At 33.4% G+C, this 106,079-nt stretch overlaps 12 protein-coding genes and 1 pseudogene across 12 annotated transcripts; 5 read left to right on the forward strand and 8 right to left on the reverse strand.

The window, feature by feature from the left end:
• The first annotated feature begins 10,075 nt into the window (after positions 1 to 10,075).
• LOC105162182 (uncharacterized) lies at positions 10,076 to 12,225 on the forward strand. Its single transcript, XM_020696646.2, has one exon. The coding sequence runs from the start codon at positions 10,751 to 10,753 to the stop codon at positions 12,008 to 12,010; it is 1,260 nt and encodes a 419-aa protein (XP_020552305.1). The 5' UTR covers positions 10,076 to 10,750; the 3' UTR covers positions 12,011 to 12,225.
• A 6,353-nt stretch (positions 12,226 to 18,578) lies between these two features.
• Positions 18,579 to 20,734, reverse strand: LOC105161365 (coiled-coil protein (DUF572)). The gene is made up of 6 exons (XM_011079026.3): positions 20,605 to 20,734; positions 20,011 to 20,073; positions 19,852 to 19,931; positions 19,642 to 19,750; positions 19,399 to 19,558; positions 18,579 to 19,301 (listed from the first exon to the last, which is right to left on the reverse strand). Exons 1-6 carry the CDS (start codon positions 20,605 to 20,607, stop codon positions 18,796 to 18,798), a joined length of 921 nt encoding a protein of 306 aa, XP_011077328.3. The 5' UTR covers positions 20,608 to 20,734; the 3' UTR covers positions 18,579 to 18,795.
• An 8,659-nt stretch (positions 20,735 to 29,393) lies between these two features.
• Positions 29,394 to 31,757, forward strand: LOC105162191 (uncharacterized). The gene is made up of 2 exons (XM_011080164.3): positions 29,394 to 30,060; positions 31,436 to 31,757. The coding sequence occupies exon 1, from the start codon at positions 29,569 to 29,571 to the stop codon at positions 30,013 to 30,015; it is 447 nt and encodes a 148-aa protein (XP_011078466.1). The 5' UTR covers positions 29,394 to 29,568; the 3' UTR covers positions 30,016 to 30,060; positions 31,436 to 31,757.
• On the reverse strand, positions 31,146 to 36,296 carry CHUP1 (Hydroxyproline-rich glycoprotein family protein). Its single transcript, XM_011079037.3, has 9 exons — positions 35,481 to 36,296; positions 35,097 to 35,182; positions 34,243 to 35,007; positions 32,795 to 34,141; positions 32,566 to 32,697; positions 32,156 to 32,337; positions 31,843 to 31,954; positions 31,586 to 31,729; positions 31,146 to 31,505 (listed from the first exon to the last, which is right to left on the reverse strand). Exons 1-9 carry the CDS (start codon positions 35,575 to 35,577, stop codon positions 31,404 to 31,406), a joined length of 2,967 nt encoding a protein of 988 aa, XP_011077339.1. The 5' UTR covers positions 35,578 to 36,296; the 3' UTR covers positions 31,146 to 31,403.
• A 1,208-nt stretch (positions 36,297 to 37,504) lies between these two features.
• LOC105161383 (Cytochrome b561/ferric reductase transmembrane protein family) lies at positions 37,505 to 38,900 on the reverse strand. The gene is made up of 4 exons (XM_011079050.3): positions 38,651 to 38,900; positions 38,485 to 38,536; positions 38,190 to 38,386; positions 37,505 to 37,920 (listed from the first exon to the last, which is right to left on the reverse strand). Exons 1-4 carry the CDS (start codon positions 38,798 to 38,800, stop codon positions 37,600 to 37,602), a joined length of 720 nt encoding a protein of 239 aa, XP_011077352.1. The 5' UTR covers positions 38,801 to 38,900; the 3' UTR covers positions 37,505 to 37,599.
• A 1,387-nt stretch (positions 38,901 to 40,287) lies between these two features.
• On the forward strand, positions 40,288 to 41,976 carry LOC105161391 (clavaminate synthase-like protein At3g21360). Its single transcript, XM_011079062.3, has 3 exons — positions 40,288 to 40,762; positions 40,855 to 41,108; positions 41,331 to 41,976. Exons 1-3 carry the CDS (start codon positions 40,397 to 40,399, stop codon positions 41,674 to 41,676), a joined length of 966 nt encoding a protein of 321 aa, XP_011077364.1. The 5' UTR covers positions 40,288 to 40,396; the 3' UTR covers positions 41,677 to 41,976.
• A 493-nt stretch (positions 41,977 to 42,469) lies between these two features.
• Positions 42,470 to 48,003, reverse strand: LOC105161401 (protein decapping 5). The gene is made up of 8 exons (XM_011079073.3): positions 47,640 to 48,003; positions 46,579 to 46,679; positions 45,975 to 46,046; positions 44,953 to 45,897; positions 44,081 to 44,143; positions 43,236 to 43,436; positions 43,040 to 43,150; positions 42,470 to 42,969 (listed from the first exon to the last, which is right to left on the reverse strand). The coding sequence occupies exons 1-8, from the start codon at positions 47,809 to 47,811 to the stop codon at positions 42,811 to 42,813; spliced, it is 1,824 nt and encodes a 607-aa protein (XP_011077375.1). The 5' UTR covers positions 47,812 to 48,003; the 3' UTR covers positions 42,470 to 42,810.
• A 2,750-nt stretch (positions 48,004 to 50,753) lies between these two features.
• LOC105161409 (nuclear matrix constituent protein 1) lies at positions 50,754 to 59,928 on the forward strand. Its single transcript, XM_011079086.3, has 8 exons — positions 50,754 to 51,319; positions 53,874 to 54,083; positions 54,990 to 55,243; positions 55,335 to 55,605; positions 55,678 to 55,761; positions 56,484 to 58,483; positions 59,164 to 59,371; positions 59,463 to 59,928. Exons 1-8 carry the CDS (start codon positions 51,038 to 51,040, stop codon positions 59,691 to 59,693), a joined length of 3,540 nt encoding a protein of 1,179 aa, XP_011077388.1. The 5' UTR covers positions 50,754 to 51,037; the 3' UTR covers positions 59,694 to 59,928.
• Positions 59,929 to 61,306: 1,378 nt separating this feature from the next.
• Positions 61,307 to 64,264, forward strand: LOC105161418 (uncharacterized). Its single transcript, XM_011079099.3, has 2 exons — positions 61,307 to 62,286; positions 62,921 to 64,264. Exons 1-2 carry the CDS (start codon positions 62,077 to 62,079, stop codon positions 64,142 to 64,144), a joined length of 1,434 nt encoding a protein of 477 aa, XP_011077401.1. The 5' UTR covers positions 61,307 to 62,076; the 3' UTR covers positions 64,145 to 64,264.
• Positions 64,265 to 73,656: 9,392 nt separating this feature from the next.
• LOC105162201 (protein MIZU-KUSSEI 1) lies at positions 73,657 to 75,612 on the reverse strand. Its single transcript, XM_020697035.2, has 2 exons — positions 75,193 to 75,612; positions 73,657 to 74,462 (listed from the first exon to the last, which is right to left on the reverse strand). The coding sequence occupies exon 2, from the start codon at positions 74,249 to 74,251 to the stop codon at positions 73,724 to 73,726; it is 528 nt and encodes a 175-aa protein (XP_020552694.1). The 5' UTR covers positions 74,252 to 74,462; positions 75,193 to 75,612; the 3' UTR covers positions 73,657 to 73,723.
• A 2,778-nt stretch (positions 75,613 to 78,390) lies between these two features.
• Positions 78,391 to 79,971, reverse strand: LOC105161427 (protein MIZU-KUSSEI 1). Its single transcript, XM_011079111.3, has one exon. It carries the CDS (start codon positions 79,572 to 79,574, stop codon positions 78,765 to 78,767), a length of 810 nt encoding a protein of 269 aa, XP_011077413.1. The 5' UTR covers positions 79,575 to 79,971; the 3' UTR covers positions 78,391 to 78,764.
• A 4,333-nt stretch (positions 79,972 to 84,304) lies between these two features.
• LOC105162208 (dirigent protein 22 pseudogene) lies at positions 84,305 to 85,048 on the reverse strand (annotated as a pseudogene).
• Positions 85,049 to 89,665: 4,617 nt separating this feature from the next.
• Positions 89,666 to 90,550, reverse strand: LOC105161436 (nudix hydrolase 1). Its single transcript, XM_011079124.3, has 2 exons — positions 90,364 to 90,550; positions 89,666 to 90,272 (listed from the first exon to the last, which is right to left on the reverse strand). Exons 1-2 carry the CDS (start codon positions 90,506 to 90,508, stop codon positions 89,968 to 89,970), a joined length of 450 nt encoding a protein of 149 aa, XP_011077426.1. The 5' UTR covers positions 90,509 to 90,550; the 3' UTR covers positions 89,666 to 89,967.
• Between the last annotated feature and the right edge of the window lie 15,529 nt (positions 90,551 to 106,079).

The raw sequence follows: 106,079 nt of genomic DNA on the forward strand, positions 1-106,079 counted from the left end.
CCATAAATTTTGTCAAGTGTACATCAATATTGATATGTGCATGCCATATCATTGATCAAATCATGTGGACTTCTTTTGAGGCAGACATATGTACGTCTGCGGCACCATATATATACACCAAAGTTAAAATGTTTGTTTCCTATTGTGAAAAAACATTCATATTTTAATTAATTTTTTAATAATAAATTAGAATTAATCAAAAAAATAAAATTTTTAAAGAAAATACTGCTTGATTGCAGTTCTAATACCTCTAAACTATTCAGACAATAATAACTATATCCAATTAAAATTAATAAATAGGTAAATAATATTTTTATACAATTAATTTATTAGAAGAGATTTTTTAAATAATTATATCATTACTTTATCATAAAAATATAAATTAAAAAGCTATGATTAATTAGTAATTTTTTTCCATTCATGCAAGTTTAATTATTATGTATGAATCAACAATTATATTACTTAGTCAAGGTATTATTAAATTAAACATTCACTTTTTTCATTAGTATCTCCAAAAAATAAAATATGATGTATACTAAACAAAATAAAATTTATTATTTTTTATAAAAAATAATTATTATCGACAAACAACAAATACAAATATAATAAAAAATAGTATCTTTTTTTTATAAGAAATAGGGATAAAATAGTCTTCAATAAATTTAAGTTTGTCTTAGAAGTGATCTTTTCCCATACACTATCCAAATTGTATTTGTCTGCTCTTTTACTTTTTTCACAAATATTACCCACTTTTAATTCTACTAAAATTTTTAACTTTTTATGCAAAAATCACTTTTCTAAAAGCAATTTTTTTTTACAAACACTCCCTATGTATTATATTTTACTCTAGCAATAATTTGAATCATTAAACATAATAAAATTCCGTTATTTTAATGCCTTATAAAAGATCTAATAGTCCACCAAATTAAGTAGAACTTTTTGATCACAACAGTTATGTTTGACTACAACATCATCAACTACCAAAGGTTAAAGTTGGCTCGCAGTCAATTTGGGATTGAGAGCTTAATCAAAGTGCCAACTCGATATATGAAGTTGTTGAAGCTGAAGAAAAAATTGGCCAAGTCATTGGTAGAAAAATACACAACTTAATTGGTAGGTTGAAGATAGACATGATAGATGCATACAAACTGAAAGTAAGTGCAACCAATTTTCATATTGATTTTATTTAACTCTTTTAGTCTTGTTATGAATATATTTTGAATTCAATTCTTACATTTCAAGTTTCTAACATTCCAAATATATTTTTAGTGTTTTGTTAAGATATTAATCTTTTGGCTAGACCTCCACAAGCGGTTACACATGCTCTTGTTGATCTTAATTATGAGATCCATGATGCTCTCCTAGATGTTGTTGTAATTTGAATTAAATTACATGAGAAGTTCATAGATTTAAGAGAAAGAAATTTGAAAAAGAGCATATCCCTCATACGAATATGATGGGAATAAAGTGGGCATTGATGTGTATATAAGATGGATGTGGCGAGGGGTATTTTTTACACTCAAGTGTACCCTACATTGGAAGTTTATAACAAATATAAACTCCTGGTATTAAGTTCAAATTGTGTTTGAAATGTTATGGAGACTTGAGTGAACATAGGGTTGTCTCACACGTGGCCCGCCGCCTGCTTGGCTCGACTCGGCTCTGAATTCGAGCGTAGGTGTTAGGGTGAAAGTCTTAGGAATTATTTTTTTACAACAGAAACATTTGCATTTAACTAGACATGACCAAAATTAACAGTCAAATATTTTTAAATTTGTATTTAAAATGGTTAACTGATAGTTTTGTAACCGTCGACCGTCACTAGCGGTTTTGACTGGAAGGTTAATGATTGGTTTAATTGCAGGAATTAACTGTTGCATCATGGAATGCCCATATAAGATTGTCTCTATTTTCATTCCAAACACGCGCGAACGTCGCACCAAAATCAAGCTCTCTTCGTTCTCTCTAGTTTTTGAACTTTCCTCTAAATCCAAAGTTTGGGTTTTAGTTTTGGTAAAGGACTACTAAGTGTTTTTCGAGGTGTTCGTCAGTATAAGTGCTATAGTGAACGAACAATAACCGTTTTATCTTGAGAGAAGTAACACTTTAGCGGAAGCACTTGATACGCGACGTTTAATTTTTTCAAGTCAAGCAGTTTTTCTGCTATTCGGTTAGTGTGAAATTCAATTGAGATGTTACCAGTCATGCCCAACCGTCCGCTTTTGTCAAACTTCGATGAACACTTCACTAGTTTGATTGCTGAATTACAACACAATTATGAGACAGGTTTGATGAAATGGAGGAATTACAGAATGATTTGTCCAGACAAACCTACTTTTCTTACATGGCCAAACGAAGCGCTGACGAATTGGATGAGAAAAATTCAATTCTCCAATGGGAGATAGAAACTTTGAAGGTCGAACACGAAGTTGAAATAGAACAACTTCAACAAGAAAATCAACAATTTCGTAATGAAATAGATGACCTCAGAGAGAATATAGATCAGTTAGATGAAATAATTTAGAAGAGCTGGAGGAGAACCCTGAAGAGGATCTAATGGGATATTCGGATGATGATGACGAGCTGACTGATGGTAGTGTTGTTGGTTGAAAGTCATATCTTGTGATGAGTTGTTGGTATAAAACTCGATCTTTCAAATTACTGCTTTATTACTCAGCATATTGATGATAATCGTTTCATTGATCCTGATGTATATATATATATATACATACATATATGCTCAATGAATGTCACTAATTCACAAATCTATTTTCAATGCTAAAATAAGTGTTGTGATACAATTTTTCCAACAATTTTGAAGACATTAAATGTATTGAGATGGATAAATTTAAGTTCGAAATTTAAATTTGACTTAACCGGTAACATGACAACACAAAGGAACCAAAAAGTTGCTGAATTGTTGAGATGATTTTAAATCAAATCAAGAAAATTTTGTTTAGTAACAAAACAGAGCAACTGTAGGGGTTCTAGATTGCTTGCAACTCAGAAGCCATAGATTACTTGTGTGTTTACACAAACTGTCAAAGTAGACATTGACCTGATTGGTTAAGTTGAGGAACACTAAAATAATATAGCACTATGATGCTAATTATTATGTTTAATCTAACTAACGATCAAAATGAGCATGAATAACTGAAACAACTAGTATGGAGAGCGTAGATCTGAATCTCATTTTCAGAGCATGTTTTGTCTAAGTGGGTTTACCATGTCTTAGATATTGGTCAGTAGATACTAAGATAAGTTTCAGAAAAATCTTTCCGTGGTTCTGGGGTTTGATAGTTCAATGGCATCACGCATTTGATTCGACTAATTGTTTTAGAAACTCATAGTGATTATGTTTTTATTACTTGTTTGGCCATTATTTGTGGGATAATTATTATCTACTAAACATGATGGTAAATTTAATCTGAATGAAGATAACATATCATGTTTAGATATATATTATAATCGAAACTAAGTCATTTTTGAAGAATAAGTTTGAAATGAAGAATATGGGTGAGACCATGTAATTTTTGGGATCAAGTTGATTCGTTCAACTGATGGGATAACAATTTCTCAGTCTCATTATGTTGAGAAGAAAATTGTGAAATTTGGTTATCACAACAATAGAATTGCTAAGATCCTGTTTGATCCTTCTTTGGCTTTATTAAAAAATAAAAGTGGTATTTCGATGGCACAACTTAAATATTGCCAAATTGTTGAGAGTTTGCAGTATCTGAAAAATGACATGGGACCAGAACTATCATTTTCTGTCTCAAAGCTGACTAGATACGCTAGTTGTCTGGACAAACCTATTGGGGAACTTTGGATAGGGTACTAAGGTACCTAAAGGGCACGGTATCACTGGCCATACATTATGACAAATTCCTTGTTGTTCTTGAGGGATATAGTGATGCTAGCTGGATAGCCAAAAACTTCAGTAGTAATGGGTGTTCAGGATATGTATTTACCTTAGATGGGGGTGCAGTTCCTAGAAATCTACAAAAAAAACTTTGATAATTAGGTCTAGTTTTGAAGTCGAGTTATGTGTGTTAAATACGATTGGTACTGAGGCAGAATAATTGTATGGGTTGTTGTTACAACTTCTCATTGTAAGCCAATTTCTTCCACTTCTTGTTGTACATTGTGATAGTCAAACCATAATTGCAAAGGTTCGAAGTCGTAAATACAACAAAAAGATATATCCAAATTAGACTTAAATCTATAAGGGCATAAGTATAAGTCAGAATTATAGGCATAATTTTGTGGGACCAAAGGATGTGGTTGAACCTTTGACTAAAGAATTAGATCTATCACAAGTACATAAGTTCAGATTGGGAATGAGACTGAAAAACCATCAATGATATATCTATGATAACCATCCAACATTCTAAGTGTAGATACACAAAGAAGGTTCGATGTAGTATTAACAAGTCATATGGTACGTCAGAGCACCAAAAATTAGACTGATACTGCAAGTATAATAAGAATTTAACTCTGAATGGGGTCAAGTTCATTAGACGAGATGCTAGCAGTGCATCCCGACAGACACCTAGCTAAGTGAATACAGTTGTTTGGCTGCAATTAAGAAATTGAGTTATTTATGAAAGCATTCATGAACAGGATTAAGACACATGACCTAATTGACAATTCTAAAGATTAACACAAAGTCAAATCACAGGTTATTATTACTCACAGATTAACACAAAGTCAATTCTAAAGATTATTATTACTGACAGATACTGTTACAATCACAGGCTCAAATTCAAGGAACAGTTCCATTTGAACTGGTTATAACCGACGCTAGATAACTTAGACAGTGCTTCAAATCTGAAGGTACCACTGTTAAAAACAAGCTACAAAAACTTGAATTCAAATCTATGGATTTGCGGGGGATTGTTGTAATTTGAAATGAATTACATGAGAAATCCGTAGATTTAAGAGGAAGAAATTGGAAGAAGAGCATATCCCACATAGGAACATGATGAGAATAAAGTGGATATTGATGTGTATATAAGGTGGATGTGGGGTGAGTGTTTTTTACACTTAAGTGTATCCCATATTTTTATAATAAATATAAACGTCTTATATTAAATTCAAGTCCAAGTTGTGTTTGAAATTTTATGGAGACCTAAGTGAACATGGGGTTGGCCCACACGCAAGCGCGGCTCGCCCGACCTAGCTTCGGATCCGGGCGTGGGCTCAGGCATTAGGGCAAATATTTCAGTGTCGGAATGTAACTCTTTGTAGTAGAAATATTTACATTTAACCGAACATGACTAAAATTAACAGTCAAATATTTTAAATCTACGTTTAATTTGTAGTATAAACATTTGCATTTAACCAGACATGACCAAAATTAATAGTCAAATGTTTTTAAATCTATGTTTAAAATGGTTTACTGACCTTTTCTAACCGCTGGTGATTTCTGGTGGTTTCGACTGGAAGGTTAATGACTGATTTACTTACAGGAATTAATTGTTGCATCATGGAGTGCCTATATAAGGTTGTCTCCACCTTTATTCCAAATACACACCAACCTCACACCAAAACCGAGCTCTCTTTGTTCTCTCTAATTTTTAGATTTTTCTCTAAATTCAATGTTCGGGTTTTAGTTTCGGTAAAAGGCTACCGAGTGTTTTTCGAGGTGCTCGTCAGTAAAAGTATTATACTGAACAAACAATAACTGTCTTATCCTGCGAGAAGTAACGTTGTACCATATACACTTTATACGGGGTGTTTAATTTCTTCAAAACAAGTAATTTTCCTGCCATTCGGTTAGTGTGAATTCAGTTGAGATAGCGTCACCAGTCATCCCAACCATCCACTTTCATCAAACCCCGATGAGCATTTCACTAGTTTGATTGCTGAATTACAATAGCAATTATGAGACATGCTTGACGAAATAGAGGATTTACTGAGTTGTTTATCTAAATAAGCCTACAACAATCACTGGGTTGAACGAAGGGCTGACGATTGGATGGAAAAACTCAATTCTCTGGTTGGAGATAGAAGCTTTGAAGGCCGAACACGAAGTTGAGACAAAACGACTTAAACAAGAAAATCAGCAATTGCATAATGAAGTAGACAACCTCAGAGAAAATATAGATCAATTAGTTGAAATGATTCAGACGAGCTATAGGAGGATCCTGAAGAGGACCCAATGGAATATTCGCATGATGTTGACAAGTTGATTGATAGTAGTGTAGTTGACTGAAAGACATATCTTGTGACGAATTGTTGGTATACAACTTGTGTCTTTCAATTTACTTCTTTATTTATTCAGCATATTGAAAATAATCGTTTTATTGTTCCTAATATATATATACATACATACATACATATATGCTCAATGAATTAAACTAATTTTCAAATCTGTTTTGAATACTAAAATTAGTGTTGTGATACAATTTTCCCAACAGATACTCCTAGATGTTATATTTCAAATGCTCCGCAAAATGCTAGATCACCAAATGCTCCCTATGATGCTTCTCTAGCTCGTTCTGGAGATCTGCTCCGATTCAAAGATCACAAAGGGAAAGAATTATGACGGTCCCTTTTAGCCCCTATAACTGTTATTACCTTGTAAATTTCGTCCAAATAATAATGTGCACGAAATTTTAGACTTTGTTTGGCCAATAGTATGCATTGTTGTACTCTTCTTGTTATTGAATTATTCATAAGTACTTGCTTACTAAGTTATTTTTTATTTTTTTTGCAGCCCAATTGGGTACATAATTAAAAAAAAAAATGAAATGATCTGATTGATTCCTCTAGAATAGGCTGCAAGAAAAAAGGTTGCAGAGGTTATTAAATTTAAATAATATAATTTTTTATATGGTACAAAAAAAAATTAACTCTAATTGTTTCTATTCATTAAATTTTGGTTATTGTATCTTATAATTTGCGAATCTAATAGTTGATTTTTTAACTTTTTCTGCAGTACCATATATATCTAGTTTGATTCACTTGGAAAAAAAAATCCAATTTTGATCTTTTTCATCATATATATTTTTGGATTTCATTTACACTTTTGTATGCATGTCAAGTATATATTAAAAAAATATTTTAAAAACTTACTATTATAAGTGAAAAGAATACGAAATCATAATAGAAAAATCTATTAAGACTGCTTTTTCATACATGTTATTTTATAAATAAGGCCATATAGTTCAAAGCCATTTAATTTATTACATGGAAGAGTCATATTTAATTTTAGAAATCTTGCAGAATATCTTGGTGAAAAATACTTAAATTTTTGCAAATTCATCTTAATTAAATTAATTATCTGAATGAATACATGAATAGATAAAAAGCTACTCAAGGGGAGTCATGAAAATTATAAAACAGAGAGAAATAATAACAAAATTTCCTTGTTTAATTTCTAGCTAGATGATATATATAATACTCATGATTAACTAATCTTATTTAATTTGCTAAATGAACCAAATTAATTAAGCCGGCACTAATTAATTTAAAGATTAATTAAATGATAGTATATAATATCATTTGTATTTTGTAAAGTTTGATCAAATAACTCGACCTATTATATGTATCTAACCCTAGCTGCATGATATTTCGGACATGATAGATTGGTCTTTCATTTTCAGATGGGGACTTTGAAAATTCTTTCAAAACGTTAAATTCACTGAAGCAAAGCAATTGCAGGACATATTCATCAGCCAACATCGAGTCAATGCAATCAAAGATTCTTAATTTCTGCTTGCTATATATATGTATAGATCTATATATATATATATGCTAACACTTGATCAATATTGTCATGGGTCGAAAATATTTCGGACTAATTAATTAAAATATCAATGAAGATGATAAACCTTATAAATTAAGTTCACTTCAGGATTAATTTGCAATTATTGCAATTTAATTAGGTTCTTTAACTATATGGGACAAATTATTTCATCAGAATTCAATCTGGATGTGCGGATTTTTTGAATTATTTTTACGATAAAAAATATTAATGCGCCTTTTTTAAAATTCAGAATAGGACAATTTTATGTTTTGGCTACTTAGATTCTATATATGTAGGCATGAAGGGTTACATCTTTAATATTTAAAAGTCCACATTAACATATCTAGCCGTAAAACCCAATATTTTCATATTTAAAATCAATTTCTGACAAATTAATTTGTCCTCAATATGCCATTTTTTTATTTTTTATATTTAGTGTCCTAATTAATTGCCGATTTTCCTTTTTTCAGAGGACCAAAAATATTATTCCCCCCAAATTACACTTGGAGTGATATATATGAGATCCAAATTTCTGGGTCATGTAAATATTAGTGTGCACTCAATATCAAGTAGCATCATTAATTTATGAGTCATTAATCATATATAACACTAGAAAATAAATTGGTAATCATCAGCTCGTTAAATAGCTAGTTTGAAGTGGAAACCCTCCTAAAAAATATAGTTATTAATTATACTAAAAAATCAAACTCTTTAGTTTCTCGACATAAGATAATATCATCAAATTTTGTTGATTCCTTGATATATATATATATATATATATTTACCTAGCAGCTTGCAATCTAGCTAGCATTACTGAACGTTTAAATCTTAATAATTTCTACAGATAATTTAATTAATTATTTTTTAAAATTAATTGGACAAATCAACTAATATAATTGGAAAGAAACAGAAAAAAATTAATTAGGAAGATATATATATATATATATATATATGAGATGCATATATAAGAGGTGGGGGGGTGGGTAGCTAGGGTTTCAGATCAACTTTAGTACTGAAAGGGACATATAGTCTTACAGTCAAAGAAACATGGCCTTCAATGGAAATAAAGCAAGGTTTTAATACTGGTTCAAATAATTGTCCTACCCCTTAGACCCTACACCCCTAGCTCATTGGGGGGACTCCTATCCCAACTTCATTTTCCCTCTCAACTCTCTCAAACCCTTTCTTTTTCCCATGTATCCCAATAATATCTATGAATTTCATTCCACTAAAATTGATTTCCATAGAAAGTTTTCATTTATTTAAATACTATAAAAATATATAAATATATACATGTATGAAAGAAAAATTCTGCATGCTTTTGATTTTTTGCATTTTTTAAAGAGCCCGAATAATAATTTTGTTAGCAATATTAAAGTTTTCACCAATGATAAATATACAGCAGATCGACTCGATCAAATTCTTCAAATTATATACGAACAAGGTTCAATTTCAAGAGTCGGTTAGAATCATATTAATGTTATACATCACTGCAATAATAACAATTTTAATATCAAAATAACTTTAGTTTTTTGTGTATATACAATTAGTACGATTACTTTCACTGTTCTTAATTATACTCCTCATTGGCATGTGAAAATTACTACAAAGTGTACTTTTTTTTATCTATTTATGATCATATTGATTTGGTGAGAATTTTGACATTTTATAAACTTTATCTTAATAATTAATTTAAAAATTATGTAGTGCTGTATTAAGATAATTAAAAAGAGTCAAATCAACTAATTTCCCAACCATCATAATACAATCTTTCTCTGGGATGCATATGTATGGAGTATATATCGGACAAGGTTAGTATCATGTACTTGGCAACTTATCTCAAACTATTCATGTACGTCCTAATATTTTCATCTTGAATATTGTTACGAATTGTATTAAACACGTACGCGCACACATACATATGTATCGGACATACAGTTTAAACATTATCCAAAACCTATTAATGTTAGACTTGTAAATTTTGGACTTACAAAAGTGAATATTCAATGGACATATAAGCCTAATTTCATCTAAGGTCCCAGCTCAAATTTGTCAATTTTTGGGAACTAGTTAGACAACATGAAATTGCTAATGTCTTATTCGAATCACGAAAAAATTGACTCGTCATCCAAAAAAGACTCATATGATGCTCAAGATAAAAAAACCCCAATAACATTTACTTACAATTACATCATGAGAAAAAATAGAAATTGCAAAAATACATCAAAATTGGAAGAAATTTTGGCTCAAATCGAGTTCGGTCGAATTTAAATTAATTATATAATAAGCGTAATACAGTTATCGTGTGATTACTGTATAATTTAATAAAAATAATTAATAACATGACAAGTATATTATATTTATTTTGTAATTAATTTGATTCCATAAAATTGATTTGAGTAAAAAAAAATTCAAAAATTGGTCTTCCTCCCTCGCTTAATAGGTCTGGCTCGCCCTATATCCTCACCAGCTCCCACGTGAGTTTCCACAATATAGGCCTGTCCCATTGCTCATCCTCTCTCTCTCTCTCTCTCTCTCTCTCTCTCATAGTTGATGAAGAGATAAAGTTCTATAGTAGTATTTGATAGTCTATACATACACCAATTATTTTAATTCAAAAAATATATATATACACACCAATTATATACGTATATATAGGCATCACTTTCTTTGTTAAAATCCAATCCACCCCACCACGCCGACCCACCTTCCATCAACCCCCGGCCTTTCCCTCCATCACCATCACCACTGCTGCCATCCTTTTCTAGGCCTTCGTTTAGACACGCTCTTGCCCTAACTTTTACTACCAATGAACTAGTACAATCTCTTTTATCTCTCTCTCTCTCTCTCTCATTACTTGCACTCTTCATCATCATGTTCCAGTTTCCACCTTAGAGAAAACTTTTTTGATTCAAATCTCCGTTTAAAAGCTCTCAAATAAAGTTACTTAAAAGAAGAAAAACAAATGTAACTGCTGCATTTACAAGGTCCGTAGGCATGTTTCCTTCAGGCAATAGCGATAACCCTCTTGACTCCTTGTTCAAAAGGCCATCTTTTCAGCTCTGTGATCAAAATCCTATAATCTCCAAACAAGATCATCATCATGACCCTTCATTTTACTCCAACTTCCCTTCACCATTCTTTGATGAACATGAACTGCCCTTGAACCAGATGTTGTCTCAGAATCTGCTCATGCCTGCAGCAGATCAGCCTCATGAGGAAAATACTGATCATAATCCTACGAAGAAGGAGCCAGCAAAATGCAGCAGGAATATCGGGCCATTGAAGTTGAAAGGAAAAGCAGATGATCAGCCTGTCTCTAACGGGGTCGTTGGGCCCGTGAAAAGGCGAAATCTAGGCGGTGGGCCGAGGAAGAGAACTGGGAAGAAGGATAGGCACAGCAAGATTTGCACTGCTCAGGGGGTTAGAGACAGGAGAATGAGATTGTCCCTACAAGTTGCTCGAAAATTCTTCGATCTTCAGGACATGTTAGGCTATGATAAAGCAAGCAAGACGATCGAGTGGCTCTTTAATAAATCAAAGAAGGCGATCAAGGAGCTGACGAAAGAGAGTATTACACAAGGAAATCATAACATCTGCAATACCAGTGATGCAAAGAGTGAATCGTTTCTGTCTGAATGTGAAGTGGTATCAGGAACTGAGGAAAACTCAAACACTGAGATCAAGAATGTAAGTGGCAAAACTTGCGAGAAAGATGAGAAAAAATCGCGAAAAACTGCTAACATAAGTAAACCTAACACGAGAGAGTCGAGGGAGAAGGCAAGAGCAAGGGCTAGGTGCAGAACAAGGGAGAAGATGATGATCAAATGGTGTAAATCAAGCCCTAATCGTGAGAAATTAGGGTCTTCAAATAGCCCATTTGAAGGGATTGATCAAGAATCAGGTCCCCAAAATAATAGCCAGCAAGAAAGGGTTTCTCCATGCGGTGCTGATGACAATTATCCCTCTCTTGAAGTAGCTGATGTGGGCACAATAGAGAAATTGTTGGGGAATTTTTCAAGTTCATCATCAACATCTGACCACCCCATCTCTGATTATCACTACTGCTCTGCTGCTGTTTCCTGTTGCATAGATCCCAACAGTAGTTTCATGGGATTTCTCGGAAATTGGGACCTGTTGATGAACAATGACAAACCAAACTCCAGTCTCACCACTCAAGTTTCACTGGCAGATAACCTCAACTCATCAGTTTACTCATCAGCCACCATGACAAATTTTCCCTTCTTTCACCAATGAGGAATCCCATCGTATGTTATCTTGCAAGATATTTCAGGTATGTGTAAATTATTCATGGATTTGATCAATTTCAGAACTTGGAATCCCTAGCTAGCTAGCTTTCATGTATTATTTCTGTATCAATAGGGCTAGTATTTAAATAAACATTATTATTCTAAATATATATATTGTACTGGTGTTCTTCATAACCTGATTGCTGTTTCAATGACCAAGAACTTCTTGAATTAATATCTAACCATAATATACTAACTAGCGCCATAGAATGTGGGAATTGTATACATAATCTTATTCGTTTTTGGGAGATGAGCTGTTCTGGGGAAGGATTTTAATCATGATATGCAGGAACGTACTAACTGTGTTGTCTGATCTACAATTCTCATGTTCAATTACACAATCTGAAAGTTCATGAAGTGTTCATCTTGATTGTGTATATAATTTCTTGCTAGGACTCATTCAGGAAAATTGACCAAATTAATACTTCTGATGTAGTATTTTTTACTAGGCTGCAAATCATGGAATGAGAAGGTTGTTATTCCTGTGGGAAAGTAAATCCTCAAGTTCTAGGATTTATATAATTTTTGTGGATCAAAATTGAACAATGTCTAAAAGAAAATTACTTTTACATATAGATTAACCAGCTGCCTATGAATGATAAATCTAAACATATGTACATATATCAGGGTAGAAACCCCTTCAAATATATGTATGTATACATATATATACATTTCTCATAAAACACATATAATGCTTGAAGGGGATATGAAACTTTGAGAAAACATGTGAGATATAGTAGAATTAAAAGTATTAGTCAACTTTAAAAAAAAATTAAGCTTTGAAATTAGAAGTACCTTAAGAAAGCTTATTCTTTGAAGCGAATGCATGGCACAACTTTGAAACATATATGTTTTTGCGCCAAGACTATATATCTATCCTTCCTATCATTTTGTGATGCCCTTTATGTGAGAAAACCTAATTCTTATAAAGTTCTATCATACTATATATATAATTACTCTTATTCAATACTAACATTATCATTATCTGGATATTGCTATAAATATTGGTTGCATGCATTAGATGTATATATTGTTGGTTGGCTGCCCAACAGTTCAAACTAATAAAAAGGAATGACAATGGATCCAACATGCATTTTATTCATATTACAGTACTGGATTCATGCCATTCATGTCTCCTTGTAACTTATTATCTCAACCTCCTAGTAGATGAATATTAAATCCAGAATTTTTTAAGAACCTTTATACTAAGTATGGGGATCAAAAAAGGAAGGCATAACATGGACTTCCAGAGTTTCAACATTCACTAATTACGTATATATGTTGATGTAAGAATTTGAATTCAAAGAAATATTATTAATTAATATATGATGTATGCATGATTACCTTCACATAGGAATATCTAATCAATGAATTTAACTTCCAAGCTGTGTGTGTGTTTAATTTTTGATGAATTAATGGGAGTTGATATTTTCTTGTCAAATCAATGTGATAGTTAATTATACGATTTCCGTGCAACTAAATATATATATGATTTCCCTTTCATTTATGTTGTAGAAGTAAGTTTTTTCTTACTGGATTTTTGACCTTCTTCGTCGTTCTCTCAATAGATTTGATTGGTTTTCTGGATAAAAAATTAAAGGATCGTATACAAAGAACCAAAAGGAGATAAGACATATTGAGAATTAACAAAGAATTAGTACTTCTAAGTACACCTTTATAATATGTGGAACATATATAAAGTTTCTTGGCGTAACTACATATATATGAAATGCTGATAGGTATACGACATTTAAATCACAATCTGCTGAGTATACCTAAATATATAAATAGCAGTGAATAATGAGTTGGTGCATTAGTTGCCTTCTTTTCCTCATATATTGATACTTAACTACCACTAAAAAATTTTCCAATTGTGCAGTAATTGGAAGCATTATAGAGCAAGAATGATCATCATGAGGAACTACACTAGTACGTAATATTAAATAATCGGTAGATTTTAAGATCAATGCGGATCTAATTAATTATATGTAGAAATGAATGAATTAATACTTCAAGGAGACCTGCACGTTGTAGCTTGATGTTATTATGAAATGACGGTCAAAAATTTAATCATCAAGAATACCCCATTCGAGATTTAATTTTTCAACGTAACTATATATATATATATGTAGATATATCAAATTCAATGAGGGTTCTTAATTTTGAGGTTTAATTTCTCAACTACATCCATGAAAACTCAAATTCAAGGAGGGTTTCCAAATTTTCTTGCAATCATTCAATGAAGGTTTCCGCTTACTATAATTAAAAAAGCTAACAGTGCTCTACTTGTGCACTAATTTTGCAAGTCTCAGTTACCTTGATAGTTCAGATACATTTTCTCATCTTTTACCAAATTGTTGTCATCATTTTTAAGTTTGTATGTTGATAGAGATAGTTTCGGACCATATGAAAGCATGCAGAAATCCTTAAGACCGGATATAAAACGACACTAGATATAGTTTGATTTGTAATAAATGTAGTCAATAAAAGACAAAATAATGCCTACATAAATACTCCCAAGGGAGAAAAAAACAAGAAAAATAAAAGCACATTTGCTGGCAAGAGTACAACTATTAGTTATCAGACAACGTTTGTTGTGCTGCAATGATTTTTCATACCTGATATACATATGGCCTCTAAATAAATGGGTGGTGGCTGAGTAAATGCGAAGGCGGCAAATCCAGATCTGCAAAACCCGACTTCAATTTGTCTGCGGAAAAGCAAATTTAAGTTTGATTATCTGGACAAGGGCCATTGCCAAACTACAGAAATTATACTCTATACTCATAAAATTGGAAATTGGAAATTGAGAAATTGAAGTTCAGCTTTTAGTGTCAATATTTCCAGCAATAATTAAGTAAATTAAGTGTATAATTAATTATGGGGTTCCATATATATAACTAGGAGATATTGCAAGAAATATACTTAATTTTTAAGCTTGCTATAACATACATAAATAAGTAAAAATGTTATAAGATTCCGCCAGACCCAGAATGGATCATTCATTACTTTCCTCGAATTTCCTTCCAACTTCGGGATCACTTAGAGCCTCACATTTCTTGACACGCGACCTCACGCATCAAAGATAATTTTTACAAATGTCATGAAAATAAAGGTTGAATGGATTGAAATCAAATCTTTTTCGTATATCCACAAGCAATTTGACTTTATGATATATATATATATATATATATTATATAATAAAATCCATGAGAAGATCAATAGTATTATTTCATGCATTAATTTGACAAGAAAGAAAAATGATGCATCGGCACCAAAGGACTTCAACATCACATATATATATATGTATATATATATATATCAGCTATAGTGTCTGTGCATAATTGATTGGCATATATATGAAAAATGATGAATAGCGAAATGATGGAACATTATAAATAATGTTGGAATGAAGAGTGCATAATAACGTTCCGGCCGGCCGAGAATGCAATGCTAAAGGCTCTTACTCTCTATCAAGTGGTACTGTATTATGCTTTCTGAGTCCCATCATGATTTTCCACTGTATTTCAGTACATGATTTGAATGATACTCAGTCGTCGTCAGGCAATAAGCAAATTGCCAGAAAGACAGCAAATGGTCCACAAGAGAAGCTGGTGCTGGTGGACGTCTGAGTATTAATTCCACTTCTTGCTAATTATATATATTTTTATTGGATTAATATATAATTAGTGGAAACTAATTAAACTATATATCAGTGCCTGAGGTTCATTACATGTTTCTTCTTTTCCCAATTGGATTTTTGGCCTAATTGAGATTAGTTAATGAAGTACTATGTTCTAGTTATTCTTGGCTAGTAATAATTTATAAATCTTCTATATATACATTTCTAATCTCAAGTAATTAGTGAGTGACCATAAATTTATTACTTAAAAAATCCAAATTACACAAATGTTTATATTGCCATAGAACTAATTAACTGTACTGTTCATGACAGTATGGGGACAAGTGATGATTTCTCATCAGAAGATTTATACATGCATGTACCTTGAATTTGGAATTTTGATCAATGGACCACTAGATGTTGACAGGAGCCCTAAATAACTTTTGAAAATGTAGGGCATTGGAATTGGCTGGAGAATAAAGATGCTACCAGGGACCAATTTGCAAAAAGACAAAACTTTAGGATCATACAGACCACAAGAAAGCTAAACATGATCAAATATATATAGGGCAACCATCACAGTCTTTTCTTCAATCCCATGTCCCACTATATATATATATATATATTATGTTTAGTTAGCATAATTCATTTGAGATCCAATACGCAGTCGAAAAAAATTAATTACATGCTTAGAAATAGGTGGAGAATTTTGAAAGATAAACCAAATTAGATGCAAGAAACAGGTATTACAATAACTTCATACTTTGTTTTTCTTTCTTTGTCAAATTACAAGTTTTTCTTTCAAGAGGAAAAGAGAAATTACAGCAAAAGATAATCTTGCAGCAAACATACACATAAAAACAAAGATACCCACCCACCCCGACCAACACACCCCCCCACACACAAAAAAAAAAAAAAAAGAAGAAGAAGAAACTCAATGCCCTTAAAGTCTCATATTATAGGTTTAACGAACTAGGTAAAAAAGAGGAGAAAACCATATATTCGGACTGCCGACAGGATTAATGAATAAATGTATGGCCATGCAAGCAATTCTTCAATGCAACATGCAACCAGAGAAATAATTTATGTTTTTTCACTTACATAAAATGCAAAGGAATTGATGTAATAAGTATCTTTTTATATGCCTGTGCATTATAAGAGATATATATTAATTACCTGCGAAGTTGGAATGATCTCCCTTATTTGGAAAGGATGAACGTTGCAACACAAAGTTCATGACTTTGATATATAGTACTCTTCCCAACAGCATTTAATATGTGGTGCTTCATATATAGCAGTTTATATCACTGTAAAAGGGCGGGGGGTCCGCCTGGCATTTGATAAATATGAAATTATGTGTAGGCAGTTGTTGCATAAACAAGACATGTACATGTATAAAGAGATGGAGTCGTGTAGATATAGATATATAGGGTGATCAGAAAGGTAAAATTTGGAAGTACAAATCCTTATATTTAGCGATTTTGTCAAATATATACAGAGACACATAGCATGCGCGTGCAGGTTTAGGAGATAAAGAGCGCCCTACATACTGTTTCTGTAACAATGACATTGCAAATTGTTTGTTCCTTGTCTTAATTCTGATCCAGTACTGTAGACTTATCCAATATCAATTTGTTCACATGAGTAAAAGAAGGGATTTGATCATACAAGAAATCATGAGAAACCTTATTAAAATTTTAATCTGAGAAATCCCTCTAATTTCTTGATACAAAGTCGAAGTCCGACAACGACGATGATGACGTAATTAACGCTTAGCAAAAGGGGTGAATCTTTAACTCAATACAGGGTGTGAATATGTTGTGTCCTGGTATCCCAGTTCTGTAGGTGTTGAAAGTATGGGCTGTAGAGTGGTGAAAAGGGAATTGAAGTGTTAGGTGCCTTCAGAAATTTGGTTGTGGTTGGGCATATCTTTGATCCATCTCGTCTCCATATTTGCAGTACCAAAAAGGTAGACTTTGTACGGCTAGAGAGGAGTCTTTGAAGAATCAAAGAAAGATATGGTTCACGAATACGCTTTTTAATTTGTCTGCTAGATAAAGACTTTGCCCTGATCAGCTCATAATCGCTCTTGCGCCTTCTGTCCTTTCTTTGAATTACAAGGGCAGTGCAATTTTCTTCTTCTCTTTTAGCCTTTTTGTAAGCTTCGAAAAGACAACGACTGATCAGGAAAGTAAAACGGGCGGCTTTATGCATCTCACTCTTGCATAAATTTGATGTTGGAGGCACATTTTCGCTTTTGTCGGATGCGCAAATTATAATCTGGAAAAAAATTTTCCCTTCTGCTCTTCATTTCAAGGCTTATTTCCGATTTTTCTTCTGACTTCTTGAAGATAAAATTTCAGTTTTTACTTCCACGCATGTTCGTCATAGAGTATTTCAAATTACCTTGATAACGTTTGATTTTGTTCTCAAAATTCAACTATATTTTCATCTTGCTTGTTTCCTTTTCGTCATATTATAACCTTCTGGAAAACTATTAGTAGCTATACCAGACAAGTCCGTATAGGCTTCAAATCCTATATAAAGTCCATTGCCAACGCATAAAGAGGCCAACGTTTGGTTCTGTCCGCGACCCGCTGAGCAGGCTCAAAACTCAGTCTAATTTGGGTGACAACACAGATTCCCACCATGACCCCGAATTCTCTATTAATCTGGAGAAAAGAATTACAGCAATATACGCTCTTCCTTAACATCTCTATAAATACTTTTCTATCCACGTGGAATTGTTCGATCAATCATTACCGGTAGGAAGAAGCTAGGATATGGTACTCGTATTTACTAGCTCTCATTACAAAATTTTTATTAATGCATGCTCTCACAATCAAGCCAAAATAATCAGGAAAACATTTTAAAAGGAAAAACAGTAGAAAAATAGCAGAAGAGAGATCAAGGCTCGACAACTCGGGGCTTCAATACAAAATATGTACACACAAACGCTAACAGAATTTGCTGAAATATAAGATTCAAGCAACTGCGATATGCAAGCTATTACCATAGTGGCAAAACCAACTGTTTCTACCAATCCTAGTCCTTTATAGGATCCATGATCACCAAGCACACGGTTGTTAGAGATGTGATATCCAGCAACCTTAAGCCCTGTTAAATTTTCGAGTTGGATCAGAAGCCCGTGTCCATGAAGATGGCTTAACTCCACCAACTAATAACTTTGACGCAGTGGCAGCATTTATTTTTCTCCTCTTAGCTTCAAGCTCCAAACGTCTTTTATCAGACACAGAAGAAGTGGATGATCCAGAAAAAATTGAGCTTGCATGAATCAGTGCCCTCTTGTCTTTTCTGTTCCTCTCAAATTTTCCAGCAAATTTAACGTGTGAAGCAGCAGCAGCATCCTCTGAAGAGGACGGGAGAAGTCTTATCCCAAGTCCTGCTTTTCTGGAATTAGCCTCTTCTTCAGCTACTCTTTTCTTCTGATCCCTAAGCCTCGCCCGAAGAGATTTGTTCAATGCATAATCATCCGAATGCCTGGCATCGGAAACTCGCTGCAGACGCACCAGTACTGGCTCTGCTTCTTTCTTTTTCTTCATGTCTCCCTCCTGGTGTTCAAGCCGTTTAAAAGGATCTGCCAGCTTACTTCTATCTACATGAACGAGGAAGTAAGACTCTGCTTTAAACAAATTCAAGTGTATTGGATCATTTACAAAAACATACTAAAATGACTGCAATAGAATACTAACCATCATCAACTGGAAGCACCAAAGTTTCAGCATCTTCAGCATCATATTCCTCAATCTTTCTTCTGGCTCCACTAATGATCACATACTCACAATTCTGTGGATCTGTTTGAATAACAATCTCATGCTTGCAGCATGCAGACTTCATTGTAAAGCTCCATATCTGGGGAAAAGGGAGAAAAATTGGGTCAAGCAATAGTGGTAAGAAGTGAATAAATTCAGCATTCATCCTAAAAAACAGAATACCTTTGTAGAATAATAATTTCCCACTTGCTTTTTCTCTGCATTAAACCTTACACCCTTTGCAATCATGGACTCACATCCACCACACCAAATATTAAAAGGCATCTCAAACCTGTAAATTTGAAGGAAATAAACAATAAACACAGATTAGCATGAAATCTCAAGATACAAAATTAATGTTTCCACAATAATTTAAATCCCTTGGTGCAGTACCTTATGATCAAGATGCCTTGATCTATTTTTCTTGCTCTTTCCCTCAGAGCATGTTGACCATGAAACTTGTTCAACCCACCCTGAAAACCAAAGCAATGTAAGACTTTCAAACACATTCATGTAACCATGATGCGTTGTAGAGTTACAACAGAGGCATACCTTCTTTGGGTCCCATTCTGGTGGGTAATAGAAATTATCTGCCCTCGCAGCTGCAAGAGACGACTGCAGACACCAAACAAGTACATTCATTAACGATTATTTGATCGATGAAGCATAAATGACTAAAGTTAAAATAGAAAACCAAAAAGTTTTAGTAAGTACGAAGAATAATCGATGCTTTACATAGAAATCAAGCTTCTTGACCCTCAAATAATTCCAAATACCATTCTCATTAACCTTAAAAAATTCTTTTGAACAAAAGTTTCTAATTAAAAAAACAAAAAAGAAGATAAATCATGTTTTCCCCAAAAATATCCAGTAATTGATGTAACAAAGTCAGAAACCCCAATGATCTCAAACCCCTAGCCGAACAATAGAAAAAACGATTAAGAACAGCAACTGATCTCACAAGAAAAATCGATTTTTTCCAGAATTCGAAGAATCTTAGCTTGATGTAGCTTAAACAAAAGGTTTTGTCCGTTCCCATAGGATATCATCAATTAAATTCATGAACTAACCATAAAATTATAACTCCGAACCCTAAAGCATAAACAATAAAGTTTTAACAAAAGCAATGGATAAAAAATAAAATACCATCTTGCAATTCGGTTATCTTCGGCACGAAATTCAAAACCCCTTGAGCTGTGTATTCCAATCGAGTTCTGAATCAATTCTGCAAACGTATGCTGCTTTCCTTCGTTCGGTTTATTTTATTTATGTGTGTGAATATATATACATATATATATTATATATCTAGGAGGATTAAAAGTGCAGAACGACGTCGTGCCTGCTTAGCCCATTGATTGTGTGGCCTTAGTGGGTTATGGACTGTATAAATGGGCCGACACTAGATGGGCCTAATAGGAATAAGCCCAATACGATAATAAGGTAAGAAATTGTTTGGCATTCTACGTCTTCTTTAAGGCATCAGTTTAAATTTAAGAGGTTATAAATTTAAGTTCCACTAATATGAGTATTAGCTTTTTTCATAATAATTAATTGATTTATTTTAATAGTATATATTAATTAATTATTCATATTTTATATTATTAACTGATATTTATTATTTATTAATGATAAAAATTTATGATATAATTATAATTAATTTACTAAAAAAGTATACTTTCGAAAATTTAGAAGAAGATTATACATCCAACTAAAGTATAATCATAATAAATTTTATAGGCAAAATATTATTTTTGGTCCCACTGGATAGAGCCCTTTTCACTTGTAGTCCCACGCTTTACGTGTTCAACACCTTTAGTTCCAAAACCCTATTTTTTAAACAGAAATGGTCATGTTCCATTAGCAACTAACGGAAACGGCACACGGCGTCAACTAGCAGCTAGCGAAAAACACAGAGGTAAAATATCACTTTTGGTCCCACTAGATAAGGCCCTTTTCACTTGCAGTTCCACACTTTACGTGTTCAACACCTTTAGTCCCAAAATTCTATTCTTTTTAACAGAAGTAGTCTTGTCTCGTTAACAACTAACGGAAACGGCATGTGAATTGTCACGTGCCGTTAGTCAACTGGCAGCTGGCGAAAAAAACAAAGACCAGGCTTGTGTTCAGTTTTTGGAGGAAAAAAAAGATGCCAAAAAAATATTTTTTTGCTATTTATATAATGTAAATAACCCACAAACATCACAAAATATTTTCATCATTTAATCTTGAGAGCAATAGGCCAAAAGATGTCACAAACATCTCAAAATACTTCAAATATTGAATGCTATTGTAATGGTGAATTATGTGTAAAAGGATGTTCTTATATATTACTAGATGGCCTTTTAGTAATGGTGAATTATGTGTAAAAGGACTAATGGATATGCCTTTTTTGCAAGTAATTATGGTTTATGTTGTGTTTAAATGTGTAAGCAAAAATCCTAAAAGCAATAAAAATGAAAATTAAAATTGCACAAAAGCACCTAAATTGCAAAAAAATAGAAAATATACTGAAATTCACTTATTTTGATCGTTAATGAAATATGCTGTAAAGTGCAATTTTGCATGCTTAAAATCTGTCAAATACGGTTACAAACCCAAAATGTGCCAAAACATCCCCCAAAAGTCTTACAGTACGTTGCAATATTTTGTTCCTTAAAACATCACACGATATTTGAAGTATTTTGAGATATTTGTGACAGCTTTTAGCCTATTGCTCTCAAGATTAAGTGATGAAAAAAAGATAAAAATATTGTGTGGTGTTTGTGGGTTATTTACATCTTATAAATAGCAAAAAAATATTTTTTTGGCGTCTTTTTTTCCCTCAAAAAACTAAATACAAGCATGGTCTTCTGTTTTTTTCGCTAGCTGTCAGTTGACTACGGCACGTGACGTTTTCATTAGTTGTTAACGGAACAGGAGCATTTTTGTTAAGAAAATAGAGTTTTGGGACTAAAGGTGTTGAACACTCAAAGCGTGGGACTGCAAGTGAGAAGGACCCTATCTAGTGGGACCAAAAGTGATATTTTGCCCCAATTGACTAATGGCATGTGACTTGTCACGTGCCGTTTCCGTTAGTTGTTAACGGAATATGACCATTTCTGTTAAAAAAATAGGATTTTGAAACTAAAGGTATTGAACACGTAAAGCGTGGGACTGCAAGTGAGAAGGGCCCTATCTAGTGGGATAAAAAATGATATTTTGCCAACTTTATGCATATCTTCTTTGTCTGATAACTGTTTGCATATAAAAAAAAAAAACTTGTGTGAACACTACGAATGCATATTTTTATTTTTTGGAATTGAATTATAGAATAAGGTAATCCTAAAGTATAAACACAGAAAATGAAATTTAGAGAGGTAAAATTAAGATGAAGCAAAAGGATTAAATACATCTTAAATAAACATAACATTTAATCACATAACTAATTTATATAGTACTTATTGATATGATCACAGAATGTTTGTTAGCTATGATTTTTGCTAGTATGTTTCTAAAAAATATTTTTGCTCTAATTCTTTATTTTTGTCGTAGTGGATAAGGCTAAATTTTGCATTAATTTTATTTAGAGATTTGGTGTAATTACACTAGACTCATGTGGTTTTGGAAATTACATTTAGCACCCATAAAATTTGCTTCCGTCTAACAAATAAGTCCATCCGTTAGTCAAAATTCACATAGTTTGTTGATATTAACAAAAAGAAATTATATTTACCCCCAATTGACTTATTATTGACTTATAGTAGGTCAAATAAATCTTTTTATGATCAGATTACTCTCATACGTTTTCACGCATTAATGCATTTGAGGAGATATATCTTCACCGCTATAGGGGTAGTTTAGTACAAAAAAAAATTGTTTGGCCTACAATAAGCCAATCAATGGTAAATCAATTTTATTCAATTTTTTTGTCAATATCAGCAAATTTAGTGAATTTTGACTAACGGAATGACTTATTTGTTAGATAGAAACAAACCTCACAGGTACTGAATGTAATTTCCCAAACTACATAGAATTTACGTGTAATTAACCAAATCTAAAAAAAAAAAGAATTAATTATTCATTTTATTTAATTATAGTTAATAATAGTTATTTATTATGATTTTCTACTACCATAAAAACATAGGGACTAGTAAATTTTCTTATAATGAATTCATTCCTTTATTTTCCCAGCGTGAGCCATTGATTAGGAGCATATAGGTATGAAACACATAATTTATCAAAATATATGCAAAATTTTAAGCATCTCAATTGCCAAATTGAATTATACAGCATAGATTATACACATCATAATCCACGTACAGAAGTGGGGGGAACTGTGTATTGCTGGGAATTGAAAGGGTCAATTAAGTACCCAAAATCAATAGTGAACTTTTCACAATTCTTCCAGTGCACTTTCATGATTGTGCATTATTAGGAGCCAGAGCCCAACACTGTCCTACTACAGCAATTAACACTCCTTTTCTTCTTCTTCTTCTTCAATCTTCACCTTTTCTGCCATAAATGCTAACAATATCATCACATTTTCCTCAATAGTGTATATATAGATCGCTCTTAGTCCCAAAACTATCTAAATTCTTATGAAAATTAAGTTCATTACTAAAATAAAGGGTTAATTACACTCAAACCCTCTCTAAAAATGCAAATTATACTTTTTTTCCTAAAAAAAATTTGAAATTGCATTTACACTCTGTCTGATAATTTACTATTTACACATGACTCCCTTTTATTGAGATTTGAACGAAGAACGATGATGTCAGCAAAAATTGTATAAATCTATCATTTTACCCCTCATTTAACGTTTTCATATAATACTTTTGTACTTGTGAAGGAAAAAATGTACTGATGTTAACCTTACTCTATATATATTACATTTATCCCTTTATAAGTATAAAAGTATACATGAAAATATTTAATGAGGGATAAAATAAAAAATTTATATAGTTTCTTTTTTACTTACTTTAGTATTCTCCGTTCAAATCCTAACAGAGTTTCGAATGGGGTGTAAATATAATTTTAAAATTTTTCTAGGAGAAAGTATAATTTAACATTTTGAAGGGGTCTAATATAATTAACCAGTAAAATAAATCATTATGTATGATAATTTAGTAAATTAAATTACTTTACAATTAGTACAAATAATTAACTATAGAACAAATACTAATACACTTAATAACTAATTAAAAATTCAAAGAAAGCAGGGGTGAGCAAATATTATGTTCTTCCCGAGAATTGGACTATTTGTCACAACTTTCAAGATATGAATAGTAACATTGAGCAAACATAATCAAAGTATATATAATTCAGGGTTTGACAATCCACATAATGACCCTTTTTGTTTCTTGATTTCTAAGGAACATTTATTGGAAACTGCACACACACACACCCCACCCATGCCCTCCTTCATTAAATTACATATAAATTAGCTCACAAGTCTCACATGGAAGCAAGCAACCACGTCCTCTAGTTCAACCCTCCTCTCCATATCTTATATTTGGCCTATTAGACTCAAGCTGTCAACCCTTCCAATTTTTTCCCAATCCCACTACAAAAATCTGCCCTTTATTTCTCCTTATTTCATTGCTCCATGCTTCCCCTTCAAACCCTTCTCCTAACTCACCATTACCACTCTCCCCATGGCCATGATAATGAAAATCCCTCCTCTATTATACCCACTCCTTTCCCTCTTTCTCCTCCTCCTACTCTTTCATGATCAAATCCGCCACCTCCAAACCACCAATGCCGCCTTGCACCACCATGATCACTACTTAACCACCAACAAAAGACCAATTCCCAGCAAGTTTGATTTTAGCCCATTCCTAACGCGCCGCCACCTCCGCCACCGCCCGACAGAGCTTCCACTCGACGTCCACACGCAGCCGGGGCCGCCAGGCGGAAGCCAAATTGATCCTCGTTATGGTGTTGAGAAGCGCCTCGTCCCTAGCGGTCCAAACCCTTTGCACCATTAGTTGAAAGGTTTAGAGGGCTTGGAAATTACAGTTTATATATTAATCTCATATATATATATACTTGCCAAGAAATTAAATGGGTTAGTGAAATCATGATGTGCATGATTCCGATATTGTTTATTTCTCAATATTTTCATTTGTTTTTGGAGATCAGATCATATAGTTGAGTTTTAACTCTTGTAAATTGTATGATGAGAGTATTGTAGAATTCATAATAGATATCATATGAATGATTGATTCTTTTTTCTTTTTCCTCTCTTTTTCAATTTTCTCAACTTTTCATTATGACTAATGATGCTTAATATATATATATATATATATATATATATGAATAATTGGTATTATGTTTGAAAAGATGAGTAGCTGTGACGGCACGCAGGGAAATATAGGGGGAAATGGAAACTTAGTAAACGACATAATGATATTAATTAATATGGTTGGTCAAATAGGTGGGTTTATTAATAATTATTACTTTTGAAATAAAATTAGGGAGTGTGCAGTGCACGTGATGAGTTGGCTACTAGTAAGGCTGAGGCAAACCAGCCCCCATGTCTCCTGCTGCCCCCATATGGATTTCATCCTTAAATTCTTGCTACCCTCTACCACATGATTTCATCTATATATACATTGTTGGTCAATGCGGCCTTCATCCAAACTCCAACGGGCCAGATCAATTTCTAGATATTTTTGTATTTCTCTCTATATATATATATATTAGAAAAAAAATATATAGTTTTAGTTTCATAATTCATGAGGATAATATTTTTGGTCTTGCACGAATTAATTTTCGTAATTTAGTTATATAACTTTAAAATTTTGATATTTTTCATCTTTTTCCGATTAATTTGGTTGGAAAAAGATTAAAATTACCAAAATAACAAAGTTACATAACTAAATTATCCAATTTATACAGGACCAAAAAGGTCATTCCCATAAATTAGAGGATTAAGATTATAATTTTTTCTAAATAATAATAATTGATGGTAATTATTAAATTATATATCTCGCCCTAATTTTCACATATCTACATCAATATGAAGATAACATTTCTAAATTATATCATATGGCATCTCTAGACGGCAAGAAAATGCGTTCATCATCGATTATTTTCCCATTATTTAAATCCGCATTAAATGCAATTTTCATCAAAACTAATAGTCCACTATTAGAAATTGAAAGAGAGGAATGATGGAGAATCGATTAGGGGTAGATTGTAATTATGGCGAGTCAAGAAAAGCCTAAATGCTCTACACTTTTCATACATCTTTAGGCACCCACGTACGAATTCAAAGGGGTGTATATAAATATATATTTGTGCCGTGGTTGACGCCCTGACGGTGATGGGGCGGGGCCACGCATATATATTATTCAAATCCGTAGTGGAAATGTGTACGTAGTCGAAACATGCGGCAGGTATACATTTCATACTCAGTTTCAGACACGGTTTGCTATCATATTTCAGACACACACCGTCTGCCCTACTCTATTAATTTTCCGTGAAATTTTCGCCACCATGCATGTGCAATAAGTTTCACACACTCGATCACACACATATATATATATATATGTATGGCCAGGATGTATTCATATATATGACTTTGCTGAGATGATGAATTACAAATTTTACTGCAATAATTTGTCATGATGTAATCTTCGAAAGTGCGGGGAATTTTAGAGTCAATTTATTTAGTGAACAAAACCACGTACCATAAATTGTTGAAAAACTGGAAATTAGGTACGTACCACTTTTGTAATTGTATACCATAAAACACAAAAGGGTTTAATTGGTTGATGTTGTTGGTCCCAATTGATGAAAATTCTTACCGAATTAAATTTGTTCAAATCAAATCAATTACAAATTAATTATCATATACTTATCAAGTGATTGATCATTCTTGTTGAACTGTACACCAATCATATGACAAGCATATTGTATTTATTATATAATTAGTTCAAATTCGACCAAATTCGATTTGAGTTAGAATTTTCCTGAATTGATGTGCCACATATTTTAACAAAATTAACATAAAAATACGAAGTGCTAAACTTGGATTAGATGTCTCATCCTCTTCATTCATAATTGTAATACTTCAATTTAAAAGTTGAACAGCAATATATGAATATGACATAACATATAACATAAAAATGTAAAAGAAGATACAGTCTAAGGTGTCAGGTGTATAAAAGGTGGGCTTCAAGAATTTTGATTACAGGCTTCATTCTGCAGATTGGTATCAATTTGGGTTTTAGCAGCATCTGCCCATTTCCATATGACAACCCAAAGAAAAGAGTTGTCCATGCAAGAAACCAGACTCATTAATTTGGTTCGCCCGAAGACAACTTAGTCCTAAAGTTAACAATTTTTTGTGATCGAAACGAAAAAGTAGCAGTTGGACCTGTTAGAATCAAAACTTCGTGAAATGAGTTATTTTAAGTTGGGAATTATTTTTTTGAGCTCTTTAATTATTAAAAAGATTATTGGTGGTGTCTTAGCCTAATGATTAAGATTGAGATTCATGAACAAATTTAATTTTACAAGATATATGAATATTTATTTTATTTTATGAGAATCTATTGTACGTAATTTGTTTTATTATTTTTAATTATATTAATTTATTAATTGAATTAATATATTGTTCAACTTATTAAAATATTAATATAATCACATGATCAGCATCTAAAAAAATTCAAGGTTTTTTTTGGTATTTTTTACCTAAGAATTCAACTTATATCGACATAAATAAATTTTATTCCTGGAAAATTATATTAATCTGTGGCCCATGACATCGTGAATTCAAAAGATGATCATCTGTCATCTAAAACGTGGAGTCACACAATTTATGTAAAAAGATTGCAAAGAAAAATAGAGCTATAAATATATATGTAGTATCATGGACGCACGATATATATATATGTGTGTGTCTGTAGCCTGCAAATAAATTAAATTAAATTCCAGGTCGTCAACGATTTCATTTATCACTCTTTGATTTGTTCAAAGAAGTGGTAAATATTGAAGCTCAATTATTTCATTTTCTTGCAATACTAAGTTCTTGCTAATGAATTAGAAGAGATAATGACTAACAACAGTTAATCAGTCACCAAAGTACGCGTGCGTCTCTATATCAGTTTTCAAATTATAATATAAATACGTAATAATATGAAATTTTTCATTTTTCTTGATATTTTTTTAGCCATAAAGTCAGGATAATCTTAATTTATCCAGCCAACTATATTTATTGAATTTCTTATTCTTTATTATTTAAAGGTAAAATATACATAATGTGTATGTTAAATAAATTAAAAGATGGAATGAAATTTAAAATAGAAAACGTAATGCACCTAATACTGTTTGTTCATTTGAAGCGTATTAATATTAGGTAGCCTGAAAAAGTGACGAAATTAAGCCCAATTTTGCAAATAAGATAGGTATATATCAACTGAAAACCTCTAGTCATAATTAGATTTTCATCCCGACAAGCAGTCGCAGGTATGACATAATATCATATATGTATATGTATTTCAATAGACTTGGTCTATGGCAACTTTGCAGTTGACCCAACTGCCTGATCAAGTGGATTCTGGTTGACACTTTGGTCACCTAGCTACCTAGTTACCCTCTCCTCTAGAATTAACATAGTAATTAACGATTCTTGATGTCCATTCTAATCGTTAAAGTGCGATTTATGAATTCCATTGGTGATTTGACAATATCATTGTAAGTATGGTCCATAAAAAATAGATACATACCACCCAATATGAACCCATTCAAAATTTCAAAAGTCAAACTTTTAATGTATATCATTAATTAATGGTGGTAGTCGATGATCATTTCACATCAAAGTCGCACTTAATTATTTTGTCCATAGTTTATTAATGAAATGGCCTTCGCCTAACCGTGAAATGACCCGTTTCAGGTACACATCTAAAACCCACTACGCATCATTTATTAGCACCACAACCACAAGTAATCTAAGTTGAATCTGTCTCAATATCCCACCTTCCATCATAACAACAAACAAACCCACATATAAAAGTAGTACAAATTTTACATTTTCGGACACCATTCCAACGTTGTCCACACTTCCACCATATCGTCATCTCCTTCTTCAAGAATTCAATCTCTACTAAGGAAGAAAGAACGAAAATGGTTCGCCCCATATCGATGATCCATGTAAGTGAAGGCTTCTCCCCAATCCCACTGGCATTAGGCCTGTTTGTTTCGGTGTCTCTTCTTGTCGCCCTGTGTGCGAAACATGCAAGGCAAGTCCCAAGAAAGTACGCCTCCAGCTCCAAGACGAGTGATCATCCAAACGCGGCTAAGTCGCCATTACCGTCGCCTAAGCAGCTGATCACAACTCTAAGCAACAAGGCCATGATTCATGTCAAGAAATCGTCGGAGTCGGGAGTTGGCCGGAATGATCAGGAGAGTGGATTGTGGCAGAAGGCGATACTGATGGGGGAGAGATGCCAGCCGCCGGAGTTCTCAGGCGTAATATATTATGATTACTCCGGGAATAGGATTCCGGAGATGCCCAAGTCGCCTAGAGCAACCTCCATGGCCCCTTTGAAAAGTTTTGCTGCAGAAAAATGAGAATTCTGCCCACTCATGTACAACATGGAACTCTTCTTCTTTTTGGTAATAATCAAAATTTTGGTCTAGAACTTTTCTTTTAAATTTCTTTATGGTTCTTTACTAATTCTCGATTTTTTTGTTTTTTTTATGGAATTCGAATTCATAATCTATTTTAACAGTAATAAATAAAGTGCTGTCCCGTTGTTTGTTGTTATTTGGTTATCATTTTTCATATTTTTTTTAGAGCATCTATTAATTTAGCAATCATGATATATGGTTTTAAACTGTCCAAATTGCTCAATTTACACACCAAAAAAGCCATAAATATTCTGGTGAAATTAGTTGACTAATGGGATTTAAACGAATGTGGTCAATTCAAGATTAGGTTTAGCCAACCTAACTTGAAAAATAGAAAGATGAGTATTTTGCTTTCCATAATATTTCATATACTATTCGGTTAGGGGTCACTTATTTACATGTAAAAAAGCATATCAAGAGGTCCCAGGTCTCTCATCCTGTACTCTTTCATGTGCTTCAACCCATTAAAATGTGTGGATATTTATTTCGATTGATATAAATTTAGTATTATATATTATTTTATAATTATAAAAAATAAGTGTATTAATTGTTTATTAATATACTATTATAATGATAAAATTATCCAAAATATGTATACACATAATTGTGAATACAAATGAGACTTGGACCTCACATGCAGTTAAAATTTGAGGTCTTAAAACTCAGAAGGGGAAAAAGAGAGAGAGAAATATTGCACTTACCATTTCCACTAATTCCCAGTATTCTTTTATGTTAGTATTTCGATTGATGTATTTGGTTACGGATTTCAAATTCATAATAATAAATCCATTATACTTGTTTGGAAAATTTTATGTTTCAAGAATTTGAAATCCTTTAGTTGTTATTTTGAGCTATTTTTAATAATATTGTGATGGAATTAAAGTTCATTTAGCATGGAGTTATTTGAAATCATTTTTTCGAATCCCTCGTTCAAATCTAAAGTATTAATTTTTAATTTTTAAAGATGGAAAGTTTTAGTGATCAGTGCTTTATACAAGCATGGACCAATTTGATGAATAGAAGCAGCATAATGCAACTGAGCTCTATCAATTTCTAATAAGAGAAGGAGAAGAACAATTAATCTCTTTAATAATGCAAGTCCGTGGGAACAGAATTCAGACATGTACACAGTTTCTGTGGGGTGATTCATTTTCTTATTGCTCTGCTCTCCTTTGCCTGATCTCACTATAACTATGTTGTCTGTTACATATATGTCTCCTTAGTTGGACTGTTGATCCTACAAACACCATTACATTAGGTTTCTCCTCTGCTCAGAGATGATGATGAAATGTACAGCCAAAAACTCAAAACAAACAAGAGACAATTTCTCATGATGCTTCTGCTTTATTCTCTTCTGTAGTCTGCACGTGAGCTCGGCTTCTTAGCTCTTCAAAAGCCTTCATGCTTTCGGCATCAAAGCCTCCCGCGAACTGACACAAGTTTCAATTCTTGTTAGTTGTTAAAACCTTAGCTTCTGGCCTATTAACTAAGGACATTAAGGGTTGTGTACCTGATGCACGCGGAAAGCAAAGCGGACACCTTGTAGGATCAAGAATTCTTTGTTCGGTTCCTTCTCAGGTTCAGTCATTGCATCAAGCTCTGACGCCACACGCTTCATGTATTTCCGAGCAAGTTGTACTGATGAAAGCTTGATCTGCAATGAGATAAGCCGTTTACATGTAGATGATCATTTACATTGTGCATCAAAAAACATGATCCAATTATACTTCCACATGAGTACCATAATTTTAAGTTTGAAAGATTTACCTTGCCAACTACTCCAGAATCGAGTAGCCAGTCAACTGGGATGCCAAATTCCTTGTAGCGAGAAACTGCCATATCGCGTGTGCGTAACAGTGCATATACACTTTGCTCCACCCTGAGAAGAAGGGAAATCTAAGTATGCCAATAGTTTTTCAGGCAAACAAAGAACAAAATGCAAAAATTTCAAAGAAACAAGAAAACAAACTCAACAAGAGACTGCCATTTTTCAACTTGTTTGTTATCTCCACTATTTTTATCCAAACTATAAGCATAGCAGACTCTTTTAACTCACATGACTTTGCATGAGAGCACTTACTTTTCGAGCAATTTATACATCTTCTTCAGAGCAGCTTCACAAGGAAGATTTGGGTCATCGTTGAATGAGGACACTTGCTTCTCCAATTTCATCAGATCTTGATATTCAAAGGCCGCCTCTCTTAATGCATCTGCTTTACCCTCTGGCCAATCAAAGTGCTTGAGAACGGCTCTTTCGTCAACCTAGCAGGGATAATTGAATGGATAACTTGTAAGCAAATGGCCGTTAAGCAGTAAAAAGTGCATGTGGTCATATAAGCTTCATTATATTCATTCAGTTATTCTATTAGCATGCATCTTTTCTTCCATTTCTTAGTTCTCACAGAAGTAAGAATCCTGGGAGGCTGTCTTGGGGATTAAATTGAGACTGCCCTAACCGATACTAAATTCAATCATGGATGAGGTACATACTAAGAATGAGAGTTCCTCATCTAGCCAGTTCACAAATGCCACCAAATCCTCTATGTTAGTAAAAGAAGCTGCTCGGACTTCAGTCGCCAAAGACTGGACAAAATCACCTTGAGTTTCCACATCGGCTTTAACCTGATTCAAGATTTATAGCTTTTCATTGTCAGCATTGAGTAACAGCTAAGTGATAGTATTATAACAAAAAGTTAAAGGAAAGAAAAAGTTAACATACAGCCAATAGGAATGATGATCTGTTCTCAATCTCCCCAATCATGTTGCTCCTTGCATCTGAAGCGTTTGATGATGTAGATATTAAAGATGAAGTATCCTTCTTTGCCTCACGCTTCATCAATGACTGGTAAAATTCAACTAGCTCAGGAGCCCGGTAAACTTTGTCAGCACCTCCACCAGCTCTCGAGAGGCTCCCTGGGGGGGGAGGTGGGCGAGGAGGCCCACCCGGTGGGGGTGGGGGCGGGGGTGCACCTGGCGGGGGAGGTGGAGCAGGTGGAGCTCCTGGTGCTGAACTCGGTGCATTTGTATTTGCACCTGCAGGAGCCCCTCCTGATGATTTAGGAGGTGGTCGAGGGACCCTCGGAGCTCGTTTCTCGATTTGTGCAAGTTGCATTTTGCTCACTACTGGAGATTCACCTCTGTTACCATTGGACTGGTCGTTTGAATCCCCAGAGACAATAGGTTTCTCTTTAATAAGAGCCAGTTTTGGGGGCAGAACAGATTTAACATCTCCCTTTAAAGGGTCACCAAACCTTACTGCTCTTGCTTGCTGAGCTTTTTCCTTAATGTGCTTCTCTCTTTCTAAGGCGAGCTTATGCCGGTCTTTATATGCAGGATACTTTTCGTCTAGAACTCCTTCAACTGATTTGGACATTAAATGGAAAGATGATGAAACAGAGTTGAGTGTATCTGGAGAAGAATCTTGTACTCGAGTTGGAGGTAATTTTGGAGTTTCAGGCGAATTAAACTCATCCTGTTCTGCAGTCCCGAATGAAGTTATGGCCACACTGTCTCCTGCATTTCTTAGCATCAGGGCTTCAAGGGGACCCCTTGGTCTGAGGCTCATGCTAGCCCTGCTTGGAGATCCTCCTGCCAGTGATCTTGCTGGAGAAGAAAGTGCACTTGAATCGTCTTTGCTTTTTCCCCATCTCTTTAGCTTTTGCATCAAGCTAGGCTTTTTACTGAGACTGCTGAATCTGCTTGTGGAACTATCAATAGAAGTATTATCAAAATCCTCACTATCGACAGAAGTAGCATCGAAGTTGCTTTCCATATCTGTGTCCCCTCCCCCACGCTCCGATCCTGCATATTCTAACATCAGCTGTTTAGCTTTCTCTTGGGATCTCGGGCTCAGACTTTTACTGAGATCTCGGGCTGATATCTTTCCAGAAGGTGTTTGGTAGTTACGGAGCTCAAATCTTAGACATGCATTGACCCAACGCAGATACACTAGCTCTTCAACCTCACTGAATCTGTTCATCTGAAGTCCTTCCACTTGTTTAACGAGATCCTCATTTGTATGTCGTAATTGATTGACCTCTTCTCTCACCTTTGCCACCATTTCAGTCTGCAGAAAATCAAGATGACATTCGATAAATGAAAAAGGGCAACAAAGTAGCAATTGTAGCAAAATTAACTGATGTACAGATGCAATTTTTCGACTTTTACCTCTGTCATGTTGGAAAGGGTTTTTACGTTGGCTTCAGCAGCATCAAGTTTAACTATTAGTTCCCTCTTTTCATGCTGAAGTTCTTTGTTCTTTCTCTTAAGTTCCATGACCTCCACTTCCAACTCTTTCACAACTTTAAGCTTCTTATCGACCTCTGAATCTTTTTTCAAGGCTTCTTCTTCCTTCGCTTGAAGCCCACTAACTTGTTGCTTTAGCAGTAAGAGCTGACCCTTCGTCTGGCTCGCTTCAAGCTGAATTTGCCTCTGCAATTCCTTTATTTTCTTTCTCGCAGTCTCAAGTTCTTTCCTAGCAACAACTCCCTGAGAGACCTCATCTTGAAGCTTTTTCCTCTCAGCCTGCAAAGAATTTATGGTGATATTGAGCATATCGATTTCAACCGTCTTAATCTTGAGCTGCTTTTGTAGCTCAGCAATACTTGATTCTTGCTCCTTCAGTCCGTAATATTCTAGCAGCTCCCCTTCGAGCTTCACCTCTCTTTCTTCCAACTCTTTCACCAGGTTACGTAATCGTTCCAGTTCACTAGCATTATTCGCCATCGCACTTTCATAAACCTTGTCTTTCTCGGCTTTGATATTGGCTGCTGCCTCATACTTGTCACTGGGCAATGGAAAATCAATCTCTCCCGACAAAAGGCTTTCGAATTCTGGCAAAAGTTCGTCTTCGAAATCAGATGTGCTGCTCAAAGCAGGATTTATAATGCTGTTGATTAACTTCACTTCTTCTTTCTCCTCTTCCTCTTCGCCCTATAATATAACATCTTATAAAATATTAGATACAGAACAACAGGATCTCCGGACACAAAATAACTGTAGAAAAAGGTACTAACAACCACCTCTTTAAGGCCATTGTCCGAATACGTAACGTGCGCCTTGTCTTCCCCTTCATTCCCGGACTTCTCAAATGATTCTTCATCATTTTCTGATGTTCAAATTAAATCAAAACAAACTCTCAGAGATTTTTAATCAGCTTTAGAAAGTAAAACATTAAGGCCTTCATTTTTCTTCCCAGACAAACACATGACAGGAAAATAACTCTTATGTTAACATGCAAAATCACATGCCTTCAAAAAAAGGGGGAAAAAGAAAAAGAAAAATAAAAACTCGGTTTTTCCATTGTTGTTCATGATAAACAGACTTCAAATAACTAGAAACTGATACGAAAATGGCCTGAAGATATATATATATATAAAGAAGAAGTGAAGCATCTGAAGGCTTACTTAGAGATTCGTCCGGCCTCGGACTTCTGACATTAATCTGCTTAACTGCATATGCTGCAATAGAAGCAGCAACAAGAAAGCCTAACCTGACAATCATGTAGGAATTATGGATGGAAAATACCGAGGTTTCCACTCATACACCAATACAAACCCTGTCTCAACAAGGCCTTTCCCCATATCCCTTTACCTCCATACCTCATATTTCAGGCGAAGATTCCATACAAACGCAGCAGGACAAGCCAGTACTAGAAACAGGACTTGTCAATATTGCTAAGTCAAGAAAAAACTAATAAATTTTCCCCATCTCAACATTAACAGCATTATCTTCTCATGAGCTCTACAGACCCTTCATAGAGAAAAGGGAAAGACTTGCTTGTGTACAAAGTTTCTGTAAGGGTTACAGGAGCCACCAATTTCTAGTGGTCAGTTTTTTGTCCAAGAGGATTGAAACTCTGTAATATGTGGGTCTGACTTGCTAACTTCTTTTGCAGATGAATGAACAGTAAAAATTGCAGCCTATATAAACCGAAAAAGACACCAAGTAAAAGGTAACTGCATACAAGAATTGAGTTATCTGCATTCTTGCCTGAGTTTTTCCTAGTCCCAACAAACTGAAAATGAGGTTAAAAGGGAATTTTTACATAGTCTTTAGTGCCATAAATAAGCCAAATATGTGGGATGTTATCCTGCTAAATGTCCGCATTCTGTCCACTCAATCTCCTCACAACAACAGAAACTCATTTCTCAGACAGAAACCGGTGAAAACCAAGAATAGTAATTCTTGAACTTTATAGTATTGTTTCAAGTGTAACAGGACGGCCCCAAGAAAGAAATGTAGGAACCTAAGTGCAAAAAAAATAAGTTCTATTTCAAGGGACAGATACAAAAGTAGCATCTCATGTTTTTTGGTTCAGGGCAATGAGTAGATAGGATTTAGTAGGTTGAGAAAGGTAAATTTGACATTTAATTCCTGGCTTTTGCTTGTACTGGTTGGAGTGTACAGATAAAGTTACCTAGAAAAAGGCAAATTAGCCAAACTTTATGTATGGTAGTAGATTATTTGACTATTTGCCAACATTATTGGGCTGCGCTTGTCATTGTTGTTACTTAGTGTATGTGACAAAAAGATGAGAAGCTGTAAAGTTTGGCTTCTAACCAGACAAAATAATGCATTTCTTGCCTGCCCCATGACAAGCTTAAAGATTCATCAAGTATTTGAGGAAAAAAAGGATTCTTGCTTGCAATAATTCCTTTAGGTGGTAAGTTAACAAAGGCAATAAAAGCCCATAAAATTGGGAAAAAATGAGCATATGCTAAGTCCATCAAGAGTGACCCGGCAAATTCAAGACAATTGGGACTCCACCCACCAAGAATTAGCCATTTGGTCGGGTCATGGTTATCGGGTCCCAGATCCAACGGGAAGATAACATGGAGTCCACCAGCCAAGAATGAGCTATTTCGTCGGGTTATCGGGTCCCTGATCAGTCAAGAGTTGTATAATTTGGGCAAAGGGATCATTTGGGTTGAATTGAATTCAAGAAAAATTAATAGAAATGATGTGCAAGAAGAAGAATAAAGGCTGTCTGGTCCACAACTACGTGGTTCATATTCAACAGAAGAAGCCAAAGTCTTATCATCAGATTTGTGGATTTTGGGCCACTCAAAATCAGGCAGATTTTTATAGTTCTTGTGACAACTACAGGAATTTACTACATCAAAGAGACAAGACAGTGTAACTTAACAAGGTATATATGTTGAAAGTTTGAAACAGTTCCATCAAATCTGGTTGTAGCCTCCGCACATGAAAGGGCTAATTCCATCTGGACGAAAAGGACATCCTTCTGTGCAATAAATACATTCCATTACTGCAATACTGGAAGTTCCTATTACTGAAAAAGATCAAAGAATTTCACAAAGTTTATGTCAATGTATCAAAATTGCATGGACCCTCTTCCTTATGATCATGCCCAAATTCATAGACATGACGCCGAATGCAATAACAGTTATAGATCTAAAAAGGAAAGTTTCACAACAAAAAATTACTGCTTCTGAAGAAAGAGATGAACAAGCTTAAAATCTATTTACATCATGAAAGAGATATACAAATTATACACTCCATTCAGAGAGAAGAGTTCTTGCTATCTGATATGATCTTAGATTTTGAAGTTTGGTACTTAGGTGAAACTGCTCCTAGTATCACAACACTGCTCAGCACAGCCAGACCGAGTCCTAAACCGTTGACAACAGCTGATTCCGGGCAACGTTTTAGTAGATTCCCTTCGATTTGCAAGAAAGTTAACTTTTCAAGAAGCCCTGTCTCAGCAGTCACCACAGCCAAGCCATAAGTGTATAGACCAAGAAAGACATGCCAAGGAAGTACCCTTAGCCTTGTTGTTCGCATCTCGCCTCTGTGCCAAAAGCTGGCAAAGCCAAACAGCCACTGCAACGTAATACGAAACTCTGTATCAGGCCCTCTTCATAATGAAAATCAGACAAATGTGAAGGCATTATGAATGTATTCGACATTAATTTTTGCATCAAATATAGCTAATGCAGTAGTGTCATTAGCATAGACGTTCTTGATTTCACAAATTACTATGTGCAGGGATAATGTATGTGACAGTAATTAGTCAGGTGCAAAATAAAGCACCCCCTTTTCTCATCAAATCCAGGTAAAAAAATATTTGTCTGTAAGCAATTAGAACAGACCTGAGCCCCAAACATGGAGATACAGATCAAACCCATCCATGAATGCAAACTGTAAAAGTTAGCCAAAATCCCATGTTGACTATGGAATTTGGTCCAAATCCCAAAAATCCCACAAGCCAAAGCCACGCCTTGGAGACACAGGTGTACTAATTTTTTCAAATTTCTTGAACCAGGCAGCGATCTGTGCACCAAAATGGCTGAAAAAATAATTCAACAAGAAAAAAGATCATCAATCAGAGCCTGCTTATTTTCTGCTGTAAATTTGCAAATAGCACACAGGAGTGTTAATTCCTACCTTCTCCACTGATCAGGATGAAACCAATCACCATTAGCAAAGGGTGCAACACCTGCCCAACAAACAAAAGAAAGGAATTTTCACAATTTTCCTCAAAACCACATACATGCATGGGCTTATAGACTGTATAAAGATAATAAATCAAGAAATGAAACGAAGTTATTACAGCATAAATGTGGTCTTCCTGAGAGGGAGAGTGAGGAATAAAGCTAGTATTGAAGTGAAGAGCCCAGATGAGTACAAGAACTGCAACTACACAAGCTGAAAATCTGGCAAAAATTAGAACAGAAAATGGTAAAAACAAGATTCTGGCCATAGCTTCAGAGCACTCTGATCTCTTCCAAAGCACGCTCTCACTCTCAGTGTCTGAGTTCAGTATAGTTAGTGCGGAACAGTGAGCCACCGACACAATAATAAAAGATACACTAATTGAAATTGTACTTTCGGGTAGGCCAATAATTGACAATGTTATTTAGAATTTTTTTTCTTGGGAAACTTCTTTATCTGAAATAGTTCATAGTCATCTAGATTATGCTATTGTAATTAGTCAAATGGAGCATTTAATACATTTACAGATAAAGTGCTATGATTTAAGCAGCATAAATTACACTTAATAAAGATTGATTATTTATCAAGATAACTCAAATAACAGAGTCATGGTATGGACCTAAGTGTTTTTTTTATTTATTTTGGGCACCCAAGTGTATTTCTTGTTTCCTTTGTGACCCTTTACTCAGAGCAAGAATTCCTGTCAATATAAATTCAAAATTTGCTGGCCTGCATCCAAGGAATCTGTAATCTAGCCTAAAGACATATCACTATATCAGTTAAAGCCGAAGTTTGAACTCAGCAAGCGTACAAACATAATGTTGCGTTTTATCCTGTCTGTTTTGACGTTGTTGGAGACATTACACAAGTTTTTGTGTTCTTGGCAGCTAAATTTCATGGTTAAAATTATTAATAGGTAACTAAACTAGTTTTAATCTTGCTAGTTCATACTTCATGGTCCACAAGATCTTAAGACTCAGACATAATTTCCTTGAAGATTTCACCTAAGTAATCTGTTCTCCAATTATGTCAGCAGGCCAGTATCAGCTTCAATGAGAAAGTATTGATCAGTTTCTTCAGGACTACTGGAAAAACTGAACTCTTGTTCTTAAGGGCAGGGGACAGCATCGACAGCCCTTTGCCTTTGTAACTGATCCTAAAACTCTTGCCTGTTTCAGTATCTAATGCGGGACTAAGATGCATTAACATAATCCTTGAGTTAACATGTCACAAAGTTGATGAAAGTTGACAGGATTCGTTGTTGACAAAGATTATAACCTGCCGTTCCTGCTCAAGTCCAAGCAACATAGGTCGTATCAGATGCCATTCGGCTGTAAACTCATCGATAGATTCGTCATGTAATTACTTAATCTGTCATCAGGCATAGTGAAATCTTTGTAACAGTAGTTTCTAGTGCATTCGGCAGCAATCCAATATCCAGAGAACATGTGGTGAATATCATCCCTTTTTCAATTCAAAGAGCATGACTTGTTAGAACTATTTTTTGTCATTTCTTAAATTTAGATGTAGTAGCCCCAAATCAAGACAATGGCTATGAATTTTGTGCTATCAAAAGACAAAATATGAAAGAGAAACTTTACTAGCGGTTGTAACTTGTAACCAAGAAATAACAGGACAAAGTTATGTGAACTAGGAAATCGTTGTTTTATGCTTAGACATTTAGTAAACGACAAAAAGGGATATCGATCATGCCGATTAACAAGCCAACCACTTTGATTCCCATAGTTAACTGCTAATGCCACAGCCTATCCCACTCCTATAAATTGCAGCGGGTAAATATAAGATCAGCAAGCCTTTAATCACCACATACTTAGAAGAATATCAAAGGGGAAAGGAAGAAGAAATGGAATTCACTTGCAAGGACTTCAAGGTGGGAAAATGTGAGGGTGAGAAACTGGTGCATGGTGAAACCATACCACTAGTGCTGCAGCCCCCAACAGACGGTAAAAGCGACGTGAAGTCTTTGTTGGAAAACCTAGGGAGAAACAAGGAGTGGTTTGAGGAGATGATAATCAAGAATAGTGCAGTTCTTCTCAGGGGCTTTGATGTTAAGAACGCTGAAGAGTTCAACGATATCGTCGAGGTCTTTGGATGGGAGGACATACGGTACGTGGGCCCTGCCCCCCGGACGCACATATACAAGAGAGTTTGGACAGCCAATGAAGGACCTCTCTCTGAGTTCATATACTATCATCATGAGATGGTCTTGGTCAGTAGCTTATGCACAATATATATGGTTACAGTTTTTAGGATGTTATAATGATATCGAGCATGTATGATCATGTTGCTTGGTTTTGGCAGATAAAGGAATTTCCAAAGAAAGTTATACTTTTCTGTGAAGTGCCGCCACCAGAAGGTGGAGAGACACCTTTTGTGCCTAGTTTCCGAGTAACTGAAAGAATGCTCGAGGAGTTCCCGGAGTTTGTGGAGGAGTTGGACAAGAAAGGACTGAGGTACACGTTCACGGCTCTCAGCAAGGACGATAAGTCGTCCATGAGAGGCCGAGGTTGGGAAGATGCCTTTGGAACATCAGATCCTGCAGAAGCAGAGAGAAGGTTTGCAGAATTTTACTATCCGATATATATTCTTGTGTCTAAATACATTAGCCATATGCGCTAAGTACAACCTACTAAGTCTTTGTGAAAGAACTTCTTCACCAAACATGATGGGGCATAAACAAGTCGATTTGACATTTGCATAGCTTGTGTATTTCTTGCTTATTCACAATATCAGTTGAGTTTGAACTGGCTTTAATCCAATGACAAATTCGACTGCAGGGCTAAGGCGTTAGGGATGGACATGGAATGGCTACCGAATGGAGGGGTGAAGACGGTACTGGGGCCAAGATCTTTGACAAGGGTGTTTGATGGAAGAAAAGGGAGGAGAATGTGGTTCAACACCATGGTGGGGATGCACGGAAAGGAGCTGAGCTCAGCCATGATGGCAGACGGAACTGAAATACCTGAGAAGATAGTGAAGAGATGTGAAGAGATAATTGAAGAAGAAAGCATCCAATTCAAGTGGGAGAAGGGAGATGTGTTGTTTTTGGATAATTATGCTTTGCTTCATGGTAGAAGGCCTTCCCTTCCTCCTAGAAGGGTGTTGGTTGCTACATGCAAATAGCTCAGATGGCTCACAAACAGGACTGCTGAAATAAGTTGTACGAAATAAGCTCATCAGTATGAATAAGTAGCAAGTCTACCGGGTCTTGATATCCAGTTTCCTCGTCATTGTATGCCGGCCCATCGACGCGACAAGATATGATATGTGCACCACCTATGTACCATCAGGTGAAAGATCAACAAAGTTGGAACTGTATAACAGATCAAGTTATTTAGATATGATCTGATATTATAAATAGCTAAATGCCCGTTTGAGTTGTATTTGTTAAGTACAATGAATAATTTTCGAACATCTCTTTCATTTACTAAAATTTTAAACTCAACCACATTAAGATAAATATATTAATTATGTTCATAATCTACGTAGATAAAATAGATATGTATCAATTCAATATCATAACAAGGTCAGAAACAATTTTATTTTAAACTCGATAAAACACTCGAGCACATTCTAGTATTTAGGCTCAACTCGTGATTCTCACTCCCACACATGATTCCCTTCACTAATATCAGTCTATTATTTTTCAATGCAAAATTATATTACAACTAATATTCTATTTCATATATGCAACGCATATATAACAATCACCTCATTTATATATTATAGAAAACAGCTTTATTAACATGACTTATATGTTAAGTTTAATGTAAATACAAAATTATCACGTAAGAAAAGATCCAATTTGTTTTCAAGGAGGGGAATGCGTATTTCACGGTCTCACAACACATCATTAAGCAAATCATGAAAATAATAGGGCCGCCATGACATTTCATGGAGCCCGCAGACGAGAAAGTTGGCACTACCAATTAATTATATTACTAATCCATCCATTTTCTTTGGATTCAAAGACACCTTTGTAGAAAAGTATGAGAAAATAATACCTTAGCCAACATCTGATATCCCCTTCGCAAGACTCTATTGGAAACTTTTGCTTCAAACTCAAATGGATGGGAAAATGATATCAAACCAGGGACGAGATCAAAGATTCCTGACCCAGATCCTAGTTTTATTACTCAGACAACCAACATAAAATGCACAAACATTACATCAAATTCCTAAATTGATCTCTGTCCCACCGTACCAGATCAGCCTTAGTTTCTACTCTCTTCTTATCAGAAAGACATCGCTGTTTTACTATGAAGCATGGTTATGCATGCCTCGGCCACGGCCCCTGCCCACATAGCCATACCCACCATAACCTCTTCCATGGTAAGAGCCACGAAAGCGACCACCACCTCGACCCGGTCCACGACCTCCACGACCACCTCGATACCTTGAAAATTCTCCAAAAGTCTGTGTATGAAATCACATGGGTCAATATCAAAAGCTAAAACCTCGGAGATCAGCAACAGATTGGACATACCTCTGTATCGAGCTTCATTTGCTCAGAGTACCTAGTCCTTCCATGATTAGGATTGTTGTCCAGGGCATTGCAAGAAAGGGAGTCGAAGAACTCATCCTTTTTATAAACAGGCTGCAAAGTGCACAAGTATACTTTGATATTAATGTTAAATCTCTACAAATGTAGATATCAAGTCAACTCTCAGTTGAACAGTCACCTTGATTTCAATCCTAGGCAATTCAGCTTCATCCTCACCCTGTGGATCTTCTTCATCACTGCCGTCTCCATTTCCTTCTTTATCATTAGACTGGGATCTATTACTTTTACCAAGATGACCCCAAACTTCATCCTTTTTAAATTTCTCATTCATTGCTGTAAAATCAAAATCTTCAGTGAATTTTGTCACAGGGCGCGAAATCTGCAGGCAAAAGGACCAATGAACCATGGTTAAATTGGTCAACAGCATTTGAGAAAAAGACCTCAAATAAAGAAACAATTTGACATGTAATGGAGCTGAACATCCGTGTTTCGTGAAATTCTCCCAACCAGGCAAATCTTGCCACTGAGCACTTCATTGTTGGCAACTAATAGCAAGGAATTATCTCATTTAAAATATCTCTAATGATACTAGAATTAATTGAGCACATGTCCATATTCTTGGTGACGGCTAGACAGGGATGAGAATGCTATGTTACATAGCAGGTAGCAGAAAGCTTAACGTACTCTGTAATCAGACCATATTAAAAATTGAGAACAGCACAAGGAGAAGAAATTGTATTCTCAGACTGTCCTCAGTTTCTTGGGGGTGCCTTGAACAGGCAGACAAGCTGTCACACTGAAACTCTCTCTAACTATCTACTGAATTGCAAAGAACATTACTTAAATGCAGAAGCACTACTTATATCTGGAGGTATACCTAGCGGATTAAGAAATAGAAGAACCTCATAAAAGGTTTTATAGTATTAAGTACAGACCGAGGATATCTATTTATCAAGAATAGACATAATAAATGATAAGTCTTGGAGAAATCCATAACATGCAAAAAAGTAGGCAAGTTCTTACCGCAGATCCTCTTCCACCACGCCCTCTGTAATTGTTACGCAGGTGATAAGCACTTCCATTTGGCTTAAGGAACAAGAAGAAAATACATTATCAGCTCCTAAAGCTGTATTTGTTATATAGTTATTCACAACCAAAAGAGCAAAGATACAGAAAATCTAAACTACAAGTTGCCCCACCAACATCAGTCTAAAGGATGCCTTAGTTTCTCACTAGTCATTTAGACAGTCATATGTTCAACAGGCATACACATCACACTTCAATGATTCAATGATATTGTTGGACAAATAATAATTTATAGATGCAATGTAAACAGTTCATTTCCTGAAGATCATATGTCCACAAGACAAGGTAATTCTGAAATTGCATTTTTTTCTATTGGTGATAGATTGGCTGGTACAGATCAATTGATAATGACTAGCTTGCTCTCATAAATTCTCCCTAAAACTTAAATTGCGCAATTTTCACAAAATATGGATGACTTTGTTTCAGATGAATAATTATTGTGCAAAAAGATTACAAATTTCACTCAAAAATGACAAATTGCAAATTCAATGGCTTCTGTCAACTTATTCAATCAAACAAGATGCAGGCAGTACAAAAGTAGCCAAAAATAATCTTTGAAGATTGTTAAAAAGCTCAAAGTTCTTCACATCAGGTTTATGCACCAAAGGTGCAGTGTCACCTTATCTTTTTGCTTTAGTTCCAAACTTTGTATTAGACACATTAAAGCCTGGAAGTGCTATTGAAATCGCCCAAGTTCTAGCTGACTCCTTCATAGAATTTGGTCAGAACAACCAAATTTAAAACATGCTAAAAGGACAAACCAATATGTCTGTAATCATAGGTTTGTGCATAAAGGAAAGGAAGAAAACCTTATGAACTCGAGCATTTGGAGGTAATGGTAATATTGGTGGCTGAGCTTCTGTTACTAGAACTGATGGCTCTGATGATGGCTTTGGTGACACTTGAACTACTTCCACGTCCTTCTGTGTTGTTTGTAAAAGTTGAGGTGCAGAAGCAGCAGATGGTCCTGACTGCAGCAGCTGCCCTGGGGTTATGAGTGAAGGTGTTGGTGTTTCTGTAAGAATAGAACCAGATGTCCCCGCGACAGATGTTACTGGTTGAGTTATATTCTGCTGCACCAATGCTGCTGGACTAGGCGCTGCACTGGGTTTGGTAGCAACTAAAGGAACTCCTACAGTATCAGGAACTGAAGCAGAAAGTGGAGCCAATGATGGCAAGTTAGAGCTGGGTGTAGATGTAGGGATTGCAGATATGGGAGCTTTGTTTGGCAGCAGATTCATCATCGCTTCAGATACCAGTGACGCAGGCTGCAGAGGGGGGAGACTCAAAGACAAAGTTGAAGTAGGTAAAGAAGTAGAGGTTAAACTAGAAGAACTTGTGCTGCTGGGAACCAAGGAAGAATTATAATCCGGCAAATTAGAACTGGGAAGGCTTGGTGCTCCCATTGGTAAAGATGAATTGAAACCAGAAAATTGCATCTGTGGCATGGAAGGAGGAATCGACAAGCCAGGAGGTGGTCGCAGCAAGGATTGTTGAGGCAGTTGCGGAAGCCCATTAGGTGTGCCATAGAAACCTTGCCAATACATTGGCATGGCTAACCCGCTACCATTTGCATTTGGTGGAGAAGGGCCCCAAGAACTCAAGTTTCCTCCAGGTTGATATAAAGGCAGACCATTTTGGAACGCTGACCCAGGCAGCCCCATTTGAGTAGAATGGGCACCAAGCTCCCCCAAAGAACCAGTAGGAGCTGTAGGCAAGCTTGTGGGTGGGGTTGTTGGACGAGGATAGTGAGACTGCACCAAACTTAAATTCGTTAGAGTAAATTCCTCCTCCTGCATCACATTACTATTACAGTTATGGTACTACTTGCCTGAATAATTGCAGGATCACTGTTTATGGGTGGTGTAGTTTGAACTGGCGGAGAAGCTTTCACCTGTAAATCCTGTGGAAAATAGAAATTTAGAGGAACTTTAAGATAACTGAAAACATATGGTGTAAAGAAAAGGCACTTTGAATAAGTTAAAGGACAACACTAAGATCATGCTTAAAGTGAACAAGTGATATATATCAAAGCATGGGTGATACTATAAAAATCTGCCAAACGTATGGCTAACAGGTAAGTGGGAGGGCCAGTTTGCCACTATTGCCAATGCACACAACATGAAAAACTACACTCATTGTCCCAGCATCCCAACTCGCCCACAAAAAGAGAAACAAGAAATTGAAGATGACAAAGAGAAGGACAAAATTCACATCTTTATAACTCTTGTATGTGTTCAAAGAAAAATTACTTAAGCTTAATTAAATCATTCGGTCTGACTCCGCATGTGTAGTAAACACATTGGTGAATACAATGTACTAATGGGAAACAAGGTCAGAATCAACTAGCAAAAAGTGATGATTTACTCAACAGGCAACCAAGCACCAATGAAAACCTGGAATAATCAAGACAAAACACACACACCAATAGATACCTTGATATCACTTCCTCTAAACAGTATGTACTCGTATATTTTGTCGCTAGGAGGGACTTGTGGACCATCCTTTTTTCGTCCTTCTGTTCCAAATGATCTCACTGCCACAAGATATTTTGAGCACAAATAATTAGTTTCCAACCATAATTTACCCTAAAAGACAAAATTATTCAAATTTATAGCTCAATATGACAAAACAGCCATTCAGATATCTAGACCAGCTAAAGGAAATCAAAACAACCATAGCAGCTCAAGTTTACTGTTGTCTTACTTCAGGGGGCAATAAAATGATGTTCAGTATTATATTGACTGGACATGACATAACTGGCAGCTTGGATGAACAACTGAAACTAATCAGATATCATGCAATGGGTAAAAACTAAAAAGTATATAAGCCATCCCAAATTAAGCCCCACATTCTCTATTCAAATTATCATGAAACGACAAAATATGTGCCGTCCAAGTGTTGTTAAGAACTTATGATAAAGGATCTTCCATTCCATGTCATGCACCATTTGGGTTATTAACTTCCCAATAGGGGCCGAAACAAGTAAAACTGAATACAAACTGCATTCGAATTGTACAAGCATAATTCATAGTTATTACATGTTGCTGCATCAAAAGATTTACCAACAACCAATATCTGTTAGAGCGCTACTAATCATGGAACAGAACACTCGTTAAAACCAGAAAAAGTAAAAAAGAAAGCTCCAATTTAAATACATAAAAAAGGTCTCGCCTTCAGCAAACATTCACCAGAAATATCCATAACGAGAGAAACTAAATAAACAAATCCCTTATTAATCAATCACAAAATAGAAAGAATAAGTCCCCGCAAAGGAACTTATGTGCTGGCAGTAGAACCCTAACCAAAATACTAGCTACAAGATACATAACTGAAACACACACAAAATACATGAGTTCAAAGATAAATATGAGGGGGAGAATAAATAAAAAAAAATCAATTTAATTTAAAAAAAATACCTAGAAAAGCCAAAAAATACGAAGACAAAATTGACAATAAACACCAAAAAGATAACTGTTTCTCCAATTGGTCTCACCGTTACGTAGGCCGATGCTGGACTCTTCAGTGTTGATGTTGTAGAGTATGCCTTCATACCTGATCTCACTCTTGGAAGTCAAGCTAATCAAGCTGCCGATGTACGAATCAGCCGATGCTCCACCGCCGCCAGATCTACTACTCGATGCCGCCATTGAACTCTCCGCCGCCATCTCTCGTTCTTACTTCAACTGCTACTCCGGTTATTTATACAAAAAGATAAATTCTCATACGCAGAACATATATATATATATATGACTGTAGAAAGAGAAAACGGAGGACCCTCAAGTCTGAGCAGTCCTATTGAGAGAGAAACTGTTGACCCTGTTTTTTGAAGTGAAGGTGCGGAACTGGGGGGGTAATGGGGTGAAATAAATATATATAGCTTTATTGCCTGTGCAACACCACCACTCTTTGGTTTTTCGCACATCACTAATCACGTCACGCCTTTTATTTATGCGGATTTATATCTAAATAAAGAAACAATTGTATATCTTTAGGTGAAAAACTTAATATTTAAATTATGTACGTATTATGAATTTAATTTTTTATTAAAAAATAACAAGCAATTTTCATATGATGTTGTAAATGAGCAAATTATCTCTTTATTAAAAAAATAATAATAATTTACCTTCTTATGTTTTCTAAAATATAACAATTTTTTACTTTCCTATATTTTTTAAAATGAAGTAACTTACCTCTTTAGACAGGAAGATAAATTGTTATTTATTTTATAGAGAGTAATTTGTTCATTTACAATATTATAGGGAAGTAACTTGCTATTCACCCATTTTCTATACAAATTCTATTTTACCATCCAGTCTAATTGACATAGATACGTTATGTTTATAAAAATTATATTATTTGATTTATTTAACAAAAAAATTTATATACCAATGGTAATTAACATACACTCGCTGCACATGTTATTATAATTTCAAAAATATTAAAATCGTACTTTTTAGAATAATATTTAGCCTAAGCATAACATATTTGAGACAAATTCAGATTAGATGATTTGAATCCATTATTATCCCTAAGTGATGATATGAGAGGAGGACAATGACATATTTAATTTTAGAATAACATTTAGCCTAAGCATAACATATTTGAGACAAATTCAGATTATATGATCTGAATCCATTATTATCCCTAAGTGATGATATGAGAGAAGGACAATGACATATTTAATTATTGAGGGGGAAACTATGATCCTAATATTGATTGAGGGGCCTAAATTACATCTTTTGTCCTTCATCAATCAATATTTAACATTGTTAGGTTATGACATAGAGTTTTTAGGGCATTTTCTCATAACAGCCCCACAAAAAGAGAAAATTTGCAAATTTGGCCCATGTTCAGTTAAGCCCGAACCATTGACCTGGCTATTCGGGTTATCATTTCACATAAAAGAGAAACGTGGCAAAATCCAAGAACCTCCATTGGGATTCGACATATAATTCCAACCCATAAAAATAGTCACATATGCAGATTCTAACTATAATTGAGGCATTATAATTATATCATAACTTTTTTGTGGTTATCTTACCACCAAAAGACCCTATCTCTAGAGACTCTCAAATTGTTTTCGATGGGGGAGATCCCAACACTTTTGGTGAATGCATATTAATTTGAGCTTTATTTTATATGCTTTGATTGGGATCAGTGATTATGAAAACCTATTAGATTGCAAAGTACACCGTGTTCCTCAAACAAATACTTTGTTGGTCTAATTATTATATTGTTTTTGGATGAAAATTCTGGATGGACTTTAAATTTATGTTGAAATATGTACAATAAAGTAAAATTTTGTTAAATATCACATGGCACATATATATATATATGTATTATATACACATATTGAATCAAATGATGATGGATATCAATATATTGTCATATTTAAATGAAAGTGAAAAATGTATTTGAGCCTTTTACATAAACATATTTTATTATTATATACATATTACACAAAAGTATTTAAATTACAACTTTTATTTTGGTTTTTTATATATATTGAACTTATTTTCAAGTCAAATTTACCATATCTTATGTACGTGCTCCTCAAATACTCTCTCGCGACCATATTTTTAGTAAAAGAACAATCATTCTTATGGTAAAATTGAGCAAGAAAAACATGTCCAATTTAAATCCAATGGAAAACATAATAGGAATTGTATTATTACCAAAGAGAAAATAGTGAGAGATGAAGGAGTGGGTAAAAAATAAATAAATAAATAAATAAATAAAAGAGTGGACAAGGTTGAAGCAATGTTGGTCTTTGGGTTCACATCTCTCCATGGTATTGGTATGTCTATGTCCAATGACCAAACAAGAACTTAAACATTGCATCAGAAAGAAAAAAACAAATAAAGAGGAATATTTATATCCATCACCCCCCAACCTGGAATTTCTTTAACTCAACTTCCTTTTTGTTTGTATCCATTATTTTACCATTTTGGCCTTACATGCAATTATGTCAATTACAACTTCTCAAATAACTCTACTTCAAATTTTTGTGATTTTGAACCAATTTTGATAAATTATATTGAAATTTTTTAAGATTAAGATAAATTATATATAGATGTACTTGTGTGATATTCTCTTTTTCTAAAATTACAATTAAAAAAATATGATAAAAAGTGTAGTTATAATTAAAATTATAATTTTAAAAAGTGTACAGCTGTTATTTTAAAGAAGCTAGAAGTTTCAATGTATATATACATCAAATGTAAGTTATGTTTTTTAGGTTAAATTTATGTATTTAAATAAAATAAAATGATAAAAGTTATAAGATACAATATTTTGCTTTATTATATATTTGGAATATAATGTTTTTTAGTAATGTGGTATTTACAATTATTTTAGGAAAAAATGGAAAGTGATACTTGAAATATGACCCACCCATTCATTTATTCAAATTTTAGAGTTAATTATTTACTAAAGTTAATCGGTTGCTACTCAAAATTAATTGAAAAATATTCAAACGAGAAGCCTGACACATGGTGTGCAGCATTAGCAATTCCTCGCACCAGTTAATAAAATCTCGTAATTACCCTTTGCTGAAGTTGGGAGGGTAAATATGTAAAATCTTCTACAGAAGTCATTTTCCCCACAACTGAAAATAGAGGTATATTCCGCGTCACAAGAACTTCTTCCACTTTCACTCTCTGTTCTCCGAGCAAACAATATTTGGATATTCCGTTCACCGGACCCCGAATATCCGTCTGCAAGTAATCTTCCTCTCTCCGCCCAATTACCGCTACCCTGTTAACCTCTAGACACGTGAATCCCCTTTCTATTTTGGCCCTTTTTGTATACGGATTTTACATTAGGGTTTCTTCCTAGTACTTCTGGAATTGAAACCAATTTCTCATATTTAATTGAGAAATAAAAGCAGCGATGTTTACTCCGAAAAGGCAGTGGCCGGGGCCGGCCATGACACCCAAGAGTGAAGTGCGTGGGACGCCGAACCCTACTGGGAAGAACAAAATGGTGGCTTTTGTTGACGGCCCTCCGCCACCGCCGCCGACGAGCTTGTTGAGTGACAACGGGAATGCAGCTGATGTGGAGAATATGGAGGATTGGAGGAGGTTTCGGGAGGTGGGGTTGTTGGATGAGGCGGCGTTGGAGAGGCGTGATCGGGAGGCGCTGAAGGAGAGGCTTGAAAGGCTTGAAAGAGAGGTTAGAAGGAGAAAAGCTTTAGTTCTTCTGGACTTTTGTAACTTTTCCTTGTTCAAGTTTTCAAAGTTTTCTCTTTTACATGTGGGTTTCGTTTATTTTGTTTTAATGGTCACGTTATGCTATCTGGCTAAGTATACCTCTCTCTTTTAATCGTGTAATTTTCTTTATGGATGTTATTGTGGTCAATCCTGAAACTTTTGTAGAAACTGGAGCCAGATGGTAATGGACATGTTAAGGGAAAATTGTGATGGAAGATCTATACAGTTATGCAGCGCCACAAGTAGTTTCCTGCTAGCAAGTGCTGCCTTTTTGTATTTCATCAACTAAACAAAGTTCTTGATACCGTGGCTCTTATTAGGGACTTAGTGTCCTTGTTGTATGCCAACTGATATAACAACGATGTTGCTTAATGACATTATAAAATGGTAAAATGGAGAATTATAAGCTCGGCATAATAATCACCTACCACATGAGCCATGTGGTCCTCTCCCTCAAAGTTTACGTGACTTGCTTCAGAAATATATTAATAATTCCAGCACGTTTTGTTGGTGCAGCATCTTTGGGAAAATTTTGCATTTTTTGGATAAACTCAAGGATCTTGCATTTATAGTATATATTTTTAGTTATGAAATCTCTATGTGAACCCCAATATGAACATAGATTTCAGAAATATCAATGAATTAAATACTCAGTCCTTGCCTCCATCTTCAGTGTGTTCCCCTTCTTCCTCATTTTGCGGTTATTCAGCTTCTTTTTGAGTGATTGGATATTATAGTTCTCAGTCCTGTACTTTGACAAGAAGAATGAAGGGAAGATGTTAGTTGTGCTTTTTACGTACTTGTCCAATGGAGAGCATTCTTTTGTCTTCTTATATCATAGTTGTTGATCACCATTCCACGAGGAATGAACATTGAAGTGCAACTTTCATTCATTGACATAATTTTGTGTATCTATTTCTTTTGCTCTCCATATCTTGTTATGACCTTAGTGGCTTTGTTGATTGTGTCGATATTATCTCTGGTTGCTTCTTTACCCAAGTCATTATCAGTTTTTCTTTCCGTGTTTCTCAAATTTGTGGACCTCACTTCATATGTGAAAAAACCTCCTAGATTTCACACAAGCTTATTGCCTGACTAATGTAATATGCTCTCTGAATGATTGACCTCCCTTCTCACTTGTAACTTACGCCACTCTGACCGCAGAGAAGGGGTAGAGTAGAGAGGAATTTTTTTGGGAGAAAACTCATGGGATTTGAAGGTCACTCTCACCTTGTATTTACCTCTTTCTTGTAAGCTAGCATTTGCATAATTAGATTTGTTGGTGTTTCAGTGCATGCTGAAGTTCGGCTAGATGTTAGCATGCCTGGCTTAACATTTGATCGTACATCAGTTGGTTCAAGATCAAATGATCGAGTTTATATTTTTTAATATTATTCGTAAAGGTAGATCCAGGTAGGTCAAAGTGCTAAGTAGCTTGTTAGAAATTGCTTCTTTATGATCTGGTAAGAAGTTGTCAAATCATTACTTAAATGTAATTTGTTTTCAAACTTTATACATACTCACTTGATGGAATTTCAGTCACTTGTGTCTTTTCTATAGTTTACTGTTCTTTGGTTGCTCAAGTGTTAAATAAGCTGTATATTCCTTACATGAGTAGGGCTGAGGTACATCAATGGAGTTTGCTGTGTGATGGCCCTAGTTGCTGCTCGTTCAGTGACATTTAATTGACCTTCTAGACCCATATTTTTGGGTATATCTTAGTATTTGTCTTTAGTTTTGTGTGGGTGTCTGGGTGATTGTTCTAGTTATCACATTGATTCATGTATCATGCTTGCTTTGGGTTGCATGTTATATTTAGAACATAAGTATTTGTTTAACTACTTTACGGTAAAAGACTAACAGCCTAGGAAGTGAGGATATGAACCAGTATATGGAAATCAAAGTTTATCGTTTGTATTTCTAATTGTTCTGTAACAAGTACTTGAGACAAGAGTTAATCATGGATGAAGTAATAATTCCAAGAATGAAATAAATTATCAGTAATTTAGTTGTTTTGCAATTCCATATTTCTTAGTTAGGCAGGTTATAATAGTGGATCGAATTCACCAAGACCAAGCCTTTTGGAAGTGGCAAGATTATATTTCAGTTCGCATCTGGGTGTACCAAGTCTTGGATGTACTTTTCCAATATGGTTTTGCCAGTTATTTAAACCTTTTCTTAATTTTTCCTCTCTCCTTGAAGTTTGTGTTGTGGTTGAGCCCTCAAATTGGTTTTCCAAATAAAATTTATTCTTTAGCATTTGCTCAAGTGTCATGACATTTCATGTGTGCTGACAATGTCCAAGTTTAGAAAATTGAAAGTATTAATGAGTCTCCGTGTGTGTTAGCAAGTTTTGTCTTGCTAGGCAACTCCAAGTAGGAAATAAGGCATATTCTGCAGGAACAATACCTTGATAAATCCTCATTGAGTTCAATTGTCTTTATTTAAAGTTCATTAAGACATGGTATGGATTTGAGTCTTCAATTTAGTATTTGTTCCTTTTTTTGTTTTGGCAGCTCTTTGATTACCAGTATAATATGGGATTACTTCTAATTGAGAAAAAAGAGTGGACTTCAAAACATGAAGAACTTCAGGAATCTCTTCTAGAAGCGCAGGAGGTCCTCAAACGTGAAAAGGCGGCTCACTTAATTGCAGTTGCTCAAGTGGAGGAGCGAGAAACAAACTTGAGAAAAGCTTTGGATGTTGAGAGGCAGTGTGTGACTGAGGTGATATATTTTCTTCTGCATATGCATTTTGATATGTGATTGTTTATTTCTTCTCTTGCCCATTGACTATGGTTAAGAGGTCTCATTATGTGTCATGCTATCCTTGAAGATAAATCCCCATTAGCAGATAAGTTTCCTTTCTCTTTTTTCTTCAGTTTGGTTGACGGACTGTATTGTTTCCCTTGGATAGCGGTGATGCTTACTAAATAATTTCTTGGAAGAGACAAAAGATAATTGAGTTGAGTGATCTTGCTGAAAATGGTGTCCGCTAGGGTTTGAAGCTGAAATTTTTATCCTTGTTTGGAGAATTAACACTCTTATGGCATCATTTGTTGAATATTAATTGGTTGCCGTACCTGTGGCTTCATTGTGATTGTCCTGCTAAGTAGGTTATTTTGTCAATCTAAAACTGGTAGCATCTTAACCTGTTTCATTTCTTTGACACACGATGTCTTATGCTATTTTTTTGTAGAAAGATGGCTGACAGGACTTATGATTGAATCTTCTATGAGTAGAAAAAATTGGTCACTGTTAGACAAGAAAACTATAAACTTATATATTGTGGCCTTTAAGCATTTTTAATAGGACGTGATTGGTTGAATAAGAGGATGGATCTTTCTATTGCATCTCTTGGTGGTCGGCCTGACAATAGCTGTTTCATGATGTTGAAGGGCTGTGTCAGAGTTGAATCAATGTTGGTTCTTTGCTAACTTGAACTAACAAACAGGGAATAATGATGGGGCAGAAGATAAGTGATGCATTTTTCTATGAGGGCATTGCATTTTCACATGGCTGGCGAAGTGCAATTCCAGTACTTCTTTGTGGATTTAGATAATTTGCATATTTTGATGATTGTAAATCCTATATATGCGAGTTATCCTTATGGCTCAATTTTACCTTCTGTAGCTTGAGAGGTCCCTGCGTGAAATACGTTCAGAGAATGAGAAAGTCAAGATAACATCTCAGACTAAGCTGGCTGATGCAAATGATATGGTGGCTGGAGTTCAGGATAGGTCTTTGGATGTGCAACAAAAGTTGGTTGCTGCCGAAGCCAAGCTTGCTGAGGCAAGTAGGAAGAGTTTAGAATTGGAGAGGAAATTGCAGGAGGTCGAAACACGTGAAAGTGTTCTTAAGAGGGAGCGCATGTCCTTTAATACTGAGTATGATTCTCTCGCTAGAGATGAGCCCACTTGTTTTGATATATTGGATGTAGCTCATTTGTTTATATTTTCCCTTTTCATCTTTTGCCAGGCGAGATGCACATGAAGCAACTTTCTTAAAGCATAAAGAAGATATGCGAGAGTGGGAAAGGAAGCTGCAGGAAGGGGAAGAGAGACTTTGTCAGAATCGGAGACATATTAATGACAGAGAGGAAAAGGTAAATGAACTCAATAGGATGTTCAAGGAGAAAGAGAGGGAACTCGCAGAAGAACAAACGAAACTTGAGTTGGAAAGTTTGGCCCTGAAGAAGAAAGAAGAGGAAGTGAATAAAAGACTTGCCGACCTAATTGTAAAAGAGGAAGTGAGTTTCTGAATTATCCAGGGCATGATTATAAGTATCTACAGATGTTTCATTTTGTTTACTTCTTTGCAGAAAGCTGAATCTCTCACAAGTAATCTAGAGATGAAGGAGAAGGAGTTAATTGCGTTGACGGAGAAGCTGAGCTCTAGAGAGAGAGTGAGTTGCTTTTTCTTAGTTACATGCAGACTTATTGTGTCTTACTGAATTTGTGATTTTGTTTACCTGCATTAGTTGACCAACATAGTCCGAGGTTCTTGCGTGAAGTGGTAGAATAATCCTTGATTCAGGATTTCTCATGTCATTCTAGGATGCTGACTCTTTTGCCTGTAGGCCAGTTAGTCAGCATCCTTTTAAACATGGATTGGTTGTAATTCAGGTTATCCACTTACCACTTGTCAGTTGGTTGTTAGTTGGCTGATTGCTGGTTCTGGAATCACTTTATTGCTTCATTGGCTGTACATATGATACAGCAGAAAGAGTTAACTGTCTGTTTGTTAACCCTTGACGAATGATTGCTTGGCTTCTATTTTAAAATTTTTGGAAGAGATTTAAAAGCACTCAACTTTCAGAGATAACCACTATGATGTAGGACATGTAATTATGTTTTCTTGTTGTTAAACTTTCAAGTGGTGTTCGATGGAAATTCATTTATAACAGAAACGGATTATAAGAAGGCGAGACTGCTTATAATTGTTTAATGGATTTTCCCTATTTATGCAATTTTGTTTCCTAATTTTTGTTATCTGTTCATGGAGTTTTTTAGTGTGAGTTTGAAGTCTAACTTGTAATGCTGCTGTACAAATAGTTCTGAGTTCTAGAGCTGGCTGTTATTTCGTTTTTGACCTCAAAATTGACCCCAAGATATCTCATATTTATAGGTGGAGATTCAGAACATCCTTGACGAACACAGATCTGCTTTGGAAATAAAAAAGCAGGAGTTTGAAATGGAAATGGATGAGAAAAGAAAGTTGTTTGAGGAGGAGACTAAAGTCAAACTTGATAACTTGGATGAGAAGGAGAGTGAAATAAACCATATGGAGGAAAAATTGAAGAAACAGGAGCAAGCGCTGGAAAAGAAGTCGGATAGGATTAAGGAGAAAGAGAAGGAGATTGAATTAAAGTTTAAAGGTCTGAAGGAAAAAGAGAAGGCCCTCAAATTGGAGCAGAAAAATCTAGACTTGCTGAGGAGAGAAGTAGTTTCTGACAAAGAGAGTCTGCAAAACCTCAAAGAGGAGCTTGAGAAGATGAAAGCTGAGATTAGTCAGAAGGAGTTGCAAATTCATGATGCAACTGAAAAGCTTAGGATTACTGAAGAAGAGAGGAAGGAGCACAACCATATGATACAGGAACTGAAACAGGAGATAGAGAGGTACAAACATCAGACTGATTTGCTTTATAAGAAAAGTGATGACCTAAAGCAAGACAGGAAGAAATTTGAGGAAGAGTGGGAGGCTCTTGATGAAAAGAGAGCAGAGCTTACTAAAGATTTAGAACTCCTCGAGCAAGAGAAAAAGATGATTGATAAATTGAAATCCTCTGGAGAAAAACAATTGAAAGAGGATAAAATTGCCACTGAGGCTTACATTAAGAGAGAGTTGGAGGCTCTTAAACTTGAGAAAGAATCTTTTGAAGCCAGAATGAAGCATGAGCAGTCCATGCTATCGGAAAAAGCTCGAGATGAGCATAACAAGTTACTTCATGATTTTGAGACTCGTAGAAGGGATCTTGAGGCAGATATGCTGAATAAGCAAGAGGAAATAGAGAAAACTCTGCAGGAAAGAGAAAGAGCACTTGAGGAGAAGATTGAGAAAGAGCATAGCCATATTGGTCATATGAAGGAAGTGGTCCAGAGGGAGATGGATGACATGAGGTTAGAAAGGAACAGATTGGAGAAGGACAAACAGAATATTGCACTGAATAAGCGGCAGCTGGAAGAGCAGCAGCTAGAAATGCACAAGGATATTAATGAACTTGGAGCTTTAAGCCAAAAGCTGAAGTTGCAGCGGCAGCAATTCATCAAGGAGAGAAGCCGATTTGTTTCATTTGTTGAGACACTGAAAAGTTGCCAAAATTGTGGGGATATGGCGGGGGATTATTTGCTATCTGACCTTCACATCACGGAACTAGATGACAAGGAGGCCTCTCCACTTCAGGCATTGGGAGAAGAACTTTTGGAAAAGGTTGCTTCATATGAAGCGAATGCTAAGAAAACTCCTGGTGAGAATGAACCTAAATCTTCAGAGTCCGGTGGGCGTATTTCTTGGCTTCTCAAGAAGTGCACTCCAAGAATCTTCAACTTGTCTCCTACAAAGAATGTTCAAGATGTGCCTTCTCAAAACTTGGACCAAGCTTTGTCTGATACACTGGTTAATACTGCTGAAAATGTTGGAGGCCCCAGCATGCCAGTTGGGACTCACGGACGATCAGGTACTCCTGAAGTAGATCGTGGAGTACAAGAAGTTCCAGAAGATTCCCAGCAATCGGAGCTGACGAATCGTCGACGCAAATCCACCAGAAAACCAAGCCGTGGAGTCCACAGAACACGTTCTGTTAAAACTGTAGTTGAAGATGCTGAAGCTTTCTTGAGAAGGAATTCGGGAGATGTAAATCCAACTGAGGAGCAAAATAAGGAAGCGCCTGCTTCTGTGGATGAGGAAAGTCGTGGAGATTCCATCCTTGATGGAAAAGCAGCTAGTACGATTCCGAGAAAGCGAACTCGTGCACAATCTTCTAAAATGACAGGGGGAGAGGAGACCGATGACAGTGAGGGTGGTTCTGTAAGTGTGACTGCAGGTGGACGCAGGAAAAGGCACCAAACGGGTGCTCCAGCTATACAAAATGCTGGGAAACCGCGTTATAATCTTCGGCGTCATAGGACGTAAGTCTGTAGTTTCCATTTCATAAAGCATAACGGCAACTTGTTTTAGTATGTCCAAATGATGCCTTTTTTTGTTTGTGTTCAGAGCTGGTGAATATGCTTAATCTCTTAATTGATAAAATGATATCATGATTGCTTCAAATTGCTTCAAATTGTTTGAAAACAAGCTTCCTCATTGATTATTTTATTCAATCAATTGAATTTTTTTTCTGAAAATACTTGAGAACTAATCTAGATCCCTGTTGCATTACTCAATAATCTATGGGTGCAATTTTTTGCTGCCTCTTAATATCCTTGCGATGTAGAATTCTTTACCTTTTGGTGAGTGAAACTATTTGTTTATTTATATCCATCTGCATTTCCATTTCCCAGAAAGTGTTATGTGGAAAAAGATCTGAGGGCCTTGATGCCATTGGCGTCGTGTAAAACTCGTTCCCAGTAATTTCATATATGAAAAATTGAAGGAATTTTGTATAATTTGGGCCCTTCAAACTCCTAATGTGACAAACTTGCTTTTTGAATCATAATATGGTTGGATAAATTTGAGAACCTCTTTGCTCAAAGTTGCATCGAAGTCTGAAGAACAGCCAGTTGAACCAGCTAGACTTGTAATTGCAGCCTGTTATTTCTTCATAAGATTAGCCATTTGTTTGGCTAAATACTCGATGTTTTTTGTTCAGTAAGGGCAAGGACGTCACTGCTTCTATGGACAGCGTGAGAAAAACAGATAAAGAAGTTGGTAATGCTATTGTATCGCCGGAGACTGAAATTACTTCCGCACCACCAGAAGAAGTCACCAGTCAGAATGGCAACCCTGTGGAACTAGTGCAGGTTGCTTCTTATAAAACTGTGAAAACACACATTGTCTCGACTGATAGAGTAGTCCGGGTAAGTCTTCTCATCCCTTTTGCTATAGTGCCTTTGTGATACATAACTCAGTTAATTCATTCCTTATATTTCTTGCATGCTGTAAATCCAGTTTCAGACATCGGAAGCCAACATTGATGAAAATGCTGATGCTGCAAAATCAGCGGAGTATGTAGATTTGAGTGAGGAGGTGAATGGTACTCCAAAGTACAATGATGATGAGCATGACAGTACATTGCACATTGTAGAAGAAGATGATGACAATGAAGACGATGATGATGGAGACGAGAATCTTGGTGAGGCTTCCATAACTAGGAAGCTTTGGACATTCTTCACATCGTGATACTTTACATCTCCTGTGGTTTGCAAAGGTGGAAAGGGAACACTTGTATTCTTTTAGCATGCCAGTTCATTAGAACTTTAGTTGTCGAGATGTTGTGTATTACCAGTAGGAAAATCAGAGGATTCTTAATTGTCAGGGTCTCTTTTTCTTTTAGAACCCTTCCAAGTATAATTAGCTCTATAATCAGGTTATCACATTTGCTGTTTCAATAATTGAATTTTCACTGTTTTCTTTACCGGACCAAGATCAATCAATTCTTAGCAACCTATGGGTGAAAGGGTTGTCAATGTTAGCCGTTTTATGTCCAAAATTATACCTCATAAAGCTAATGATTATGTCTCAACTCTATAATTGAAGACAAGAGAGGGACAACTTAGCATCAGAAACCTCGTTTATGGTGCAACGCCATTACCTTTTCTTCTGAATTTTAGATTTTCTCACTAAAATGCAAATCTCCAGCACAGCACTCCAATCATAATAGGCTATGATTTCTCATTCATATGTGGTCCAAACTTGTAGCCTATTCATATGGGGCTTAATTAATGACCATAAGGGAACCTACTCATCTGGAACAACTAATCTTGCACTCCTGAAGATTTATGCAAAATTGTTTTTGAACAAAACATACATCTCAACTGAGCATGAAAGCAAGCATAAATCTCAAAGAATTAAGGGGAAAAATTTGTTTGATTATTAGTATATTTTGTGAGAGAGGAATGGGATTAGGAAAATGGACCAAGTGGAGAAAATGACCATTCAGGTTGTTGAGGCTGGCAAGAAGAGAAGAGAGTAGAGTGGGATAGCTATAAGCTTTTTGCTTTCTCCAAAGCTCACTTTGGGTGGTCCTAAACTCTTAAAACCAACCAAAACCATCCAACTTCCATTAACTCCTCATTATACTACATTTATCTCTTTGGTCCCCTCTCCTTCCAACACACTGTACACAGACTCTGTTTTTTTCTGTATGAAATAGACATGCATAAAAAACACACAGACACAAATGTATATGTATCGGTGTTTATATACAATTCTGAATTGTTCAACTAGCATTATGAATATCATCAAACAACATAGAAAGGATTAGTGTTTGAAAGTTTTGTTGTGTTAAAATTGTTGGGAACAACGTAATGTAACTTAAGTGGGACCGTCACTTTGTTTTGAAAGATTTTATATTATAACATCTTAGTGATAGAATTATATAGAACCTTTGTTTCTGAACAATAGATTATATTTATAACAAATAAAACTCAATTAAAGACCATGCAATATTAATTTCTTTTGAATTTTTTTGAGTGGAATTGACACTACTTGGGGCGTATAATGAATGGTAATTAATTGAAGGCCATAATTAGCCGGAAAAATAGTTGCCTAAATTTCATAGCTCTCCATCTCCATGCCCACTCTTTTGTCCTTTCCATCACAGCAATCTGTTTAAAACCCAACAGCCCAAAAGGTGAGAACAAGCTACCCAGAGACAAAAACTACCTTTGTCTTGCATGAATTTATATGCCCATCTTCACTTTCGTTATGCAAAATGGTCCCCCTACAACCCCACCATCTCCCTACAAAACCTTTAATCAGAGATCTAAATAAATCCAACCATAAATTTCTCAACTGCTTAAACATTAATACCATCTCTTTGTTTCTCTACATTTCCTTTTTCTTTTCTTTTTTTCTTGTCCTGGTAAAGATAATTTCATTCATTACTGATCAGAATCAGTCTTTTTCCATTGATAAAAGGGAAATCATGGAGACCCTTTTGGCGATAGAGTCCTTTGGAGTAGAATTTTAGCTGCCTTTCTCCATCAGCTTCCACTGCTCTGATCTTATTATTGACATTACCATAATTGCCTTTTATTTCTTTGCACTGATAACTGTGTTTTCTTAGCTTTTTCAGCTGCAAAAGACACCCTAGAGCTAAGTCTTCTGCTACCTCTGCTACTCTACAGCCTACTGTCTACACTTCATTAGTTCATTTACTACCTTAGCCTTGCTATAAACACTACCATGAAAGAGCGTCTCAGCTTGTGAATTTGGTTGTAATGTCAATCTTCACTTCCTCTTTCTGATTTGGTTCCGTAGGATCCTTATACTTGTTAAGTGTCAGCATTGAGTTCTCTGAGAGGATAGCTGGGATAGATTGATACACTTTTCATATTTGAAAATTTGCCTCCATCTTTACGTTCTTGGTAGCTTTCCAGCTCATGCAAGTAATTTAACTAATAGGGTAATCTTGTTTGTGGAGATATATAAAAGAGCTGTTTTCTTGGAGCCAAATTCTGTACATTTCCTTTGGTTGGTTTGTTTCTTGATTGCTGGTTCTTGGCTCTGGCAAATTTCTTTTCCAGTGTGACTCCAACACTTTTTTGGGCTTAAAACCGCCATGAAAAAGCTCAAATATATGAGTTTCTCCATTCTTGTTCTCTGCATATTTTATCTGAGTGCACCATGCAATGGAGAAGATGAAAGTTTGGGAGCTCCAATGAAAAGAACAGAGCAAGAGGCGCTGTATTCAGCTATTCAAGGTTTTGTAGGCAAATGGTGGAATGGTTCAGATCTTTATCCAGATCCTTGTGGTTGGACACCTATACAGGTGAATAATTTCCTCCCCACAAGACCGTTTTAAACTTATATTACGAGAATACCTTTCACTTCTTCTCTGTTAATGTTTTATGTTTTTTTCAGTTAAATCTGAGTATGTTGTTGAGTCTTTCTCTCATCTCAAGATTCTTGGAATGAAAAGTGGAATGCTACTTAGGATTTCGATCAGTTGGCAGAGTTGTCAAATATAAATCATAGAGGTTACTAGTTAAAAAGCAGGCGTTATCTGTTTTTCCTTTTTCCTTTTGACTGTTATAGCCCATCAAGGCATCAATGTGTAAAGCAAATTGGATAGTTTTTCAACTATAACTTTGTCGTTTCTCATTTTTTGGTATTCCCACTCTACATAGCTTCTCAAATCCATGCCTATTTCTAGCAATACTCTTTGTGAAGCATTGTGTCTAGACTGAATAAAGATCTTTTGCTTGTGTTCCTCTCCATTGTTAGTTTGAACTCATGCATTCGAGACTCGTTAGTCTCATGTTTATTTTCATGTTATTATTAATATTTTTTCTTCAACACATGTACTTCAGAGGATAGAATCTGCAAATTGCTAGTTACAATTTTTATACCATAATTTTCAGATTTGTTGATAGTAAATCTTCAATTGTTTTGTTCTTCCACAGGGTGTTTCTTGTGATCTTTTTGATGGCTTTTGGTATGTGACTGATTTGAGTATTGGACCAGTTCATGATAACTCCCTCAGTTGTGCTCAAAATGTGGAATTTAGCTCCCATTTGTTTGCACTAAGGCACCTAAGATCTCTTTCATTCTTCAATTGCTTTGTCTCACCAAACCAGCGTCCCGTATCAGTTCCTAGTACGAATTGGGAAGTTCTTGCGGAGAGTTTAGAGTCACTAGAGTTTCGATCGAATCCAGGCCTCACAGGAGAAATTCCTGTAGCTTTTGGACTGCTCAGAAATCTTCAGTCCTTGGTACTAATGGAAAATGGACTAACTGGTGAACTACCGGAAAGTATTGGGACCTTGATAAACTTGCGACGTTTGAACCTTGCTGCCAACGCATTTAAGGGTAGAATCCCAGATAGTTTTGGAGGGCTTAATCGTCTCTTGATTCTTGATATGAGTAGAAATTCACTCTCTGGCTTCTTGCCTATGACTTTTGGAGGGTTGAATTCACTGCTGAAGCTTGATTTGAGCAACAACCAGCTAGCGGGAAAGATCCCACTAGAGTTTGGAAATCTAAAGAACTTAACACTTTTGGACCTCAGCAACAACAGATTATCAGGTGCATTGACTCAATCACTTCAAGAACTGAGCTCCTTACAAGAATTAGTCCTTTCAAACAATCCCACCGGTGGAGAAATAATGAGTCTTGAATGGCAAAACATGAGGGGCCTAACTGCATTGGACCTGTCAAATATGAGCTTGACAGGTGGAATCCCTGAGTCCATTGCAGAGTTAAAAGGGCTGAGATTCTTGGGCCTCAACGATAACCAGCTCACAGGGAATATCCCCCAAAAGCTTGCAAGTCTGCCAAATGTAAGTGCAATTTACCTTCATGGAAATAATCTGACAGGTGAGCTTAAATTCTCAGATTGGTTTTATGGAAAAATGGGGAGGCGATTCGGGGCCTGGGGGAACCCAAATCTCTGCTATTCCATTGGATTGGTAAGAGCAGGTTATGCACCCTTTGGGGTAAAACAATGTGAAGAAAAAGTCATGAAATATGAGACTCATCTTATTTCCAAGTCCAAGTTGGGCAATGGGAATTCGGACAATCACGATTCCACTTCTACAGCTTCTTTGGGATTCAAAGGATGTGGTCTTAATAGGTTAGTTTGGTTTGTTGAGGTATTGATGGTTTTAGTTTTCAACTTTTCCCTATGAGTGTTTGGTTAAGGTAGCTAGAATAGGACTATCTTAACGTCGACGAATGCTGAAATTTCACATTGTACGTCTACATCTACTTCTAACAGCTGAATGAAACGTACTTTTAACAGTAAACTACTCAAAGGGCTAATCTTAAATTTTCTTGTCATGTGAAGGGTTGTATTTTATGGTTATGATTCTGCCACGTATGTCATTTTCGTTCCATTCAAATCAATTTTGCGGTGTAGATGTATTGAACACGCCCTTATGTCTAACTGTGATGATTCCTCTGACATTACGACCTTTACCAAAATCCATGCTGCGATCTTATCCGATGCTTGTATTAACTTCAATGAACATTTCCAGGCTTGGTAGCCATGATTTTAAATGAGGTGAAAATGAAAGGGAAATGGGGAAGACCTAATAAATAAAGCCTGTAGTTTTCTTTTGGCAATATCGCTAGAGTTTCTGCACACATAGACACACTTGTAACTTGTTGCATAAAAAATAAGTACATATATCCACATGCATGCAGTTGGAATGCATGTGGTCCATAGATTTTATATTTGGTGATGATGATGAGAATGAAATTGGTGGACCATTTGAATCATGAATGTAAAAGCCCGCAGATCAGCTGATTCACACTGTCAACTCAGGCTATGATTTTTGTTCCTTCAAAGTTTGTTCTCTCAAGATCTTCTTGAAACTCAAATTGAATGTTCTGCCCAGCTTCCAGGCCTTTGTAGCCCTCTAGGCCTGATCTTAGACCTTTGGCAGCCTTAAAACCAAAAGAAAATTAGAAAAATACTATATGTGTGAGAAAAATATAAAAAAGAAAGTAACTGCGAGGGACAAGAGATTGAAGATTAGTTTCTTATTAGTATAATTCTGTCTGAGTTACATTAAACGTCACCCAAAAGGTGTCCGTAGAATATTCTATACTTATAATTTTATCTTCCAAAGGCTAGGGCACAAGTTAGAAAAACTTTAGAGTAATTACATTGACGCCCCCTAAAGTTTGAACTTGTTAGAGTGAAGATTACAATCATCCCATCTGAGGTTTGTTCCATCTTGCTTGTAACTCCGTTCGGTAGGATCCCATTAGAGTATTAAAATACTCTTACTCTATCCCGATCGTGTTAGTAAATGTTATGTAAAACTCAAAGGAAATAATTGTAATTTTAGATCTAATATATATGTGTTTGTAATCACACCAAATTTTATGGGGTTTGAATGAAATTTACCGAAAGCTTTAGCTTGAATAAGTATCTAACTCGATTTAATTAGTTAAAAACTAAAAAAATGAAGAAAAAACACCTGGCTAATCCGCCGGACCCAAGCACAGGCCGGCCGGCCGGCAATATTCAGCATTTCCGGCAGTCACACGACTGCTGGCATGCTATGATCTGAAAAATATTACAACTCGTTTACAGCTAATGCATACTGAATTACTCTGTCCATGTGGAAGAAAATCCTGAGGCAAAAATTTCGACCCTTGTGTCGTGCTGAGGCATAGATCCTATTACTCGATTTTCAGAAAGTCGGTGACGAAATAGTCTTTATATTTAATTAATTAATTGCAAGATCAAGATGACGTTAAAGATTAACTAAGATGCAATTATTTAATTTTGGTAGAACTCTTGGGGGTTGCTCGCTATATTAACAACCCATATAAAAAAAATTATTTTATGTTCACTCTTTAGGTCCTTTTTATGTGCATATTTCTTTTATTATGAATTTATTACTTTTCATTTTTTTCTTTCAATATATATATATATATATATGTTATACAAATTTTACGGATTAAGTATTTTAAAATGAACACAAGGGATTGCCGATAATAATGAACAAATTACACCTTAAATATCTTATATAGTTGGAAAGCCTGCAAAATAGACAGGTTTTAGAACCATATCGGAAAAGCTTTATTACAATCCTCCAATACTTAAATCTGGTAGGATATAAGAGAGAAGAAAGTAAAAATCGTAAGAATGTTAGGGTAATAAAGTTGTACATACTACATGAAAAGCGACTATTTATAGATTCTTTTCAAATTGTACAATTTCACATGAATTATAATCACAAAGTGATCAGATGCTAGGGTCACGGTGAGACCAAACATTGGAGGGTGTTGGATGCATCAGGGTCGGATTGTACGTCGATGTTAGAAATACTGTAGAAATGTCTGTTACTAACTCCATAATATTATCCATCCCCACATTAATATAAATCACTTATAAAATTATCAGATCAAAAAATTCTTGCATTAATTTCCAAGTGATGCAATCTCAATTGATAAAATAAGACCACCCCAATTCCATTCCACCAACAACCCAATTCCACAGCCATGACCTGTTCTTGCTAATTAATGTTACAACGTTAATTAAGTTTTAAATTATTATGATCCGAATGTCGGTATTATTCTGTCTCAGTCTTTGTAGCAATCATACATTACTTTTTTTTCTCATAAAATAATCATAATAATACACAAGTTGAATGGTCAAGATTTCCTGTTATCAGTTGACTTTGAAAATCAAACAATCTTTTCTTACAAAAATTGAGACATTACCACTATGACTGTACCGACTCATCGCACACGTCGCCTGCATTTAAAGTCTTTGACATCCTAATTTTTTATACACTACTTTTTGCCCAAAAAATTATACATGTAAGCATCAATCGGTCAATTAATGTGTATAGCTACAAAAATATTATCCTAATGATCTAGACAATTATTTTAATTTTGGTTACTGGGATACCGTAGAATTTCACTGACACCAGTCATATTTAATTATTGAAAAATCGAAAATCAAACTGATTTTTCTTAATAAGAATGCTAAGGAAAAGTGTACTAAGATTTTGAGCCAATAATAGGAGATACAAGATCAATGTCTATCGTTGTCGAGTTTCATGTAAGAAGAATTAATATTGGTAATGTGGACCCTAAGTAGATTGGTAATTCCTTAAGGTGGCTTCTCACGCAAAAGATCTCACAATTTTAGGTAGTCCTTTGTTGAATATTTAACCCTACTTTTTTTTTCAAGCGTTCATGGCGTAGCACCAAACATGGACCAAATTTAAGGGGACTGTGGATTAATATTAATTAGAGACAAAGTCATTCAAATAAGTATTTATGAATATATATAATTTAAAATATTCATTAATTTTGAATTTTGTTCATATATTTTCGGGTTCGTGAAATTAACTTTTCTTATATATATGAGTGGCGGTGGATATATTAAATAATATGAATATGAATAACATGTTAGCAATGTGAAAAAATATAATTTCAATTCTACAATTTGGGGAAGGTAGCATTTTTGGCCTTATACGAATTGATTTTCGTAATTTATAATTACGTGTAATTTTTGAGTCAAATAAACAAAGTTAGATAAAAATATTTTTTGTCACCAAAATTAAGAGTGATAGTCATCATATACATGAATATGATTAAAATAATTAAATGAAATATGATTTGGTTAATCTTTTTCTTCTTTTTGTATGTAAAGTTGGGTTGGTAGAGCTTAAATTAATTTAATTGACCAATATTGTGGAAGCTCACCAGGTGTCACATTTCATTCAAAACATGATCATAATCTTACCAACACCACTAAATTCCAAAGAAGTGCAAATTAAAAATCTAACCCTATATGACATTTTTGCAACATTTTACGTACAAGAAATTAATTTCAAGAAAAATGAAAAAGGTGGAGCCGGCATCCAATAGAATCCCTCTAAACCGTTGACATTGAAAATCCAACACCCTATTGCGTGTGAAAGACTTCCAAAAAAAAAAAAAGAAAAAAGAAAACTTAATGATCATCTTAATTTCTAAGTCTTTACATCTCACTTTCCCACATACATGCCTCCCCATGCAAATACAAACACACAGAAACCATCCATATATAAACCCCCCCTCTTCTTGTCCAAAAAAGAGTTGTACATCCTTAATTCTACCAAATCAAAACCTCAGTATCAGCTAACTCAACTGAGAGTAGTTCTTTCTTTTCTTTTTTTCTAAAAAACGAAAGGAAAATACTCTCTAATGTCGAAAACCCTAATGGGGTCGTGGCGATTGAATATCTCAATACTGTTTCTTGGTTTGATTTTCACCAACATGTTGAGTTCTTGCGTTGCGATCAGGACAGGAAGAACGAGGAGGTTGACGATGAAGAAGGAGGACGACGACGTTTCTGTAATGACTTTGAAGTATTTTCAAGAAAAGGAAAAGTACTCATCCCCAGGGGCTGATGAGAGATTGTACTTCACTAAGCTTCCAAAAGGTGTACCTATTCCTCCTTCTGCTCCATCCAAGAGGCATAACTCTTCACCTCAAAACTGAACTGTGACAAGAAGCACTAATTGCTTCATCAATTTTTTTTTCTTTTTTAATTATTTTTTGGTCACTTTTTTATTTTTCCTTTTTTTTTTCTTCAAATGTATATGGAGATATATTATATATATATATATAGATTGTATCTAAACTAGCTAGTTGTATTGAGTGTTTATTGTAAAGGGTTTTGCTGCCCTAACATGATGAGATGGTGCTAATTAGGACAGGGTTTTGGGATTATTAGCTAGCTTTTTTTTTTTTTTTTTTTTTGTAATTAGTGTACAGGAATATCTTATTATCAAAGGGTTTGAGCTTAAAATTTATATATGTTGGGAAATATTTTCCATATATATAGAAGTGGGGATTTTTTTGATACTTTAATTTCACTTTGGTCATTTTCATGATTTAATGCTATCCATAATAAGTTGCATTGATTATTAGGACCATGCAATACAAATTCATAAATCGGCATTACATTTCTCTTTTCATTTCATATATATATATATATATGCTACACGTATAAAATTTATATATCTTAAAAAATAATTTAAACATGTAAAATGCGATGGAAAATTCAATACTGATTTGCAACAAAAAATTGGAACAGTGCATTGGCCATGCACTCACTGTGTCTTATACGTACTTGCATTTTAATTAGGTGTGGGATTAATGATGTATATCATATGATAATATTCAACCTTACATTTCCCAGTTGCCAATTACTTAATAAATGATTTATAGTCCACATGTGGGATAATTATCTAACTTATCCTCCACACTATCCAATAAAAATTCTAGTTACCATTTAAAAATATAAAATTATTCTCTCTAAATTTCTGTCAAACAAGAATGTAAATTATTTGGATTCCCTTTATTTGAGGCAACTTCTGAACTTTTCCGCGCAAGCAACTGTCATTGTTGACTTCGACCTCTTCCCATCTTGTCAGTGTCCATAAAATTCATGTAACTTTATATATATATATACCTACATATATCCACTTATGCAAACATGATATAGAAAAGGCTGCTCACGTCCATAATACGGTATATGGGCCTAACAAGATTTGAAGTCCAATGAAACTGGGCCAATATCATTACACTCCTAACTGCCTTAAACCTTAAACAATCGAATCACTACATCCCTACTTTATTCGGCCTCACGGTACTCAACTCTAATTAAACTGGCCCCAGCCCACTTAGATACCTAACATGATTATTGCCTTTGGTCTTCTTACATTATGATTTCTTTTCTTTGATACTTAATTAAAACTTTAGTGTATTTTCCACTATATTTTATTTCTTGTATTTCTTTTTCAGAAAATGCAGTAAGTTGAAAATTAAAGTAATTTGATAATTTTAGTTAAAAATAATCACTGCTAAAAATAACTTCAATGGGCCAATTTGATATAGACCTTATCACCTGCCATACTAGCATATGGGCCAACCATGATTCGAAGTCCAATTGAGCTGGGCCAAGGACCCTAAGCCCTAATCAATGTGTAGAGACCTAACTGCTTTCCTATTTTTTTGACTACGAGTCTAATCAAATCGGGCTAAGCCCATTTAGACACCGAACATGCTGCAATGCCCGCCCACTAGTATATTATATTATATTTTATGAAACAAAAACCAACCGTTAGGCCCGATTTCATTTCTTTTGAGGCTACAATGGAATGGAATGATCTGATTTTGATCTAAAGATTTTTAGAAATTTTTTCAAATGACTTCAAAACTAGAAAATAAATAAATAAATCAATTCATCATAAATATTACAAAAACCATAACAGAGAAATATGATTTGATTTTTCTTTTTCTAATATGAAACAATCCAAACAAAATTTCCAAATTTGTTATAAAAAATTTGAAATTTCTACCTTAAAATTTATCAATCCAAACACAATATAAGAAAAATAAAAAATGTAATTTTCCCATTTTTTTTTTTTAGAATTGGGAAGTGACAGAAGCATGATCTGGGTGCCGGGGTGAAAAAACTGTGCCCCATTAAGATGTATGTATCAAAATTTATCACAATTAGTGCACAATATATTGCGCGAAACATCTACACTAAAATCTCTATAAATTAATAATTTTGGGACCATAAAATTTTATTAATTTAAATAGATATTAATATATCGATAAATTAATATTTTATTAATTGAAATAGAGACTTTTTAAATTCAATAAATTTAGTACATATATATTAAAAATAAATAAATTCATATATGTTTCATCGATTATATTCATGCATCAATCAATTTTTTGTAACTAATTAAATATATTCATGTATAATATCGATTCATTGTATATAATTAACTATTATATTCATAAACGCGTGTATCATTAATTAGAATTACTTAAATATACATGTTTACATTAATTTGTTGTACTTAAATAACTATTATAGCCAATTAAATATATTCATGCATGATGGAATGAAACATATACTATATAATTCTTAATATTGAAAATAAATAATTTATAATACCCAACCATGTCTTCTCATCTAAAAAGCATTCGTGAAATCATCCATAAATGATCAAATGCGTAAAGTATTACAGACTTCATATTTTAGCAAATTACTATAATATTTATAATTATAATATTTATGAATTATTAATTTAGAGTTTTAATTGGACCTAATATTTATGAAGGAATTTTTCAAAAAATTATTATCTTATTATCTTATCGAGTTTGATAATTTTACAAAGACCCAAGTCGGGACCGAAAGATTTTATTATTTTAGAGAGTTTATTAATTTATAAAGGTTTTACTGTATTTCTATATTTGAATGAAATTGTTTAAATTTAAGGGAAGAATTTAAATAAATGATCTCAAACGACACCATATCAAATGAATTTGAAATCCATAATTATTTCACAAAATATAATTTAAAATGGGAGCCCAAAAATTTCAAATCCTTTATAATATGAATCAACCACACAAAGCCAAAGAATATTTTAATTAAAAAAATTGAAATTCCAACTTTGAAATTCACCCATCCAAACCCAACGTTAAAATGCCAAGACTTGTTACTCTAAATATTAATGACCCCTTAATTCTCTTTTCTGGTTCTTTTTGTTAAGCAAAACATGAGAGAAAAAGAAAAAGGAAAAGGGAGGGAAGAAGAAAACAGGTAAAGAAGTACAAGGGAGGGGTAGGGTATGAGGATGTGTAAAGCACCAAACTTTAGTGCATAAAAAGAATCAAAAGCATTTTTCTTTTTCGATTGGAGTTGGAGTGGTAAAAGAAATTAGACTTGACTGAAGTAGTGTGTTGTGTATCCCCCAAAGCAGAAGGACATATTTGCTACTGCTGTACCTGTACCCAAACTCAATACATTATTCATTTTGGTTACAACAAGACAACAAACAGCATCAGCATCAGCATCAGCATGCCTTCTGTCCTAATTCACATTTTGTTTCAACTTCCACTCACTCACCTATGACTTGTGACCATCAACCTCAACCCTCATTCATATTTTCATCTCAGCTTTACTTTCATAATTATTGTAAACACCCCCCAATCTCATGTTACTTCATAAATGGTGAATTCGGGTCGAGGTTGATGATGATTTGATAGAGTGTCATTTCAGTAATTGATTATTACTTAATTCTGATAATTGGTATTTTCTATATATATAAGCATTGTTTGTTATCAGATTTGGTATAATTATAGATAAATTTTTTGTGATTTGAGAAATTATACATATTTATATTCATCCAACCAATAGATATATGCGTTAGTTAAATTCATGGCATTTGTTGACATCAATAAGAAAGTTGGATGAAAATTCATATATTTCCCCTCAATTGAATTATTACAAAACTTATTATAGATCAATAAACCTTTTCTTAACAAACTACTCTTATAAGAGTGAAGATACACCTCCTCACATATACTGTTGTGTGAAGATATATAAGTGTACTTTAGAGAAAAAAATTATTTGACTTATAATAAGTATGTAATAAGTCAATCGAAGTGAATATGGATATTTATTCATTTTTGTTATTGGTAACAACAAATTTTATGAATTTTGTATTTGTTGGATAGGGACAAATATTATGAATACCAAATATATATCGAATTTAGAAATAAAATGGTGCAATTATCCCTATTTTTAATTATTTATTTTTGTGGGAAAAAACGAGAGGGCCTCCACCGGTCTTCTCTAGTTTTTTGTCCCATTGTGAGCATCCGCATGCTTTGATAAATTCATTTTTGAATTCTTGAATCTTGGAAAGACACATTGGATTTCAATTATTGAGATGTCTGGATTCTGGTAAAGATATTAATGAAGAATACATTTAATAATTTAATCTAAACCAATGTCGGAGGAGAAAACCAAGGATATATATATATATATATATATATGATTTTGAGATGCTAAACTTTGTACGTTTTCCCTATATCAAAGAAGATCTCCTTCACTATTCTTTCTCGTCCTGAACGTCCTTATTCCAGTTAAATGTAACAAGAGAATATTTAGTAATGCTACTACATTCACATATTGCCACTGAATATCCCAAAAACAAATACAATAATTAAAACTAATATTAGTTGGAAAATCGTACATGACTTTAATATGACTTAATTAAATTATAACTGTAGTTACCCCCGAATTTGCACGATTATAACCGTCATTTCTAGCTAAATTGGTCAAAAAATGACTAAAATTATCAAAATTTTAATGTTATAGGACTAAATTTCAAAAATTAATTCGTGTAAGCCAAAAAACACATCTCCTAAATTACAGGAGTAATTGCATTTTTTTCAGCTATGAAATGGCAAATCATTAGGACCAACCTATTCACTAAACTATAGATTAATATTTAAACTATATAAAACGTTACTACTAGTATTGAAAAAACTCAAACTCTGAGTAAAAAGATTATCCTTATGTTTGGATTTGTGTTTTGAGAGTTTTGTTTTGTATTTTGAAGATAGAGAGAGACAAATAAAGATAAGTAAGTGTGTGTTGAAAATAAATAATGTTTGGATTTGTGTTTTGAGGTAATTTTAAGTATTTTAAAATATGTATATATATAAATATTGTATGTTTAATGTTGTATTTTTAAGAGACAAAAATGATTGTTTATTGTCAAATCATCTCTTTTTTATATTGTATATATATAAGTGTATATATATTATATATATAGAAAGTTGAAAAACAAAAAAACATATAGATAAGGTCCAAAAATACAAGAACAAGTACTTTATTTTGTCTCGAAAAATGTAAAAACATGAATCCAAACATAGTGTACTAGTTATGAAGCAGCATTTTCATCGGGATTCATCATGCGGAAAGCTTCACAATCTGAAGATCCAACAATATTTTCAAACTTTGCCCTCATGTAAATCAGCTTTCCATCTGATTCCGTCCCACGCTCTGACGCGGCCGGCAACATTCCCGTCCCCATTGAAATCGGGCCTATTGCATTCAAAACCTTCCAATCTTCGGGCCCGCACTCTCTCCTCGTTGCATACCCATGCTTCTTCCCGTTGCAGTAGGTCCTCCAAACGGGCTCCCCCAGAAGCCCGATACCTTTGTTCTTATCGCATTCGAGGGCAACCCTCACTAGCCCGGAAGACATCTCCTTGGGAAGAATGCGTCTCGGCATTGCTAGTTCAACAAGAAAAGCTGGACTCACGTTGAAATGATCCTGGAATGCAAAATGCAGATGTCCACGCCTGCACGTAAAAACAGTGCCCACAACATTTTTGCCCAGGCCCGACGAAAATTGGATCCTGGCCCTGCCAAGAGCAAGGGCTGATCGGAGCTTGGAAACTGCCATAACTAAAAACTTTCTTCTTGGTGCTTTCGCTGACCCTGTAAAGAGTGAATGTGGACGATTTCTTGGCTCCTCTGATTTTACTAGGTCTTTCTCTTCGAATTTGAAGGTCGAAATGTCTGCGATGATATCATCATCTTCATCTTCATCAACACTCTTTTGGTTTCATTTCCCATTAGATAGATGTGTTACACGATCACTACATTGGCAGATACTAAAAACAAATTCATTAATTATATATACAATGTCATGATGATAGAAACATATGTTACACAAATTGCTCTTATTACCAAGTACATCTAAAATTGTTTATAGAAATATAAAACAATGTCAGTTGATCTCATTTTATGAAACATATAGAACCTGGATGGATTTAAATTTGAACAAGGTAATATTTAGAAAAAAATTCAAATACCTCCATATTCATAATGTTACAAAAAATAACTCAAAGTAAGAATATTTTGAAGAATTGGAAATATAAAATTATCCAAACAAGTATAGTTGATTTATTATTATAGATTTTGAAATCCTTAGCTTCAAATACACAAATCCAACCACAAGATAATTGTATTTAACAACAATTCTTTTATGCACAGTTTCCATTAATCTTTCTAATAACAACTTTTGCAAAATAAATAGTAATTATTAAAATCATGAAATTTATTATTACTACAAAACAAAAACTCTTACCATTAAATTTATATAACTAGTGATTACATTAAAATTATTACTTAGTTATCTTTGTCGCTATTTTTTTAGGGTGAATTAGCATAATTAAGGAGTTGCATATGTTTTCTCATATACATTCTCGTTTTAATTATTTATCTATCCAAAATTACAAAATATATTCACACTTATACGTGTTAAAAAATCGTTTAAAATTTATTGATAGAAGTAAAATAGAAAGGAATTGTAAAGAATTAAAGGCCAGCCATCTGTCTTACCAGCAGATCATAATTTCTTGGTCATTAGAGATAATCCCGTGGTCGTAAAGATCGGGGCTGGACGATGTGGAGTTGAAGTAGCTGGAGCGTCTCAAAGCAATTTGCCTCAACTGCTCTCTCCTCATCACTGCTCCCACCAATCTATCCCACTTGTTGTACTTCCTCGACATCGATCTGCCCACGTTTCTTACTATGTAATGAATGATTTTCTTCAAAGTTGAATGACAATCTAACTTCTGATTCTCAATAGAAATCAGAGGCAGGAGTCAAGATCTTAATCATAATTAATAAAGAGAGGGAAAAATTAAAGTACTAATGATTAATATAATTAGACTACTAAATTTACCGTGGACTTAATCTCGTTCTGCTATCTATTATATCAAAATAAAAAGAAAAGAGAATGAAACAAAAGGTTTCGTGCTATCATAATAATTAAAGGCACCTTCCTAATAATTAAGGACATGATCATAGAGCAACTGAAGGAGGAATTATAATTTAAAGAAAATGGTACTTTCTATATATATATATATATATATAAATATAGAAGGTTTTATTCGCTAATTAAAAAGGATGTTTAGATTTATTTTATATTTGACCTCCATTTTCAATATATTGATACTATCTATCTATATATATACACCTATAGCATAGTTGTTAACGTAAAATATATTGTTGTTACATTTTTATTCGGGTAATGTCCTTTTAATGATAGGGGAATGCTTTCCCTAAATAGTGATGGACGCCTCAAATCTTTCGGATACAAAATATAAAGAAAAATTACTATTAACACTATATTGGAAAGGCCTAAGTAATAGTTCTCTCGATGTCTAAGTTATCGTAGAGAGAAAAGTCTTTGTGGTCGTTAGAATATTAAGGTAGTAAAAATTATATTTGGGATATAGAGGGAGACTATATTTATAATTTTTTTCTATTGTATTATTTTACGTGAACTACAAATATCAAAATATTAGGACGACTACTGCAAGTTATATATATATATATATATATATATGTTGGGAATGACAAATATAAATTACCTTGTCCCACATAGATAGTATAAACATCTTTCCTTCTATAATATTAAACCAACTTACTAACTTTAAATGAGAAGTGTGGGTAGATGGGTTTTGAAAGAATCACTATACTCGCATGCTTGCATCCTGTCCCGGTTTGGGCGGGGCACCGCGGTTATACATATTTTTTGAAAAAATTACATTCAAATTCTTCATTTCGCACGTTTTGAACTCTTAGATGACCAAGTCATGGACGTTGAGGAAAATCCTCCTCACTGGCCGATTTTTTTGGCTTCTGCTGATGAAGAGTCTGGTTTTAGTTTGATGAGGAGTTCGATTTTGTGTTGCTAGGTGAAGAGTCCGAATTTCTCAAACAACCGAGCTCCTCCTGTATAAATAGCGTCAGCCCCCTATGCATTAATTCGAGCTTCTTCTATCTGCTCCACTTACATTTTCTCTTCTTTTTCTTTTGAATGTTCTTCTGTTAGTCATTCCAAGCTCTACCACGAGTACGCGTGTAATATAGCTGTGTTAACCTTGAGGAGCGAACGATTTATACTATCAACACCACGATAGTATCGAAATTTTATTTTTTAAGACAGTGATTTGTTCAAGGCACAATCTTTAATTTTCCAACAATATATATATATAAGTTTTGAAGCCGTTGGAGCTATGTCATAAAGATTTTAATTAATAAATTAAATTTAGAATTTGTTTCCAAATAACAATAATAAGAAAAAAAAGGTAAAATCTAAACACGACCTTATAAAATTACGTCCAGGCCATATATTTAGAAATTAATAACATATTATAAATCCCTTCTTTTGCATGTATAATCATACCTACACGAAAGTATGATTTCAAAAAAAAAAAAAAGAATTACAGGGAAGTATGGTAGACGAAATCAAGAGATGTATGGTCGTAATGAAAAGAGTCGCATGTGGATCAAACTTAAAATTCGAGGACATAATAAGAACTCATTAACACGTGTCCGCTATATATGATGCATCATCTATTTGCCAGCCATCTCTCTACAGATTTGCATTCTGCTTGATGGGAGCTGGCTGCCAAATCATGCCTAATCATTGCAAATATATAACACTCTCTTTTGAGTCATTATCATCTTTCTTAATGATGATGGTGTTTTCTGTATCCTCATCTTCAACACTAATCAACTCATTTGCTTAACAGATCATTACATGATTATTACAACAGGAAAATCGGGACTCAATTAATCTTTGAAGTGCAACCATGGAATACATGTATTAATTATAATTAAAAGGTAATTACATTCAAATCCCATCTAAAGATATTAAGTAAATTATACTTTTCCTTAAAAAAAAATGAATTATACTTGCACCCTTTTAAAAAAATCTCGATGACAGCTAATCATCTTCTATTAGAATTTGGACGAAAAATACTGACGTAAGCAAAGCAGATTACAATAACTTTTCAATTTTGCCTCATATTTTACATTCTCATTTATATTTTTGTACTTATAAAGAGATAAATGTATATATATATATATATATATATATATAGTGAGGTTAACATCATTATATTATTCTTTTTATAAGCACACATTATTACATGAAAACATTAAAATGGGTGGTAAAGTTTAAAATTTATGCAATTTTTTTTGTAACGTCAATATTTTTCATTCAATTTCTAATAAAAGTTGTCAAGTGTAAACAGTGAACTTACACAAAGGTAGTGTAAGTGTAATTTAAAAAAAAAATGAAAAAAAAGTATAATTTTTATATTTTTCAAAAGAAATTAAGTGTAATTAACCCTTCTAATTAATTATACCTCAAATCTCAGTACAACCTAACATCTTGAGTTCAAGATTTCTTCCAAAAAATTGTATACGCACACGAGTATATTGGAGTGTTCAAACATTGTATACGCACACGAGTATATTGGAGTGTGTGTTACAAAAAATAATTAATTGTACTTCATTATGATCAGTTTTGTATCATCTCTTGGTTTCTTGATCTAGAGCAGAGAATTTCCTTAAACCAAGAAATATTGTCTAATTATAAATGTAACTAGGTGCTTGTACCAAACAGCAAGCAAACAAGACATGATTATTAAACTTAGGATCAGGATCCAAACAATTATTTCAAATTAAAGTAAGACTAGGAGCAATATTGAGATGCTAAATAAAGGAATACTCTCCACAAGATAGTGAGAATTGAAGATGCTTGATAAATTATGAAAAAGGCAAATGAGTAGGACCAAAATGGGCAGACAAAACAATTACTGCATTCGCCTCTTAACTTTCATTCACAAGGGAAAAGAGGTAAAAAAGAAAAGAAAAGACCAACCTATTCACAGATATACCATCCCACCAACCCACCTTTACTATCCCATGTTTACTTTTATCCCTCAACGCCCACTAACCAGTAAATTTCCCCCATTACAAAAAACTTCAAGAACCCAAACTAACAAGGAGAATCTAACCCCCAATTTCTTCACAAAAACTAAGGCTAAGCATTCATAGTAAACAACATGAACTGGATCCTCGGCGCGGAACTTAGAACTGTAGTAGAAATTATTTCAGACCCTTAGCAGATAGATGCTGAGTTCAGGGCCACCATTGCCATCCGGGTTCATCATGTAGAAAGCTTCAGAATCTTTAGATCCCACAACTCTTTCAAATTTGGCCCTCATGTACATAAGCTCTCCATCTGAATCTCCCCCCTTTCCTGCACCGGGCAGTACCCCTGCTCCCATTGAAATCGGGCCTATGGCATTCAAGACTTTCCACTCTTCAGGCCCGCACTCTCTCTTCATTGCATACCCACATTTCTTCCCGTTGCAGTAAGTCCTCCAAATGGGCTCCTCCAGAAGCTTGAAACCCTTTTTCTCAGTCTTCTTATCACATTCCAGGGCAATCCTGACTAGCCCGGAAGCCATTTCCTTCACAAGAATGCTTGTTGGAGTTGCTAGTTCAACAAGAAAAGCCGGGTTCAGCTTGAAATCTTCTTGAAATGCAAAATGGACATGTCCACGCCTGTGCCCAAAAAGGGTGCCCACAACTTTAGTTCCCAGGCCCGATGAGAAATGAGTTCGGGCCCTGCCGAGAGCAAGGGCTGAACGCAGCTTTGAAACTGCCAACACCGAAAGTTTCTTTCTTGGTGGTTTTGCCGAGGCAGCGGAGAGTGAATGCTGCATTTGTAAACTCGTCGGCTCCTCTGATTTTTTGAGTTTTTCTTTGTCTTCAGATTTTGAGGAGGCGGAGGAGCTGAAGCTTAAAATTTCTTCCATAACATCGTCTTCCTCTTCAACAGCCTTCTTTTTCCAGTGGAAGTATCTCCTGGAGAATGAGGAGGAGTCGTGAGGGTTTCTAGCCATGATTGTCTTCATCAGGCGGCCAAATAAAAGCAAGAAAAACAAAGGAATAAATTAAAGGAAAGAGGGGTGCTTTTTGTCTTGAAAGATGGCTTGAGGAAAAGAAGTAAAGGAAAAAGATAAAGAGGGAGAGAGAGAGATATCTGCTGATTTCTTTGATCTAAAATCCTCGTTGCATATTACGGGTTTTTTTTTCTTTTGTTTTATGGTGGGGGTGATTTTATTCTTAGCTTCTATCCCACCTTTTGTCAGGCCTGGATGGATTGATGGCCTGAGACAGGGAGAATCCTGACAAAAGAAGGCGATCAGCCCCACCTAACTGAATCAAGAAAATATGAAGAAAAAAATAGAGACAAGAAAACACACACAGCAGAGAGACAAGCAAGAATTCGAGCAGAGAAAGAGATGTGAGATGTAAATTTGTGAAGTGAAAAAGAGTAATATTATTATTATTATTATTATTATGGGGTGGGATAATGGAATCTGAGGAGACAAAAGGACTAATTAATGTTGATATGATATGCCTTTTTTCTTTTTTGAAAAATGGTGGGGGTGAGGGGGAGGGGGAGGAGAAAGAGTGGCCTTGACTGACTAAAAGAAAGGACTTGCATTGGAAACAGTTAAGGATAGGTAAAGGCACACCAAAACTTGTGTACCCACTTGGACCACTCCCCCAAACAGTCCTTTAAGTCCTTTCACTTCAATTCTTAGCATAGTTAATGCTCACAGCAATGAGTGCACGCATATTCATCACAAACACCATCGCCTTTCTTGTTCCAAATGCTATTGTTGCTCTCTCTCTTTTAATTAAAGTTATTAATATGACTGGAATTAATGCGCCGTTTGTATAAGTGCTACACAAATACGCACTGAACCACCCCACCATTATTGCTTTTCAAAAGAGAAATGCCAAAAAATAATGTTTTTTTTTTTTCACTGTCCAAAAACCATTAAAAATTATTAATTTCATGTATTTTTTTACATAACACTAACACAAAATACAAAATCAAATATATTACAAACATCAAAACACACACGTATACATATACATATATATAAAATATCTATTTTTTTTTCTCTATCTACCCAAAAAAAAAAAAACAAAGAACCTTAAAAATTTAACCAAACAAAACTATATATCCAGGAACAGTGTTTCGATCTTCTGTATTTTGTTAAGCTAAAATTAAAGCAAGTACAGCAAATATTTATTTGTGTACTTATTTAAAACTAAATTCCATAATCATTTGTTTCTAGCATTATGTGGCGGGTAGGGTGGGGATTAATTTCCCTTTTCTTCTTTTTGATTAATACAGCCTATCCCTAAGTCGGCGGTTTGGCAAAGTACTATTTATTTATTAATTTAAAAATACTAATTTAATATATAGAATAAAAATTTAAGTGAGAAATACTCCTCTCTTACACTTAAAAATTTTTATACAACATGAAAATTCATCACATGATACCCATTTCGTTGCAATAAAAAAAAAAGGTAAATTACGAAGAGTTTCTTTAATATAATTACAAATATTTCACCATTATTTAAAAAATTATAAATATCCTTTAAAATTAATAATTGTCTAAGAAATATCTTTCTATAATGAGTTATCACGAGTGAATATTTATTAGATGGACATTAATTAATTTCAGATGGATATTTGTAAATTTCAAATGAAAAGGGGTTTGAAATTATAATAAATTTAAGGAGAGTATCTTGAAATTTAACAAAAAGGAAAAGAAAAAAGAAAAGGTGAAGCAATGATGATAACTTGGTTAGAGCTAATAACCTTAATCTGTGAGAAGATCAGGTGGCAGGGTAGTGCAGCCCACAATGATTACCTAGTCTTAAGTGTTGAATATTAGGAGGGTGGGTAGATCCTTAATTAAAGAAGCAAGATTTTCAGTCTGTCGTTGATTTCGGCTTTTGTAGTTCCCAAGTTTGATGGCTCTAAAATCCTGGTTTTGGTCATATGATATATGTTGTGATGGGTGCCAACTGCCAAGCTTTATGGATCAACTAATCATAAACTGCCTACACCTCAAACTAGCTTTACTTTAGTAATTACCCTAACAAACAAGAATTAGAATCCAGGTTTTAAATCTATTACTAAACTGTAAAACAATCTTACGTAGGTAAAAACCTAGCTAGGGCCTTCAGTCCATATTAGAGTTTGTGCACATTTTAAAAGTAATAATTTCTACTGAAGATTGGCACCACACACACACACACACACACACACAGAAACACCCCTGCTCTTTACTCATTTTCGTAGAATAATTTCAAATATGATGCTCATTTTCTAGTTAATTTCAAATGGGCCTCAGGGCAGTGTGTGGGTTTTAACTATTTTTGCAGGGAAAGGCCCAACTAGTTGTCATGGTAAGATTATGACCCACTGCTGGTACGATGTAACTTGTGGGCTGACAGAAGGGCCCAGTTGTTCTGATCTGCGTGGATGAATTGGAACTTTGGAACACTAATTCCGGGGAATAATTAATAGAACTATAAGAAAGTCAAGTTAATTAGTAAATAAATTTTTTATTTTTAATCAATTCGTTAGCAAGTAAGTTTTTTTACATTAATTATTTAATTACTAATTAATTAGACACTATTTTTTCTATTCTTTTGTTTTTTTTTTTTTTTGGGTGCTATAGAGCGATTTTCTTATAGTGTAAATCATTTTATCAGGATATGCAGTGCTGCCCTGCCATGATTATTTTCATTACTCTCTTTCAACCACAATCTAATATAAAGGTTGTCACTCTAGTGTACTCAACGTTTGTGATCTATACTCTAGAGATTGATATATCATTGTATTTCTAGAAAATAAAATATGTTCCAAACTTGATGCAACATCGACGATGTTTAATTAATTAAACTTATTTAAAATATTTTATAAACTTTAGTTCAATATGTACAGTTTCTAGAAATCTCTATACCTGGTAAAAGTTGATGAAAATGAGCAAAGAAAGGATCCAAAGAGAGATGAATAGTAATTACCTAACCCTAATATTGTCTGACATTTTGTGTTAGAGGATTGTATTTCGACATTCCTTGGACATACTTGCATCAGCAAGTGTTATAAATGGACTACAAACATTGTAAGAAACTGAATCGTAATGAACCTTTTTGTTTTTCTATAATAACTAATACAGAAATTTCAGAACTTGGAATGTTTGAAAATTCAGCTGTTGAAATTATGTGACTCATGTCATGGTACGGATAACAAGTTTTGTACTAAGATTTTCATGATTTCTAGAAGACATCGATTGGACATCTATTTGAACATTATGCTGACAAATTATGGTATTAGATTTAGGAATCAGTACTTTCTGGGTGCGGACTTCTCTTGGCACATTGATTTCGGGTTTTAGATAGTTTAGAAGACAGAAACAGTGAAAAGTTGGTGAAATATTTTTTAATTAAAAAAAGAAGAATGAGGGAAGGAAGAAATGTGTAAGTTGAGGAGGGAGAAAGAAATTAGAAGAGAGAAATATAAAAAAGTTGGTAAAAATATTTAAAAAGACATTGCAGACCCGAAAAGAATGATTTTCAATAATAAAAAAAGTATAAATATATAATACGATTGTGATTAGTAAGACTAATTTCCATAAATTGGACAGATTTTACAAGAATAAATTTTTAGACTTAATTATATTTACTGCCATGTAAATAGGGAAGGTGACAAATTAAAAACCCTAAATATAAATATGACAAATAATAATCTGAATTTCTTTTTTTTGACAATTGTACAACTTTGGTCCCCAAAATTTTAAAAGTGGCCAAAAATTGTTGAGGTGGTCAAAATTAGATTTTTTTTTTTAGATTTTTTTTTTAGACTTTTGCTGAGAACATTTTTTTTTATTTTTTCTGCCACATATGCGCTTATATGAAAAAATTCCCTCTCACATAAGTAACAACATGGGATGGATAACATTTTTTTATTTGGGATTTTTTATTCCTCTCTTCTGCTACATAAACAATTATATTAGTATGGATGCACCTTCTTTGGTTGCAACTATTGAACCATACAAAATTTGCAAAACCTATATAGCTGGAGATAGAATTAGTTTATGTGATGTAGGTTGCTCAAAATTAGGATTTTCGGATCGGGGTCGCTAGGTCGAATAGTTGGGTCGTGATCGCTGAATCCCTCTTTTAAGTTACCTGGAGTGGATCCTGAGAACACAGCAAACGTCAAACTAGCCGAGAAGCCCTCGGCGATGGCCCTCCGATGCTTAAGTTAGAAAAGGTGGGGTCGAAAATAAGATAAAGGGATCAAATTAGAGCATAAACTGGCGGTAAAAGTAGGTGAAAAAAGCGTGTCTGAAATATCATAAATGAGGGTATTTATATCGGTACGATACCCTCTGTATGCGTTACACGTGGTTCCAGTGATGGCGCGCCACATCACCCTCTGTCGGACCTGCAGCCGCCCCTGCTGCAACTGTACAGTGGGTCCCATCTTGCGCAGTCATAGGGGCAGTCATAGGGTGCAGTAATTATGCTAAAAGTAGGGGGTACTTCGGTAATTCTGTAATTCTCCTCGTCGTTATGCTTTGACTGATTCCACGGCTGTTAATTTCCCTCTCTCCCTAAAAATAGTGTATTAGATCCAATATATTAAAATATGACAAGAGGAGCACTGAAACAGATAACTAGGGCAAGTTTCACTATTATTAATTGGTTATAGTTCCCCCTCCAAAAAACAAAGTCAAAAGGGTTCCAGAAACCATATATATCACTAGAAAACTACAAGTCTTATTACATTAAGAATGAAATATACGAAATGCACTAGGAGATCTTAGATTACAACATTAATTAACCTAATTAGTAAAAGAATCGATCCTATATATATATATATACATGTATGAAGGAAACATGATACGATAATTAAGTTCCAACACTTGCTACACATAGGAAACATAAACAGTATACTCTAAAACACCGTAATTCTCCACAGGATCATAAGAGTAAGTGTTCGAAATGGAAAACCCACGAGCCATCCGGAAAACTCCAGTCCCACCAACAACAGGCAGCTCCCGGTTCATGGTATCGATCGGATTCCTACCCAGAATACAGAGTGTACTCCCATTGTACCTGCCTGCCGTAAACACAAAGTTGAGATTCATAGCCAGTGCCGATTCACGCAAGTCTGCCGAAGTTACGAGCCCCTGCGCCCGGCCCAGTTTCTCTGAATTGCGATCGGGCTCAGCGGTTATCAGGTTATCCAGGACCCTGATTTGGCCAAACATCGTATGCGAAAGAGAAGTGACGTTGGATCGAGCGACCTCCCATATGGTGGCGTTCGGGCCGCCTAGTACGTCCTGGATGTAGAAACGAAGTTTGGCTACCTTTTCCCTTCTTTGAGAGAGGTTTCTGAACCATTTTTCAGCTTCCAGGATATCTTTGGAAGTGCTGGCATATGAGCCTGCTATAAGCAATGAACAAAGTATGAAAATTGCACAAACTCTTTCCATTTTTGTGCTCTTTAATTAGGGCAATTGTGTATCATCTGCGGGGGGTTATATATATATATATATATTGAGGTATTGCTTGTTATAAAGTGGAGTTGGAAAAAATCAACGACGTGGAATATTGTGGCCTGCAGCCTGCATGTCAGGGTAAGAGTAAGGTGATGAGAGTTTTACTTTTTCTTTCATCCCTTTGTTTATTTTTCTTATTTTTCATGTATTGTATTACCACAGTCTTTATGATCCAATAATTTGATTGTATGCAAAAATTTTAGATGAAATTGGAAGACTGAAAATTCTAGGTATGTATATATGATTTCACGTAAAAATAGCGATTATTACTAAAAAAAAAATAGATTGTTTCTTACATTATAAATGACTATGGTCTGTAAATCATGATAGATTATTACTTTATATAGATCAAATAAAATTAATATGAAAATTTTAATTTTAACCATAATTAAATAATATTTATCATGGTTTTAGATATGATAAAAAATTTTACCACACGGACTTATTATTTAACGGAAAACCCATAATCATGTTGGTAAAATAGACACAGGAATGATAGATGGGACTTAGACTAAAACAAATAGTAAGTTGAAAACTTCAATTCAGTTGACACAGATGTAATTTGTTGTACCTGCAGTTTTCTTAATTTAATTTCTTAAGCATTAACAACTATATGACAAATTGGTCAAGGCTCTACCAAGTCTATTATATATCTGGATTCGCTCACCTCTGCAAGTTTCCGGACCAATTCCTCAGTCCATGTATTATATCAAGGAAAAACACTAGTTCTCTTATTTTTGGTCTTTTTTTTTTCACTTATTAACTTCCACATTTTCTCCACCATCTACAAGTGGTAAAAAATATATTTTAAACAATTATTTATTTTTAATTAATTTTTTCCTCTTTCACCTACTCTAAGTATTCTCTTTAAAAAATATTTATGTTTTATCATAATAATTTTTATATTATCATTTTTCCTAAGAACGTAGTCTGCTTTTAGTCTTTTACTTACCATACAAATTAATGTAAATGTAATTGGCCGAGGACTTGAATATGGAGAAATAAAGTTTGAATACATAAGAACTTGTATATAAATCATCTCCGTACTTTTCCTTCAAAAAGAAAAAAAAAATCATCTCCGTACTTTGCTTTATTGGCAAGTACATGCAGTGTTTGGGTTATTTGAAAAAAAAAGAAACACAAAGTAGACATAGTAAAACAGTTTTGATAATACATTTTGGGTAAATTACATTTTGTCATTCAAATTATGACCGCTTTTGCACGTTGGCATCTAAATTTTTTCTGAGTTGACTTACCATATCAACTTTACGAAATTTTACACTTTACTATTTATAACTAGTTTTCTACCAAGATTTTTGTAAAAAAAAAAAAATCACATGCAGTGGATGTGATATTTAAAGGTTATGTAATGTGATATTTTTCATATATTCACATCATGTGACATTTTTCCAATAAAAAAATGATCGTATATTATTAAATACAAATTTCACAAAGTTGAGATAACAAGTTGACAAAAAAAACTTTAAATGACAACGAGTATAATTGTAATGTCAAAATATAAGTTAAACATATATTTTCTTTGAAGTTGTCAAAGGGGCTCAATGACAATCAGATTGGTGAACAGTAATAACCAGGGTGGCGCCGCCTGGAATTGAATATGAACAGAATATAAGCTCCCTCTGCGGCGAAGGCCAGGGGACAACATAGCTAGGACAAGTATTGTTTATTTGAAAATCTTCTTTATTTTTGTTATTTAATATTCTTATACTGTATAAGTATCATGTAAGGAGCAGATTAGATAACTGATGTACTATATTTATTACGTCATCATTATATATTTAATTTAGTGAGACTGATGGATAAAATTAAGTTTATTATGTAACCGGTGTGAGTGTGATAAGATTTTGCTCCGATTAGGTTTGTTGATGGGTTGGATAATACCCTATTCATACTCTAAAAATAATTTTGAAACCCATACTCATACTCTACTCAATGGGTAAAAGGCCCTACACTATCGTAGACCCATGAAATTAAATGATGGGTATGTGTATGGTTTAATACTCTAAAATATCTATGGGTCTTAATATAATCTAAGCCCAAAGATATTCATTTATTCATTAATTTAAAATTATTGCATTTGTAAATTTTTAGCAAATTGATCAACTAAATTTATTTATTATTTAAAAAATTTAAATAGTATAAGATCATTTCATTACATATATTATTTTTATTAATTACTTATTGAAATTTTGACCAAATATGCTAGAGCTTTTCATGTTGATTCCATAATTGCTCAAAATTAATTTTATGATCAAATTAAGCAAACTTAACTTGACATTTAGAAAATTAAAAAAATAAGAATTAACTTAGTTTAGTTAAATTTGGCTAATATATAGAATAAATAAAATTTATTTAAACTCAAATTATTAAAAATTCATCAACTCAAAGTTGAATGTAAATACAAACTCAAATGATATTTAAGAGATCTAAATGAAAGTTAGATATATTACTTAATTTCATTTACTTTTACCAACTCTTACGTCTTTATTTTTATTTTGAACTTGTCTCGACTTCATAATAAATTAATATTATTGGTCCATTATTTGGATAAGTTTAAGATTCCTATTTAAAATTTTATTAATTTCGCTCCGTTATTTGGATAAAATCAAGTTCATTATTTAAATTTCTCAATTTACACCTATTGAAATTTAAGTAGTAGTTTTAGTTTATTGACCGACGGGTCATGAAAATCTACTACTAAGTTGATTTAGTAACATACATTGTTTAACTTGAATGTAAATTTAAAATTTGAAAACTTTCAATCTTTTAAACATATTGTAAAAGGGAAAAAAAAAAAACAAACAAACAAACAAATGGGTCTCAAATAGGTAAGACCCAAGCTCTACCTAATTCTTTTGGATATAATTTGTGCAAGACTCTATGGCCCCGTTTGGTTCATGTGATTAGGCATGATAAAATTATTTATCATGTCTAATCACACGTTTGGTTAATATTATTAGAGCCCAGTATAATTAATCATAGGATATGGTATAATAAATCATGCCTATTTAACTGGTATAAGTAATACTACAAACTAATATTATTTTTTTTTTCTAATTTACCCTTTGACTCTCTCCTCGTCTCCACTCTCTCACCTATCCACTCTCTCCCCTCTTTCTTACATTCTCTTTTTTCCATTTACCTTTTTTATTAGGAAAAATTGCATAATATCCCCCTGTGTTATCTAAGAATTGCTAAAAACTTACCTATGTTAATTAAATAGCTAAAAAGACCCTCTATAATTATAAATCCTGCAAAAAATGCTTTCTTCGTTAAAATAAAAAAAATGAGAGTTGTTTACATGCACCAAAAATGAGAGTAGGATACCATTTTGACCTACTATTAGTCCCACAAGCCCGTTATAGACCTCGATAAATGTATGATATGAATCCACCCAACCTAGTGGAATATAGACCTATGTGCGTAGGCTTAAAACTCGAGTTACAAATGGCTCTTACTTATACAATTAAGCCCCCTTCGTCTTCTCTTGAAAATTTGTTGATCATGAGTTTTAATGGGAAGGTAATTTAGAAAATTGATAAATTATCCTTTATTTTATCCTAAATATCTCCAAGTAATATAAAATTAGTTTTATCCCAAATTTTATCAATGCAAGTAAACAAGGTATATAGTGTGCTAATTATATTTCATCCTACATTTAATCCATCATTAATTTATACCAACCTATTCACATCACTCAAAATAAATGTGCTCTTACAATTATTTATTGTATTTCTTAAATCGTGGTCGTTTATAACGTAGTAAAAAATCAAATTCTTTTTATAGCGTCCTCCATGTCATTTCTACATTTCATATCTTGTTTGTACTCTGACCATAGATTTTTTCTCATGAAGGAATGATGTTGATGGACGAGGAGAGTTGCAGCTGCTCCATCAAATAATTTCTTAGACATATATTTATATCATTTTAATTTTACAAAAACAGTGCCATCACTTACGTTTATTCTTTCAATTCAGAGCCACTTTGACTCCATATAAATGGCCATGAGCACAAATTCCAACAACTATTGGTATATGAGGATCGGCAAGAGGTGAACTTCTGGACCGCAGACCAAAGTGTTCTTGCATGTACTTTTACAAGTTTCTGGACATGGAAATTTGCTAAAGAACGATAGAAGCCTGAGGACGCTAATTAAGAACGGGCTTCCTTATCTTAATCCCATGAATATATATGATATACCGCAGGTAGACTTGATAAAAGAAAAATTCTTACTCAAAATAAATCCGATCGAACCAAACTAATAGAGCAATCTGTCAATCTGGTTGATTACCTTTAATTTCTTTATCATGACAATGATAGAAAATTTAATTCCAATGTGTCCCAATGTAATTGCTTCTTTAATTTTGCTCAAACTACCAAACTTTTTGAATCGTTTAATTACCTCATCATACTGATTTTTCCAAGATTATGATGTGATTGAATTTTATTTAATTAATATTATAAAATTAAAAGAATATGTTGATCAGGATATTTAATATTGCTCTAACAGAATTAATTTAAATGATAGAACAATTATAGGAAGAGAATCTTTAAATTATTTTGTACGTATATTAAACAGAATTGGACTACAATGTAAGAAATAAAGATATGGGCTCCTGAATATTAAACAGAATTGGACTTCAACAAGCCCAACTTTACAAATACATCTGCCCAAATCAAAAGTTTACGAATGCCTTCAAATGTAATAACAAAGTGGATAAGCAGTGCTGACATTTCTTACATCCAAGAAACAAACCAGGCCGAAATTCATCACTTGCCTATAACTTTTACCTTAAACTATTATTATACCTTAATAAAGGCTTAAACTAGTTCTGAATTGTCCTTAATTATGATGATGAGCAGGTGGAAAAGGGTTAAAACCAGTTTGAGCCATAGTCTCCAGAGGTCCAAAGAGGGGTCGTGGGAGATTTTCCCAATCATACCAATCCCAACCCTCACATTTCTCAGGCTCAAGATTTTGGGGGGTTTGATGAGGTTCAGCCTGGAATGCGCGCATTAATATTGCCACAACGTGCGCATCAGGCCTGGAGTAGACATTGTTTGTGGCCGTTAGATACTCAATCTTGTGGATGTCTAGCCCTGTTTCCTCCTTCACCTCTCTCGCTGCACATTCCTCAAAGCTTTCCCCTGAAATTAATCACCAAACGATATATAAATCCCACTTTCTGTTGTGTTGGAAAATTGTGCAATGCAATAAGAATGAAACACACGCACTGACCGAACTCCAGATGACCACCGGGCAGCGCGAAGGTGTTGCGGCCAACGGATGAGCGACGCCGCCCCAACAGCACCCTGTTTCCATTCAGAAGAAACACCACCACCGCAACCTTGGGCCGTGCTGCCTCCCCGCTATTACTCTCCATTTTTTCCTATATGTATGACAAAGTTACATGGATTTGGACATAGTGGGAGGGAGCTTAATATATAGTACTTGCACAAATATCAAAATCAAAAGGTGGTGACTAAGAAGAAGCTGCTTTTGACTCCCGCCATAGATTAATTATTTTTCCCGCTATCGTGGGCGGACTTTCATTTCATGCCAAGAACTTGGGGCCTAAGCAACTGACCATAAAGACAAGGGAAAATTGTATTTTTAATCTTATAATTTAGGAGTTGGTCATTTTTTTTCATACCAATTAATTTTTATAATTTTGTCTTTATAACTTTAAAATTATAGTAATTTTAGTTCTTTTTAGGACAATTTGATTGAAAAATTGTATATGACTTGCACATGATCCAATGAAATTGCAATTTTAGCTATGTAATTCAAAGAGGGTTGGCATTTTTTATCCACAAGTTGATTTATAGGACTAAAATAACAATTTAATAAGGTCATGTGCAAGTCACATATAATTTTTTGATCAAATTGACTGGAAAAAAATTCAAATTGCCAAAACTTTAAAATTACATAATTAAATTATAAAAATTAATTCATGCAAAACAAAATACCACCACCATATTATATTTAGCGGTGATAAAAAAAAAATTTAAAATCGTCAAAACCGTCCGAACCAAACCGAATCGAATATTTTTTCATGATTTATTTTTCAAACCACAATTCTAAATTTAGAGTAATTAAAATCGCATCGCAGTATTGGTTTGGTTTTAATTTAGAACATAAAAAAATGCCGAAATCAAACGGCAATGCTAAATATATAATTAATTTTTTAAATTATGTATATAAAATAACTCAATAAAATAATTAATTTTTTTTAGAAAAATTTCATATTCGAATTCTATTATCTCAAAATTCATATCAAGGATCCACATTACAAAGCCCATTTTCGTAAAATTTATATCTGGATTTTATATAAAAAATATATATATTCCTATTCAAGTTTTAAGCCCATTTGATGATTATTTCAATTTTTTATTCATTTTTTATTCCTTGTTTTTTTTCTTCCCCTTTTCCTCTTCTCTCCTTTTCTCTTTTACTGCTTTCTTTGTTCTGTCTTTATCTCTTCTCTCTAAAATCAACCATTAACCTAAGGTGTGGAGAGCGTTGGTAGTTTATGGTGCATAACGTTGGTTTTTCTTATTTGCTACATATAAACACTTGTTTTATTTCTTTATTTTTGTTAGTTTTGAATGCTTTATTTTTGTTTTAAGTATTAAAACCGCCAAACCACCTGAAACCGCACCTTTAATTTTGATTTTAAAAGTGATAATTTAAAAAATTATTTTATAAAATCATCAATAACAATTTAGTTTGAATATAAATTTAAAAAAATCGAAAACACACTCTGAACACCCTAATTATATTGCTAAAATTGCACATTTTTTTTTTCCTATTGACAAGACGGCCTTCACCTCAAGCGCTTAGAAAACCCAATGTAGTCTTTATTAATATTGTTTGGTTAGGTAAGACTTCTTAGGACACGTTACAAAAAATAAAAAAAAAAAATGCCGAAAAAATAGTGACAAAATTTCGAACAAAATTAAATTTAGGAAATAAGTTAAATAATTTTTCAACCATGATTATAAGTTCATTTCATACCGGATTAGAACAGAACAGAGTTATATACAGTTTTAAGGGGGTCATTCGAGCTTATCTAAATAGATACTATATTTACATATGGATTCCTACGTCGTTCCATTCCATTTAAGATTAGGAATAGGTGTAGTCGGACCTGCTTTTTCCATATCGCTCATTACTTTGGAGCCTGTTCACCTCTTTGAGGTTCTATTGAATTGAGAAATAAAATAGGTTTGATTGGCCAACTTTTTTTATATATACATAAGGCATTCTCCGGACAATTCAAATCGAAGCAACTGGATGTCCGACTCGGACCTATATGACCAATCAATAGAAATACTCCACATTTGTCATATATTCCATACATAACACTATATCATTCATATTCATAGAATAGGATGCACTTTCTGGACGCGCTAATGATGAAATGGTAGACATGCTAGACTCGAAATCTCGTGCTAAAAATGCGTGGAGGTTTGAGTCCTCTTCAAGACATAATATTGAGAATGCTAATTGAATGAGCAATTCAATACGAGATTTTGGATAGAATCAATAACCATGATTACGATAAAGGGGTTTAAGAATCAATTTTCTTTTCATAAGAGCTAAAATTACTTATTTTGGCTTTTTTACCCCATATTGTGGGGAAGATTTCGAAATATACGTAAGATCTCCCTTCAATCTGTGTGCACGACTTTTCGAAAAATTCTATATGTATCTATGAGATCAAGTATGAAATTCAGTGTACTCATTTTAAATTGAGTATCCGTTTCCTTCCTTTTCAACTAGGCTTGAAAATCCAATCAAATCGAATATTCAGGTATCAATTTTTATATATTTTATGTTGCTTCTTGTCTGAAACTATTAATTTCTTTATTATTTGTAACCGTTCTTTACTTGTGGGGTTGGAATCTTTCTATTCCACACACACACACACACACACACACATATATATATATATATATATTCGTATCATATCGCATCTTTGGCTTGTGATGGAACGATCTTGATGGAGGAGAAGAGAGCTACAGCTCGATTCAATATGTTACACCATTACAAAAAAGAAAAAGTTAATTACTCGCCATTCAATAATCACTATGGTTTATAAATCGTAGTAAATCAATACCATCTACTACGGTCAAATAAAATTGATGCGAAACTAAAATTTTGACCAAAGTGAATCAACATTTGCCATGGTTTCACCAGTAATCAAAATATTTCCCATAGTTTTTAAATATAACAAATATTTTGACATTACTTGCAGAAACAACATGTAATAGCTGTTGCGCTTTCCTAAAAAATTAATATCCATCACAATATATTTTCTTTAACCATAGTGATTAACTATAATAAAAAAAATTATATTTTCTCTAGTATAGAAATGACAGAAACTCTGCCATCACTTATGTTGTTCTTTCAACAAGAGATAATTACACTGACACCCGTAAACATTAGTCAGAAAGCTCAAACAACCCCGCTAATATTGAAAATTACAGTGACATTCCAATCTCGAAGCATTACGACAAAGTTTTGGCATCTGAGAGGCGGCAGGCAGAGTCGAGGGAACTTCTGTGGACGGCAGAATAAAGTTTGCACTACTTTTAGTTTCTGGACATGAAAATTTGGCAGAGAACATTAGATTAGAAGCCTGAGGCTAAGGAAGCTGATTGAGAACCCACTTCCTTATCTGAATCTCATGAATATGCTGCAGGTGAAGATACGGAAAAGGTTAAGATATATGAGACAATGACAATTATTAAGGTAAATTATATTACTGCCCGACGAGGTTAGGTTCAAATGCATAAATATTCATCATTATTTTTCACAAAATTATAAATAAATCTCTTGAGATTGTAGTTGCAAATTACAAGTATACTCTCTATTCAGTCCCAAAAGTTTACGCAAACACCTTTGAGATACTTTACACTAATACTCTACCAAGAGGTGTATATTTAGTTTTGCAAATACTACAAAGAATTATGACGTTTAACTAAGCTAATTGTCATGATTAAAAATAAATAGATGTAGTAAATAGTCATTTACCGAGGCCACGTAACGTATGTTGACCGTAATTGTTGCAAGTGTAACTAAAATATTTAACATGGTTAAGGGCCTTGCAAATGTTTGGCCATGATAAATACTTTTGTTATGGTGGATAAGCTAAGTTTTTGTATCAATTTTATTAACCATTATTAATAGTAGTAATTGCCGCGACTTAATTGATATTATCATATTGATTTTTCTTGAATTTTTTTTTATGTTATAGAACTTTCAAAACTGAAACTATGTTACTTTATATTATTAATTAAAAAAATAAATTTATCAGAATATTTTATTTTCCATTAGAGAATTGATCAAAATGATGGATCAACTAGAACAACAAAATTATCTTTATTTTGAGACGAAGAGAGTAATTATTTACATATAGGCCGAAATGTGGAAAATAGAACAAATGTATATAGAGAATTGGGTTCCTTCTCAATGTTCATTAACTCTGTAAATCGAGCATTATTGGGCTTGAGAAACTGAAATTGGAACAAAGCTTATGCCCAAATGAACAGTTTCAACTTAATCAAGACAAGGGAAACAAATATATATCAAAGATTCTTTGTCTGAGGGGTGAGGTTGCGATCAAGAAATAATGAGTTCTTCAATAGTACCATGTTGTTTTTTTATTTATTTTAAATTTATTAATTTAGAAATAGTAATATATCTTTTACCGAATATTGTAATAATAGTATGTTGATTTATTTAGAATTATCAATATATATATTTCAAAAAAAAAAAAAAAAAAGGAACGGGAATAAAAGAAAGAAAAGATTGCATGATTTTTTCAGTTCGGTGGTGGTACATAAAATCGGTTTCGGTTCGATTCGATTAATTTATCAAATTGTGAACATCCTATCAAGACTCAAGGGGTTAAAAACTAAAAACACAAAGAAATGACTGCATGATCTCCAACAATAGCAACTTCCTATTATATCTCTCTATTTAATTGTTAAAAAAAAGGGATAATTATATTTTCCTCCCCTAAGATTTGGTGTAATTATAGATTTCTTGTAATTTAAAAAATTATATCTAACACTCTTGAGGTTTGCTTCAATCTAACAAATAAGTCCCTCTGTTAGTCAAAATTTAATTGAATTTACTGATATTAACAAAAAAATTAAATGAAAGTTGCTATTTACCTTTGATTGATTTATTGCTGACTTATTGCATATCAAATAATTTTTTTTTTTAACTAAACTACCATCATAACGGTGAGATATACCTCCTCACATGCATTAACGCGTGATGAAGTATGAGGGTAATTTGATCATAAAAAAAATTTATTTGACCTGCAATAAATTAGTAATAAGTCAATCGAAGGTAAATATAATTTTTTTCCCTCATATTCTTATTAATATCAGCAAGTTCGATAAATTTTGACTAACAGAAACTTACTTGTTAGACGGAAGCAAAACTCAAGGGTACTAGATGAAATTTTTCAACTAAAGGAAGGTCTACGTATAATTACACCAAACCTTAAGGGATGAGAGTGTTATTATCCAAAAAAAAATACAACTATTTGAATAAGTCTGGTCAATCATATTACGAGCGTATAACAACTAAAACTACATCATCTTTAATATATGAATGGAATATTATGTATTGGTTAGAAAACTTGAAACTGACAAATATTGAAGTTGAACCACATAATCATAAAAGAAATGTTGCAACATAAGTGGAAAGACCAAGAATCAAACTTTTTTGTTATTGCGTATGAATTGTTTTTCCTTGTCCAAGAATAGAATCCGGTATCTTCCTAACCTATAGTAGAATTATCCTCTGTTCTGTTACTCTTTGTAGCTTGTGAAGGTCCCGAATGTTTGTTTTAGATGATCTCCTTCCCAAAAATTCAAAAAAATAGAAAACAAAGGTTCTCATTATATTAATATTTGCAAAGCAAATAATGTTCACTTGTAGCATACTCAATGACCTTAAAATTTAAATTTTCATGTTATTCTTTGCTGCTATGAGTATCAAGTAAGAGGTAAACAATTACATACACAAAATTATAACATAAGCAAAATAATACGTATAAAGTGACGGAACTATGAGTAAAAATGATATTTTAGAATCAAATGCTGATATATGACTTTCAGTATTAATTAGTGTATTATACTGCCCCCGACTTTTAATAGACTAATAAACGCATTGCTAAATATTTATATCCATATATATATATAAAGCAAATTAACATAAGGATAAGCTCATCTTATTAATTCAATTCACGGAAAACTTTCTCAAAATAATTTTTCTTTTTAAGAATTTTTGTGTATAGCGAAAACGATATAGTATGTAATACTAATATATTAACTCTCACCAATAACCTTAGGCTCCATTTGTGATTCAGAAATTCGAGTTAAATTAAATTGTTTACATTTAGTTGACATTTAACTTTTTCTTTATACTGCACGGATAATTTCCAATATGAAGGGGGTATTAGTTAGTGAACACAAAACTTTTTGTTTTGTATAAAATTGGCTTTCATAAACTATATAAAATAAAATAAAAAAAAAATTCTCCCAAATATGAGATAAATACGAGGTTTCAAAATCTCAACACGCACCACATACACTTACTAGAACTTGAAGAAGTCAAAGAAGCAATAAGTCTTCTCTTTGTGGCATTTTTTACTCATCATTCTTTCACCAATCATACAGTTACATATTAGTTTTTTTCGTACAATTATACCATTTGATAATGTAGTAAACTAAGAAACTCGCAATCAATATCGATCTAAATGGCCCCTGGAAAATGACTTGCAAGTCCTATCAAAGAGTGCAACCTACGACTCCTCAAACTTTAGCTAAGGAATATCACATGAATGCCTTCAAATAATAAAGTTACTAATGTCTTATTTAAGAATGTTTGTTTTGTCTGTGAAGAATTAAAAGCATGCATAAACAAGAAGAAGGTGGAAGTCTCTCATGAAACAGCATTATATACATATGACCTACTTTTAGTCCTATCTGATTTTAAATTTGTAATTAAAAGCTCTAATTAAAAAATAATAGCAAATTTAGTCCACATGTCGTTGAAAAATGTTAAAATTTTCGTAAATGAATACATGCTAGACACATAAATCCTTTAATTTATGATTTTTAGTAATTGTTCCGCCAGTTTTGTTGATGGATATTTTTACCCTAGTGATATTTGGACTAAATATATATATAATTTTTAAATTATAATTCTCAATTGCAAATTGAAAATTGGAGAGGACCAAAAGTGGCACCCTTTATAGTTATAAGACTCAAACTACATTTCCCTTTACGTTATTTACAACAAAGTTAGGGCAAAAATGCCTATCAGCAAAATTGATTGAAAAATTAAAAATTCTCAAATTAAAAGGGGTCATGTACCAAGCATGTGCTAATTTCTACGAACTTAATATTTTTTTGGCAATATCTGGACTGAAAGTGTTGTATATATACTTTTTTAATTATAATCCTCAATTACAAAATTTAAAACTAGATAAAATCAAAAGTGTTACTTTTGTAGTTACAAGACAAAAAATTAATACATTTTTTTAATAAAAAAATTAGGTATAGTTCTTGCAAATTAATTTTTCTTAGATTAAAACAAGTTCGATAAGTAACTAAAAAAGTAGTTCTTCAAGAAAATAATATCCGCACTTAATGGTAACTGATGAACGCGGCACCATGGGATAGATTGCAGGACAAAAATTACACTTGTTTCCCAAAATAGCATTTTAATTTTCAGTTATCTCAAAATATATTAATGTATTTTCCAACTTTTCATATACTAACCTCAGTACTTCGTAGTGCAACTCCTATCATAGACATATTTCCTCAGTGTATCACTACCAGACAATATCTATTATTTTTTATTGTGATCTTCTATCACAATTTGATATGATCATTTATTTTTTTAAAATAATAATTATATGATTATATTAATATTTTAATAGAATAAATAATTGAGAAATATATTTGTTCGATCTATACATTTATATAATAAAGAACTTTAAAATAAATCACAATAAAATCAAATAAAGTAAGACACGTTTGGTGAAACTAAAACGAATAATTCAAATTTGTTCATGGGTCATCAACCTTAATCATTAAGTGAAGACATCATTTATCCGTCTTTCTATAAAAGAAATATTAGAAAATATAAATAAATTAAACCGTAACTTTAAAATAAAGTCGCGGATACAATATATAAATGGATTCTTGATAAGACATAATTTAACGCTCCTATGCATGTCTATTTTTTTTAGTATTTTGAAAGAATTTTATTGCATAGATATTTGAATTATCTATCTTTTAAATGTAGGAGTTGTTATGACAAGCTTTGATGAAAATAGAGGCAAAATGGTGTAATTAGACTCAAAATATTATCAAGAGAATGGAAGACAAAAACAAACTTGAACACTCAATAAGGCGTGATCACGCTCTATTGATTGCTCGAGTCTGATTGCACAAAAATGAGCAATTTGGAAAGATTTGTTACTGCGATTTGTTTTTTTTTTTTTTGGACCACAAGTTGAAAGGCAAGAGAGGACGTTTTTGGTGCTATAAAAAAACGTGTGAAGGCTGAAGATCAAGTATCCAATTTCATATTTTATCATTCTCTTAGTTTTGGGTCATCTTTCCCCTTTTCTTCTTCTTAGTTTATATTTTTTAGAAAGAATTTCTATACACATGTTGTGTAGCTAATTCTCTTTTCGGAATCAATGAAATACAAGATATCACCTTGTCAGATAATTGTTCTACTGCTATCTATGAGTTCAGTGATCCGCAATTATCATGAATAAGTGGTACAAGTAGCAAGTAAATTAATTGTGTGTTTCGTATGATTTATTTGTAAGGACAAAAAAATTAGGTTAGATGTTGGCAGCTATCTCAAGTCTTTAATCTAGGTTCAATTGTTTTCACTGATGCAAATGTTATTATTGAATTGATACGGAACTCTATCGTGCCTAATCATGAGATAAGAACTTGTGATTTAAATACTTGAGTCAAGTCAATTACAACAGGAAAATAAGAATTTATTATGGCTATCCTAATATATTTCAAGATTGAATGGTTGATTGTGAAATTAATCTTATGCGATCAACGATTAATATAATGGTTGGGTGGTACATTCCCTTGGGTTGGGATTCTTACCTATTGATCTCTTTCAAAGTTTATTTCTATTTTCTGTTTAGTTTTCATTAATTCGTAGTTAATCTCAATTCCAATCCCTCCAATTTGGTCACTACAACTGAACTGATAAATTAACTCATAGGCTTCTAGGGATTCGACCTGATTCCATTTCTGCTACAATAGTAGAATCAATATTTAATTTTGATAGCTTCGACAATCGATCAATGTTACAGTAATATATATAAGATTGAAGTGACATAGAAAATTTTCCCTCCAATTTTTTTTTAAAAAAAATTAAAATTATTCTCCAACCCTAGAAGACCCGAAAAATCTTCTATCTATTGAATTATCTATCATCATTCAAAATCTCTTACAATACGTTATCACCCTCCACTTTCCTTTAAAATCATTATCAGACCCACTAAGTTATTTATTTAAGCCCCATCGTTTGATTTAATTAATTATATAGTCAACAGAATTCATGACATGATCACAATCCCACCAAAATACAGTGTTAAAAATGATGTTAGTAAAAGATGGATTTGTACCCATGATCTCTTAATTTAGAGGATAAAATTAAAATTTCATGACTTAATTTGAAGTCATGGAATTAAATTGTGCCGAACATTATGTGTTCATCTCTACTTTTATATAAGTTTATTATAATTTATTATTTTATAATATTTAACTACATTAATATATATAGTGATTGAAACGACATTTCAGTCAATTACTTAAATATTAATATAATAATAAACTATTGTTTTTATTTTTTTTTAGAAAAAAAAAAATGAAGAGGGTGCGTAGAAAGGTGGCAATGCATGCATAATTTTTGAATAAGGTGGGATGGTGGACAAATATATATGCGGGTGGTGCAGCAGCTTTTCTTTTGTGAAGGAAAGAACAACAACAATAATAATAATAATATGGGAATTTGCAATAAAATAGACATCCACTCTCATTAATATATCAACTCCAAAGTCAAAAAGGTTATGCTATTCAAATTCAGAACCCCTCATCTCATGAAGTAAGTGTCTACCCACAGACACACACACACACACGTTTGAGCCCATTGCCCACCACGTGTATTCTTCAGTTGTCATTGCTTTCTTGTCAATGCTTTTTTTCTCATCTTTTAAACTTGTCTCAGATTTTTCTTTCAGTGACACCCCCCTCTCTCTCATCATTCTGCACTCTGCTGTTTTGTCTGCTCCCACTCCTGTATATTTTGTTATTATCATTTTTTTTAAAAATATTCCTTTTATTAATTTTTATCAGCTATTCATTTTATCTTCCTGATTTTTTATTTAATTGAAAAATGTAATAAAAATTTAAATTATATATATATTCATTAAATATGAATCAATATCCCGCTGGTCTTAAATAAACTGAGATCAATATGTCCCTTGGCATATTAATTAAACCTATTTTTAATCACACTTCCTTATAAACCACTTTGTCACGAAAAGAAATATAAGTTTTTATTATAATTAAATATTATGTCAAAAGTAGAGAATATTAATCAATTATACCTGCATATGATTATTAGTCGTTGTTTTTGCAAACGAGATAAAAATATTAGTCACAACTAATTAAAAACAAAAAATACTTTTGTCATAAATAATATCATGATAAATATTGATTAATTGTAGTCAAAAATTAATTTTGTTTCACCATGAAAAATAATATTGAATTATCAAAATTTCCAAGTCCTTTAGAGATTCATAGATCAAACTTTCTGTAGCATGCAAACAAAAATAAAAAGCTAGCTCGTTCGTAAATTTTGGGTGTATTTGATCGATACGATGGTACGTGGTTTAATTCATGCTCCCGGGCTGGAAGTCTCAATCAACGTCAAATGCTTCTTCCCTCCATTAGTTCATCAGGAAAAACCAAAACTCCAAATGGCCACTGCTGATGATATATATATATATACACACTAGTGGTCAGTGGAAGCAATGGACACGAAATCATCAATCGACGAAATTAAGGAAACAATGGGGAACATGATCACCAAAGATATGCAGTACTACGTAAACCAGCAGCACTCTCTCTCTCTCTCTCTCTATATATATATATATATATTTATATATATATAAATATATAACAAACTTCTTGAAAGATTCTGATCAGACTAATAAGTGGAAAATGCATAATTTTCCACCAACTGTTGAAAATATTTTGTGCCTCTTCACCGAATTTCCCCACATGTTTCCATCAATTCTCAAACAATATATATATATATATATGTATGTATGTATATACTTTCGTGTACGCACGTTAATAATTTCAATATCACTAGGTTGCTGTCGTCGATATATATGTTGGGTTACAGTTTTTACTAAGTATTTTGCTAAGTTGAGCCCGACTGATGGGTCCGATATTGATTCCAATAACATGTCCTCCCTCACCTATGCCGAATAAAAAAATTTAATTTCATCGGATTGACATCATAATTTAATATAAAATATAATTTTATTAATTAATTTAAATATATTTTTATTTTTATACGAAAACTTATATAAACTTAAAAACACATATTTGACGTTAAATAAAAATTAAAAATAAAAACATAAAGAAACAGTCTCTAATTTGCATTTTGGTTATGTTGACGAGCAAATTCAGATGGATATAGACAAGTTTTGAACGTGGAAAAGCCAAATGTGTGCATTCTCGTGTATACTGCCAGAATTTATTGGTTCCACTTATAGATATTAATTATCGTCATACGCGATTGTTATGAATATATAAAAAGAATTTTAATATAAGATATAAAAAAAAATTATGAAAATAATAAATTATAATTTTAATTTATAATAAATGTGAGAAGTAAGATGAGAGAGAAATGTAGAGTAGTGGGTAATAAAGAGGAAAAGAAAAATATAAGGCAAAATTATATTTTCGGTCCTGTAACTTTAGCTCGTTAGAATTTTTTTTGACGAATGCAGGACTAAATTTGTCAAAAAAGGACCAAATATGAGATGCTCATAACTAAATTCTTCAAAAGAAAAAAGGATTGAATATGTAAATAGAGTAAGTTATAGGACTAAAATTGTTAATGACCTAAAGTTACAGGATCAAAATATAATTATAAGATTATTAAAAAAATATCAAAATTACTAATCTGATCAATTTTTTTAAAGAAAAAATAAAATAAAAGGTAAATTTAGATATTTACAAAATGGTACAAGAAAAGATTTTCGTTTATAATATTCTATATATATATGTGTGTTCCACATTGAATTCAACCATGCAATTTGCAAATTAGATAGGGCTAATTACACTTTTTTTTTAATAGAGAGCAATGAAATATTATTTATTAAATAAATAAATTATAATCATTAATATTAAATATTTTATATTTAAGAACAATTCAATAACTATAATAATCACACACTATTAATCATTAATATCTGATAACTAGATTTAATGCGTATAAACTACTAAAATCGAACTATACCTACTATTACACTTGGATCTTCTATAAAAATGCTAAGTTACACTTTTCGTCATTTTTTTTTTTAAATTATACTTACACTCTTTTGATAATTCTTCATTTACAGTACAATTGTATTATTTTGGTTAGGGTTTAGACAATAAAATAGTGACATCAACAAAAAAATTAAATAAACTTTCAATTTTACCCCTCGTTCAACATTCCGTATAATGTATTGACAAAATTCTCTAGTATTTTTTTATACTTCTAATGGGGTAAACGTAATGTACATGAAATCAAAAGAGTGCAATTGTAATAAAATTTCATCTCAAATTATTGACATCGGATAAACAGCACCTGTCGATGAATGAAAAAATTAGTCATGTTGTCAATTGTTTATAGGGAATGTAAAATGAGACAGCAAAATAGAAGTTTATGGATTTTTTTTTCTTTTGTTAACGTTCCGTCCAACCCTAACAAAAAGTATTACTATAAGTGGAGAATTTTTTATGAGGCTGCAAGTATAACTTCAAAAAAGAATTTCGAGCAAAAAAAGGTTTTAAATTTTAAAAGGAGGTCTAGGTATATTTAATTTAATAAAATATTATATATTATCTTAGTTCCATTAATATCTCTTGATTTTCTCCCACTACGTATGTTGTTTTCCATCACGTAAGTATAGTGGATATGAACTTAATGTTGAAAAAAACATTGTGGATATGAACTTTCTTTCATAAACTATGTCATATGGTTTACAGTGTTTCAGACAGGAGACCAATTTCGAATTTTGTCGGGAAATTTCCTAAAGGTTTGAATATTTTGAATTTGAAGAAAGCTTTTTCAAGTTAAGAAATTCCAAAATATTTAAGTGGATTTAAATCAATATGAACTATTCAAAATATAGCATCAAAATGATGACCAAAGGATTCCAAATCAATACAAAGAGTTTATTATTGTGGACTCAAACTTAGTCTTACTTTCAAATCCTCCATTTAAATCACAACCTCAAAATTTTCATTATTCTATCAACTTTACTATTATTTTTGTAGTTATTAATAATCGTGACTAGTTTCTAATGAGATTAAAATGCCAAATTAAGAATTCACATAACCTATAAATGAAAGGTCAAACTTTATAATTATTGCTCAAATTACACATTAAAGTATTTAAGTACGTGTCAAGAAGAACGCTAATCATGTCCTAATTAACGAGCAATTATCGCTATCGTCTCAGAACTTTAATTATCAAGAGACTTTAGGTTTCATTTATTTAATTTTTCCAATAATAATTTTTCCAATAAAAATTTTCATGATTACTTGTATAGAAGAATGACATATGTTCCATTTGGTTTATTATTTTTTGTCTTCTTGTTTGAATCTGAGAGGAATTCTGTATTACTAGTGTGCTTTTTTACTTTGTTAAGCTTTATGTTATTTAATTAGTGCTTTATGACAATTAAGGTAATACTTATTAGTCTATTAATTAGATGAATGATGAGTGGGAACCTATAAACTAATTTACCTAAACACTATAAAATAATATCTGTTCACCGACGTCGTATATGCTATGTCAACGTTTCAAATTTATTTATGTAGTGCGCTCCAAATTATTTATTTAATTAGAATTTCAACTAATTAGTGGGTTAGTAAGTCAACTGATTCATAATATATGCTTCAAGGCTCATCAACTCACGACACCTGTGATTAGAGAATAATTATTTATAATCTTCTAAACCCTTATGCCCATCAATCCTAATTAAACACCTTTAATAAATATGTTTTTTTCACTCATGAAATTTTCAATTCGTAAAAGAAGCATATGTATTACAGCAACGCCATTTTTAAAGTTTATGTATAATATTTTTATATAGGAAAAAAATAAAATATCAGTTACATCCCCTGTGATATTAAAAAGATTTAAAAGAAAAAACTCCCTGAAGTCAGAAATTGTGGTAGACGCGCGATGACTGAGATTATGGGTTTGGAAAGTGCATTTTCTTATGATTTTTCCCTTCTCTCGAATTTAATTAATATAATATTATATAATATATAATTTAAATCTTAAAATAATATATAAATATTTATTAATAATAAAAATATTATTTTATATGTAAATATATAATTATATTAATATTTGTAATATAATTTTTTAATTAAATTGATTAAAAATTAAATTTAAAAAAAAAATAACGACTGCAAAGCGCGCACACCTCCTCACCCCTGGACGACTACGGTCACCCAGCAATAAGCCCGTCGCCCTCGACATTCTGGCCGACAGCCTGGCAAAAGGCAACGACTCTCACCCCTCTTGGGGGAGGGGGGGGGGGAGGAGTGTAGGCCGAGACGGAGAGTGTTTGATTATTATTTTTTTAAAATAATAATTTTATTTTTATAAAAATTATATAATAATACATATAATATAATTGTATTCAATATGTTATTTAATTTATTTTTTAAATCCACGTAGGACTAACCCCCCAACAAATATCCAATTGGCATGTCATGTCATTTTTTCGATCAAAAATTAAAATTTTGATCACTGAAGAACTAAATTTCATCAACTTTGAAACTTAATGGATTTATACAAATGAGCATAATTATCGAACTAATTAAAATTAATATTGAGCATATTTTTAACGGACTAAAAAAATAACTTTTCCTATCTAGAATTTAAATTTTATATGTTATAAATATATTTTAATAGACCTACGTTAATCAGGCTGACTAGGAAGCGTATTTTAATCATTGTCCTAAAAAAGTAGGCTCAAATTGACTAAAGGGTAGTGTGAGTCATTATTTTTAATATAATGGTGATAAATGTACACATTGGTATTTTCTCATATCACATGGTCAAAATAAATTTAACTCTTTTTATATATATAAGATTCCACTATTAATTTCTTGAATTTGAAGTCAAAGTACTCTACATATTTTTTTTTAGTAAATTACAAATAGGCTTTCATGATATTTGTATAATTATAAATATTTTTTTATTATTTAAAAAATTATAAATACCCCTTCAAAATAATTATTATCTAATAAATACTCCTTTTAATGGATTGTTATAAATAAAGAATTTATTAGACAATTATAATTTTCAAAAAATATTTATAAATATTCAAATCACGAAAAGAGAATTGAAATCATAATATATTTAAGAGGAATTCGCCATAGTTTCTCTTTTTTTTTTTTTTTTTTTCTTTTCAAAAACTCATGATGGTCACTTCTTACAACCCAAATCCTCATGTAATGGTTCTTCATTGAAAGGTTTGTTTTGTTGTCAAATAATAATTTGTTCCAAAAAAAAAAAAATCTGTTTAAACAACGTAGAGTCTATATTTATTCAATTCATTTAAGGTCTTGAATATA

The sequence above is a fragment of the Sesamum indicum genome, linkage group LG1, assembly GCF_026168435.1.
Source record: "Sesamum indicum cultivar Baizhima isolate 11 linkage group LG1, ASM2616843v1, whole genome shotgun sequence".
Classification (NCBI taxonomy): domain Eukaryota; kingdom Viridiplantae; phylum Streptophyta; class Magnoliopsida; order Lamiales; family Pedaliaceae; genus Sesamum; species Sesamum indicum.

Bases quoted from the DNA above. Each gene is read 5' to 3' on its own strand.
- LOC105162182 (XM_020696646.2), top strand. From the start codon at position 10,751: ATGTTTCCTTCAGGCAATAGCGATAACCCTCTTGACTCCTTGTTCAAA.
- LOC105161365 (XM_011079026.3), bottom strand. The intron at 19,559-19,641 runs GTATTCTGTTTT...CCTTTTCCCCAG, and splicing joins GAAATTATTATTCTACAAAG to ATATGGAGCTTTACAATGAA. The intron at 19,302-19,398 runs GTTAGTATTCTA...TCGTTCATGTAG, and splicing joins GGTGCTTCCAGTTGATGATG to ATAGAAGTAAGCTGGCAGAT.
- LOC105162191 (XM_011080164.3), top strand. From the start codon at position 29,569: ATGGTTCGCCCCATATCGATGATCCATGTAAGTGAAGGCTTCTCCCCA.
- CHUP1 (XM_011079037.3), bottom strand. From the start codon at position 35,577: ATGATTGTCAGGTTAGGCTTTCTTGTTGCTGCTTCTATTGCAGCATAT. The intron at 35,183-35,480 runs GTAAGCCTTCAG...TTTGAACATCAG, and splicing joins GAGGCCGGACGAATCTCTAA to AAAATGATGAAGAATCATTT. The intron at 32,338-32,565 runs GTATGTACCTCA...TATCCCTGCTAG, and splicing joins ATGAGGAACTCTCATTCTTA to GTTGACGAAAGAGCCGTTCT.
- LOC105161383 (XM_011079050.3), bottom strand. From the start codon at position 38,800: ATGGCCAGAATCTTGTTTTTACCATTTTCTGTTCTAATTTTTGCCAGA. The intron at 38,537-38,650 runs GTAATAACTTCG...TTTGTTGGGCAG, and splicing joins AGGAAGACCACATTTATGCT to GTGTTGCACCCTTTGCTAAT. The intron at 38,387-38,484 runs GTAGGAATTAAC...TTATTTTTTCAG, and splicing joins CATCCTGATCAGTGGAGAAG to CCATTTTGGTGCACAGATCG.
- LOC105161391 (XM_011079062.3), top strand. From the start codon at position 40,397: ATGGAATTCACTTGCAAGGACTTCAAGGTGGGAAAATGTGAGGGTGAG. The intron at 40,763-40,854 runs GTCAGTAGCTTA...TGGTTTTGGCAG, and splicing joins ATCATCATGAGATGGTCTTG to ATAAAGGAATTTCCAAAGAA. The intron at 41,109-41,330 runs GTTTGCAGAATT...ATTCGACTGCAG, and splicing joins CCTGCAGAAGCAGAGAGAAG to GGCTAAGGCGTTAGGGATGG.
- LOC105161401 (XM_011079073.3), bottom strand. From the start codon at position 47,811: ATGGCGGCGGAGAGTTCAATGGCGGCATCGAGTAGTAGATCTGGCGGC. The intron at 46,680-47,639 runs GTGAGACCAATT...ATCTTGTGGCAG, and splicing joins CAGCATCGGCCTACGTAACG to TGAGATCATTTGGAACAGAA. The intron at 44,144-44,952 runs GTTTTCTTCCTT...TTGTTCCTTAAG, and splicing joins CAAATGCTCGAGTTCATAAG to CCAAATGGAAGTGCTTATCA.
- LOC105161409 (XM_011079086.3), top strand. From the start codon at position 51,038: ATGTTTACTCCGAAAAGGCAGTGGCCGGGGCCGGCCATGACACCCAAG. The intron at 55,762-56,483 runs GTGAGTTGCTTT...TCATATTTATAG, and splicing joins AGCTGAGCTCTAGAGAGAGA to GTGGAGATTCAGAACATCCT. The intron at 59,372-59,462 runs GTAAGTCTTCTC...CTGTAAATCCAG, and splicing joins CGACTGATAGAGTAGTCCGG to TTTCAGACATCGGAAGCCAA.
- LOC105161418 (XM_011079099.3), top strand. From the start codon at position 62,077: ATGAAAAAGCTCAAATATATGAGTTTCTCCATTCTTGTTCTCTGCATA. The intron at 62,287-62,920 runs GTGAATAATTTC...GTTCTTCCACAG, and splicing joins GTGGTTGGACACCTATACAG to GGTGTTTCTTGTGATCTTTT.
- LOC105162201 (XM_020697035.2), bottom strand. From the start codon at position 74,251: ATGGCAGTTTCCAAGCTCCGATCAGCCCTTGCTCTTGGCAGGGCCAGG.
- LOC105161427 (XM_011079111.3), bottom strand. From the start codon at position 79,574: ATGAAGACAATCATGGCTAGAAACCCTCACGACTCCTCCTCATTCTCC.
- LOC105161436 (XM_011079124.3), bottom strand. From the start codon at position 90,508: ATGGAGAGTAATAGCGGGGAGGCAGCACGGCCCAAGGTTGCGGTGGTG. The intron at 90,273-90,363 runs GTCAGTGCGTGT...GATTAATTTCAG, and splicing joins CGGTGGTCATCTGGAGTTCG to GGGAAAGCTTTGAGGAATGT.